The sequence below is a fragment of the Strix aluco genome, chromosome 3, assembly GCF_031877795.1.
Source record: "Strix aluco isolate bStrAlu1 chromosome 3, bStrAlu1.hap1, whole genome shotgun sequence".
Classification (NCBI taxonomy): domain Eukaryota; kingdom Metazoa; phylum Chordata; class Aves; order Strigiformes; family Strigidae; genus Strix; species Strix aluco.
This window is the reverse complement of record NC_133933.1, coordinates 75,303,373-75,447,551: the sequence shown is the minus strand read 5'-3', so window position 1 is coordinate 75,447,551 and position 144,179 is coordinate 75,303,373. Positions and strand designations below refer to the sequence as shown.

General features: G+C 37.3%; 1 protein-coding gene across 5 annotated transcripts; it reads right to left on the bottom strand.

Moving 5' to 3' along the window:
• Positions 1-22,506: 22,506 nt before the first annotated feature.
• TBC1D32 (TBC1 domain family member 32) lies at positions 22,507-111,676 on the bottom strand. 5 transcript variants are annotated; one of them, XM_074819232.1, is made up of 34 exons: positions 111,020-111,117; positions 108,532-108,686; positions 104,826-104,987; positions 101,851-102,028; positions 101,142-101,213; positions 99,861-99,986; positions 98,879-98,957; positions 98,632-98,732; positions 98,464-98,525; positions 97,840-97,984; positions 97,052-97,111; positions 95,505-95,604; positions 95,093-95,230; positions 93,686-93,778; positions 93,296-93,438; positions 88,998-89,125; positions 87,662-87,863; positions 84,619-84,698; positions 82,765-82,903; positions 81,976-82,063; positions 80,418-80,536; positions 79,677-79,793; positions 75,681-75,769; positions 63,202-63,324; positions 61,894-62,002; positions 60,951-61,044; positions 50,740-50,865; positions 42,057-42,140; positions 32,271-32,340; positions 31,356-31,471; positions 30,211-30,365; positions 28,402-28,542; positions 26,373-26,561; positions 22,507-23,214 (listed from the first exon to the last, which is right to left on the bottom strand). In XM_074819232.1, the coding sequence occupies exons 2-34, from the start codon at positions 108,684-108,686 to the stop codon at positions 23,095-23,097; spliced, it is 3,903 nt and encodes a 1,300-aa protein (XP_074675333.1). In that variant the 5' UTR covers positions 111,020-111,117; the 3' UTR covers positions 22,507-23,094. The 5 variants fall into 5 exon arrangements, with proteins under 5 accessions (XP_074675333.1, XP_074675334.1, XP_074675335.1 ...); XM_074819233.1 differs by having other exon boundaries at positions 82,765-82,825; XM_074819234.1 differs by lacking the exons at positions 101,851-102,028; positions 108,532-108,686; positions 111,020-111,117 and adding an exon at positions 111,642-111,676.
• Positions 111,677-144,179: the final 32,503 nt, after the last annotated feature.

Sequence of the window (144,179 nt, the reverse complement as noted above, 5' to 3'; positions counted from 1 at the left end):
TACCAACCAAATCAGAGTAGGATAATGAGAAATAAAACCAAATCTTAAAACACTTTTCCCCCCACCCCTCCCTTCTTCCTGGGCTTAACTTTACTTCCAATTTCTCTAAATTCTGCCCCCCCAGGCAGTGCAGGGGGACAGGGAATGGGGGGTCATGGTCAGTTCATTACACATGCTCTGCCGCTCATTGTTCCACACTCTTACCCTGCTCCAGCATGGGGTCACTCCTACAGGAGACAGTTCTTCATGAACTTCTCCAACATAAGTCCTTCCCACAGGCTGCAGTTCTTCACAAACTGCTCCAGCGTGGGTCCCTCCTGTGGGGTGCAGTCCTTCAGGAGCAGACTGCTCTAGCGGGGGTTCCCCATAGGGTCACAAGTCCTGCCAGCAAACCTGTTCCAGCATGGGCTCCTCTCTCCACGGGTCCACAGGTCCTGCCAGGAGCCTGCTCCAGCGTGGGGTTCCCACAGGGTCACAGCCTCCTTCAGGCACATCCACTTGCTCCAGCGTGGGGACCTCCACGGGCTGCAGGTGGAGATCTGCTCCACCACTAACCTCCATGGGCTGCAGGGGCACAGCCTGCCTCACCATGGTCTGCACCACAGGCTGCAGGGGAATCTCTGCTCCTGTGCCTGGACCACCTCCTCCCCCTCCTTCTTCACTGACCCTGGTGGCTGCAAAGTTGTTTCTCTCACATATTCTTACTTCTCTCTCCCAGCTGACATTGATGTTGTGCAGTTTTCCCCCCTTCTTAAATACGTTATCCCAGAGGTGCTACCACCGTCGCTGATGGGCTCTGCTTTGGCCAGCAGTGGGTCCATCTTGGAGCTGGCTGGCATTGGCTCTATTGTACATAGGGGAAGCTTCTAGCAGCTTCTCACAGAAGCCACCACAGTAGCCCCCCTGCTTCCAAAACTTTGCCACACAAACCCAGTACAACCAGATATTAGTGCCAATCAAACTCAGTAACAGGGTGCACCCACCTCTGAAACACCTGTGGTTAAGATTAAACTTTGTTATTTGCTGGGTGTTTTGTGAACAGAAATTACCAATGGCACATCTGCTTTCCAGGTACTCTTTGATCAGGAAAAACAAATGTTGCCGAATGTCATTAACTGCTCATGGGCTGGGAAAGGTTTTAGCTTTAGGAATCTACATTCTTTCATGAAAATATAAATTACAGTAATACATGCTTAGTAGACATAGATGTTATAGTGAACTATTAATCTGTTTTTTAAAATGTATAAAGCAAAGCAACCTCCAGAATGTGTGAAGGAACCCTGTAAGTCCTGTTTACAGACATTCATAGTGAAAAGGAGAGGGAGACAGAAGTACACTTAAGTGTATTCTGCTGATGTAACAACAAACGTTACTAACCAAAGAATCCCAAACCTAGTTTTACTTGTCCAAACAGCATACTACATTTGCATGGACAGGCATTTCAGGAAGAGAGAAATGTTATAAGCGGAAAAGAACCAAATTCAAACACTTACTAATAAAGTTGACATAGATATTTATAATGAGTAGTTGAGGAAATATTAGGTATATAGATTCTTTTAATGAATCACTCCTATACAGAACGAATTTTCAGCTGACCTGTAACAAACGTGTGTACCAGTCATCAATAAGATATGTTGAAATTGTCAGAAACCACCTCAGAGGAAACATAATTTAGAATTGTTAAGGTTGTCAAATGACAATCCTGGGATGATAACAAAAGCTTTGAAAGTGTAGGCACAGGACCACAGAGAGGCCCTCAGACTATAAACACAGATGACTACTTATTGATCAATCTGGATGCAATCTGGAGAGAGACTGGGTTTAGAGCATAACAAAAAAATCATATTGTTTGGCTTACCTGTGCTGATTGAAGGCACCAGTGAGGCCAAGCTGTGTACCCTGAAGAGTGTTGAAAACAGGAATCTCCTGCTGGAAGAAATTGTATATTGTGAAAAATGGTAAGGCAAAACAGCAAATTTCTGTTAAATCTTTTGCCAAGCACTGTATGCAGGGTTCAGGTAGCTTAATCATTAATAGAATTGTGTATCAGCCTGTGAAAATTGACTATAACTCATTATCTAGGTGGAGGTGACTTTAGATTGTTTTTGCAAGTCTGCAAGACAAATCGCTGCGTTCACTGTTACCATACTTCAGAAATGAACATGCAGAATTGATCGGTCTGATATCCTCTACTGTACTAATATACATGCAAGTATCATCTTATCACTAAAGAAAATTCTATCTGGGTATTTGGTTAAGGTTCGGTTGATTACATTTTGATCAATTTGTTTGGTTATACGCCTTTGAGGACTGGGTATTAAATTTCAGTGCAACAGGACTTTGGGAAGGGCTTCAGTGTTCAAAATTTCAGTCTGTATACACTGTCATAGACAGTTTTTTATCTCTAGGTTTGGAAATAATGCCCTATTAACGCAGCCATTGTGGAAAACCCTGATAGTGATCTGTTCAGTTGATCATGTATTACAATTTGGTTTATCCTTTCAGGTGGGATAGAATAAATGAGATTCTCCACAGCTTAAATTGTCATAAATTGAACATGACTGTAGTTTGTCCCTTGATGATGCCACAGAAATGGTGAAAGTTGCGTCACACAATTAATCCGTATACCGGGAAAGTAACTATCTGAAAGGATGGGAATGATGTAAATATTATCTGTATTTAAAAAACAGTTACATTATTTCCTCCACTGTTACAAAATGGGGAAAATACCAGAAATAGTTGTTCATTTTCCTGGATGGAAGAAAAACAAAGAACTTGCAACAATTAAAGACAAAGTTAGTATTTGATTTCCTCCTGAAGTATGGGGAAAAGTGATTAGCAATATCAGAAAAAAACCACATTGTAGTGGGTTGACCTTGGCCAGCTGCCAGACCCTCACCCAGACACTCTGTCACTCCCCTTCCTCAACAGGACAAGGAGAGAAAATATGAGAGGAAAAGTTTGTGGGTGGAGATAAAGGCAGGGAGATCACTCACCAATTACTGTCATGGGCAAAACAGGGAAGACTTGAGGAAAATTAATTTAATTTATTGCCAGATAAAAATAGAGAAGGATGGTGAGAAGCTAAGACAAAACTAAAACATCTTCCCCCCACCCTACTTCTTCTCCAGCTCAACTTCATTCCTTTGTTCCTAACTCTACCTCCTCACACCATGAGTGATGAGTTTTCCCTCACACCTCACTGCTGGACACTGGTTTGCCCTTCCTTACACAGGCTGCCCCAGAGGCTCCTCCATCTTGGCTGGTGCCTTGCGGTGGGTTGGCTGGAGCCGGCTGGAACTGGCTGTGTCCGGCACGGGGCAGCTCCGGCCGCTCCACACAGAGGCCACCTCACAGCCCCCTGCCAGCGCCGGGGCACCTGCACCTGGTACTCACACAGAAGGGCTGTTGAAAGGACAAAAAAAGTGAAAACAAGAACCTTTAGCATATGCTGTAGAAGAGGGGAGGAAAAAGCAGGCAGAAAGAAACTGTAGTATTCATTTTTATGAATATCTAAAAGGGATGGCCAAAATATTGTCACTGCTTTGTTCTTGATGTGGTGTCCATGGCAGACTGATGGAGTGTCTGCCTTGCTGCTTTCCAATTTTTAAAATATTATCTTTGAATACAAAATGCCGAGTTCAGTTTCGGCAAAGGTTCAGAAAGACCTTTTATAAAAAAACTGAGGACTTCTATGTTTCAAAAGATCTGCTGGAAACTCAGCAGGGTTGAACCCATGTTGGAAGCAGCATATGCCATCATGGAGCCCCTTACCAACTGGGACCTCACACAGCCTGCAGCTCTGCACGCTCCTGCCTGGCTCCTGGAGATTAAAAGAATGAGTAAAAATGGTACTCAAATAATTTTTTATCTAAGTGTTAATATAATTTTGGGTGGGTCATTCATTATAAAGCTTATGTCAGAGAACTCTGGCCTGTAATGAATTAATCTCTACTGCTTTAAACTACAGGTATTCATGCCTCTACTGCAGCCCTGGTGTTATGGGCGAACTGAGCTCGAGGGAAACTGAAGCAATACAAATGCGGATCAGTGTCATGTGCACAAGCAGTATGGAAAAAGAGGTAAAGTTGAAAAAGTAATCATAGTAAAAAGAGGAAGAGTGTTATCACTGGCCTTAGGTTGTGGGAAAAAAAAAAAAAAGTTCTTAGAGTTTCTTTGAAATGTTATACATGTAGTAGTAATAGCTGGTATAAATTTCTTTTACTGAACTCTTTTGTGCACAGGTAGGCAGGCTGAGATTACACCCAAGAGTTAGGTATTATATGGTACAGGTTTTGGAATTATGGAAGAGCCAGGGTTCGAGTCAGTTTGGAGACCTCCCTATCTGAAATTTCAGAGGCTGAAGTGTCTCCAGGGTTAGATCAGAGATTAGCAGTGATATTTTATAACATCAAAGGCAGATTAACCAAAAGATTCATAGGTAGTTGGGTCCTAATTCTTTTGGTATTGTGGGAAAGGGCCTGTATTACAGTATCATCACAATCATAAAGTATAAATACCTTTTTCCTGACTGAGGTGCAGAACAGAAATGTAAAGTTGTAGAAGAATGAGAAAAAAATCACTATCTGTCCCCATTTTATTTATTCTTGGTGGTTTGAGGGCTTGTCTGTTTGTTTGTTTTCTTTCACTCCTTCACTCTCCAATTAATTTCTGGTGTTTACTGGGAAATTTAAGAAACCAAGATAAGTTGTAATTAATTCCTCTGTAATTCCTCTTTTGCAAACATCTCATCTATATCAGCTTCTAAGACTGGTGTTTCACTTTCAGTCTAACATACAGCAAGGGAAATGTTCCCTATCAAATTGGACATGGGCTTAATCCCTACCTTTTTTGTGGGGGAAGGGCGTTAAATTTTTTTCCAGTCTGAAATCCTTCTCTTTGACGAATGACCTATGCTGCTTTAAGAGCTTTTGTACCTTTCATCCCTAGACCAGGTTGAGTGCTGCATTGCTACATTTCAGAACAGATTTTCTCTAACAGTGTTCCCTGTTCACAAAGAAATAAATGACTCTTGCAGAGTCACAGAAAAGCAGAGTGGGGAGATGGGGTTAGTCACAATTTGAAAATAGTCAGAAAGAAAGCAGTCTTCTGAATGAACGCTTTCCTACTGTATGTGGCTAATTAAAATCCATTACTGCTTTCTCCTTTGCAAAAGGCAGTTGAGATAGATTATTCGTGACTTGTGGATAAAGCCTGAAGACGATCATATTGAAAAGCTAGATACTGGACAGTAACGTATCAGTGATGTATATCTGAGACTGATTGAATGATCAAAATATTTGAAGGAAACTGAAAAAATTCTTAGGACATGCACACATAATTGGCAGTAGAACATCCAAACACCAGTTTTAAAGCCTTAGATCCTTCTAAAGATGTTTTTCACATCTTTAGAAGGATCTAAGTACATATGGCAATTTAAATGCCTGTATGAAGAATTGGATGCCAAGTATTAAGTGCCCCAAACTTTGAAACAAGTACATTCCTTTAAGGTAGTTTCCAGAATTTTTATCTGTTGTGTAGTTCTGCTGGAATGCCTTTACCTAAAAAAATGTGTAGAGCTGGGACTTCCAGCTGATACTTTTTATGATTCAAAAACCTGGAACTATTTAAGCACTTCCATATAATAAGAGGGTGTTTAGAGCTTGCAGTTTCTCAGTGCGATTTGGACTGACATGGAGATGTGCAGTTATGTGCTAACTCAAAGCTGATCACTTTTGCCTGGAAGCTGTATGGACATAGCATGGGCACATGTGCATCCATGTCTCTAAACAGCTTCCCAACCTGGACTGGGCTGTGCCTTGTTAGCTTACAGCCTGGACAACTTGTCTGGTGTTACAAGATGAGTACTTTCATGTTTACTTCTGATGAGGTTGCCAGCACTTTCAGAGCAGCCAGGTTGGGAGGACCTTGATTTCAGGGAAGCCAAATACAGTTTTTAAAATAGCTGCCATGAGTTTTCCATAAACTCTTCACTGTAAGATGTTTCAAAAGAGCTGCCTGAGGCCAATACACTGGCAGTTTTAACAAAATGGTTTTGTCAAGAAATTGTCAGCTGTGTAAACACAGGACAGCATTGCACAGAAGACACCATTCTACAGTAGGGTGAGAGCTCTGTTAATTTGGTATACCCCTTGAGGCTGATTTTTGTTGCAAATGGATGATACTTTCAAATCCATTGGAACTGCAATTTTAAATTCAGATGGTCTCTGTTGTGCTCTGATTATCTTATGAAGGGCCTTGCTTTCCAACTCCATGCTGGCATACTAATTTGATAGTTATTTCTTCTAATTTCTTAGTCTCAGACCTAATGTTTACACTCCCTCTAATTGTTTTTTATTATTACATTTACTGTTTTAAATTCTGGTTTCTCTCTGTACCTTAAGTAGCTTGCTGCCGGTGCAGCATCTTTGCTACACCACTGTGCACACAGTGTTCACTGTCTGCATTTGCATAATGAGCTAATCTTTGTTGGCTGATTACTTTGTGGAAAGAATTGAACATTTAACTGATAATAATTGCAATCTATCAAACTGCAGAGTCACCTCACAAATGAACACAGTATGTCTGCTAAAACTTCTGCTGAATTTTATGAGCTCTCACTCTCCATATTGACTCCTGACTAGAAACTTTACCTAACATTCAGCCCTATCAGAAGAAAGCCTGGGATCTTATCAGGTCAGTTTATCTGGAATTAATAAAAGCAAGAGATTTCTCAGAAAAGCCCTTGTTCTTTGTTAAAGGTAATGATGTATCTTAATATAATGTCAGTTTGAGGTCAACAAAGTATGTACTTTTCCAAGCTACTGTTTTAAATTGACTGCCCTGCCTTGTTGTTCACTGAGTTTATAATTCTAAGATTTTCTTTGCAAGCAGAACACCTAAAGCTTTAGTTTATTCAGAAAGATTAGGTAACTCTAAAGTTACATATTAATTTAATCATCACATGTAGCCTAAATACCTCAATCCACCTTTTTGCAGAAAAGATTTAGCAAGTCTTAGCATGGTTTTCTGTATTCACAGATGAAATTTTTGAAATTGAAGCCTAATCTAATCTCAGTGAAATTATTAATAGGATTAAATAAAACAAAGATTTGTTGACACTGGCCTCTACTACATGGCAGAGTGGCATGTTTTTCTAAAGTGATAAGGTGCAGCTAGGTCCCTTGGCCTTTGTAAGCAACACATTCTTTTTGTGACTTTGAGTATTTCACAAACATAAACTGTGAGACTGTTACTGTAATTCAAGGAATTCTTCATACCTTTCTGTCCTGTGTCTTGAAATGCTATGAAATTGCAATAAAAACTGCTAGTACAAATACTAAGGAGGAGGCTCTTTCCTGAAGATCTTGAAGGAGCTAAGACGGAGAGGGACCATGCATTATTATCCATGCTGTACAGTTGTGGATCTGCAGTGTGGAGAACTTGTGATTTGCAAACCCTTGCCCATGAGGAAGGATGCAGAATCAGGAATTAAACACAACTCTTTGTCCTGAGTGTCTTCTGACAAAAGAATTTTGAAGATGTATATGTGGAGTTTCCCAAATTGCTCATACTTTTAAGTAACTAACACTCAGTTAGAGACCATATTTAGGGCATTCACTTCGGGACAAGTTTCCAGACAGATTTCTGTTAGGAGCTGTGACAACTTTTAAACAGTAGTAGGCTAAGCAAAACCTTGTGCAAGGAGCCTGTGGCTGCAGTCAGGGAAGCTGGAGAAAGGCTAAACCTGGCAGATCCACAATATACATTGTGAGACCCCAGAACCATCATGAGGTGACTGTATTGTCATCAACCTGTGATTTACAAGTAATGGTTCAAGTACCCCTTTATAGTTACTGGTTTGATTGCACCCTTCTCCTTGAAGATCACAAACACTTTAAAATGAATTCTTCATCTTATACAATTGCAGTCATTGTATAATTTGCTACTGATTTTTTTAAAAAAGTGTAAGTGGTGGGTATACAAGTACATTAAGGATAGACACTGGCAACTGTGGTAGGTAGTGGAGGAAAATGACCTGGGGGTTCTAATTGACAAGCAGCTGAACATGAGCCAGCAGTGTGCCCAGGTGGCCAAGAAAGCCTACGGCACACCTTGAGTATTGTGTCCAGTTTTGGGCACCTCAATACGAGAGAGATATCGAGGTGCTAGAGCGAGTGCAGAGGAGGGCAAGGAAGCTGGTGAAGGGCCTGGAGAACAAATCCTATGAGGAGCGATTGAAGGAGCTTGGACTGTTTAGTTTGAGGAAGAGAAGGCTGAGGGGAGACCTCATCACTCTCTACAACTACCTGAAAGGACTTTGTAGAGAGGTTGGTGCTGGTCTCCTCTCACAGGTAATTAGCGATAGAACAAGAGGGAATGGCTTTAAACTGCAACAGAGGAGGTTCAGACTGGACATTAGGAAAAAATTTTTCACAGAAAGAGTGGTCAGACAGTGGAATAGGCTGCCCAGGGAGGTGGTGGAGTCACCATCCCTGGGTGTGTTTAAGGGTCATTTAGATGAGATGTTGGGGGATATGGTGTAGGGGAGAACTTTGTAGAGTAGGGCTGATGGTTGGACTCGATGATCCCAAGGGTCTTTTCCAACCTGATTGATTCTGTGATTCTGTGAAACGGTCAGTTCAATCAGCAAGCTGAAGTAAAAGTTATGTGCCAAAGAACATATACTGTGGTTCTCAGCTAGGATTTTCCCAAAGGAAAACATTTGCTGTGTTGTAGGTGCCAAGCTTGTTTTCTTGGTTAGAATAGGAGAGAATATTTGCCTTTTTCTAGTTTATTGCCCATTCATATCTTCTTAAAGAACCTTGGAAGACCAGGTTCTGACATTTACCTCCTCTGCTGTTTAAAGTCACGTCAAACTGGCTGCTTACAATCCAGATCATGCTATACCATAAAATATGTTAATGTATTTCTTTAAATCTTTCAAACTTCTTCTTCAATAGCTGAAATTTATAGTAGGAATACGTTCATGTGGGGGGAAAACAAACTATTCTTGCATTGCAGTTCTGACAGTTTCATCTTCCCTGCTGTAACAAATGACAGTTTAACTGTGCACGGCACAAGTAGAAGAGAGATTTTTTCGTGTGTGCACTATTACTCATGTTACAGGTTCATCTTGGAACACTAATGGGGCTCCTGCTCACCATCTGAGCATCTAGAAAACAACCCCCACAAAATAAGAAGATGTCCTTCTACTGTTTTATTGATATAAACCAGTTAGTGGAAAGATGTGGCAAGAATCAGAGTAGTCCAAGCGGTGGGAGTATTTAACATAGAGGCAGGTATTACAGAAGGTAGCAGGTTGTTAGGGTGTTTTAGTTGTGTGTAAGAGCATGTCCTGGGAGTTTTTTATTACTTTCTTTCTCCAATGAGTAATATTTTAAATAATTTCTTGATATTTTGGGCAGCAGTGTTGATGGACAGGGAGGCTACTTTTATGGGAGACATTTAAGAGGGTTTCCATATCTGAAAAGAATCACTGTACTTTTGGAAAATATTTGATGAAATCTGATGTCAAAATTCTGTTGCAGCAAACAATTGCATTATTATTCACAATAGAGAATGAGCTAGCAGCTTTCAGGTGGAAGATGATACTGTTTTCCTCAGCATAGCATGTTAGTATTACATGATGTTGTCAATAGCTCTTTGAAACTCTAGCCTCACAGATGAAAAGCAGCTGGCACTAAGGATAGACATAGTGGTAGTCTGCAATGGCGTTGCAGAATAAATCCAGACAGCGGTTGTTAAATGCTACACTGAGATTCCCCCGCTCCTGCAGTTCAGGATGTTTTGGAAGCTTCAAGTCTACTGCATGTTGAAGGTGAAGGCAATTATTCAAGATATAAAATTAGTTTCTCTAAGGGAGAAAGCTGTTTGGCTCCAAGTGATCTGGCTGAAAATTCATTAAATTTAATTTTCATGGGAGTCTGAAAGGGTTGGGGTATCTAGAGACCATGGTTTCCCCTTACCTCCAAGATCTGTACAAAATTAATTTCCTACGAGTATTTGAATGACTCCAAAGTGATTTAGACAGATGGTCTAACTGGCTTCATGGGTCTATAATTTCCCTCAGAAGGAATTCCTTGCCAAAACTGTATTTGTTCCAAACCTTGGTTTCCTATTTTCTAGTAGAAGGCTTTTCTTTGTTGATTTAGAGCTGGAGAAAAATAACATTATAACTAAACACCATCCTGAATAAAAATGGGAAGTAATTTCTTTTGGACCTGAAAGCTTTACCTATAAGGTCCATGACACAAATTGTGACAGTATATGGTATTGCTCACAACAGTGGGTTTTAAAAACCAAGAAAAGTTTGATCTGACAAAAAATACTTGTAATTTGCCTTCTAAGTGAAAATTGTGCTGCAGGAGGTAGTCTTGATAACTCCAGAAAATGTACCTTATCTAAACCATCATGAATTTGGAGGAGAGTGAAATTCAAATGCAAATATGATGAAATGGGCACAGTGATTTTTTTTTCATCACTTTTACTGCTTTGCTGGAAATTTCATCTTCTACTCTAGACAACAGCTGACAAATGGATTTTGTTATTAGGCCTCTTCCCCTTTCAATTAATGTTCATGTTATCAACATGGTGAGACCTTCATCCTCCTGGTCTTATTAGGAATACTGCTTTCTTTCAGCAGTGATGTTACCTGCAGCCATGGTGCAAAGGAATGTTGCAGTGTAAATAGATTGTTCTGTTGGCTTATGAATGTCTGTATTAATTTAAAGCAGTATTTTAAATGTTGAGTCCATTTTAAAAGCGCTAATTTTCACATCATGGTTGAATCTGATACCATGATAGGCTTTGAGCTAGAGCACAGGAAATACCAAGAGCAGATGAAATCTTTCAGGAGACTAAACACCGATTTCTTTCAAATGGTTAATTTCCCTTGGAGTTTTTATTTTTGATGTGTTTATTTCTTTAAAAATCTACCACAAAAAAGCCTGTTTTCTCCATTCATAATTCTAAGCAAATTTCATGTATTCTCCTTGTCTCGTGCTATTTCTGAGCAGGAAACTGACCTGATGAGATATTATTCAAGTGTCAGTTCCTAATTTAACCCCATCTAAACTAATTTTTCAAACCATGTTGATAACTCCTTATGCACCACTGCATTTGTATGTTAATGTTAAGCTTTAAGATTTTTTTTTTTTTTTTTTTTTTTATGATGAAGAAGAATCAAGCAGCATTATGCTCTGGGGCTGTGGGGCTTTTTTAATTTACTGGTGGTTTGGTATCAGAGGAACAGGGAAAGTGTTTTTTCTCTGAAACTCTGCTGAGTATACAAAATTTTCTGAACCCATTCTTGTTAGAAGTAATAAAACTGGTACCTCATTCATGATCTGAAATTAGATTTGTTCTGCTTTAGCTTAGATTTTGAACAAAAGCGAAATCTGAAAGAGCATGGTCGTGTATCTGGAAACAGCATTTTAAATTATTGGAAACAGTTGAATAATCTAGCTTTGAAGTAAGAGTTATAGCTCTGTCTACTTACGTGTAAACAAAATGCCAGAAGAGTTGTCATGAATATACTCCACTGATTTGCAGAAATGATACAAACATTATAGCTCTCCAAATTACTTCCTTACAGGAAATAAATGATAGTTACTTCTTCTGACACAAATGTAATATGTTCCAAACAAGTTTTGATTTTCTCTCTGCTCAAACTAGTTAAAATTGTATCTTCAGTTCTAGTTCAATGTGGTATATGGGTATATATTATCATTTGAAAGGGGAAATGTGTGCTGTCATTACCATCTTTTCTTAAATTCTTTATATAATTTTTTTGCTGTTCTACCTCAGATTTGTCTATCTCTAATTGCTTGTGTTGGTTTTGTTTGGTTTTTTTTTTGTTATGATTTGCCTAAAATGCATCCGAGAGAACTGGAAGAGATATATCCCGTTGATACTAACTGAACTTATTATTTTTTTAAATATATTTTAGGGACAGAAAGGTCAGATATAACAGTTAACTCACTGTATAACTTGGGCTGTGGAAGTTGGAATAAAGTATATATTTTAGAATGGCATGTGTTCTAGAATAGCATGTATCACAAAACATCACATCATGACTGAAAATATTGACCTGATGATTTACTATCTTAAGAATAACTTTATTCTACTGGATATTCATCTTCATTGCAAAATTACAACAGAATCACAGAATCATCTAGGTTGGAAAAGACCTTGAAGATCATCCACTCCAACCATTAACCTAGCACTGACAGTTCCCAACTACACCATATCCCTCAGCGCTAGGTCAACCTGACTCTTAAACACCTCCAGGGATGGGGACTCCACCACCTCCCTGGGGAGTCCATTCCAACGCCCAACAACCTGTTCTGTAAAGAAATGCTTCCTAATATCCAGTCTAAACCTTCCCTGGCGCAACTTGAGGCCATTCCCTCTTGTCCTATCGCTTGTTACTTGGTTAGAGACTCATCCCCAGCTCTCTGCAACCTCCTTTCAAGTAGCTGTAGAGGGTGATGAGTTCTCCCCTCAGCCTCCTCTTCTCCAGACTAAACAACCCCAGTTCCCTCAGCCGCTCCTCATAAGACCTGTGCTCCAGACCCTTCACCAGCTTTGTTGCCCTTCTCTAGACACACTCGAGTAATTCAATGTCCTTTTTGTAGTGAGGGGCCCAAAACTGAACACAGGAATCGAGGTGCGGCCTCACCAGTGCCGAGTACAGGGTTAAGATCACTTCCCTGTCCCTGCTGGCCATGCTATTTCTGATGCAAGTCAGGATACCATTGGCCTTCTTGGCCACCTGGGCACACTGCTGGCTCATGTTCAGCTGGCTGTCAATCAACACCCCCAGGTCCCTCTCTGACTGGCAGCTCTCCAGCCACTCCTCCCCAAGCCTGTAGCGCTGCTGGGGGTTGTTGTGGCTCAAGTGCAGCACCCGGCATTTGGCCTTATTGAAACTCATGCAGTTGGCCTTAGCCCATCGCTCCAGCCTGTCCAGATCTCTCTGCAGAGCCTCCCTACCCTCGAGCAGATCAACACTCCCACCCAACTTGGTGTCATCTACAAACTTACTGAGGGTGCACTCGATCCCCTCGTCTAGATCATCAATAAAGATGTTAAACAGGAGTGGCCCCAAAACTGAGCCGTGGGGGACACCACTCGTGACCGACCACCAACTGGATTTAACTCTGCTCACCACAACTCTTTGGGCCCAGCCATCCAGCCAGTTTTTTACCCAGCAAAGCATGCGATCATTTAAGCCTCGAGCAGCCAGATTTGCCAGGAGAATGCTGTGGGAAACGGTGTCAAAGGCCTTTCTAAAGTCAAGGTAAACAACATCCACAGCCTTTCCCTCATCCAATAAGCAGGTCGCCCTGTCGTAGGAGATCAGGTTTGTCAAGCAGGACCTGCCTTTCATAAACCCATGCTGACTGGGCCTGATCCCCTTGTTGTTCCGCATGTGTTGTATGATGGTACTCAGGATGAGCTGCTCCATCAGCTTCCCGAGCACCGAAGTCAAGCTGACAGGCCTGTAATTTCCCGGATCATCCTTCCAACCCTTCTTATATATGGGCATCACATTGGCCAATTTCCAATCTGTCGGGACCTCCCCGGTCAGCCAGGACTGCTGGTAAATGATGGAAAGCGGCTTGGCGAGCACCCCAGCCAGCTCCTTCAGCGCTCTTGGGTGTATCCCATCCGGTCCCATAGACTTGTGTGTGTTATGTGATGCAGTAGGTCACTGACTATCTCCTCCTGGATTGCGGGGGGGTTGTTCTCCCAGTCTCTGTCTTCTGGCTGAGGAGGCTGGATTCCCTCAGTATAACTAGTCTTGTTATTAAAGACTGAGGCAAAGAAGGCATTAAGCACCTCAGCCTTTTCCTCATCACTTGTTACCATGTTTCTTCCTGCATCTAGAAGGGGATGGAGGCTCTCCCTGGTCTTTCTTTTGCTGTTGACATAGAAACATTTCTTGTTGTCCTTGATTGCTGAAGCCAGATTAATTTCTAGCTGGGCTTTAGACCTCTTGATTTCCGCCCTGCATAGCCTCACACATCTTTGTAATCGCTGTGAGTCGATAGCCCCTTCTTCCAAAGGCCGTAAACTCTCCTTTTCTCCCTGAGTTGCAGCCAAAGCTCCCTGGCCAGCCAGGGTGGTCTTCTCTGTTGCCGGCTTCTCTTACAGCACCTGGGCACCACCTGCTCCTGTGTCATTAAGACTTTCTTCTTAAAGAGTGCCCAGCCTTCCTGGACCGCTATAACCTTCAGGACCATCTCCCAAGGGATTCTGTCAAGCAGGTGCCTAAATAAGACAAAGTCAGCCCTTTCGAAGTCCAGAATGTCAGTTCTGCTGCCCCATCTCCTGGCCTCTCTAAGAATAGAGAACTCTATTATTTCATGATCACTGTGCCCTAGTCAGCCTCCAACTGCCACATCATCCACCAGTCCTTCTCTGTTCACAGAGGAGATCCAGCAGGGCACCTTCTCTGGCTGGTTCTCTCACCAGTTGCATCAGGAAGTTGTCTCCCACACATTCCAGGAATCTCCGGGACTGGACCTGGTCTGCTGTGTTGTATTTCCAGCAGATGTCTGGGAAGTTAAAGTCTCCCACAAGAACAAGGGCAAGCGATCGTGAGATTTCTCCTAAGCGCCAATAGAATATTTCATTCACCTCTCTGTCCTGATGTATGGAAACAACCTTTGTTTCCATAGCTCCTCATTTCTGGATCTCACACATTCTTGTTGGCAATATGCTTTTCTTGTTTGGGGGGGTGGGGGGCTTGAGGAAAGACATTCAATTCGATTAAAAAGATGGTATCAGAAATCTCTTCTCCATATAGGCAGTCACAGACAGTGAGCAAATCATCTTCTAACAGTCTAACCGAACAGTATTCTCTTGAACGGTCTACCTATGCCTCATAGGTCCTTAACCGTATGATAGCTATTTAGTATGACACTTACTGTAGCTCTTTTCTCAGCCTTCTAATTTTTACACATGCTTCCTGGAAGTGTTGGGAATGGAATAGGACATTATTTCTTTAATAGTCCCTGATGTTATAAATAGAGGAAAATAGTCTCTTCATTTTAGAAATTAGGATTTCTTTCTTAGTCACAACACATAAATTTCTCTATTGGAACACTATGGCATTCTTTTGGATAGCAAACTTACTTGTCTTTGTCACTGTCCTTTCATAACAAAGTCCTTCATGTTGTAAACATGATGTTTGGCCCCTGTTGAGATATATGACCTGGCAGTTAGCTGTATTAAAATATACATTCTAATTAGCCTGCTTCACCAACTGACCCAGATCAATCTCCATCACTTACTTATCTCAGTCTTTACTTATCTCTCCATCAGTTTCGTGGTCATCTGGAACCATTCTGAGAGAGGGTGTTATAATTTCTCCCACATCACTGGTTTTGTTGCAGTTTCTGCTGGTGTTACATGTCCTTGCCCTGGTGTGTGGGTACGTCTGATGAATCTACCTGTTTCCTTAGGAAATGCAGCCTAAAATAATTGCTTTCAGCGGTTGGTTTTCAGTAACGATGGCCAATAATGTACCTTCTTTCTCAAATGTTGACAGAGTCCCAGTTTCCTTCCCCGGGAAGCTGCTGCTGTAACTCACTAGTGAGTGAGGGACCTGCTGTAATCTGAGCATTGCTCTTAGTAGGGACAGAGAACACATGTATCCTGAAATTACCAGTGCTAACACCATTCTTCTTGCCAAATTTCTTGCCATTCTTGAAACATCATCCCTGTATCAAAAATGAAAATGGTTGAAGGAAGTACATGTTCACTACTACTACCCGGACAAACAATAAAGGATGATTCTCATGCCGGAGGTGATGAAATGCAGAGATTGGCAATAAGCATTGTGTCACTACTGTGTGTTATGTGACACCACAGCTTTGCCTGTAGTCTGGCATTTTCTAACTTCCTTCTGATGTCAACTCAGCAGTGCTTCTGCTTTTATTCTGTATTGTGATCTCTTGTTATTAATGATAACATGTTCTACTGAAATTTGGCCTATTTACCAGGATCTTTAATGCTACTCAAACTTAGCTCCTTTTGAAATGTATTAAATATTGCTATGGATTACCTAGAAGTTACTTTAAGGCAACACAAAATGGTTTAGAGAAGCTGAGACTGTTTATCTGTTTGAGTTTGACATCTTAAAACAGTGGAAAACAAGGTTTAGAGTGTAACTATTTAACTTTGATCTATTTTTTTCCAACCAGATCTAATGGATTTTTTTTTTAACCTTCTGATTACTTCCACTGCCAGTATTGCTCTTGTTGCATGGACACTGTATATGGTAATGGGGAAACTGCTTCCGCCTGCAGAACTGTCATTTTTACAAAAGCAAGTAAGAATTACTTGTATTTTTTTTAGATAGGTACTATATAAAGTAAGTTTTCAGAAGTAAAATAACTTGGCAAAAGGAAATATGGCAGACATGAACAGGTGAAAAATATTTTTGTAGATTACTCACTTTATCCCAGAAGACTGAGTTATGCTGCAGAGGCTGCTGGAAGAAGGTGGCCTGGAAACTGCTTGTCTTTTAGGGATAGCACAACTATTTTATTCAGCGTGGCATCCCAGCTGATGGTTAGGGGGATGTGACAGACAGGCAGAAGCTGCAGTGCTCAACTCCCTCCAGTAGGAGACTGGGTCAGGACTGCTGACAGCTTATTTGGAGGGTCATGTCTTCCTACAACTGACTTCTCAATTTTTCTAAGTTGGGGTTTTATTTAGCGTTGTTTTGTTTTGTCTTTTCCCGTGTTTATTTTAAATCATGTTTAGTTACATATTTTAGGTACAAGTAAGGAAACACCTCTTATCTTTTAGTGGTTGGACTTTTCACTGGGGATTGGGAACAGTGAGGCAGCTGAAAAGAAGAGAGAAAAAGCCTGAGGTAAATACAATCAAGATGGAAAGCAGGGGAAAAGAAGCTGGAAGAGGCAACTAGAAAAATATAAATAGATTTAGAGACAGAAAATGTTTACATCTCAGTAGACTTTAGCTCCCTGAAAGAAAATGGGGAGCTGAGTAAAGGAAGAAATGTATATATAAGCCAGCACAGCTGGATGAGGGAGTCCTCAAACCAGAGGTAATATAGTATGTGAGCAAGTATTCAGATATCTGTTACTAAAATGGTCATTTGTTTTTAGACTGTCTTTGATCCAAAGATGCCATTGGTTTGCCTGACTACCATCACTTCAAGGTCTATTTCAGCCTACTTGTAACATGTGTCTATGTCCTGTTTCTGTCATAGGGCACAATGGACTTTTGTATTTTTATCAGGTATTAAGATTTAGCATCTACATAGAATTTTCATGTACTAAATGTTTTACAAATATTCTCTACTGAATCCTCTCAGTACCTACATGGACTGTATGAAATTGTAGCTGTTTTGCAGATGGGGAAACTGTAGTTGACTGAATTGCTGGGGGCAATGCAAAAAGTGCATTTGTCAGTAGCAGCACTTGGTACTCAGGCTGTTGGCTTTGTATTTGTATTTGACTCATCTTCCTGATTGTTGTGTACTGTAAATCTTTGCACTGTGTACTGAAAATTGCTGTGTACTGAAAATCTTTTCAATTTTGATGCAATATTGAAGAAAGATGGTCTTGTCTCTAAGTTGGAGATACATGGGTTTGACAGAGGGACCTCTCAGTGGATAACTCTGGCTGGCTGGTCACACTCAAAGACTTGTGGTCAACGGCTCAATGTCCAAGTTGAGAGCAGTGATGAGTGGCATTCCATGGGGTCAGTATTGGGGCCAGTGCTGTTTAACATCTTTGTTGGAGACATGGACAGTGGATTGAGTGCACCCTCAGCAAGTTTTCCGATGACACCAAGCTGTGTGGTGCGGTCAACACGCTGGAGGGAAGGGAGATGCCATCCAGAGGGACCTGGACAGGCTGGAGAGGTGGGCCTGTGAAAACCTCATGAAGTTCAGCAAGGCCAAGGTCCTGCACATGGGTTGAGGCAATCCCAAGCACAAATACAGGCTGGGCGATGAGTGGATTGAGAGCACCCCTGGGCAGAAGGACTTGGAGGTGTTGGTTGACAAATAAGCTCAAGAAGACTTGACAATGTGCACTTGGGAGCCCAGAAAGCCAACTGTATCCTGGACTGCATCAAAAGAATCATCACCAGCAGGTCGAGGGAGGGAATTCTCCCCTTCTACTCTGCTCTCATGAGACCCCACCTGGAGTTCTGTGTTCAGCTCTGGGGCCCCCAACATAAGAAGGACATGGACCTGCTCAAGTGGGTCCCGAGGAGGCCACGAAGATGATCAGGGGGCTGGAGCACCTCCCTTATGAGGACAGGCTGAGAGAGTTGGGGCTGTTCAGCCTGGAGAAGAGAAGGATGCAGGGAGACCTTATAGCAGCCTTCCAGTACTTAAAGGGGGCCCACAGGAAAGATCAGGGAGTGTAGGTATAGGACAAGGGGTAATGGCTTTAAACTGACAGATTTAGGTTAGATATAAGGAAAAAATTCTTTATTGTGAGGGTGGTGAGACACTGGAACAGGTTGCCCACAGAAGTTGTTGCTGCCCCCTCCCTGTAAGTGTTCAAGGCCAGGTTGGACGGGGCTTTGAGCAGCCTGGTCTAGTGGAAGGTGTCCCTGCCCATGGCAGGGGGGTTGGAACTAGATGATTTTTAATGTCACTTCTGACCCAAACCATTCTATGATTTTATGATATGAAGGGTCATCTCTGTGGTGCCTCTCTCTTCTTTTGTGGGAGATGAGGAATACAAAGTGGCAGCTATTTAGATAGCAAGAGTCCCTGGGTTACTAGCACAAGAGCTAATTTTCCTGACAAATATCTGCTGCTGATAAAGGAACTGATGATTCCATAATTGGTAGCTTAATCAACCATGGTGTCTTTAAAAATGTATAGAATTTCTAGAAAGACATATATATTAGTGTTCTATTCACCATCTGGATGTTTGTCATTTTCTTATTTTGAAATAGCTGCCAAAAAAGTTATTTAAAAAAAAAAAAAAAAGAGACTGCTATTAAGGTTAAAAGAACAGATCTTATGGGAGCCTTAGCATTCTTTGACCCTGGTGTCAGCAAATACTTGATTCCACCAGTTGTCATAATTCTTTCCTTGTACTTGCCAGCCAGACTCTTTTGTTAATGTAGGTGAGCCACACAGTTCACAAAAGTCAAAAAATATTTAAAACTTTTTTTTTCCTAGACAGGACAAAAAGCTAAATCCATGAACTTATGAAATGCACAGTCAGGAAAATAGAAATTAGTGGCAAAACCTTTGTCAGTGTTCACTCTTAGGTTGCATATGACAGAAATTTCACTGCAGGTTCTAATGTATTTTATAATTTGAATTGGTGTGTGTGCTCACACATTCATTTTATATAGTGAAGTTGTTTCTCAAGAACTTTGAAGTAATGTTTAGTTTGTCTCACAGGAATGTGGCAATGATATTGGGTAAGTCTAAATTCAACATTTGTGGTTTCTGTTTCACTTCTAAAACATTTATTGTATCACCTATTCTAATCAAAATATTTTGAGATTCCAGACATTCTGTAAAGAAAATGTTATTCCAGGTATTGATAAAACATAGTATTTTTCCCTACCTCTTTAACCAAAGAACTACTTAATGCTTAACTTTCACTATGTAACATCATCTGGTAATGTTGCCTACATAAGTAGGATGCATTTAGGGAATTTATACTGCTTGGTTACTAAACTAGGTACAGCAGGGACTTGACAGATTTTGCTGGCTACCTACACTTCACAGTATAAAGATGACTTCTTATGAGAATACAGATCATAAATAACTTTTTGCTAGAGAAGCTGAATCTTGTTTCATTTGATAAAGCAATGTCATTGGAAACATCAAGGTCCTAAGGGTGTGATATTACAAGGTACAGGCCAACTGACGAACTTTCTATGCAAAACAACTACCAAGACCAAAAATCTCTTTAAAGGTAACTGCAGGAACGGGGCATTTCATTCTAAATTGAAGTAATGCCACTATTACTTTGGCTGAAGCAAAACTGAAATCCTAAGAAAGGATAGATCTAATAAAAAGATATGTTCAGTATTTGTCCTTTTGAAACTCTGGGTGGTTGAAGGAGGAAGCACGAATTTCAAGAAACTTCAGAATTACTGATACAAATGTACTCAGGGAAAGTGAGTATCTCAGGGTGACAACAGGTTTATTGTCCAAGACTTAGCCAAAAATAATCTTGTTTTCAAAAAGCTGTTTAGGAACTTGATACTGATGACACTAGGTAATCTCATACTCACAAAGTAAGTAATAACCTAGTATTTGCTGTTTTCTATGGAGTAGAACTTTTACTTCATCCAACTGCAAAGCCTATTTAGATGCCGTCACTGAACATGCCATTAGTGAGCAACACTAGTTTCCAACACAGGATCTTAAGACCTTAAATAAAAGTTAAGGCAGTTTCATTGAAAGACTTTGTAAATCCAGGTGCTGGATAAGTCTTAATCAAGGCTGGACTAGATGAGAGCGTGGCTGTGTTAAGCCTGAGTTTTTGAAAAATTTTTTTTTTTTTCAAAGAACACAGTTTGAAAATAAAAATTCCTCCCCTGTGTAGGGGAGAGAAGGGGGAAGAGGGTGTCTAGAGATAAAGCCTTCTAAGCAAAATCTCCACTAAAGCCATTATTTCTTTTCGTCCATTAAGTCAACTTTCACCTAAGATTTGCCTACTGACTGCAATTCTTCTGCTTCCTACCTCTAAGACAGGAAGAGAAAATGACAGTCACTACCTAAGCAGCTGCTAGTGAGCCAACTCACAATACATGAGTAGGATTCCTTGGTGAGTTTCTTCACAGCACCTAAAAGGAGCTATGCACCAATTTTAGGACTGATCCAGCAGTCCTTTGGGCCTTTTAATGTAAAACTTTATCATGCACCATAAAATTCTTTATAGATAATCTAGAAAAAAATATCTGTGACATAATTACAAAAAGACAAAGTCAGCCTTCAGTCCAAAGTCAGACATCAGCAGTCAAAACTACTTGTATGGATGAATGAATGTTATAAAACATCAGTACTGTTGCTCTGAGGGGAAGGCTGTGAGCCAGCATGCAACAAATGCCAATTCTGCACCTAGTATAGCACAAGAGAAAAAGCAGGCAAATGTGTCTCACTTCATGGATGGATGCTACTGCTCTGAAACGCTCCCAAATGTTTTGCTCTGAGCCAGTCTCAAAGCCTTGTTGTAGGCTGAACTAATCCCACTGAACTTTTTCAACCTTCCCAATACTCAGTGAACTCGAGCAACTCACAAGACAGAGCTTCAAGCCATAAAGTTCTACTGGTGAGGTCGTATATAAGAAACAGATCAAAGTCCACATCACTATGCCTCTTGTAGCAGAGAACAATAAAAACAGGGTAGAATAGAGGTTGTAAGAAATGGGAAGTAGTGCGCCTACTGAGTGATTTAAGTACAGATGAAAAGCCTGGAACAGAAGAGGCCCACAAAATACAGAAGTGAGAAAAAAAAAATCTTGCAAACTGAAAAGAACAAGCAATCTAAAAATACTATGGTGCACGCATGAGGGAGACAGGAGAGGAAGCTTGGCTGGTGATGGGTAGGATGTATCAAACAGACCACACTTTTTCTCCTCTTCCATTTCAAGACATTAGTATAACAAATTTGAGAATAAATTTTAATAACTGTTCTAATTTTAGATTTTCTTTCCATGTGACTACGAGTTTCTGCAGTTAGTAAGCTACCATCTTAAATGTCTACTTTTCATCTAACCTCGTTACATTTTTACTTGATATTTTCTTTTTTGGAAATTTTGATGCAGAGCTCACTGACTGTATGAAAATATTAAATGGCCACAGGATAATACCTTGTCATTTTCCATCTACATCCTTTGATTACTTGCAGATACTGAGAGAAGCCCGCCTGCTTGCCAATAACTATAATTTTACTGGCCATAATTTCAATGAAATACAAAGGCATTTATTAATTCTTGACAAGCCAACTGTAGTATTAATTTAAGGAATATGTTGCAATCTAATTGAGTGTTATTTATTGACTCAACATCATGCCCAGTGCTTTGAAACTTGGATTCAAAAAACAACTAGTAATTGGTGCACAAATATTTAACAATGACATAATATGGAAAGAAAGCTGCTAGAATGTTTCCTCAGTTGCCCACTGACCCGTTACCTAAACCCTGTCTTTATAGCAAATGGGATGTAGCGCTTCTCAAGAAAACCATGTTTCTGTTGAAATTGGGAATTTCAGTCAACTTACACAATGTTGAAATTCTACCTACACTGTGCTAGTGTTAGAAAATATCTAGCAGCCTTAATTTTTGCTTTTCATTGGTGATGAAAGGCAAGCACAGATGAAGCTTCTTATTAGTTTTCCTGTCTGAATGTAACCAGAATCTTTAAAAATGATCATTTTTCAGAGATATGAAAAGCAGGCCGCTCAAGGACTTCTCATTCAGTTATGCAGACAGAGAGTGCATGTTACAAATAGATGTTTTATGACATAAAATGATTTATTTTTAAAAAAAAAAACCAGGAACATCAGTCTTTTTTCATTGTATGTATTTGAACACCCCATTTTCTCAAATTTATCCACAAAGTCAGAACAGCTGTGTACAGGTAATTTGTTTTTCAGTTGTTGACTTTTTGTGCATATGAATACACACTAGCAGTTGTCTGTAAGAAAAAGCACTTTGTCAGACCCTAGCAAAATATGAAGGTTTTAGGACTGTGCTACAACGAGATGACAATAATGCAATGAGTTGGGAACAGGTTCAAGGTTTATAAGGAAGACTTACGTTCTAAGGAAGACACTTCAGCATCCTACAGGTAGGTTCTAAAGATGCCTTCTGCTAACTGAAATGAGGCTGCACATAGAGCCTGTCTGGGAAAATATGGTATTTTAGGTCACTAAACTCTCCTTTTGCAAAAACTATATTCTGAAAACTCTCCTTATTTATTTTACAGTATGTACATTTACACAGCCTGACTTATTTTAGGTGAGATTGACTGATATATGAATCAGCATCCTTTTAAAGGATGTAACCAAAACTGGAACATCAAGTGGTTGTTTGCTTTGTCTATGTATTCCGCACTCCTATGCTCCTCATGTCTTTCAGCAGCATAGGTCTGTAGATTGCCTCCAAGCTTTCCATGTATTCTAAATAATCACTCACTCGAAATCCATGGAGTGCTTCTTCCTGCACAAATACACACAGAAAACATTTATTAGCTAGGAACAAAAGATGCACAACTTACATTTAATGAATTCCAAGCTTCTAAAGATAGCTCATTTTGTTCTGCTTGTCACAGCCTGGGTGTTTAAAATACACACATTTTATTACATTTCATTTAGAAATAAAAATTTGGTAATATCTGCTTCCAGACAGCTCTTTCTAATTACAGTCTTGGTAACAAACAGTTTTTTCAGGTGGATGTTGTTCATCTCATTTTCAGAGAACATGCCATATGAAAATTTTTAAGGAAAACAAAGTAAGCTTTAAGAAGGCAAAGCCAGGTACTAAAATATTCTCTTAGAAGTTTTCTATACCAGCACATGGCATCCTAAAAGTTTGCTAGTATGGCTTTTATATCCAACTAGATTCTCAATAAAACCAGGAGAATGACAGTACATCCTAATTTTTTAAATTGATGATAAAGAAAGGTCTTTAGAAAGTGCTTAAATAAAAACAGAATAAACACTTCTGCATCATCACAAACAATTAATTCTTACTAGTTCCAAAAAAAAGAGTGAAAGAAGGTGCCCTCAGGAAATAGAAACAAACAGCCCATGTTCCTTCTCGTTGCTACTATATTAGAGGGAGAGGGAGGACGTGCTGCAGAAAGCAGGATCCTGAAGAACAGTCTAGCTAAAAGGGGTGAATTTGTTGCTGCTTTGAACTGGAACAACGTGTGCCCACCATCTACTAAGCAGTATTACCACTGTTGGCAGCATGTGCTGCAAAAAATTCTCTGGAGCCAGACTGTCTTATCTGCTGGTGTATTGACTGTGCATCTCTGCTAAGTAGAATTCTCCTGAGAGCATCTACTCAGGCTTGGAAGGCTGCACTTTGGCTTCTAAACAGGAATTTGAGATGGTCTTTATATTTCTCCTCCCCTACTCACAAGCGAATGCAAAGGCATGATTTTACCTTCCAAGTGGCTCTTCATGCACTGTGAGAAGATTGACTTCAGTGGAAAAGCACGTACTAAAGCACTGGTCAGCACCTTAGTTGTCAATAATATGGCCTATACTCACAGAAAATAAAGTGTAGAGTCGCTAAATTATTCTTAGAAGAGACTGACATACTGGCCTATATGTGCTATATTACAAGTCACAAATCCTGTAGCTCCAGTTTATCTATTTTATCCAAATGAAACAAATGAAACCAAGATAGTCAAGATGGCTTTACTGAGGTGGCAGGTGACAGTATTCTTGGTTCACATGTGGAAATTACAAAATTCATTCTTCCATGAAAGGTTTAATAAAAGACCAAGCAATAAATTTAAAATTCAGTTAAAGCTGCAACTTCAAGACATCTCGAAGGGATCATAATGTTAGTAACCCATCTCAGCTAACAGTAAGAACCAGAAAGAGGGAAAAAATGTTCATGGACAATTCATTACTTCTACTTTCTTCTTGGCACAGGGGAAAGGCAAATTATAGAGTAATAGAAGATGATCTCTTTGACAGGTTATCATCTGTTTATCACTAGAAGGACACATTGAAGGGATAAATGTTTTGCTTATTTTAAGTGCTAGGCATAATGTCATCTGAATTGACAGACAAGTTGTTTCCAACTCCTTTTTTTCATGTGCAAATGAAAGTATATTTATATTTTAGAAATAAAATATTTGGTTTTAATTTTAATAGCTAGCCAGAACTACTTATTAGATAATACCAACAAAGGTGTACTACTGTCAAATCATCATCTTTATATTACAGATATAAAGCAGGTTAGAAGCTTAAAACTAGAAAGTACTATCAGTTCTTGGAAGGAAAACAGGCAGCAAGACTTGTTCATATAGCAAATGACCATTGCTAGTATAAGTTCAGGATATGATATTACATAAAAAAAATACAAAATGAATATTCAAAGGTTGTTGGGTTTTTTTCTTAACTTGGATTATGTTCTCAGAATAGTTTATACTTCCACTTTTAAGAGAATTGCTCTACTACAGTAATCCAAATTGCTGAGAAATAGGCTAAAACTTGAAACTGAACTTGGTTATTTCAATAAAAGGGCAGCTGAATAACACCTTTGCAAGTTCTAAACCCAAGTCACCTCACATGAAGCCCATAATATAGCTGAAATTGAATTAATACAATGACAGAATTTTTTTTCTTTAGATGAATTAAGAGCTATCAAAGGCAAGACTGGAGTTTAAGTATGCTGTTCACTCCTCTTTCTACAGTAGTCGCTCAATGTACTCCAGTAGTGCATTAATATACAGTATTTCTCATTAATTTAACAGTGCCATGTCAAATCTTTCACCTGTTTGTACTGTTGGTGATAACATATAAATTCTCTTCTATAATTTACATGAACTATCCCCATAATGCCATCAAGATAAAGCAGTTTTTAAGCCACATGGAACAAAACCAGGTCAAACAAAACAACTCACTCTTCAGACTGTGTACCAAACATTTTCAAGGAAAAAGACTAAACTGACATATTCATATTCACAAATATGTAAAGTGGATGCAAACTAGTCAGAAAACTATTGCTGTTAGGACAGAGACGCAGCTATATAGCTCTCAAAAGAATTTTGACTGCAGAGGAAAAAAAAAACACCAGAGAAAAAAGCAAAAAAGTCTCTGGGAAGAAGAGTCAAATATTTGTATCTATTCATGACTGCATCTATAGCTAGGCAGTACCCTGCAAAAAGAATCCAATAGCCAAAGGTAATTTATAATATGGCAAAGAATATGAAATTGTGAAGCTAGTTGTATAGTAATTGGCATCTGTTCAAAATAACAGCTAACTAAGCTTTGTGCCACATCTCTTCGAGCTTCAGTAGGAGACCACTGTCAAAACCCACCTTTCGGGAGAGCATCTGGTTTAATGAGATTGGGGCCACATAGAGAGAACGGAATCAAATGCCCTCATGACTTAATGTGACTATTTGCTTACAAAGGGAACTGATCAGGACAAAATGCAGGAAAGGTATTCTCTCAAAAATACTCTATCACAATTTCCTGCCAGGAAGTAAATAAAACTAAAGTATTATTTCACTCACTTAAAATAATCAATAACTGAAATTCAGTAAGAGCTTCAGATTAAGTAACATATATGTTTTCAATAATGAGAGCTTTGCTTCCCTCCAGCAATTGAAAAAGTAAAAAAGAAACCCTTACTTTAAGAAAAACCTGGAGATCTTGGGCTTCAGTGTGCTTCAGAATGTCTTGCTGTAGGTGTCTGAACACAGAAATACACATATATATTTGATAATCGGGACCAAGGAAAATACATATAGCAATGTAGTGACAGATCTCACTCCAGTCCATGTAATTCCAGAAACACTGAGTTATCCATTGCAGAGAAATCTAGATGAGAATAAAATTATAATTAAATTGCTGTAGACTTCATCTTAATTGATCAGCTTTATCTCTTTTCTATACTACAGATCCTTTTTCCTATAACATTATCCTACTTATGAAAATTAAAGTACAAAAGAAGCCAAGAATCACCATTTTTTTAAACCACAGCCTCTGAATAGACTTCCAGTGAGTTCTTCTAAACATAACACCCCGCATCTGTGCGTCTCACTTATCTTACTATATTCTGGCAACTCCTGGGGTTGATATATAAAACTCAAAGTCCAATGAAAGTGAAGGTGATTTTTTCAAGATTTTTTAAAAATGTGGCCTAGAGGGTAATGAGGGTGATGAAGGTGTTTAATGTGGATTTTCCTTTAAATTAAAATAGTTTTTTGCCTTATAAACGAATGTTAGGCCCTTCCCTAAGACACGTTTTCATTTAATGAAGTGGGTATGAAACACACTTAGCGACTCCTTTTTCCAGTTCTAAATCACAATGTATTAAGATGTGTATAGCACACTTCATTTAGTTCTAGACCACAAATCTTCTGCTAATCAGTCCTTAAAGTGTTTAAAAATATGCAGCAATAGAAGTACCAAGACTCTAATTAGATGACAGCAGTCATACTCTGGCATTAAATCTGTTTTCAGGTATTTATTGATGCACACAAGCACTTAAATACATCAGCGTTGTTTTCATAGTTCAAGGTTTGTTTGTTTTTAATCCTGCAGTAGAACTGCAAAATCACACAGAAGACACAGTGGCACCCACCAGTGGCATTTCAATAACATAGTAAATAAAAAAAAATATCCCCAAACAAAAACACTTGTCAGCAGTTTAGAACAATAACTAGAGTATTATTAATTGAGTGGAAACAATTAAAAAAGCATACAGTATAACTTACACAAGAATAGCTGAGGAAGGAATGACTGTCACCATGTTTTCACACCCCAAAACAGGAACCTTACTATAAGCACCTCATTCCTATGTTGAGATAAAGTCCCTCATCTGCCAATCTCCTCTCCTCAAAGGCCAAATCCCAAGCTGACTATTTTAAGCAGTATCTGGACCACACTGGCATCTGCCGCCATTAAGAAGTCTCTTAAGCTGCAAATCTTGTGGGGAAGAAGGAATTTTGAAGGCATACGATGAAAAATATTTTTCTTGCCATGGAACAGCAATAAGTTTTCTTACTGTGGTGAGAGGTCCTTTGCATTGGCAATCTAACTCATTATTGCACGAAGCTGTTTACGCTTCATCACAACTGTAGTCTTTACAAGTAATACTCCATACATAGCATTCCATATTACCAAAGAATTGTAGGAAGTAGGTAAAAGGAAAGTTAACATTATGGATAAATATTCTTCTTTAGTAACATCTCTTTAATACAGAAGATTATTACATCTGGGTAACACACTAGTTATGGTAGCTCATATAAAATCAATTTTGCTCTGGTATCACCTGAACTACTTGCTATTATACACCTATCCCAAACTAATCATTTCCTTCCTACAGAAAAATTGGAAAATTATTCCAGGGAATAATAGATTCTATTTATTTTTAATGATAAATGAGGGGTTTGCATATATTATTTTTATCAAGTTTTCTGCATGAACATGTAATGGAAGGTCATCAGCTGCAGTACACTGTCATTATTCTATCAAAGTCAGCTGCTTTCTATTCTCAGATGCTCTAAGTCACTGTGAATCCAATACTATATCTCTTACCCCTAGTTTTGTAACCACAAGTGCTGTATAGAAAAAACACAGTAGGTCCATAAGGACCTTTATTGTGTGGATTTAAGTCAATAAGTTGATGACACTTTGATATGCTTTCTTAAGTTACCTGAGATGGAGTGAAACCAGACATGTGGAAGGCTGAAAAGACAAGCGGCAACTCAGCTTTCAGCAACATTTCAATGTGGTGAGCACTGCAAAAATAGACTGGATGGATGCCAGATTCCACTGTGGTAATAGGCAGGTGCATCTGATTAACAACAACATCATCACCAACAACAAAAGTGAGGAAAAGGATTAGAGTCTACAAAAATGTGTTAGTTTAAAGTATTTTGCTGAGAACAATATATAAAAATATACAGATTTATTTGTAAGATAAGCCATCCCAGTTGTTTTAGAGACAGGAAACCTGGTACTACTATCAGGAAAAACACAGTTAAACTAAAGAAAATTTAAAGTTAGAAACTGTTATTAAATATATCCTGACCATTCCTTTTCATTAGCAATATAGTTTTTTATTGCATGTAAGCTTTAATTGTCAAAGCAGGGATGAAGAAACCGTTGTTATAATTTAAAAATAACAGACAGAGAAAAAAAAAGACTAATTTCTGTTGGATTTTTTTTCCCAATTACTGGTGGATAGAGTGGAACTTCTGTGGTATTTGAAGTAGTTTCCTGTGTGCACGTTTCTTTGCATGGATGGTATGACTGAAATTCTATTTTGTGCAGCAAATGAGGTTTTATCAGTATGGAAAACTCTGGATATCAGTGCCTGGTTTCTAGGTAATGAATCCTTGGCTTCATGCTAGAAGATCAAGGTACATCCTTTGAAATTTTCCTCCTTCCTGAGGTAGGCAGCATCACAATCCGATGGCTGAAAAATTCCTCATTCATGCTTTGACATTTTAGTTTAGTTTACGTTGCAGTAGTTATGCAAATAGGTTAATTAATGAATTTTCTCTTTGTGTTTTCAAGATATATTATGAAAAATAAATCATTTATGTATTGCGAATAAACATTAACACTGCAGCAACCTTCCTGCAATGCTGGCTAGTTCTTGTATGGAAGACGACACTGAAATTCTCAGCACTGATAGTGTTCAGCACAATTACATTCACACAACAGAGCAAAATTTCACTGTGCTAGAACAACCTCAGGGCTGAGCTCAGTGCTGTGAGTGGACCAATACGGTCACTTCTGGTGACAAGACAGACCAATTCATATCAATACAGAAGCTTGCATGCAGAAGAGGTACAGAATCTAATCCATGCTTCTTACACCCCGGAGTTCTCTAGTAAAGACTACCATTGCTTTATAGCATATGTGAAAACATTCAGACAACATGACAATGTAGAAAGTAAACTGGAAGGGTTTTATTTTAAGTAGTTGGAATCACCCCTAAGGAAATGATGTTTCCTATACTACAAACTTGATCCAAAATAATAATAATTTAAAATTGTCAAGCATTCGCTATTTGGGCAGTAATAATTTTTTTTAATTGACTGAATACATTCTAGTGTATTTAGCAAATTCTGAAACGGACAGTTTTACTAAAAGAATCAAAGGATGGACTTGCACACTGCAATAATAAAAACAAAGGTCATTCAACAGTATCGCAGCCTTGACACAGAGTTTAATGCAACTAACAAAGTTTATTTTACTGCCAGCTTTAAAATTCAGTAACACTGCCTTTATTATCAGTCCACCTGTTACTTCACTACTTTTAAACAACCATCTGAGCAGATGTCAAATCTATATTTTTCTGAGAGAATTTTTCAGGGTCACGTATTCGGTTAGAGGGCCCTAATGAAAACTTAATGCATTAAAAAAACCCATGCAAAACTAAGGAAATTGATAAAGTCTCCTTTAGAAACTTTCAAAGTTGCCTTTCAGAAAGAAACAGCTTATAAATTCTTACAGATATATGCAGTCTTGGTAGCCAGAGAAATGCTGAAACAAGAAGACATGAAAATTGCTGAAGAAACGTCAGTGTCTTCTCCCTGTCCCCTGACATTATGAGGAAGACAGAAGATGCAAACCAGTCGTAGCCAGCATAGCGCTCCCGCAAGCAGCCTGCGTGAGAAGGTTAAGGAACTTGGGCAGGGATCTCCTCCTCATGGCCCTGAAGGAACCACAGCCCTCCTCCTCCCCAGGCCCATGCACACAGAGGCAAGAGCTGATTTGTTAGAGATGGGACAAGGGGAATACAGCTGCAAAGAAGGCAGCTTCTTGGGGCACGACTGCCTCTCAAACTGAATTAAGAGAGAAGATTTAAGCTATTTTCCCTATACACTACCTTATTTCAAGTCCATAAGTAGTCAAGCCAAATCAACAAAAGTAAACAAAAAACAAGTAAAAGCAAAAACCCCCGCTCCAAAACAAGCGTGCTTGTAGTATAAGACAGGAGAATGGTGGAGGAGGAAAACAGGAGTTGTGAAGATTATGGGAAAAAAAATAAGTAAAAGAAAAGCTTTAAAAAAAGTGATTAAGCATGTTTTGACTAATGTACCTGAAGTGTATTTTAATAGTGATATGTAAGTCTACCTGAAGAATATAGCAAAGTTTGTTGCAAAGCAATATCTGTTTTATTTTTAAAAAAAGTTCCACAGTAAATCTAAAAGAATCAGAAATCAAAACATTCCTGCTGATCAGATTACAGCCACCATATATCATTACATGGGCAATACCATTAAAACTGTCAGTATTCTGGGAGTACCACAAATACTCATTAATGCTCAAAGATGCATTGCTGCAAACTCTTTACACATACAGAAAGATGTGATCCTACTTCAAAACAGTTTATGACCAAAATGAATGCGACACAACTTTAACAAAATACAGGAACAAAAGGGCGAAGATTTTCTTGAGTGCATTGGGTGTGCATTTTAACTTAACAAAATTTCAAAGTATAAGTGCTGGGTTTATTTGTTGTTTGTTTGTTTGTTTTGTTTTTTTTCCTTTCAGTACACAGTACACATATACACCACCATTAAAAGCCCAAACACAGTTCAAATTCCACTGGCATTTTTAGGTAATATAACATATTCCATCAAGAAAGGATACAAAGTGAAGATACCACAGTTCTTTGCTGTTGTTTCAGAAATTTCTCACAATTCATTAACACGAAGCACAGCTCATTTTCAGCTTGTTCTTTTAGCAAGTTTAGATATTTTCCATATCTAGCAAAAAAAGTTAAAAACCAAAACTGTTTAAAGGTTAATTATTTTTTTTTTTAATTCCTGTAAAGCAAGAACTCATATTTAAAATGCCTGTGGATGTTAAGCTGTCATAGCAGTGTTCATCACATACGCTATGTTGTAGATATACGCATAAATGGTTTAATAAAACCTATTATGCTTTATATAGGAGGGATACACACCAAAAATCAGTGTTACAATTCCTCACCTAAATTCATTTTAGTTCGGTTTTAGACACTGTGGTGAGGAGGAGCAAGTACTCTTGCTCATCACACAACTCATTTTCTTCACATACATTATTTAGAATTCCATCTAAGTATATTGTATGTGTAATTATTAGCATCAAAATTCAAATATTAATGCTAAAGATAACAATCTGTGGAAGTACAGACACATTAGCTTTTCCTTCATCACGGCTCTGCAAATTACCAGCCAAATAAAATGTTTAAATGGAATATAACTAAGCTTAGCTAAACAGAACCAATTAGAAAAAAAAGACACATAACTCAGGATAATGTAATTCTATGGTAAATCTTACTAACAAGTTACAATTAGCCTTTACAACAATAAAGGATAATAACCTATATAATCTGTAAAGATAGTTTAATTATGTACTAATACCTTTTTCATTTTCAAAGTTAGAATTCATCTTCTTAAAGGTGATCTTTAGATTTAAACGGTATAAAGTATTGAGTCGATAGATTAAGTATCATTAAAGTAATTCCATGTAAACCAAAGAAATCCTAGAAATACACTACGGAAATATTTTAATACCATGTACCTGACTGTCATTTCAACACCAAGCTGCTGCACAGATGAAAGACTTTCATTCTTCACATCTGCATCCATGGCTAAAACAAAACGGTATAATAAAGATATGATGAAATTATGATAAAGATGATTTTAACTGAATATTAATGTAAAGCTTCTTTTATGTATGAATACCAATCTGGAGAACTGTTTCTTATTTGAAATGAGTTTAGTAGTGTTTGCAAAGGATGCATCAAGAACCTGCATTCTTCATATATTTTTGTTTTTAATTAAAATCAGTATGGTTATCATTAGCTTTATAGCACGATGTAAACAAACAACATCTTTTTCAGTCCCATTTCTTAGTAGAGCTTCATCCTTTCTGGACAAGAAATCAGACAAAGAAGCATTTTCTGGTCTACTTTCTTCCATTTCGGTGGCCTTAAAGTCTCCTAGCTGTAAAACCAACTTTATTAACAAAAATTCTATTTTGATACGAATCACAGAAAACTTTATAACTGATGGATTTTAAAAAACCTGTATTTCTATGTATTCTTCTTTCACACAATAATATATACCCCAATTTCTGCATTTGTTTAAACTAAAAATCCAAGTCAGAGAAATTAATAAATCATGAATTAAAGCAACTTCTGTTGTAGTATTTTCTCAAAATTTTAAATTCTATATGTAATTTAAAATGGGGCATTGTTTCTCTCGTGTACATATATCATCTAAGATAACTACATCTCAGAAAAAAATTACAGTCCAATAACATTATGAGTTACAAAGCTGATGGCTTAAACCTTCAATATACTTCTTTCAAAGTGCTACTTAAAAAATAATAAACAAAACCAATAAATAAATAAAAAACCCTAACAACTGACATAATTTGTTAAAAATGTGGGTAACAGATGGCAGCAGAAGTTAAAATATATTCATGTAAGTGATAAATGTAAAAATCTGGTTAAGCAGATCACACAGTAACTTGATATGTATTTTTCCTATATCCTTTTCAGACAGAGAAATCAAATTGAAGGATTCCCTGGCTACCCATTCAGATAAAGACTCTATGTTCCTGGTAAGCAAACAGGAACTAAGGCATTAAAGATCAAATATTTACAGGTTAAGTGAAGAAATACCTCTGGTTAGGAAGAAAAATTAAATAAAAAAAAATTAAGAAGCACTCTGCTCAGATGAGATGATGTAGGTTGAAATTTTCATGAAGAAAACAATACAGAAAAATTACACTCAACAATGAAGCAATAGAATTCAGCAGGGAAAATACGGTAAGAAAAAAAACCCTGTTCTGTATTACAATTTTAATAGAGGACAATGATCTAAGTGTTAGGGTCATGAGAAATTAACCTTGTACTTTGGACAAATGCATTTATACATAAGAAAAATCATCTGGTCTTTGAGTAAAACAAATTTATCCAATAATCTGATGGGATTGAAATAGCAAACCCACACCAGAGATATTTTTTTACTCAAAGAACAGAAGTTCAAATACCTTGAATAGCATACCAGCAACACAGTATTTGGAAGAATACATGTAAGATCACTGGGCATTTCAGTTAAAAACTCAGAGATAAGTGAAACAGCTCCTGTTTGAAGTTACCTGTTTACTCAGGCTGCAATTACCATACTAAATCAATTCATTTTCAGGTTCCTGTGCACAACTATGAAGGCAAGAAGCACACTTATATCCCAGAAACCAGAGGGAATTTGAATGAGTGGGCTATGACTAATGGCTAATTCAGTCCTGACACGACCATATTTAATAGCAGGAGAGAGGCCAGCAGTATAACAACCTCTAAGACAGAAGGAAGCCCTGCCTCCATTTTGAGGTGGATCCTCCTGTGGGTGGCAATGCAGGTGCTAGTATCCCCGTCCAGCAAGGGTGTAATGAGTAACAGCTGTATCACAACCCACAATTGGAAACCTGTTTCCATTCTGTAACAGTTTACAGCAAGTACTGAATGCTTACTTCCCATTAACACTAAAAGAACACAGCTGATTTCACTGACTCTCATTGCCTTTTCTTCTTGATGGAATAATTTCTTTTCTTAGTTGCTGAAAAGGGTTTTCTCCTTATCAGTTTTCCTTTTGATATTTTCCCCTGTACTGTGAAAGATAAAATTAACATAAAGTTTGGATTGAATAATAATTCTATATTACACAGTACCTCATCAAGGCAAAAACTCTTGGTTTTGTACACCAGTGTATTTGAAACAATCATAGCTTCATCCACTAGGCAGTCAAGATGCTGCCAATACACAACTCACAATGTGAACACACAAACTGTGGTTCTTTGTCCTGGGTAAAAAGTTTTTATTTTCCATTTTGTTTACCAATTAATAGACTGGGAAGACTAGGCTTTAGAAAACTATAAAGTCATTTAGAATACACAAAGGACCACTTCCCACTGATTAAAAACTGGACCTTAAATGTTCCATTAAGCTTAGAAAATTGTTATTAACAATAAGTGGAATATTGAAACACTGCATTTTGCACTCCATGAATAAAAAGTTGACTAGTAAGCTTGCAGGAATATGTTGTGACTGTACTATTGTAATGATGCTCATACCTCTGATTTAATACATTGAATTTAATTTTCTACAAAACTCATTTGACAGATATTTAGCAATGCACCTGATATAACTGTCTTGAAAAACAATGAGTTTCATAACAAAAGGCATCAACAGATCAATTTTCTAAATAAGAATGACATTTATCCTCAAACAAAGGACAGAACACCTCTCTGAACTGTGAATTAGATGACAACGTGATACAGCACTGTGGCTATTATTAAATGTAATGAACAACATGCTTTGGCAGCTTCCTTTTTATTTATCTAATAAACCAAAAAATTCTATGTTGGTACAGGTATTTTACACTTCTTTCTTTAAAAATGTAAAACACTGTAACATAGATATTAAGCCAAAATTAAACTAGTGACTTGAAGGATACCAGAATTCTCTATGAGCTGAATTACAATTTTTAAAATAAATTGTTTTAACAGACAGTTTACTTTATCTCTCATTCTAAAATGCATTAAAAAACCCCACAGCGGTAACTGTGGACCATTTTTAAGTGTAAATGATACATATCTTTTTTAGCCACGCAATTGCTCTTTTATATTAACAACTTACCATACACACTTCAGATAAGCTAATCATAAGAAATATTAGTATTCCTGCTCTCGAATCTTTTTTTTTAAATCCACTATTTAACACAATCATTCAAAAGAGAAAATGTTTCCTTTGAAACACCAAGGAGTGTAAATTATTAATTCTCAGTGATAACTTCAAACAAAAACAAAAGAACACTACATGTGAAAAATCTTTTTCTACAATAAAGAAATACTTCTTTTTATGACTTGGTAATCTTCCTCTTGGCTTCCAACTCTTCTACCTCTAAACCAAATTCAGTGTTCCACAGAAAACCAAAACCAAAGAATTAGGACCTCTGATGCTTGAGTGCAGGGAGCAGGACAAAAAAAGGCAGAGAGGGCTCATTGAGCAACTTGTCCCATGTGGTTCTGTCAGGAATCCCAGATTTAGGCTAGATAAGGTATGCTTTACTGCCACTGACTATCTAGTCTTATCTTTAAAGAGAAGCAATCCTGTGCATCCAGTATAGTTCCAGATGCAAATCAGATGATCCTGGGGAGAGGTGGGGATTAACTTCTGCTTAAAAGCCCTTTCATTATTTACTCATTGTGGAGCAAAACCTAGTGATGGAAATGAATTTGAAGGTTTTCATCTTGTGGCAAAAGGAAAAGATGGGCAGATAGTCTTCTGTGGTTTTTACCTTCCAGGTCTTCCTGCAAAACTCTGAGCAATCGTAAATGTCAAAAAGGATTAGGGGGAATGGGAAGAACAGGCTGAAGGGAAAACAGGGAGCAATTCTTTAAGCAATCTTAGTATTTCCTTGCTTCAAGGTCATGACTGATCATTCATACTAACTCTGATCATACCCGTTTTCAAGCATCTCAATAGGCAGTACTTCTCAAAATATTTTGTAGCATTCAGGAGCACAAAAACGGACGTGTCACAAGCTGTGATTTGCAAAGGCAATTAAACTCTATCTATAGCTACAAACACTTCAAAGTTAGCTGGTATGCACAGTCCAGTAGTACTCTTCCTGATCAGACTAGGCTTCAACTAATTTACAACTCGTATGAAAGATTGCTTTCTTATTCATTTGCCCTTTCACCATGAAGAAGCTTCTATGTGTTTAAGTCAGAAAATAAGCCACATCGCATTCATACTGAAATGACAGGATGCCAAGCTCAAACAGCTTTATGGCATATTTCATACAACCTGTATGGTCTTTAGGCAATAATTAATTTATTTCCCTGTTTAACTGCTGTTACCCCAAAGAAACTACTAGCTCCCCTTCTGTGTGAAGTGAAGAAAATGACTGAAGTTGTTGCTCCCATTACTGAATTAGATTTTGCACTTCCTGGTGCCCAGGACAAATGTTTATATGGTTATATAAATAATCTTTGCAAAATGTTAATGAATGTTAAATTTTAACTTCAGTGATAGTAAGAAAGATTAGTTTTCTTTGTGCTGCATCTCTGACAGATGGAATATACTTTTGATTCAAAGGAACCATGTAAGTTAAATACTGCAAACAGTTGAGAAACCCATGATGGATGGAGCCACCTGCATAATCCCTGCAGCTGCTTCAAAAATCTTAAAAGTACATAATTATGTTCACTATCAGATCTCTAGTCCTTAGATTTGTCCATATAAACTGAAATTGTGGAACTCACTAATTTTTTTTTTTTAACTAAAAAAGCAGGTTTTTTTACTTACTCTTCAACAGGTACCTAAACATTGACACTGTCAGTGGGCAGATGCCCAAGCAGTCAGTATAGAACTGTATGTTTTGTCAGTACTTATCCTCTCTCCTTCTGATGTCCTTACAAAAGTTTTCTATTTTAAAACATTATTTGGAATTTGGGCAAGGCAGAAGTCATACATTTCTCACTATATTCTCTTCTGTCATTTTGCTACTGTCTTGATGGTGTCATCTCCTCTACCAGGCTTCTGACAGTCTGAATTTCATATTCATTGTTAGAATTGTGTATGAAATAATCCCATTTCAAAGAAAAGTATTATTATTGTTGGATTTGAACTGTGAATGGAGACAATGTAAACAAGATCCAAGAATAATTGCTGGAGAATGCTGTAGGCTTCTCATCAAAGCTAGGTAACCTCACGTGCAATTCCACTTTGACTGTTGAAAGTATCTGTTATGTCATCAGTACGGCTGTCATAAAAACACAGGATCAAAATATTTATACCTAGAACGTCTTCTTTATGTATTGGTCATCACAAATACTCAACAAAAATACTCTTCACAAATTTTTGGCAGCAATATCATTAAGAATGAACCACATTTTCAGTCCAGTTACATATAAACTGGCAAAGGGCAAAATGCTTTTTGCTAACAGCATCTTTAAAGTGGGCACCCATCTTTAAAGAAGTGCATTCATCAAATGATGCAGGAAGAAGGGAAGAATACCCTTCACTCTCTTTCAGCTCAATTTGGGGCTGTAGTCCCGTATTTCTCATTTGCTGCTCCTTCTGATCAGCTCTATACTGATAGCTTCCCATTGGTGTTTTTAAAATTTCTCAGTTCATTACCCAATCCACCTGACCCTAAGAAGATTAAAAGCCCATTAAATGATAGAAAGTTCCTATGAGATTTTGTTCAGCTGGAGAACTGAGCCTCATCTAGAGAAGGAATACACCATGACATTTGAGTTTTATGGCCAAGACCTGAAATCCCTGAGGTTCTGTCCCTTTTGGCAGTACATGGCAGAGCTGTTTCATAGACAAAGTCTGGTGGAAATAGAGAACTCAACTGCAAGGTTATCTGCACATCCAGAGCTACCAAAAAACCAGTTGATCCTGAAAGGTTGTAGCATTCCCAATTTTGGGCAGATTGCAACTCACGGCAGAGACCAATTAAGAAGTTCAGACACCAATATATTAGATGACTCTGCTAGTGGAATTCTTTGAGAAATGGATTTGTTGGAACCTTGAGAAAACTAATAAATTTCCACAAAGGATTTATGTTGCAATGAACTGGAATTTCCTAACAGGAATAGCAAGTAGCTATTTTAGGAACTTCATAACACTAATGTGTAATGCTTATTTTACTACTGTAAGAAATTTCAGTTTCTTGCCATCCTATTGCCTATTACAGCTAGACATCAATGATATGGTTTTCAGTGTTTTTTCTTAAGAAGAAAGAAATAAAAGCAAACTAGAAAGGATTAATTCTGGGAAAGGGGATAGACAGAGTTCATTAACATTTAATGTACATACTGTATGTTATTTTACTCATCTGAATCCACATCAGAGCAGTACCATTGCTGCTAGCAGAAAGTAAACTTCAAGTAAGATTTGTGTTACTGTTTATAATTAAACACTGCAACTGCATATTGATTTATCAGGTATTTTCCTTCCTTCTCTCTTATCTTGAAAACGATAACAACCCAAACTAATTTGATTTTTCCACATTTGCAAATTTTATAATAGACTGAAATCCTGAGGGATTCCACAGCAGATGGATGACTGTTATGCTAATTACAGCTACCTACAGGTTTAGAAAGCTGTCATTTTTTAAGATAATCAATTCCTCATTTCAACAAACATGATAAACACTGAATATCTATGCACTGTACTGAATCCACTTTTAGAAAAACTGTGACTTTATTAAAATTAAACAACTATTAGAAACTGTTTTTCAGTTCCTCAGACCCAAATTTATTCAAGAGAATGGTGGACACACACAATTATGAAGTGCATGTTTAGCTTGCTTAGATATGCAGCTAAAAAGATGCATCTGGAATATCGTTTACCTTCTAACAACTCATTAGCTTTACCCAATTCAGAAAAATGTCTCTTCTCTAACAGCAGTCTTAGGAGTTAGCTTAGATAGCACTTACACATACATATATGGAAAAGACACTGTGAAATAACATGGCATTCAATAATTAATTGTTCTTGGAGAAATTTCAACCCTTCATACACATTAGCAGAAAACCCTGGGACATGTATACAAATGTGATTATTATTTAATCAGCAAGAAACCTATTTTAAGCAAATAAGGTCTGATGAAGATTTGAGCGTGTTTTGTTTGTCCCTTCCGTACAAACATAGGAGGTGTAATACAGACTTGGGTTCTCAAAGCACATTCCCCATCTTCACAGGAATGCCACACTGTATGTCTTATGATGTAAAAAAGAACCTGAAATGAGTGTAAATTTAGCTATAAAACTGATTCTTACAATCAAGCCCTTTTACTGTTCCAGAGTGAAATCATAGATTCAATTTTAGAGCCAGACTTTTGTTTCACTTTCACTTAATCAGCATAAATTTATTTGTTTAAACGAGTTTCCCTGGACATCACACATTGCTACACCTGTCTGAAAAAAGTGCTATGAAATTTTAGTAACTATTCTCCTATAAAACTTAAAAGAAACCCTTGATGAAATATATGCTGTTTGCCTGAGCAACAGTCTTTCAGGGACTGGAGAACTCTTCACAAAAAGCATCTGTGCTAATAGTGTCACTGGCAGTGAAAGAAAGCATTAAGCCCTCTGACTACATTTCACATCAGTTTCTTACCACCAGACTACTGACTATCCTTCAGAAGGCTTCTCACTCTCCCATTTCCACGCTTGTCTTCATTAAAGCACATGGAATATCAAAAGTATTTGCAAATAGAACAGTTCATCAGCCAACCCTTTATATTTTGGAACTTTTATTTGAGAACTGAAAATGCAAACTTATTCAGAATTAATGTTCAATAGTGCCTGTATTAGACTGAACAAAAAAAATATTCAGAAAATACAGAAAGGAGTGTCATACAGACTGGGTTGGTTTCTCATGGAAAGGAAACCTGTCAAGCTCAAGAAAATAAGGAATTAAGACTTTTACTATCTTTGTTTTGTTTCTGTACCCTTTCTTTGGAATTTTCTGTTCTAAAAAATTAATTTAATGTATGCAACTGTCACAGGATTTTCAAACTTGGTATTTCTTCAAAGTTGGCATTAAATTTTAGATAAATAATGTAGTGTTGTTGCCACCTCCACCTAATCAACGGTTAATGATGAAATCACACATCAATGAAGAAGATGATCCAGGTTCAACCTTCCTGAATGTGTTTTAAATCCTAGCTTTGAACAAAAGGTTGAGAAGAGTGGATTGAAACTAAGTTACTCAATATCTAAGGGAACAGAGCATGGGCTACTGCTTCCCTTCATTACAGTTCTTCCACACTGCATGGAAGCACTTAACTGCTATGATTAAGAAACAACAGGATGCTGTCTTTGCTGGGCAAGACATCCACTTGGAGATTGCACAGTTAGATGTCTGTTCCTTATCTAGTTAGTTTTTGTCTTATTCAAACCAAGTGGGTCTTCCTGCTTTCCTAACAGGAAACACAAAGATAACCTTGAAAATTTAGGTCTGCGGGCTATACTGTTCTCCAGAGAAATGCGAGATAGGCATTCCACAAGATGGAAAAGGAAACTACACCTGGGCCTTCCGTATTATTGGAGAACACGTGATGCTTTGAACTGCAACCTAAAAAGAGAGAGAGAAGAGCAAGAGGGGCAGTCTAGGTTTCAAACAAATAATTTCTGTCATGAAGACATTATGGGGGCTTTTAAAGGAACCATCAAAATCATCATTTGAATTGGCAAGTATCAAAAATATGTAAATAGCAAGTCTTATGAGTCCATGAAAAGATTTTTGTTGCTCATCATGCCTTCGGAGAAGTTGAAAAGTAAATGACTAATGCAGGGCAAAAAAAAGCCCTTTAAGGATCTTTTAAGGAAAAATAAAATAGTGACAGAAAGAACTGTCACTTCAGCAACTCTCTTCATTAAGCAAAGAGACAGATTCTCAAATAAACTTAAGAGTAGTCTATTTGCAAGCTTTCAGAAGGTAAAGGCCACGACATAAAAGAAAGAGATCCTCTAAATTGCTAAAGGGTTTTATGCTTTGAAACTTCAAAGGCAAGTCTGAAGTCTCCAAGGATACTGTATTTGCATCCTATGGATGTGAGAATAAAGTATCAGTATAGATAACAAACTCTCCCCAAAGCAGGCTTGGTTCTCCAGTTAGTGGCAGAATAAGTACTCTGAATGACTGAACTGCAACCTAAGTGAAAAGTCTTGGACAGATAGTAAAGAATGAAAGTGCATTTTCCAGCAGATATTAACAATGCTTCTAAAAATTTTGCAAGTGCTTCAAAATGTTAAAATGTATTACTTTACACTCAGAATAAATTAACTTTATTATTCATCCTTTAATGTTGGCTGTAAGCACATCTATACAAAACTAACACTCAGATTGCCAACAATAGCAGGTTTTAAATACATATCCTTTAATACAATATGAATTGTATACCTTTGGGTTGATTATATATTATGGGGCTTCAAAAGGTGAGCCAGATTGCTTACACCATCTTAAATGTTTATACCACCAGCTTTGCAAATCACTCTACAATAGGTGTCAACAAATACTTTGAATCATACCCTTACCTGTTCTGTCCACCTTTCCATCACACGTACAGAAATGTGAAAGCCCATTCACTAATAATTATCTGTACTGTTTACTCAAGCACATCATCTTTTGCTCCAAAGTGAGGTATTTCCCACCAGTTATGAATTTCTGAGTTGTTAAAAACCATATTAAACAACCCTCAAAATGCTACAGATACATTTAAAATGGAAGTAATTTAAATATGAAGAGGCTGCATGGCAATAAATTATTAGGAGACTGACCTTTATAGTTTCCTGTGCTGAAATAACAATCTGATTGGCTTTCAGAAAGATGTGACACGAACTTTTCAATTAATTCTGCCAAAACTGCAAAAAGTAAAAATCCATTAAAACATTAGAGGCAATGACAAAATGTGGAACTACATTACTTAACAAAATTACAATATATGAGAAACTAAAGCTATTTGAATTCCTGCATGTTTATTCATGTTTTCATGGAGGAACAATTCATTTTGCATTCCTAACACCATTCCTAACTTAAATTAAATTTTAATAGCTTTACTGAGAATATATTCAGTGTAAACGGAAAGAGAATCACTTATTATCTTTATATCCTCCAAGGATTACTTCATAATTTGTTACACGGTTTCAATATGAAATGAAAATTAACTATAATTAAACCACGGTATCTTACCATATTTGTCTGTGTATGTAGACAGGAAATAAAAAAAAATAAAAACAAACTTACAACAGCCACACAACAAAAAACCGACACCACCCCAAAACTGTGTTAACAGAAGTAAATGAAGTTTTAAGGGCTGTTTAAAAAAAAAAAAAAAAAAAAAAAGATATAAAACTACATATAAACTACCTATGCCATCACAAGAAAAAAATTATTCACTTAAAATTAAGCAAAAGGAACATTTACTTTGGTAAATTCTGTCTTTTATGATGACCATAATGTTCTTATTCAGTTCTTGCTTTGAATCTGCAGATACTGCATTGATAAGTCAGATGCTGACATCTGGTCACTATGTAGGAAATTGTATCTCCCACCTCAACACGACATTAGCCAGGAAGTACACAAGAACTCTCAATGACAAATCATTAGCAAAAACTGTTGCCGATTCTTCAGTTCTCCAAGTTTGACACTACTGCAACTGAGCACACTACCACCTTACAGATTTAAACAAAGTACACAAGGAAGTCTTTATACATACTGCACAGAGGAAGCCCATACTGAGATGAGCCATATTAAGAATTTAAGGTAGCAACAATGAACATTTTTTATAAGTAAATACTATCCCAAAACAGCTGCTGTTGTCATGACAAACAGAATTTAAAGAATAGTGATATAACATTATTTTCAAACTAATGCGAAGCAAGGAAGTGTATTTAGAGAGTAACAAGTGCTGCTGCCCATGGGATTTCCTGTTTTAAGACTGCATGTTACCATTTCCTTGGCAGCAGCTCAATTTAATAGCACTGAAGCTTCATTCCCTAGTCATCCATTCCTGCACGTAACAGCATGCACCCACATTGTAGCAGATAGCTGTATGAACATTATACCAGCAGAAGTAAGGCGCAACAATCTGGTGGAGGTGGCAATGGAGAAAGCTAGAAAACTCTTGAACTAGCCTTGCTGGCAGGAAAACTAACACAGGAGACTGCAGTGCAAGCTCTTTCGTGCATGAGGAGGAAGATGACAGAACCTCCACCCAATTTGATGCTCTTTATGCCAGAAAAATAATGAAGAAAAAGATAAAGACTGTTAACTCTTCTTCCAACCATTTTAAGCTGATATACTGACATTAAATCATTTTTTTTCTTGATTAGTTGTCTAAAAGAGTTACAGAAATTAATTTACACTGAATGAGTCCAGAAAAATTTTTAAAAGGTTGAGTTTTGGTAATAGTATGTTGATGGGTAGGGCAAAGGGGAAAAGGTTTCACTACAACAGCTAAACACAGATTTACAGTTAAGAGCAGCCAACTCCAACAGTAATAAAATTAATTTTGCATTGCAAAGGACTACTAAATCAAAACAAAAAAAATTACATGTGTAATTTATATTCCTACACATTTTTATGGAGAGAAGAAACTGCTACTTAAACATAATATAGCTATTTTTAATCATGGTTAATAAACCACATGGGGCTAGCAAAAAGTAATTTATTTTATAGAAGAGTAACGGTTTATTCATTTTGTGAGAATAAATAGAATAAACGATCATCTCACTAATCTTCACTAATATGCTTAGTGGAATTTGGTCCACAAACAATATAACAAATATTTGTGTAAAATGAGAAAAGGTGTCTATATCTGGAGCTGTAGATAGCAAAAGCAGAAATTAAAATTAAAATTTGTAACTAGCTTGATATTTACTGTATGCCTATTAGTATTGTGACTACTGAAATATGCCACACTATAATAACAAACAGGAACTATGTTAAAAAGACTAAAATAGCATGTAATTCACAAAACTTAAAACCAAGTCAGAAAACTGTACACTTCTTCCCTTTGTGCTGGAAGGCATCCACACGCTTGACCTAGCAGTCAAATATTTCAGTTCAGTGCTTGAGTTAATGGGAGAAGTGACAGCTCAACTGCTAAGCAATTTTTTTAAACTCAAGCACTAAATTGATTTCCACCATTTGAAAGTATTTATCTAAGTGCCTATCAGGATCTTTGAAATGTTTTTAATCAAGTTTGAGAGAGGAACACACACATAAGAATTTATCAAAACAAATGTCGTTAACACATAAATAGAGGGTTTTCACAGGACATTCCCTCTTCCAAAAGAGTGTATGAAATGACAAGTAGTTATTTTATTTTTTCTCTTTTAATACTAAATCATTTAGCTGCCATTTGGACACTCCCTGAAAATCTTTATAAAGGTGGAAACTGACTCAGTGATTTTCATTTAATGGAAAAAGTAGACAAAAGAAATTCAGGAAAGTTCATTGTATAGTACAGTCAGCCTTGTTGCAAAAGCCCACGTTCTCATGCAGAGGTTATGTGCAGACACAGAGATTAGCGTTGTAGCCCACCAACTCAGTGAAAATGTTGATTTTCTTAAATTATGGTAGCTTGGCTGTATTAATATTGAAGTTTTTAAGAGACTGGTAATTACCTCATGCAAATTTAATCCACACATCCAAAATAAGAGAATTTCAATTTAGGACTGTGTAATCACATACAAAATAAATGAAAGAGTTTTAAAATTCCCTAAATGATTGCAGTATGCTCATAAAACACCCAAATTCCTGCAGGATTTTTTTTTCCTTGAACAAAATGTACAAAAGGAAGGTAATCAAAATGGCTTCTAAACTGCACAAGAACACTGATTAAAAAAACTCATGTGATTAAAACTGTTTTAATAGGTAACCACCATGAGAGATTATCTAATTCCCACTCTGAAAGGTTTAAGCCAAAAAGGTCAAAAACTGCAAAAAGCATCAGATTTTTTTAGATCCTCTAATGTAACTAGTATTACTGGATCATATCCTATACCAACTCACAGATGCTTCAGAGGAGTTTAGAAGAAAAAAGAAACTTTAAGAGTTAACAGTAGCCCTACTTGACTTGTGTTAGAGGTTAAAAATTGAAGAATGAAAACCTTGAACAGTTGACTTTGTATGGGTAGTGTCAGAAATTTTTAACTCCATCAACCATACTTCTGTTTAATAAATATATGAAAAACACAGTTGGCAATTCCATTCTTAATGGCAACAATAAGGAGGACTATTTTTAATTCCTAAGATAATGGGAGAGCCTTTCAATTACTGTACATTGAAATAGCAAAGGAACAACCTGCGCTTTCTTTGAAAAGAAGAAAACAGTAATAAAAATTCCAGCAGTGCTTCCATTAAAGATGAAGGTCACATATCTTATACCAATAGTATAATCTTTATTAACGGAAAAAACAGCCTTTCAAGTCCTAATCAAATGTCATAATCTTCACACACATGCATGCACATTCACATGCACTCACACTGCTTACAGGATATTCCTTTGTAACTTGCTCCAAATTTGTTTGGGGGACAGAAGAAATAAATTTTGATCTGCAGTTGTTCTTCCTGTGTAACACAAAAGACCCACTGTCCCACTCTAATTCCGAAACAAGCAAAACCTCTTTTGTGAATGCAATGTTTTTAAATTGGTCATCCTAAAAAATGAGGGCAGACCACAGGCAGAATCTAGATCTGAGTGATCTTCGAGGCAGAAGATTTGGTCCATATTAAAAAGGTCATATTGAGCTTAGAGAATCTATGTTCTTCTTACAAAGAAGAAGAGGCTTCTCTGAGGATTAATTCAGAATGGAAATCTAATAGTTATCCTGATTTGTCTTTTTGAAATCACAGCCTAGGGAACTCTCACATACTGAACAAAAGAGCCTATGGAATACTACTATACAAGACTAAAGTTAGTCAAATCTTCTTTAGCTGGACCTAATGAAGACTGAAATTTAAATAATTTTCTCCTTAAAAAAAAGGAACATACTAGTAACCACAGAATCATATACTGGTTTGGGTTGGAAAGGACCTTTAAAGGTCATCTAGTCCAATCCTACAGCAATGAGCAGGGACATCTTCATCTAGATCAGGTTGCTCAGAGCCCCGTCCAACCTGATCTTGAATTGTTTCCAGGGATGAGGCAGCTACCTCTCTGGGCAACCTGTTCCAGTGTTTCACCACCCTTGTAAAAAATGTCTTCCTTATATCTAGACTAAGTCTATGCTCTTTTAGTTTAAAACCATTACCCCTTGTCCTACCACTATAGGTCCTACCAAAAAGTCTGTCCTCATCCTTCCTGTAGGCCCCCTTTAAGTACTGAAATGCTCCTATAAGGTCTCCCCAGAGCCTTATCTTGTCCAGGCTGAACAACTCGAACTCTCTCAGCCTTTCTTCATAGGAGAGGTGTTCCAGCCCTCTGATCATTTTTCTGGCCCCACTCTGGAACCACTCCAGCAGGTCTATGTCTTTCCTGTGCTGAGGTGTCCAGTGCTGGATGCAGTAGTCCAGGTGGGGCATCACCCGAGTGGAGTAGAGGAGGAGAATCACCTCCCTTGACCTGCTGGCCACACTTCTCTTGATGCAGCCCAGGATACGGTTGGCTTTCTGGGCTGCGAGAGTACATTGCTGGGTCATGTCCAGCTTATCATCCACCAGTAGTACTTTCAAGTACTTCTTCTCAGGGCTGCTCTCAATCCCTTCATTCCCCAGCCTGTATTGATACCAGGGGTTGTCCTGATTCTGGTGTAGGACCCTGTGCTTGGCCTTGTTGAACCTCATGAGGTTCACATGGTCCACTTCTTGAGCTTGTCCAGGTCCCTCTGGATGGCATTCCTTCCCTCAGGTGTGTCAACTGCACCACTCAGCTTGGTGTCATCTGCAAACCCGCCGACGGTGCATTCCATCCCACTGTCTATGTCACTGATGAAGATATTAAACAGTAGTGGTCCCAATACCTACCCCTAAGGGACACCACTTGTCACTGATCTCCATCTGGACATTGAGCCATTGACCACTACCCTCTGGATGCAACCATCCATTCAACTCCTCGTCCATCAAACAGTCCACCCATCAAATCCATCTCTCTTCAATTTAGAAAGAAGGATGTTGTGGGTGACTGTGTCAAAGGCCTTACAGAAGTCCAGATAGATGACATCCATAGCTCTTCCCTTGTCCACTGATGTAGTCATTCCATCATAGAAGGCCACTAGGTTAGCCAGGCAGGACTTGCCCTTGGTGAAGCCATGCTGTCTGTCTCAAGTCACCTCCCTGTCCTCCATGTGCCTTAGTATAGCTTCTAGGAGGATCTGTTCCATGACCTTCCCAAGCACAGAGGTGAAGCTGACAGGTTGGTAGTTCCCAGGGTCCTCCTTTCTACCCCTTTTAAAAATGGGTGCAATGTTTCCCTTTTTCCAGTCACCAAGGACTTCACTTGACTGCCATGACTTTTCAAATCTCATGGAGAGTGGCTTGGCAACTACATCAGCCAATTCCCTCAGGACTCTGGGATGCATCTTGTCAGGTCCCATAAACATGTGTGTTCGGGTTCCTCAGGTGGTCACAAACCTGATCTTCTCTTACAGCGGGAGCAACTTTGCTCCTTCAGTCCCTGTCTTGAGGTCCATCCACTCAAGAGATGTGGTAAGAGAGATTGCCAGTGAAGACCGAGGCAAAAAAGTAAAAATGTAGTATTGCATTGTCTTTGAATCCAGAAGATCCTTTTCATCAAAAATTAAAGTCCCTATTATCTTTACGTCTATATACAGGCAGAATGATGACAACTGAGACACCCTCCTTGCTGAAGATTCTGGTAGCTGTAAAGTATACCTTCATATTAGCTACATTTACATTAGCCTGATTAGGCTACTTTGATAAACTGCCAAAGTTTAGCATTTTGTTATCCTGAATGAAAAAACACACAACCACACACAACAGTCATACCCTACTGAAAATATCCATCTTTTTGGTTCTTCATCCTATGGGGAAAGTTCTGCAGTTTCTTTCAATTTTTTTGCAGCAATTACTAAAGCCTGCAGCACACAAACATCACAAGCAATGACATTGCCTCAAAGGATCACAGTATTTTTTGTCAGCATGTTTTGACAGAGCTACCTCAGATGATGCAGAGCTCACAAAGCATTAATGGATTCTAGAACACTGTGCTGATCATAACCACTCTACTTTCATCACCCATTTCACTGTTGAATGTGCCCAGACAGGAAAGAGGTCAGACTTACATTCCTCTGAAATCTGGGAGAGCTTCACATGCTGCAAAAGATACGTAGTAGCACAGCTATGTCTCATTAAATAGTTTCACTGAACATGATGTCTCAAACCACACAGCTAGCAGTATTTTGGGGCTTCTGAAATATCTCCAAACAGATATGCAACATTTTAACAGCTTTGCATCCACCTTAAATTACCAGAACCAACATCGAGTTTATAATATTACTGTCCTTTCCTAAGGTGTTTCTATTTATTTATTTGGTGTTTGAATGTGTTATTCTGTTTGTATTTTCACACTTTCCTTTTTTGTGTGGTTTGTGAAAGCACTTGCAGAAGTCCCTGTGAGACTTAACAATTCCACAGATATCTTGCTGACTCCCAGTTCCATCTCAGCTGGAAACAGTTATCCAGAAGCAAGCATAATTTTTTGCTTTGGGTTAACAAATCTTAATGACTAATTCGTCACTGTAGCTTCTGCTACCTCCAACAAAGTTACAGAAAACAACCTACACAGGTTTTGAGGCTGTGTATGAATAACTACAAAGCACAAAAAGAAAGATTTTTCTTTTTCTTTGTAAGACACTACTTTAAATGTATGTTCTGCTTTTTGTAAAAATGTTTTTTCAACTAATAATTCCTTTCAGATGCAGGAAGACAAACTAACAATTTTCAACAAAAATTTCATATAATCCAAGAAGAGATCAGTCTAGAAAATATGCTGCATTCAAATAAAATTGATTTTACAAAGACTAAATTATTTGTGCTTCACAATATATTACACCAAAAAAACACCTTACTGAACTACTAGACCAGTCACGCAAGAAAAGTAAACATACAACTTTGCTAGAAAAATCTAGCTTTTTTTTTTCAATTTATTTCTTCTTTTTCTTTTATTTACTTCAGCTTATTTTTCTTCCACTAGCAGAAGCTCATATAAAATTCGTTCAGTTGCTTCCGAATGGTTATGAATCTCTACTTGTTCACCTGTTTCACAAAACTGTCTGAATACATGCATTTGTGGACATGTACAATATAAGGTATAAGAGCACATACGCATTATATACAAATACATATGTATTCTGTCTACACACACATTCTTCCAAATGGGAAATGAAAGCTCTGACTAATTTAAAAATCACCTAAGACTATAGACTCAAGCTTGTTTCAAACAAGCAGTAAGAACAGAAAGTTCAGAATTTTGAAACATTTAATAACTATTGACATTCAATAACTATTATCACATTATACAAATGACAAATTTCTTATTAAATATTTTAATATTAAATCAGTTCCTGTATAAATTACTTCCTTAAGGCTTCTGAAACCACTCTGTAACTTTTATAATGCTATATAATTTATCATAAAATTCAGGTCTCATGTAAAACACAAATGCTGGGTTAGTTTGATCCCATATAGAAGAAACTTCATCTGTCTTCACTGTCAGTTGTATGAATTGCTTACCTAAAGAATTTAAAGGGAAACCTTTGGCATCTGTAAACAAAAAGTTAGACTATGTACTGACCATCTGACCATAATGAGAATTCTTACAGAAATGGAAGCCAGCATTGTCTGAAAACACCTAGCTTCTTTATTGCTACACAAGTTTATGTGATATTACAAGTGAATTATTATGTCCAGTTTCTGATGATTTATGTCATATGGGTGATAACTGGTTTTGCTTTGACTCGTTTGTTGTTTTAACTGATCTATACCAATGTTCTTCCATGACCACACTCTTCACTAGAAAATACATATGAAAATGAAGAAAAACCTGAATGAGTGGGTTCTTTGATGTTTAGTATGGCTTATTTCTGAAAATTTTTACTGAAATTGGCCATTAATATGATCTCCCAACCCATCTTAAAGTCATTCACTGGTCTCTGGGAAACGTCTGTTTTCTCTCAGTCTCTCTTCCATTTCCTCAGTATCTCAATCATAGACCCTTTCAGAAATCTGAAACAAAGACTTATATTTGAGCCCTCGTTCTGTATCTTTCATTGAAAACAGCCAACACAGAGGGATGATGGCCATAAACAGAGAAAAATAGGACATTAGGCATAAACCCTGTTTTCTCAGGAAAATCCCATTGAAATAGTTTTCATAATCAACACAAAATTATTGATTATTTGTATAGATAATGTAATCCTCAATGAAACTTTAAAGAACAGTTGCTTACTAGTGGCCTTCCGTTCGCTTGCTTTGTTAAACTCGGGAAGTCATACTCACTTGCTCCACTGATGATATCCGGTCTGGCTTTCATGACTTTGCAGAACTGTTTTCTACAAATTTCTGTCCACCCAGTTTGCTTCTCTGGACTTTTTAAGAGTGATAAAAGCTTCTCAAGATCTTTATCTAGAAGAAATGAAGAATTAGTGTTATTCTGTGATGATAATCTTGTTTTCTTTCTTTTAAATTTACTACATAAATAATAAGCTATTAGTTACAGAGTACCATAGAAACAAGTAGATGCATTCAGAAACTAGAAACATTGCAACAAAGAACAGGAAAGTCAGACACATCTGAGAGCCCTGTCATTGCCTGGTATTTTTGGCAGACCTCATACCTCAGGAAGAAAAGACTAAAAAATATCCCTTATCCCAAGACAATTAAACTGGACAAGCAGTCCTAAAGCTGATGACATTCTGCTTTATACAGAACAGAAATATTCATTCTACTTATTGCTGGGTTTTGAACATTTAAGACATTACTGAGGCACATTTTATAACTCCCCCCAAAGTTATTACTCTTCTCTCCTGACATGATAAGAACTGGAAAGACATTTTAAAGAACATAGTTTGGTATTTCCATGTAATTTCACCACTCTGAGAATCTAAAATAGAAGATAGGCAAAGATCCTCCACCGTATCATTGTTTTAATAATAAAACCGTGAGGTGGCAGCGCTATTTTGTAGAACATGAAATGAAGTATGATAAGACAGCAAGGTAACAATGTTCCATAGAAAATTTCTGCTTCTTTCTGCAAGCAGGTTTCCTTCAGATGCTTCTACTATGGACAGGTATTATGGAGTATATGTGTATACCTTCAGTTGCTAGACATACCTATTGAGTACATTTTGTGAAAATACATTGGGCTACCCATGATATGAGAATTCTTGTAATAGCTTTGCCGATAAATCTCCAGCATTTCCCAACTTTAGCACAAGGACTTAAAATAGGGACAAAAGGTTACACTAAAAGTACACTTTTGCTGTCACTGAAATGTCACCTTGCAAGTCTTGCATTAATATTTAGAGAAACTTAGAATTTTAAATTGAGTTTTCTGAAAAATCAAGGTGCACCCAACATGCTCCAGGCCAGGACCACAGGCTCTTTATTGGTGCTGTCAGAGGCTGGAACAATATTATTCAGGGATTTTCTAATTTGAATGCTTGACTTTTTACTGAGGACTATTAAAACACAGTCTTTTCGTACAACTGTTATATATGAGGCACAAATGTATCAGGTAACATTTTTCACTATATGTTCAGCTTGCTTACAAAACAAATTTGCAGTACAGTTTACAAAAAGAACTTTATGAAAGATTCCTTTTTTAAAATACAAAAAAAGAGCTTCAAAGATTGCTCCTTACTGTTACTCTTACCTTGTTATTAAAGACACATTCTCTCTTTAAAATAGGAAGACATGCCTTCAAAATTAAAATTGCCACTGATGCAATGACAAAAGGACAGTAAGTATGTTCTCTTCTCTCTTGGCTAAAAGTGATTTTTTTTCCCCTCTATTTTCTACTAAGTTCGAGGAAATTAGACATACTTTATCAATTTTCTACAATAAAATACCACAGGATGAGGCAGTAAATTTCACAACTAGCTGAGTCTCTCAGAGGTTTGAAAACAGAAGAACCATAGTGACAAACACAGACCCAGCATGTGTAATCATACATGAAAAACATTAAGTTGTCTTTCAACAATATAATATCTGTACTTAAAGCCTTAAGAATTTTTTCTTTAAATCAAACATCTTCTGCAACCAAAATGTCTATCTTGGAATTCACACTGAAAAATTATGAATTATGAAAAATTATTAGCAAGCTATCATCATGCATAATGACACTGAAAAATATATGCAAGATAACAATCAAAATAATTCATACATATGCTTTGGCAAATCGAAGAGGAAATAATTTCTTCCCATATATAACATTTATTAAAAAATGCTAATATATTAGCAGGGTTAGTCAGTATAAGGGCTGACTATTCAAATTCTATTTTTCTAAAGGCAGAACAAATTTCAAGTTCAAATGCCAAGTCATTTCATAAAGTAATTTTATGTAAGATAAAACTGATCAAACTCTAACAGAAAATACTGACCCCTACAAAATGGAAACAATCAGTTTGCCTCTCCTCACGCAACTTGTTTCTCAGACTACTTGATAGTGCTATGAAATATTTTCTGGTCAACTTGAGGGGAAGAATAAAGGTGGTATCTGTAATAAGGTAAATGCACATGCACTCACTCCAGCTGTGAGCAATCCCTTCACGGTGGGACCATGCAGTTCCCATCATCACAAAAGGACCGTAGTGTAGGCTATGATCCTTTTGTAATGATGGGAACTGCATGGTCTCACACTACTACTAACTATTCACTAAGGTGATGAAGGTTCTTCATACCTTGCAAGCTCTCCTTTATTCTCTTTCTAAATTTTGGACAATACAGAAATGAATTCTGTTATGAAAGGTGACTTCTGATTAAAAATTAAACAATTCTTTGAGCCAGTCTATGGTTATTTAGAATATTTACTGTTACTGTTACTTCTTTATAGTTTTTCAGTTTTCAGTTTTCTAATAAAACCTAATTGTTTCCACAAACAAAATACTATTTTCAAATTATCTTATTCTTTTAAGATTAGAATATTTTCAACAGAATTACAATATTGCATATAATTTATTTTAAGCTGATCTAAAGACCTTAATGATTTATAATGAGTAAAGTGTCTCCTTGCCATTGGAACTTATTGTACAATTCATAGTATTTCAAAAGAAGCTTATTAGAGTAACTCAATTATTATCATTATTCCAAATTAATTAACCTGAAATTCCTTTGTTATCCTTAAATAATTAAATCCTCAGCATCATTCCAAATAACATGCACTGATGCTTAGAACAACTTACATAAGTATGAAAATTTAATGTGAAGAAGGATTTATTCTTATAGTTTTATCAGTAGGATTTCTAGTTCTTTCTTTGCCCTTTTCTGCTATTTCTATAACAGGTGAAGATTGAAGAAAATCTTAGAACTGCAAAGCAACACCCCTCTACAAGTTAAATAGTTACTTCACTTCCTAAAGGACTGCAGTAATTCAGTCTGGCAGGCGAGGATCAGACTACAGGTTGAGGTTTAATCAGTCAACTTACCAGAGACCAGGGTGAAACTTTGATTCCTCTTAAGGAAATAAAACTACTAAAAAAAAAAAAATCCCCCAATAATTTCAAGAAAGCAGGATTTCAAGATCATTGCCCATCTATCTCTGCTTGCCTCCTTCTGGCTTCTTGATCTGACCCCTATTTTTCTTTGCACAGTTTGTCTCTCTAATATTCTTCCTCTCCTGCAGGTTTTACAAAATTCAATCTTTATTTTGTGATTGCTGAAATGTGCACATGCTGGTAGCTAGCAACACCAATGCATCCAAGATCATACTGTTTAAACAAGTAATCTTTTACTAAGTTAATTGATGCTCCGACAATAGGATAAGGAAATAAAGATTACAGTATTAAACTATTTTCTGAAATTTTGCTAAAGACCATGGACCACTGTATTTGCCTTAAGGTTCCTCTGGGAAGGTAGTATTTATAAAAAAGAAACTTAAGCAACTTCCAATATGTACCAAATATAACTAAAGCATATGGTGTTCTGTCATCAGAATAGTGACAGGCAAGGAACCTAATGAAGACAAGAACTCATTTTTATATAACCAGTGGATTTCTTCCCCCCTGTCAAAGAGAATACAAGAGTTAGGATTCTCAGAGAGCACACAGGAATGTTCAAATTCAAATGACAGAGAAACAAACTTAAGATCCATGCAACCAAGATATATAACATAACCATGTATTTAATACATCCATTACATACTGTAACTGGTACCATATTGTGGCAACTTACAGAATCTTATTTTCTTCCAGCTAAACCACTTGCTACACTTAACAGCTTGTCATTAAACATGGACTACCCTTTCCTCCAGCAGCATGTCACGGTACAAACAAAAATAAAACCATGAACCTTGGAGATTTTTTTGAATGAAAATTGCTTTCAAAAAACTCACAATATCAAACAAATGCCAGCTCACTTTCACAAGTCAGTAGGCAACCGTAACTTGCCCAACAGTATTACCATGTAGCTGGAACTTCAACTACCACACAGTCCTGGGCTACACATCTTGCTTGTTACTGAGGCTGGGCTTTCACACTGTTGCTAAAGGTGTTCTAAACACAAGCCAATGCCAGAAGAGAGAAGTCCTGTTCTTCTTCCTTCTCTTTTCTGGCACATCACTAAATTAGTTCACTAATTATCCAATGTTAATGACTTGATTTTTTTTTTCCCCCCCTGGAAGAAATACCAGAACTGCTGATGGAGGTAAAGGACAGAAGGTAAGGGAACAGAGGAAGAAAAAACAACAAACAGGAATAGAAAAGAAAAAGTGAGGAAGGAAATGAGTTAGACCTTCCTCTTCTAATGATAGTGAGCTTTTAAATATCCTCAACCCTAACAGTGTGATTGAAGAGAAGCTTGTGTCAATTTAATTAATCTGCTGCAGTCCTGCCTTCTTCCTCATATGTGGTTATACTCTGCCACCCCACCCCTTCATTTGTGCTAGCACTGGTTGCTCTGTGTAGCCTTGTCCAAAAAAACCCAACAACCCATGTTTACTAGTTTATGAAGCTGTGGAACTGCACTATAAATAACCTAGTTGCCTGCATGTATGAAATCTGAACCACCACACCATAACTTTCTGTAAGTTTAAACTGATCTCATTCCATAAAAGATGCTGTTTTATAATTCTTCAGCTAGCTTTTGTGTCTAAAGTGGGAAAGACCTAGGAAAATTCATAAATATTTTAGAAAACATTAGAAATGCCACAAGCCCTTTCTCATCTGATTTGTTTTGTGACAAAAGTGTTTTTCTGTGACTAAAAATCTATGATCTGTAAATCCATGTGTATCTTGTCCAAAATCTAAATTTAGAGATAAGGAATAACCTGACTATATTATATTTGACTACTACATGAAAACAAATCCATATAGGGATATATATTTTAGGAAAGTTCACGTACATTTCTGATTGACCTATCAAATTACTTCTCTTTCATCTTTCATTAACTGAGAGGACTTTTTAAAGAGTGAAAAAGAACAGGCTAAAACTTTAATACCAAGCCAAATATAAAAAGGAGGACAAGTCAAAGAAGTGCAGGTGATAAAGACTTTTATGTTAAATCATAAGGGATAATAAAAAAGCTAATATAGCTGGTTCTTTGACAGAAAGTTTAAAAAACAATTTAAAAAAAGAGAGATGGCTAGTTTCCAGTAGATATCAAAAAAAAACATGGCTGAGAAGAAATCTGATTAAACAAACAAAACAGAAACATGGCGGCATGTTCCCATTCAAGTTAAGGGTATAAGACAAAAACTCAGAGAACAGTGGCTGAGATAAAACATCAAAAGAAGATTTTTGGCAGCAATTCTGGACTGTATAAGTCAGGAAGAGAGTAAGATTAATGAGTGATGGGGTGCCTACATATATGGAGGATCATTGCAGGACAATTATGGACACTATTCTTTAGTCACACTCACTTCCAACTGTCATAATTGCAGAGCTAGGAGAAGAAAAGGAAAACGGATCTTCTGTGCGAAGAGTGAATATTACAGTTTAATACAGTTCAACTTTTAAGAACCTACAGTGTAGTTAATATTACAAATTTAAAAAAAAATAATTCTTTTTAATAGCTGTATCCTGAATAACAAAGGATTTGTCGTGGTTTAACCACAGCCAGCAACTAAGCACCATGCAGCTGCTCACTCATTCCTTCCTGCACCCTGTGGGATGGGGAAGAGGAGAACGGGAAAAAAGTAAAACTCATGGGTAAAGATAAGAACAGTTTAATAACTAAGATAAAATAAAATATAACAAAAATGTAATAATTATGAAAATGAATCTAACAAAAAGAGAGAGAAATAAAACCCAAGAAAGACAAGTGATGAACAGTGCAACTGCTCACCACCTGCTGACCGATGACCCAGCAGCGATTCTCCCCTCCCATCCAACTCCCCCCACTTTATATACTGAGCGTGACGTTCTATGGTATGGGATATCCTTTTGGCTAGTTCAGGTCAGCTGTCCTGGCCATGCTCCCTCCCAGCTTCCTGTACACCTGCTTGCTGGCAGAGCACGGGAAACTGAAAAGCCCTTAACTTAGGATATGCAACAACTAAAACATCGGTGTGTTATCTGCATTATTCTCACACTAAATCCAAAACACACCACTGTACCAGCTACTAGGAAGAAAATTAACTCTATCCCAGTCAAAACCAGGACAGGACTATATCACTCTGAAAACCACTTGCTAGTTTTTCCTCAAATTATCTTACTGAAATAATAATTGAACAATTAAGACAGGGTATCTTGCTGCAGTGTAAACAGGTGGAAATGGCACAATTAATTTCTACATGTAAATAATTATCCACATAAACCATTTGAAGTTTCACTATAAATTACCTTTGACAGAAGTGAACCATTAATATACTGCTATCCAATAGTTTTCCAACTCTAAATACTAGCTGAAATAATGCATATTAATACACAACCATATTTTTCCATATATCCTTTCCTACAGATACATATACCATACAGTCAAATGCTTAACATCTGTAAAACCAGGGCAGATACTTGTAAAGAGTGATCCACTGCAGATTTTCCTCAAATACAAATATACTTTTTGGGTGAGTCTACATGTTCAAAGTGTCATCATGAAATGAAGGAATTACTTCACTCTCCAGTGTAGTTACTAATTTTACTAGTGTGAATTATGATAGCTTCATTTTCAATCCAGTGAGGCAAAATACCCAGTTGCAAGTGTCTGTGAGCACTACATGAGCACAGAATAATAGCAAGAGTGTAAAAAAAAAGTTCTCTAGGATTCAGCCTTCAAGCCTCGGTGCTGGGCAACACATGTTCCAGACACTCTGCAGAGTTAGCACTGCTCTGGCTTTTCTTACAGCTGATTTAGTCCTCCTCCCTTTCCCCCCCACAGCTGAACAACCAAAAAGGTGCCAGTGCTGCATGTTTGCCACTGTCCTTCAAAAGAATTTAGAGAGAAGAAAAAAAAACAACCTACCACTATTTCTTGGGTTTTCTTCATAGAAAACTCGGATTGAATAAATCTTTTCCAGTGACCACCCCTCACATGCTACTTTAAGTTTCATCTATGGTTTCCATTACGCTGGATACAGTCACAGGCTACATGAAGTCTAGGACTGTGGAAATGAAGCTTCCTGTTCCCTGACCTCAGTAGTACATAATCTTTTCAGCGAGCAACAGCCTCAGTAGTTCCAAAATATTCAGTGAGTAATTTCAGCTTGCACTCAGAAAGGCAATTTCCATTAGCTGAGAGACACCCCTGGGAAACAAAGGTTCTGTTATTGCATCTGTCCTTCAGTTCCACCTGAAGGGAAGGTCAGAAGAGAAACATGTTCAGAGACAGCAATATCATATCTGAGGGCACATCTGTAACCTCTTTTTTTTCCCCTTCCCCCCAGCCATCTCCAATATCTGTTCTCTAGATATATTAAAAAACAAACACACACACACACACACACACACACACACACACACTCAGGTTATGTTTTTACAGGTGACATCACAATTACGTGATGGACACAGGACCAATTTTTAAAGGAGAAAAAAAAAGTAAGCATCCCTTCAGGTGTCCATGTCACCTGGGCAATAAGAGAGGAGGTAAGTAAGAGGTCAGGACAGACAGAATAAAACCTACAATTACAGCCTTTTCAGCCAAAGAAACTGTACATTCTTTAACAGAACAAAGAATCTAGTACTCTTAATTTCTCACACAATAGAAACACCCCAAAAAGAGGACAGAAATGATACTGCACAGGTTACATAATGAAACACCGCAGCATGAAATTTGAACACAGACAGCTCCAGGGAATCACAGAAACATTTTGCTGGCCTTCGATCGTTGCTGAGGTACAACAAAGCAGTCATGCATTCCCCCTCACGCGATGTACAAGTGTTTGCACAGCTGCAGAACTCTTGCCATTAAGTCTTTGTGAACCCTGTTCATCTTCTTTCAGTGAAGCAGAATTAAAATTAACAAGAATTTTGTCTAAACTGTTTTAAAATCTCTGAACAAGTTGTATAAGTAACATACAACATGAATTCTGAATATTCACATCAAAGAAATTGTTCTTAATACCTCTAATGATCATTTCATGACTTTCAGATGTATCCTACTAGAGATTTTTTTTATTAACCTGTAATAAATCTTTATTGCCAAGTAAGCCAACTACACCCTTTTCTGCACAGGGACATAGAAAACAATCAATCTGCCCTCCTTTAACATACTAAGAGACTTGCATGACCTCTGTCTTTTCAGCATCAGCCAGTTCCAATTATTTCAATCTATACTCACGTATCACACTTCAAAGTCACAATCTATAGCTGTGGTCTAGAATCCCTCAAATGTATCTACTTTCCTTAGACTGCAGTGACTGTGCTAGAGGTACTCCAGCCCAGGACTCACCACCTTCAACTCACAAAGATCATCTTCTGTCTTGCATAAATGTAACTCACAGATCTTTCTGATAATCATATTTTTAACCTTGACTGTGAAAGAGCACTCCTATCACTGCCATACTGTAGTACTGAAGAATACAGTTCAGATATTCCCCATCTTCTACTCATGCTCTTGATTTCTTTTTTTCCAAGCACTGGAAATAGCCATTAATGAATTTTATTCTTTTCACTTTTGATCTATTTATTCTGATACTTTCTTTCAAAATAACTTACACATCCTGAAAGCTTCTGTCTGGCAAATCAGATATTCAGTTTGGTAGAAGAATCAATTTTTTTTTTTTTTAATGAGAACTGAAATAGAATACTTTCAATGTTTTGTTTTCCTTTTTTTTTTTTTTTAAACAGTAAACCAAATATTTTGTTGATTATGAAACTAAATGTTCTGTTCATTTTTCAGTTATATAGTCTTTTACTTCAGTTACTTTTAATATCAAAAATGACATTTAAAATTAAAATATTTCAACACTTCATCAAACACATTTGCAAACCTTTGAAACTTCATTTCAGCAAACTTACTGTTAGTCAAAAAGTTTTACCCAAGCTTTCCTAGCTGGCTGTCATCCACAAAAGTAGTGACAACTACAGTCTCTATTCTATTACCCCACTGGTTAATGACAAGCAGCAGAATTGCACTGAACAAGAGAACAGAGAGGTTCTGTGGGATACAATAAAACATGCTTTTCTGATCCAAGAGCAATACTACCAGACATATTTAAAACAACCGGGCATCCACTTTATGGTGATTTGATTGTTGTCTTATGAAAATTGCATTGGGAAGCCTGGAATAGTATTACTAAGTTAAGATACAGAAAACTCCCTTCTTTTATAACTATATGGCCTTTCCTCTTGTCAGAGAAGGGAATCACTTTTGCTAAAATTTTTTTCTAGATATTTATAAGCAGACTATTTTGTATTCTACAGTTAATGTAGAATTTCTATCACTTTTGAAAATCTGTATCTGCTAAGGTAATTCACAAATAATTCCTAGTAAGTACATTTCAAGGATACAGTAAACATGAACAAATACAAAGAATTATTTACTATAAACCATTCATCAGATTCTTTTGCATTGTCTATGCAAATTAAAACCTTAAAACAGTTTCTCTGTATGAATTAAACTGCTTTACCTAGATAGTTCTTCAAAGGATTCTTCAGTCTGCCCACATTCCAAATTGATGTTCAATGTGGAAACCAACTATCCTAAACGCTGTCTATTTCACACACCACCAAGCTTTGTAAACACAGGGATCTGAATCATGAAAATAGTGTACAAAAAATTTGTAGCTTAACCATACTGTCTTGCTTCAGTTACTAGAGAGATGATATAAATGTATCTCATGAGTCACCCACCTGAGATGAGCCAAAAGGTTAATCTTGAAGTTTGCATAAGAATTAGATTACTAAACAGAGCTTTGCAGATTGACAGTTGCACAAAGCCAGACAAGCAAAACCAAACCAACTTATTTAGCTACAAACGCAGCCAACAATAAAAAAAACCTTAAATACTTATGAGATTATAATCCAGGGGGGGTGTAGCAGGGAGGGAGGAAAAAAAATTTTTAATTTGACAGAAATGCCTGTTTGACATCTATACTGCTTGCATGCTTTGTATGTACCTTGTCTGAATTCAGCTTTCCTCGGAATTTCTGCAAGATAGCACTTTGGCAAAGGGAATGATGAAAACATTGGCCAAGGATATGGATCACTGCCCTAGAAACAGGACCAGAAAGAAATTAATTTAGAAGAAGAATTAGTAGAATTTGCTTGATTAACACACAGGTAAAGTTTCCAGAATTATTGCCTATGCACAAAAAATTATGCTTGATACTACAATTTGCAATGAGATATTCAATAAGTTAAAAAAAAAAAAGTTAAAGAATACAAAATCCAAAAAGCATTTGAGCCAGAATTTTTTCTGATATATACCACTGACAGTTTTGATTTTACAGTTCTTTTTTTAAACCAAAAAGGAAATTGCAGCTTTCACAAAAATAAAAAAACCCACAAAAGTGTATTTCCAATTTTATACATTGATCTATCTGTCTTTGCTGTGCTGACAGTAATTTGCATTTCATCTTTATGAGACTCAGAGCCAGTGAGAAACAGAACATTTAAAGGAGCTGCTTAACAAACACTGCATTGTTAGAACATCAATGAAAGCTCCAGGTATTAGGTACTGCAGGTGAAAACCCAAGCATGGAAAAAATATCAAACAAATGGAAGATATAAGAAATAGAAAGCTAATAAAGAAAACACAGAAATGTAAAAGTAAAAAAAAAACACAAACTGCATTCACTTTTATACCACGAAAAGTAACATTAAAATGGAGCAATATAAACACTTCATCTGTCCTAGACACATACCAGTCCCCAGATAGTGGGAACAATGAATTTTTCCAGTGTATCACTTCTTAAAAATTTTAGCCCTTTATAAACCTAAAGGTAGACTGGTATTTCTTAACATTAAATAATTTTTCACATGCTGAATTATCTGCAAGAATGTTCAATTAATAAAGGCAGGGGTTAATGAAAGAGAAACTGTTAAACTTTAGATTCTAACCTTATCTAGTACTCTCAAAGGCAAAATCCTTTCCTGCGGTCCTCCAATCAGAGTTATCCTTACAAGAACATGGTTTCTCTCCACTGAAAGACCATCAATTATAAAATCTCTGGGAAAAAAACAAAATCCAAAAAACTCCAAAAATCAGAACCACTGTGATTTACCATCTAATTCACAAAACTTCAACGAGCAAGAACACCTTGAGACACATACCAGAGTTAAAAAACAACGTGGAAAACACATAGGCATAAAGAAATAAACAGAAATATGAAGTATTTTGAGATGTCTGCAAGCATTATCCTAACTTCACCCTTCCCTACCTGCTGCTGATTGGAAACATCTGAGCAATTACTGGACACAAAGGAGCAGAAAACTTTGCAAGCTTTGTTATGCCCACATGCTCAGTAATTAGGGCAGAGATAGTTAATGGACCATCAAAAGTTGCTCCTTATTTGGCTTACCAGCAAATTTCTGCTGTCACAAATAAGCAGAGCTATTCATAACAACACAGAGCCAACTTGCTGTCTGAAGTCACTGTGTAGCCCAAGGTACAAAATTTTTTAAAAGGAATAAATATCAGGTTTTATACACCAAGTTTCTTAAAACTTTTTCCTTAGTAAGGAAATAGTAGGTTTCATCCTCAAATAGTAAACAGTCATCTATATCTGCTGAGATTTCACTCATACTGTTTGATTTAAACTCTGTACTGGTCCCATATAGCAAACAATAAGAGGAAAAAGTTCTTAAAATTCAGCAGTCAGAGAGAAAGGACAAAATGTTTGTGACTGACTGCCCACTTCTGGCCCAAAAATTCACTATTCATTTTGAAAGGATGCACTGTGCAATTTTATTTACAAGTCGGGAATGGAAAGTCCCAGAACCTGGAAAGTCAACTAAGTTATAAATAAATAAATTAATAAATAACCCCCAAAGTACTGAAGATGCCTTTAATTCATAAACATTAAAACAATACCCTGATTTTATATTATATACAGAACATAAAAGAATAATATAAAATAAAAACTAAAAGGCATATTTACATCCACAAATTTTGCACTCTGTTTTTTACAAAAATATTTGCTCTTTTATTTCTTACACTTCTGAGGTGGACATGGGAGAAAGAATAAGACTGTTGTATCTTTTAATAATTTAAGATTGACGGCAACTGTGCATGTAAGTAAACATGCACATTAGAAGCCAACTTCAGTGAGAGCATTTGTACGTTCAAAGTCACTAAGGTATTCATGTATTTGTTCTCAGGAGAGAAGTTTGATAGTTAAAATAACATTTACATCAGTCACTTCTTACCCGTGTCCTTCTGAAGTTTCTGTGACATTTTCCTCCTGAGCGGTTAGTAAAACCTGTGACACTTTATACTGAGTCTCCAAGAGCAAAAGGGTATTAAGCTCACAGCATAGCACATTTAACAACCTGCAGAAGGACACATTGCAGTGATAGCACATCAGTCAGGAATCCAGTAATGAAGACTAAGACAAAGGTGAATATGTTTATGAGATCTCAAAATGGAAAAAAAATAAAACAAAACCCCAGAAAAAAAACCACCTTGAAGGGTCTGAAAAATACCCAGACAGAAGTGGGTCAGGAACACTCTTTCATATGCTTTTTATCCACTCAAGTGGCACAGCCTTGAGCAAACAGGGAATGGTTCCCAACAGATTTTTTTTGTGTGCACTGAACAACCAGAGAAAATACTCACTGGTCAGCTCAGTCTGCTTTTGAGTTTGTATCACAGAATAACAAAAGTGACATGGATTTAATGAGACATTCCATGTGAAATATGTAGAAATTATACAATAATATGCTGGTAAGGCAACTCAGAATCAGATTGTCTAAAGGGGGGAGGAAGGGAGGGAGACAAAAAAATATATCTTTCCTTCAGAAAAGAGGCTTTTAAGTAATCAAATTTAACTCAGTTCAAAAGCAATAAAAGATTTAACATGTAACAAACATGTTAAAACCAACAAATCTGCTGTGGGTTTTTTATTTCAGAGGAACACAAAACAATGATAAATGAAATTAATAATCGTAAGAGCACATGACAACACATTACATACAATTTTCTTTTATAACTTCAGGACAAATTAACAGTGAAAATACTCCAATCTATTTCATGTAAATCTGATGTAGGGCAATCCAAATCATGTTACTTTTTGGGTTTTTTTAACTAATCTATTCACTCTAACACAGCAACAAACTAATTTCATTGAAGGCTTCCTGTTAATGGAAAATAATATGACTAAACATTCTTGTTGTTATTTTTATTTTCTGTTTTATCACAGTCATAAAATGCAACATAAATTAAGTCAGATCAGCATTATATTTTGCATTCACGTAAGACTTGATATGAACTAGAGAACATATATTGTTTGAAATCTGTAGTCTGTTAGCCAATGCTTATTTTCTTCCATGTAATTCCTAGTATGCTTCTACTGACAATAGCAAAAATTCACAAGCCACTCTCTGGATAATTTAACACCTGCAAATTCACACAATTGTGGCCAAGGATTAAATATTCAAGATGATAATATATCTTTTTCTCTTTTTTCTCTTTTTAATATAACTTGATCTGTTCCATTTTGTCCTTTTTTTATATTAACTATTTCCTGACATTAATTTGTTCTGAGTACTTTTCTAAATCAGAGATGAACAAATGTCAGTTCAACTATATTTTTCTTTATTATTATATAGAATAAAAATCCACAAAAAGAGCACTGAAACCATGATGAAGATGGGCCATTTCTTCTGTTAAGTATGATGACTTTAAATGGTGAAGAACCTGTTTCCAGCAGTTAAAAACCACTTGGGAGAAGACTGATGGCTGAAAAACCTTATAACATCTCTCTGGTACACAAAGTAGAGCAAAAAGATAAAGCCAACTATAAGCAAATAAAATTAGGTAGAAGGGATAGTAGTAGGATAAATGACAAAATATATGAGATCTAACATGAGCAGCCTCTGCTGGGGTATTCAAATGAAATTTTCATTTACACGGAAAAATCCATTTAAAAATACCATCACTGAAGTTCAGATATTTAGTTAAAGACAATATTCCACTGCCTTACCTTCCAAAGTCATAAATGTATAGAATAAAGTTTGAAGCTAAAAAAAAAAAATTACATTGTATATGTGTGTATTTGTGAGAATGCTTGAATATAGCTGTAGAGGTTTGTTTGTTTGCTTTTAATTGCATTTGGAACATAAGAATTGCATCAGACCACCCAGCCCAATATCCTATCTAGAAGGAATGCATGCTTATGAAAAGGTATAAAACCTTGACAGATATAATACAATAAAATCAAAGCATATCTTTGATATATTTAAAATTTTTGTTTTAAATGCAGAAGATAGAATTCCCAACGTAAATGTTGCTGAAAATTGGAAGATATGCTTTGATGCAGGGTCTTGTACCTAGGAAGGAATAACCCCATGCAACAGTACAGGCTGGGGAATGAGCAGTTAGATAGCAGTTTTGCAGACAAGGACCTGGGGGTCCTGGTGGACAACAGGTTGAACATGAGACACCAACGTGCCCTTGAAGGCCAATAGCATCCTGGGCTGTGTAAGGAAGAGTACTGCCAGAAGGCCATGTGAGGGAGGTGACCCTTCCCCTCTATCAGCACTGGTGTGGTCATACCTGGAGTGTTGGGTCCCGTTCTGGGCTCCCCAGTAAAAGCATGACATGGACACACTGAAGCAGGTCCAGCAAAAGGCCACAAAGATGATTAAGGGCTTGGGCCATCTGACATAGAGAAAGAGGCTGAGCAAGCTGGGACTGCTCAGCCTGGAGAAGAGAAGGCTCAGGGGAGATCTTGTCAATGTGTATAAATACCTGTCAGGAGGGTTTGAAGATGGAGCCAGACAGTGAAAGGACAAGAGGCAATGGGCATGAATTAAAACACAGGAATTTCCATTTTAACATACTGTGACGGTGGTGAAACAGTGGAACAAGTTGCCCAGAGATCTTGCAGCAACGCCAGCCTTGGACATATTCTAAACGAGGCTGGACACAGCCCTGAGTAATACTCTCTAGTTGAACACACTTTGAGCAGAGCAGTTGGACTACACAATCTTCAATCTCCCTTTCAATCTTGATTCTATAATTCTGTGAAAACTACTAATAAGATACACCATATTTACAGGAACAAACTGCAATACAGATAAAGTAAAAGGTTACCTGAAGACAGTCTTTCTTTAAAGTTACTGTTCTATAAAATTCAGAAAAATCAAAATAAATATCATAGTTGTGAAAATATGGTAATATTATAAGTAATTATATTATTATAATTATATTATAATTATATTATTATTATAGATTATTATTATTGCTTATTATAAGTAATTTTGGTTCTGAATTCTGCATTTCCTGTCCTATGTCATCCCTGTCTTTCTTGGAGGTTGCTCCCTGGATTCTATCCCTTCAACTATAATATCATAACTAATACTTCACTGTAGAAATCTCTAGTCTGAAAGAAGGAATGCTAACTAGTACTTGTGTACCTATGTAAACTGATTATGTCATTGTTTTTGTTAGATGGAATCATAATGACTAACTATGGCAGAACAAAAGGTCCTTCATGGGATATAAAACAGCTAGTAAATAATTCTAGCTTCTAAAACTGTTAATTTTATATTGCCTCTCTAAATTTTTTCACCTGAAAATAATATAATTAAACATCTATGAATTTCTCTAAGTTGCTAAAAAAACTCATTATGAGGATAGCTTATTATCATATTTCTCAATATTTTTTCTGCGTTCCTTTTAAGAACACAAAATACGATTTTCCCTGTACTCCCATTTTCTCAGTTATCCCCCCCCCCGCCACCTTCAAATCACACCTCTCTCAAACACCACCTTTATTATGGTAAACCCAATTCTAGTTTTCTGCAGTTCCAACTACACTCCCATAGACTATTCTTCCTTACTTTCATAACATATGTTCTTTCCAAATCCAATCTGATGCTCTGTCCTCACTTCAGGGATGCCTGTAAATGCTCAGCTGGCAGTGAAAAATGCAAGATACTGTTCTTGTATACAGTGTTGTAATAGTCTGTGGTGGGTTGACCACCCAGCACCTAAGCACCCACCCAGTTGCTCGCTCACTCACTCCACAGCACCCACAAGCAGACCAATGCCTAGCCAGTCTCTGAGCAATGGCTACCTGCAAGACCAACCTGCCACCCGCCGAGTTTTTGTTGTGGAGTGCGATGTTATATGGTATGGAACATCCCTCTGGTCAATTCAGGTCAGCTGTCCCAGCTGCGTTCATTCCCAACCTCTTGCACACCCCTAGCCTACTTGCTGGGGAGGGGGGTGGGAAAAGCCAGCTCTGTTGCTGAGCAGTGCTTGCACAGTGTCAGCCAACACAGGGCTGTGTAAGCAACACTGTTTTAGTCACAAACACAAAACACAGCACCATGTGGGCTGCTATGAAGAAAATTAACTCCATCCCAGCCAGTACATAGTCCCAGCAAAAGATAAAATTTCATGCTATAAGCAGAAGTCCATCCATCATAGGGAAAAAAGAAACCAGCAAATCCAAAGTAAATTATATTGCAATCTCAGTAATATGTGTTCAGGCAGTGTGTAATGGCTAACCAAGTCTGAAATGCTTGCATCTATGCTGTCTGTAAGGTGGTCCAGTGATGTGACCCCAAAATGGAGGTCTAAAACTGGTCTTTAGTAAAAGGTTTCCTCTTGCCTTGCAGTTACTGCCTTCTATAGATACAGGCATGGCTGATTCAGGTCAGTGCAAAATATAGAGCATATTTGTAGAGAGCTCAGCTATGGGACAAGGTAAGGTCTTTCTTTCTCTCCCAGGAATCAATATTAAAAACATAAGTTGAAAAAAACAAGGACTGGAACCTCTTTGCAGTAGCAGGACCTCCTTCTTCCTAAATGAATATGTATACCAACAGAGAAACCGAAAGCAAAATTTTCATTAAATAAATTCCAGTGTCATCATCATGGGGGACAGGCTCAAAACATTTAACATCAGAGCCTACGTTACCCATTTGATTTATTCTTTATTATGCTTTCAGTAATGGCCTGAGCTCCAATGAGAACACTGATCCAAACCGCGAGTGGCAATTACTATCAAGTGTGCCAGACCAGTACACAAAGGCAAATGGCTAGCAAAAAAAAAAAAAAAAAAAAAGCCAAAAGCTACCTAAGTCAGCGTTAGAACATAAAGGGCACTTGGAAGCTTCAGCCACACAAAGCTTTGCACGCTGCCTTTGCAGACTGAACAAAGGGGATTAGTAATGAGCAGAGAGAACATGCCTCTGCATGTGGTCTTGCTAAAGAATCAAGGCTTTTAATTGTCCCACTGAAGGGGGGACATAGTGGTTTTGAAAAATACAAGATCTTCTGGATACAGAGTATTTACCAATACCTTGAGTATACCTCTCATGCCTGGGGCACTGGAAGCTACTACCTCAGGGCAGTCATGTTTCTCCCAGTAAGAAAACTCAGGAACTGATGTATTCCTTATGATGTTTTCCACATGAAAAGATTTTCAAAAGAGCACCTACAGCAGTTTAGCTACCCAATGTATTTACAACTCACTTGTAATGTGATTGCTAATGGTAAAAGAGTTTCCCTAGCTAAACAAAAATGCTTTTCATGAGTATCACTGGCCAGCCTAGAGGACTCAGAGTGAAACAGATTTTAAATTGCAGGAAGTGAAGCATTTTAATTTCCCTCAGTGAAGAAAAACAACCATCAACAAATAAGTGACATAATCCTATCACAGAATCTGCTGTTTGTACTTTAGTAATTATAAATTGTTTTAATTAATAAACCTAACAAACTTCTATTAACATATAAACTAACAAAAAACTGAATTAACTGTATAACTACATGATGTGGAAGCATGCCAACATAATCCTGTTGCAAATCACCATCACTACTGATGTAGACTCTGTCCTCTTTCACCTTTGGATTATTAAACAGGGGTCTAAGATTTACAGGACAAGTGCACTCCAGTGATCACTACTGCAGAAGTCTTGTCCCTCACACACATCCAGCATGCACACTTGTAAGTAAGAGGTTCATTTCCAAAGAACTATCACTTACTAAATAGAAAACACACTTGAAATAATAGAAATGGGTCATTAATTAACTCAATCAATTCTCCTTATTTAATTGAAAAAGGTTTGGTAGAAAATAACTGGAGGACTACATAATCCTTCATGCTTCCAACACAAGATAATTTAGATCTGGCAGGTTTGAAGGAAGAAAGAAGTCCTGTTAGGCTCAATTCCTCCCCTCCCACCATACTCCACATTCCCTTCAAGAGGAGGAACTCTATGAACATGGCTTTCTTCCATTCACAAAGACATAAGGGTGCTGAATGCCACAGGATGTGGCATGAGAAGGGTTTCTTCAGTACATCCAGCCAATAGCACCATAAATCTTGTTGCAAGAGTAAATGTACCAGCCAGTCATTCAAATGTTAGTAAGCAAAAAGATTTATCAGTGACATCAGACAACGGTGTTCATGGGCTATGACAGTATATTTAAAATAAAGATATATGTAAAGCTAGAAGTACAGTCTTGTTTCTGGCTCTGCAATGAAGATGGAAAACAAAAACATGAACTAGAAAAAAACTGCCATGTTTTCCAAAGGGGAAACTGAATTTGTTTAAAAACAGTTTTAAATAAAAAGTCTTGCTTCAATTTATAATAAATGAGATTTTAAAGAATTATATACAAACATTTTCAAAAAGCTTCTACTACTCATAATGCTTTTTAACAAAAAGAGAAAGGGGATAAATCTGAACAGCACATTGACTTGAGGAAAAAGAATGATCGGGATTCATATCTTCTACCTTTAGAAAACAAGATAATTAATGTTCCTTCCATTGTGTTGCAATCATTAAAATCACACATTCTCTTAATTAACAATACACATAATGTAAGTACAATTAAGGGAACAAAGTATTTCATATGTTGAAGCTACCTCATTATTAAAATTCAATTATATATAAGAGGGTGTGTTCACAATGCAGATGAAAACACAATGGAAAAGAATGCAGCAGTGTTTAATATCTGTATTTCCTAAACCCACAAGGTTATCTCTTGCCTATCACATTCTTGTTTATCTCCCAGCTCCTGTAGGATTTTATTCATTCACCTGTATTTCACTGGTGTGCACTAGATGAAATTTTGACTAATGCATACTGCTTTGAGGCAAATTTCAAGACACTGATTGATTTTGATGTCAGTATAGTGTAAGCCATTTAAATTCTCTTTCCTAAATCTTTCTCTTACTAGTTTTGTACGCCAACAGAATACAATGCATTTTTATAATCTTTTGCACCCATTCAGCAAGCAAGTAAATGAGTATTATAAGAAAAAACATTCACCATGGTATTTTACACGACAAAAAGAAGTGTGACAATAATGTCAAAATATTTATTACACAAATCTGAAAATAACAAGCTAATACTCTTTTTCTATCTGTAGCAGGCTCTGTAGCTCTACAATCCTGGGGTTGATATTGATGAACATGTGACAGACTAATATTTACAATTTTCTATAATCCCACAGAAACATAAATGCATTTAGACAATTCACAGAGAGCATTGTAATAAATACTCCTTTTTCAGCCTTACCTTATACAGGCCTAAAATAAATCTGTTTTCATTGCAGTTCAAATTACGATTCTACAAAATAGATTACCTTCAGATATCTCTAATGCTAAGAAGCACGTTGTGTCTTTAAAATTAAACTGTTCCAATTTGCGTATCTGAAGGAAAAGGATTTACTTGCAGAGTTTTTCCAGGTATTTTCCTGCAGAAAGCCAAACTCTTGAACAAAGTGCTGTCCTTGTTGCTTGATGCTCACTAGCATGAGGTGTTTCAGCGAACAACTGTGTGGCTAACAAAGATTCTTCTGATTCACAATATACTTACAAAAGATCTTTCAACCTCACAATATTTATGAGTTTTACTAACTTATAGCTAAAAGAAGGCACCGGGGGAAAAAGAAAAAAAAAAAAATTCAAGTGGCATACAAAATAATCAAAGAAAGGGTTGGGTTTTCTTCTTCTTTGAAGTATTCAGATGCCTATTACTGCCATATTATGATATATCCAAAAAAGGAAAAAAAAATTTCCAGGAACAGTATATGTTATAAAAGTACTCTGTTAAATGAGGGGAATTTTTGCAAAGCTGCCTATAGACCAACTCTAATCCCCTCCCACTGCCCACAGTCTACGCCTATTCTCAGTAATACTGTTTCTCCTGTTTTATATGCAAGCCAACACTGATGGAGTATCCTTGAATTTATTTTGGAGTATTGATACTTTTTAGGGATGGGGGGTTGGTTATTGAAGATAAAAAATTGGTACTTTGCTACACTAATCCAGCTAACAACACAGTATCACTAACATTCACAGAAAACTCAAGTTTCTGAATAGAGAGAACAGCAATATGTAAATGCCTGAATAATGCTTTAGGCAGAGGCTTTGAAAATATATAGTATGCATATACTTTCTTGGCAGGCTGTAAAAACTCACAACTCATGGATGTATTCACTGTACTGAAATAGTAGATAAGTTGCCTTGATACCATATAATTCATCAGTCTGGAAGAAAAAGTATGTTACCACTGTTTACTTAATTCCTTTGTTAAATTACAGAGATTCAAAGAGCTTGGCCTTGAAAGGAAGGTGGTTAAGATCTCTAGTGTCACACCTTTATGAAAATTGTTCTCTCACATCCAATAACTTATAAGATCAATGGGTACACTTCTTAATTTAATGACTGGCTTTATTTCTCTGACAGAAAATTCTCTGTGTTTAGTAGGTTTAAAATTTATGACTTTGATTGTTGCTGTGAATTTTCTTCCTCTAGGATTTGTTGCCTGACAGCAATTTAAGTTCAGAATCTTCTAAAACAGAAAGAGTATTGAATTTTTTCATTAGTTCCTGTGCATCCAGATTTTTCAGCCTGTACAAAAGAGACAGACTTCAGATGTCTTTTATCAACCAATATTGACTGATTGAGAGACTTCCTGATTCTAAATAACTACAAATCTGCTTTGAAGTTGAGAGTGAACTGATAATTTGAAAAACTTTCTATACACGGATTAGGAACTGTCTAATTCTGTTTTTCTATTCTTACCTCCAACTTCTTGCCTAAAGTTTCCCTTCAATAATTAATCTTTTTCTTTTTTTTTAAATGAGTTTAAAAGGACCTTCAAATGAATAAATCTCATCCTAGAAGGACGCAATACCTGCACTTAAAGGAACACCAGATCAGTGTCTGAAACTACTGAAGAATCCTAGGCCAAGATACTTCCAAGTTAAGAATCGCAAGAAAAACAGATTTGCATCAGGCCATTGCTTGCTATGAAACTGAGTATTTTACCTTGATCACACAGGACCTAGTCTGTATGAATGCACTCTAGGGAGCATTCTTTATAGATTGTTGGCTATGCAAAACCGTATCTAGCTTCCCTACATTTTCCCTTTGATTTCTGCTGCATGCACACCACTTTTCAGAGCGGGCAAGCTTGAAAGGGGAAGTTGACAGTAGAGCCTCTGCAGTATTGTCCTTCAGAATAATAATTCAGAATTCATACTTATTCAAAATGAAAACAATCATCCACTAGAAAATGTAATATTAACATTAAAAACATAGATAGATACATCTGTGCATTTTTGGATTAAACAGACTGTTTATATGTAGTTACACAGTTAGTAAACAAAATAATTTTAAGTCACTGATGAACAATATACATATAAAGAAAAATGTAGTTCTAAATTGCAGAAGTTGCTTAACATTCAAGCAAGCAAATCTTGAACAATAAGAGGGGGTTAGAGGATCTCAGAGTATAACATATAAGTTAAACAGATCTGAAGTTCAGCACTCAACTCTGGGTGAGCCACATGTACAAATAACAAAGTATATAGCAGTGTACATCTGTGAACAATTAAAAGAACGTGGGTTTGGTTGTACTACTGGTATTAGGTCTAGCAGAAAGAAATGTTTCTAGACAAATGTTTCACCAAAATCATTCAGTCACAGAACTGTTTGGTTTTTCAATGTTGCAGTTATCATAAACAATTAATTTTATTTCTACATAGCAGCAAAGAGAAATTTAGATATTTTGCTCTTTCTAATTAACTTTCTAAATTTTCAGAGGTATTAAGCATCTGATATTTGATCTAACTGCTGCTGAATTTGGTATTCTTGATGGAATTTGGTCAAGGAGCAAACCAACTACACAAGGCAAGGTTCACTTTACGGAACACAGATGTCTGCGGTCAGCAGTGCCCACAGAAAAGCTCACAGAATTTCGTTTCAAAAGGTATTTAAAACAAACTGTATACCTCTCATATTCAGATAATGTAGCCTAGGGTTTCTTGCAAGTCTTAATACTGTCAAATATACAGTAAGCATGACAAATTCCAGAATCATCCAGAATTCTGGTATCGTTTTAATAGGGAACTCTGAATAACTATGTAAGAATAAAAATTCTCTTTGTGCAGGCAGTTGAATTAGTCATAATAGAAAGCTTATATGTGACAATTCTGTATTATTTGCAAAAAAACATTTGCACAGAAAGCCTCACATGCTCATAAAAAGCCATTTAATCAATAAGAAAACACACTCTTATATTATCTGTGGTATACACAGGCCCATATTAAAATCCCTAGAATTGTATCTTCCTTTCTTTTACAGGAAAGGCAAAGAAAGGCAAGGGGGAAAGGGCACAGGGCTTTTGAACAATTAAAAAAAAAAAAAAAAAAAAGAGTGAATCTGTTAAAAATGAAGGTAAACATGAGGTCCTAGGTATCACTGAGATTCCAAAAGTCCCTACAGAACATGAAGCCTCTACTGAAAATTGTATTTAAATGTTTTAAAAATCTTTTCTTTTACTGATTACTACTTGATTATTACCATATCTACCACTTTTATGTGGTAGGTTTCCACACTGAAAATTACTTTGTCAGTATCCAGCAGAAAATGTTATTACCACAGTGAACTCTAAAGCTTATCTTATCTGTGTAACAATATAGCTTCTTTTACATGACTACATGACATTGTTACATTGCTCATATGTGTACTTATGCTGCTTCACAGGGTATAGGCCTTGATAAGAGTATTGTAAGCATTCAACACAACTTCAGCACATGATCCATGTATTTGTGTACCAGTCTCTTACAGCATGGGAGTCAACTGCTTATGCAATCAGACTGAATAATTCATTTTTGTCTCGACCTTACTAGGGTTCCTAATATCATTGTAGGAGAAATCTGTTATCTTATAAAGGTAGACCACAATCTAAAAGCGAACTATTATTTTAAACTGTAAAACTTTCCCTTATCCCTAATTAAATCAAAGGGAGTTCTGCCAAGCTTTTTATGGTGTCAGTATAATCCTAAATAAAGACTAATATCTTAATTTTTCAAATTTCATCTTAGGACTTCTCATTCCTATCCAACTAGTGATTTCCTCCAAAGCAGCATTTATAACTTCTAATTTATATGACAAAATCATGTATCTCCCAACTCCAAATTTTGCCACTGTTCATCTCCTCCATGCTCATCCTTAATAGAAAATTACACTGTATCTTATGGTTATTCATACATATTATGAAACAATTTTATTGTGATATCAAAATACAAATACAGCTGCAGGAAGCTAACGTTGCAGTACTTTATCAATTCAGCTATATCTTGCCCAAGCAAGGTGTCCTGGTTCAGCTAGGATAAGGTTAAGTTTCCCCAGCAGTGGGGGGAAGCTCTAGCTGGGTTATTCAATACCATGCTGACGTCACCTCCTGGCGCCCAAGCGCGGGAGCACGGGAGAGTCGGTGAACGCGTGTGTTATGCCATCTCTCTGTTCTCACTGCTGTATCGGTAGATATCTTGCTCTGTTCATTGTTATTACTGTTATTGTTATTGTTGTTATTTGTTTTGTTGCTGTTGCACTGTTGTATTAAACCTTTCCTTATCTCAGTCTCGGGGCTTTGTATTTCACTCCCTTTGTGGGGGAGGGGCAGCGGCTGCGTGGTCTCAGACCCTGGCAGGGGCTAAACCACCACACACACAAGGTTATCAAAGTTTTCCATACTATGAAGTACAATCCAGCAGATCTTTTATTTGAACTGCACAAAATATGTTAATAACAAAAACGCGAATTCAAGGATTTATATACTCAACTTAGGAAAACAGAAAAAAATGCAGAAACTAATTTCTATGTTAAAATATTATAAAACGCAATACTACAAAACATGAGCATGACAGTGTGAGCATATTTTAAGTGTTCCTTCAGGTTCTAGGAATGTTTGGGATCAAAAGGTACTCTCCTTCTCAAAATAAGTTTTGGTTAAACTGGTGATAGTTACACCAATACTTTAAAAAATAATTTTAAGTACAGATAAACCAAACTCTGATATAAACATTGTAAAAAAACTACTTTGTTTATTTTAGTATTTTGGTATGATTTTTGTTTTATGCATTACAATGGATGTACCACATGTTCTTTTCAATCAACTAGGCAAAATAACAACATGCAATTTCTATTACTGTTTATCGTATTACAATATATCCATTTACAAGTAATGAGATTAATCACTATTCTCATTTTGTAGGCCATTTTTCATTTAATCTTGTTATGTTAGAAAAAAAGAAGGAATTTTACCTTCATGCATAATAAAAACCAAACAATGTTATCTCAGCAGAAGCAACACATCCAAGCATGTTATACCCTATTTAGTTAATGTGACCAGAGAATAAAAAACGAGCATCTTACCTCAGACCAAAGATATGTGACTGTTCATAACTGAATAAGGAATGAATTTTAGCTTCTGAATTCAAAATTATAAGCCTGTCAATGATATCCTGCCAAAGGAAGACAAATGAAAAAAAGCCTTATGTATGATTTTACATTTTATGCATGTAATAGTTTCATAGGGATGTTTACTATAAAATGAAACCTATTATTAAAACACACATTGAAATTATTTCTGTCAGAAGAGGTGCTTTCCACCATAAAACTCAATGGCAAAAAGAAACCATACAGAAGGTTAAGGAAAAATAAAATCTCAGTTAAAAAAAAAAAAAAAAAAATCACTAAACATACATCTTAGTATATCAGGTATCCCAATTCTTATTTAGTATTAAAACACAACAAAAATGTTGAACGGGTTTTTGTATGTTTGAAATGTGTATGTACCTATTTTAATGAAAAGAACAGCAAATCCTTTAGTATAATACCTTTTCTAACACTGGTCAGTACTACATTCTTCAGAACACAGCCATTTATTCTGTGTAGCAAGGCTTGGCTTGGATGTTAAGGCTTACATCTTTCACCCCACAGCATCTCATGTAATAGACAATAACCTGTGGCTGCTTCCCATTTCTTCCACAAATCCAACCTAATTATCTTCCCCTCAGGTTCACTGCATATCCAAACTGCTTCTGAAGAAATTATTTCATTAGAAGACTAAGAAATGCATTAAAACATTCACTGATGTTATTGTCTCAGAGACAGATTGCTGTGCAGTGGTCAGAAGAAACAAACTACAGAGTCCTTATGGGCTTTATTTAATCTGAATTAAAACCAAACTTTTATTTTCTCCATATTTAAGAAGTATAGTTTCAGAAACAGAAGAGGCAGTTATTATTCAACTGTTTAGATCAATGAGTCATTTCAATATAATATGTGAGAAAAGTTAGGATCTATACTTTCACAAAATCAACCAAAGCTCTGGTTTTCAACAGAGGTAAGAGTAAACACTACAAGTAAAACTGCCAGTAGCAGAAAAAAAAATCTAGAACTTGTCAAAGTAAACTGTTTTCATAAAATGCATTCTTAATTAAAATACTGCGAAACCATATTTTCCCTATTACATTTTTTTGAGCTGCAGGGGAGACAGATGTGAAGAATGCACTTTTTCCACATAGTATGTTCATAATAGTGCTGGTTTGGGCTGAGGTAATTTTCATCATAGTAGCTAGTATGGGGCTATGGTTTAGATTTGTACTGGAAACCATGTTTATAAATCAGGGATGTTTTCCTTATTGTTGAGCAGCGCTTACACAGAGTCAAGGCCTTTTCTGCTCCTCACACCAACCCACCAGTGAGGAGGATGGGGGTGCACAAAGCTGGGACAGCTGACCCCAACTGACCAAAGGGATATTCCGTATCATATGACATCATGCTCAGCATATAAAGCTGAGGAAAGAAGAAGGAAGGGGAGGACATTTGGAGTGATGGTGTTTGTCTTCCCAAGCAACTGTTATGTGTGAAGGAGCCCTGCCTTCCTGGAGATGGCTGAGCTCCTGCCTGCTGATGGGAAGTGGTGAATGAATTCCTTGATTTGCTTTGCTTGTGCGTGCAGTTTTTGCTTTATCTATTAAACTGTCTTTATCTCATCCCATGAGTTTTCTCACTTTTACACTTCCGATTCTCTTCACCGTCTCACTGGGGGGAGTAAGCAAGCAGATGTGTGGGGCTGAGCTGCTGACTGAGATTAAACCACGACAACTGTAAAATTCACAATAAAACAATTCAACTCTGACCTCAAGGCTGTTCATAAATGCAAGCAATTGATTTTTTGGGGAGTTTAAGCCTGTTTAGATATTTGCACATACAAAGAGTTAAATGCCATGGCATATTTCTCTGGCAACAACCTCCTCCTCTCATCTATATATCAAAGCTTGGAGACTGCAGAAGAGTAGAAAGAGCAGGCACAGAGAGAGGACCATTGAGAAAGCAGATCAAGCTCTGATTTGGGATATTAGGAAGGAAGATAATGAACTAGGTCACACACAAGGTCCAATCAGAAAAATATTAATAATAGTAACTTAATTATTACAGGTAGGATGTCATCTACTTTGAATGCTTTTTTTGAATACAAAAAAATTCACCTGCTTTAACATGCTTTTCCAAAGCTACAGATCTGGAGGGTACATTCCCTTGCATATGTGTACTGTAGAACCTCTCAAAGGAAGAGCAGAGACAGGCAGAAGGGCCCTGATCCATCTGCTCCATGTTCTAAAATATTTTTGTATGGCAGAGTAACAACAACAACAAAAAAAAAAGATCTGGCACGTATTGAGAAAAGTTTTCCTGAGGGCACAAAATAAAGATCTGTTCAGTCAACAATACAACTAGTTAGCCAAAAATACAAAGGAGGAAAAAAATGTTTAAATCCTGTGTATTTGAGAAATAAAGGGCATACAAAGATGATTAAGTTCTGTGCTTTATCAAATATAGTTCAGCAAAAATATTACAAGTCAGATTCTGTGGCAATGTAATATGATTCAGAAATACAGAAAAACAAAGCAATTAGGTCTTCTAATTAAATCTTCTAGTGTCATCGAAATTGCTTTTACTTTGCTTTCTAACCATAGTTACATCTGGTCAAATCTTCTACCTTTAGTGTTCTGCAATCACTGCCCAAAAACCTGGTTATAACAAATCTATATATGTCTGCTTAACCCCAGAAGTTTTCTGAGTACTCAGACAAAGCCATTATTTGTTAAATGAACATTAGAACTGACTATTTCCCTTCTGTTAACTACAATATCTTGGATGACTAGTTTAGGCTTAAAAAACCCACTGTTCCACAGTAGTTAAGTGAGACAAACCCCATCTAAAACATCTGTAACTGTCCAGGGAACTGTGAACAATTGTATTGGTATTGCTAGTTCTGGAAACCTAGAGAATTCCACCAAAGTCTTGAAGTGCCTCAAAAGCCAAAACAACACGGGCTTTCAAAAGTCACAAAAATCATTGCTTAGGACCTACCCCAATCTGAAAGCTCTCAAATATCTATCACCTTAAACATACATCTATTTCCCCCCACTCCCAGTGCCTCAGAAAACTTGATGACTGAACAGAACTATTCATTGGTGGACACACCAACATTGAGTGGATGGGAAAAGTGGAATTTATCATCCCATTTCCTCCTGAAATCATCAAAACAGTATCACAAAAAAGAACTAAAAAATTCCTTCCAAACATAACATACACTATTATGATACACTCTGTCTAAACAACATAAACTATCACCAATCCAGAGCTTGTGCTAAGCAAACAGTTTAACACAACAGCAATTCAAAGTACTAGCTCATTAGACAAAAATCTGATTTTAACTGCCACTCAAAGCCACAGTTTAAATTTGCCGGTGCTTTGTAGATGAGAAAAAAGCCCTAATGGATTGCAGTTGGATGAACTCATACAAAATAATACTAAATACCGAAATGGCGATACTATTTTTCTTAAGACTGAAATATGTCTTAATCCGTAACTTTCCAATTAGTGATTTTTAAAGTTTGCGAATCATCTGTATTATTAAGAAAGCCTGAGGTTTTTTTGGTTTGTTTTTGTTGTTTTTTTTTTTTTTTTTAATTTTTGTTGAAATCAACAGATAGTGTGATAGAGCAATATTATATAAAATAAAAGTATATATATCTTCCAGCATTTTCCAGTATTTAACTGCATGCTCATATAGAGGTGTTTATGTATGTCACTTTTTTTCATGGAAAAACACAATTCTAACACAAGCCAGGAAAATTTAAATTAGGCATCAAATTTTACATTATCTTTAGGATTTCAAAATGAAAATTTAGGTTAACATGAAGTGATATGTGCATATACTGCCCTCATGCTGTACGTAATACAAAATGCAGAAAATTTCAAAATCTTTCAGTCAAAAGAAAAAACTTATTCTACTATTATTTTAACCTTTTCTCAGGAAAAATGTATTTAATTTTCTTTCAAAATAAAAACTATACTTACAATAATATCTGTAGGTACTTCACGGAGTGAATACATTGGTTTATTTGGTATATCTTGTTTACTCAGGAGCTCAAAAACCGCAGGGTAAGTGAGCAAGTTTATCAGAGACAGAAAAGACTAGACAAAGAAAAAAAGGGGGGACAAAAGGGAATGTTAATCTGTTAAGTATAACCAAGTAAACATTAATAATTATTTCCCATTTACTTTAAGTTAGTTATTATCCTTTTTTGTAGGCTGAACTTGACATAAATAATGTTGCTCAGAATAAGACTGCAAACCCTGGCAGGTGTCTATATAACCTAAAAGGGCAGTATTGTCTGTGAAATATGTATTATCTACCAAATTGTACAAGCAATTTTGAAAATTATAATATTTTCATTATCATATAATTTTAAAATCCAGAGACACAGCATATTCTAAAACACGTCAGTCTCTCCAATCCTGCTATAGTAATCAGAGACATGAACTGATGGCCAGTATTTTAAGACTTTCACTTTTGTCATGATTGTTACTTACTATTTTATACTGACTTTAATGGATTCTTGGCATTGTGACCTGCCATGCAACACAAGAATCTTTTCGATCACTCATCATTTGACTAGTGCATTATACTAATTTAGCCTCACATGCAAAGAAGCAGGTATAGTTACAGTGAAAATTCACAGAAAGGTGTGTATCATCCTCTCTGAACTACAGCACTATTTTTTCCATGTCAATACAGAAGACTAAGTAATTTCTCACCTTCTGACAGCTCTGGTCAATAGGGTCAACTGGAGTAGTTTTGGGTTGGGTTATTCTCAAATCATCTTTTCCACACTCCAAAAGAGTCCATAATTCAGTTACAAGTGTCTTTATAAAACCTAAACCAAATTTTTGTTCTAATCATGAGAATGGCAAGAATACCAGAAAAACAACTTTCGTATTATAAAACATTTTATACCACAATTCTAACTCAGATTCTCAAAATCATCTACATTGTGAACTAAAATTTCACAAGATAGACTGCCTGAGGGTTACTCTCCCTGCTATTCTCAATCCTTTAGTCAAACTACCTTTCTATAGCAGCCTGCTTGTATTCAATCTAAAATCTACAGCAACAGTTTGCAAAGACTATTATACTAGAGTAGGATGATATTTATATATCTTCCATGTAAATGAGCTGCTGATGTTCTTTAACAAGTTAACTGCTACAGATCAAGGCTTAGCTAGTATTGGCTCTGTGGTTTTAAAAATACAGATTTACTATAAATCATTAATAAATTAAAACATACTACAATGAAGAGTTAAGGACTGAAGAAGTCTTTTTAAGAGAAGCACTACTAGCTGAATTTAAAATGTTAAATATTAAAATAGAAGAGGAAGGATTGCCATCTAACTCTGAAATCTCTAAATGTAAGTTATAGGCTTTATAGTATAAACTTTACGTACATTATACAACATCCTCTCAGGGCTGAAAAATCAATGCCAATTATTTTTGGTCTACCATTTGTCTTTGACACCAAGGGCCATAAGAAGCAACTTGGCTGAGAACCTTAAACAGGACAGATGGGTTACTCCTCAAGTAGATCTGCTCCCTGCTTTCTGAAAGGTCCCAGAGGCATAAACAATAAGCAACTAACAATCAGTTTCCCTGACTGGCAGAATTTGCCTGCCTTTCTGACAGTCTTTCAGTCAAGTCATTTTAATTACACACCAGCCAATTCTAGATACTCAGAGAAAATATTCGCAACTTTTGTACCTTATGGACTTTCTTAGCAACTTAAGACAGTAGCTTTACTTTATCAGTAAGATTCTAGTATTAACATAACAACTACCTAGACTGCTGGGTTGCATGGCAACGGTTGAGTTATCTGAGAATGAATCTGAAGGGACTTTGTGGTATGGGTTGACATATGAGAAGAATTGTCAATTCAAACAATCTCAATTCCATCTCACTACTGTACAGGAATGCCAATGACATTCAGGTCTTTGCAGTTTCTTGCTCTTTGAGCAGTCAGTAACTACGGAAAAGTACATACAAATTACAGAAATCAACAGTTATTAATTCTGATCTGTAGATCAATAAGAAGCACTTGCAAATTGTTAGCAAACAAAACCTTGCATCGAGATAAGTGAATGACTTAAAAGTTGAAAGGAATAAATTTCCATCAAGACGTCAATAGACGTTTAAGCAGTTTTTGCTAATACTGTTGAAATTATTCTACTCAGTTGACCTTTTTTAGCATCTTTCTCACTGACTTTTTCTAATATGCAAGACTATAGCATGTAACTGTTCATAATAACATCATTCTTTATTTACCTGAACTCTGTAGAGCTACTGCACCCGTTGGTGTTGTTGCCATTTGCGTAACAATCACTCTATTACCAAACTCCTCATATTCGTTTGTCTGTTAGTAACAAATGGAAAAGCACAGTTTTAGTTATTCAGGGGGCATAAAACTCTCAAATGATCTCTTAAATATTGATCTTTCCTACACTTGTTTACAGAATTTAATCCACTGTACAGTTAGACTTGAAGAGCTCATAGATGTTATCCTCTACAGACTTACCAGGGTCAGATTCCAAACCGAAGACCTTTATCAAGTATCTTATCAAAATTTGAATGCAAAATACTATGGCTGAGACATGCAACATCAGCACAGAATAAAAATGTTAGCATTATAATGTTTTTTGTACAAATTCAGTAGGATGTCTGTAACATTATGGTTTTTCTCCTAAAATGCACATTAACCATCTTCTGGTTACATTTCAAGTATTGTCTAGCATAACTAGATTTCAAAACCACCTACAATGTGGTCTAGGAAAAAAATTCACTTAGAAGAAAAAAAGAAAAATATTTTTCCTAGCATTTCAAACTTTACAGTAAAAGTCAGAAAAATTAAATATATGCCTGACATTCTGAAGATAAGCAACACCCAATCAGTGTGGCACCAATATCAAAGATGACAAGCTACATTTTTAAATTGATTTTTGCAAAAATTAAGTGACAAAATAATTCCTGGATTTATTTTTTTATTATTTTCTTTCTTCTTAATTTTTTTACAATCATTAAAAGAAAGGAAAACTCTACAGACTCTGTAATGCTTACCTGGAGTTTTTTTGATAAGCTTCTGAACATAAAGTTCACACAGTCATTCATGGCACCTGTACTATGAAGCAGAAATAGTCCTTTGGGTGTGGCAGAAAAATTAAGCAAAGCATCTAACAAAGTCTCTTCCCATAACAAACTGCAAGAGTAGCAAAATAACAATAAAAAAAGATATGTAAAGAAGCACAGGAAAAAAGAAAAACTACAATTTCTACCTTTGAAAACACTTCATTCACTGGACTCTATGTTTACTCTATATGTTTACATTAGTTTAAAAAAAAAGCTTTTGGGAAAGTTGTAATATGTATTAGACTGTATTTTGTACAAACATTCAAACTCATCCTGACAAAACGACGGTTAGGCAGGAACACAGAACAGAAAGATGATGTAATGGGGAACCCAAAAGACCTATACCACCCTTAAATGTACTTACGACTTACTATCTGACTCTAGACAAGCCTTAAGGTATTGAGTCAGTTACAAATCAGCACAGCAGGCACAGAATTTCTCACCGATGTAAAAACACTATGAGGAACTAACAAAAACTCACATTTGAGGAGATAGAGGCTCCTGCTAGAAATTAGTACAGAATTATGAAAATAAGGAGCTATATATACACAATAGCTTCACATACTAACAGCAGTAAATGGAAGATATTTTCTACAGACATGGCATGAAGAACAGCAATTGCAAGAATAAAGTATGATAATACCCTCTGCCCTACAAAATATTCTACACCCTAAGAAGAAAAGTGAAGCAATTACATCACCTTGACTAGGTACCATCCCTGTAGGTACCACTAGACTCTCGTGATTCTGCTTCTCTAAAAGCATTTGCTTACCAGATTACTCTAGTTCTCATTTCCCATTTTTGACTCCTACCAACAAGCAGCATGCAGCTTTTCTCGTAGCAGTCAACTATCACCCCAAACTTCAGACACTTCTCCCACAGAATCCCTGCCATGTCATGTTCAGAAGCAAAAATTTCACCCAGAAATATATCAGCATATCTTGTTCCATAGTTTCACCCAGAAATATATCAGCATATCTTGTTCCATAGTTAAATGAAAAATCTAGATGCTCGGAGGAAATTGTAGCTTATGTCAATGGCAGCGATTAGTAACAGCCTCATCAGTCAGAGCTCTCCATCCCTAGATTTCTCTTTCCCACTAGATTGGAATTGTTATAACCAGTTCATGTGTCAACACTACAGACTAGAGTAACAACTGGTGAGGTATCTTTGCAAATTATATGTAAAATCTGTGGTAAAGTATAAACAAGAATCTACTTAATTAACTAGGTTTTGCGCTAACACCAACATCACCCTGAATTTTCAGGCTCAGAGATATTGTATATGTCTCATCTTAATGCATACAAACTTATATAAAGGGACATTAAGTTTTACTATAAATGGGGGGATGCCTTTCACTCAATATGTATCAGGCTGGCAGCATTCTGGCTGAAAATCTTGCTACATAATATTTTGATGGTGTAGATACCATTCAGCAGAACAGCATTTTAACACCACATCAAAGCCGTAAAATAAACTCTGACAGCTATTTTGTTTTATGCTTTCTAATTCACATTTTCCTCAAACCAATTTCTGTAGTCAGAGAGAATCAACTATAAGTCAATTTTACATAGATTAGACACAACTGTGTAAGCCAAGAAAGACCTGAAAGGTCAAGAACAATTTTGTAACTGTACTGAGACCTATGCTAGGATGATTTCACTCCCTCTACCTACCACTATGCTTTTGGCAAAAAGATACAGGGTTACAAGACACCCCAACTGTGGATAAAGTAGCAATGTGTGTTCATACTTGTGCATGTGCATAAATTAAGCATCAACTCACATGTTTTTTGACTCTAGACTTATTGATGAAGTCTTCGCACCAGTTACAGGAGTGGGTACTCTTTCTGAAAGCAAACTCATCTGTGAAATAAAAAGTAAGTAAATACCTCCTTGCTGTTTATTTACACCATTTTTAAACTTTAGATCTTGCTCAATGTCTTGTTATATATTAAAAAAAAAAAAGTGATCAAGTTGTAGTCTAGCCTTTCACACAGAGTACATTATTTCACTATATATTTTATTCCACAAAAACTTATTTTTTATTTCTTCCTTGGGTATAAACCTTTTTAAAGTTAGTCCATATTATAATTTTTTATTAGAATTCTTAAAATAAAAAACTCTTTCTTTTTACTTTTTAACTGGAGACTCGCAAAGCAAAAATTGGCATTAAAAAAAAAGATTTATAAATATAAAAATGAGACAGCAATTCTTTACTCCACTTCTGTCACAGTAAAAGAAATAACAGCCTCTGGAGTCAACAACTCAACACCATATTTATTAAACAATACGGCAAATTTTTATTTCATTCATTTATAAATTATCTAAATTTATCTATATTGGCATGTACATAATTAGAGCTACAGACACAGATATTTTTATATTTGATGGCGTTTCTAATTTAAATGATATTTGAAAATAATTGATGTGAAAAACTGTATATTTAATATGAATGATTTAAGTTGTTTCACGTTTCTAGGGATAAAAAGCAAATTGCACCATTCAAATGAAAGTGAGCAGTCATTAATTTACTCTGTTGTAAATGTGATCTAACAAATACACAAAAGATTCCTCTATTAAACTAGTCAGCTGTCCTGGATCTGTTAAGTTCCCCTTTTATTATCATCTGTACAAATTCTGTCCCACAATTCCAGCAGAACCTGCCGAAAAAAGTTGTTTCTCCAGTAGTCTTAGAACTCCAGGACATGTGTAAAAGAGGAGGAAACAAATTACCAGTCTCTCCATTAAAAAATTGTCACTACTGCTGGGACAGAGTCCACCAAAGCCCACCATTTTTGCTACACTATAAATGATAGAGTATTTTATAAACTTCAAATGTTTTAAAATTGAATAATGACAGAAAATAATTTAAAACATAATCAAGATGGCAGACTTGAAAATGTGACTTTCCTGTACTAACTTCTTGGTTCCTGAAGTCCTGAATACATAGATTCCACTTCAATCTCAATTTGACCTCCAAAGTGATGTGAAGAAATGGCAACTTGTCAGTTAAGTCTTTCATGATTTTTGATTTTTCATGACCTTGTATGTGTCAAAACAATGTGTTTAAATTATGTTCTACACCATAATGAAGGATTTTAATGTGCAAAGAAGTCTTTTGTGCATGTGTAAATGCTGTGGTGCTTTAGAGTAAATAACTGGAAATACCCATCAAAGGCATATAACAGCCTACATGTGATAAACATTAAACAGTTTAGTTCAAGACTGACTAGTTACACAATAGGAAAGCATAAAAAGACAGATAGATTGTTGAGTTATATAAATTGCAGCATGATTCAAGTGAACTAAACTCCTTAATTCAATAAAATCCTAAAGTTCTCAATGCAAGGAAGAATGTAAGTTTCAAAACCAACATTCTCTGATGAGAAATGGAGTTTACTGTCATATAATTATAACTGTAAGTAATAATACATTTTATTTTCAATCAAAATGTATGCTTTCATGATAATATTCATATACAAAAGCAATGAGAAATACCCACAAGCTGGTGATTTAAGTCTCTCTTCTGTTCATACTCTATCCTGATATCTTCTGTCTCAGTTTACACTGTGACTGTATTTTTAAGTTTTCTAATCATAATAAAAGCATACAGCATCTTACAGGAAGAATAGCTGTTTCATTCTCTTTCCTGTGCATTCAATCTCTCTCCTGCTTCCTCAACTTAAAAAAAAAAAAATTTAGTCTTTTAGCCAATGTTTTCTTCCAGCTCGGTCTGATCCTTCTCTAAGAAAATATTTTACAATCACTAGACAAAAAAAAGGAGATGGCTCAATTTTTCAGTATAAAGTGAAACAACACAGCTAAATTTTGGTTTTCCACTAAGAGTTCTAATACCTATAGTTTAAATATGCTTTCAGTTTAGCTGGAAGCCAAGTTGAAGCTTTCTATGCTAGCCTTACCTAAACGTTGCTGTGGTGGTTTGACCGCCAGACCCAGTACAGCTGCCAATGTTATTTTAATGATTCAAACGTTTGTTTGAATTTTACTTCACTGTGAACTTTTTGAAATTTGTTCTTGCAGTATCTGCTGTCATTTTTGCATCTCAACTAGATTTTTATAATAGCTAAAAATTTTCACACAGCATATGGCTATGAGAACAATGGAAATAGAAATGCTTTATTCACTAAACTGAGATCCATATACCTTGTTCATTAAATTTATAACAGAAAGCAGAATACACAGAACTGTTGGACCCAAGCTCTTTCATGCAGAAAAAGCATTAGACTAGCAATCAAACCAAAGTTGAAATACAGAGTCTACACTTCATAAGATATCCAAGTACACAGGTGAGACAAGAAGTCCTGTCTGGCACTTCTCATTATTGTCTCTAGCTATTTAAGTAAATCACCATCTAACTATTTAAGTAAAATATTTGGAATGTCTTCTTTTTCTTTGTTTCTCCCACCAAAATAAACTAGTTTAATCTAAAAATTACTAAGACCACATCTCAGGAGTTTTTCCTTTCAAAATATCCCAAACCAGGAGTGAAGACAAGATCTGTGTTGGACACTGGCTATCATGACATTAAGTGACCCCTAGCATCAAGGACAATGAATGATAAGTCTATCGATGCATCTTGAGAATTCCTGGTTTAATCTTAAAGCATAGAAGTCTCAAACCAAGTTTCTGCTAGGTTCACCTACAGAAAGAAAATTTGTGAAGTAGAACTTCATTTTTAGAACAATTCGAAGCATTATCTCACTACTTAAATATAAGTAACCTGAAGTAAAGAACAACTATTACATAAGTGGAACCTCTTACAGTAAGATTTTTTTCCAACCTTCTCAATCCAAAGCAAGATTTACCTTTTTCCAGGCCTCTCCAATAGATTCATGTAAGTCATAAGGAATTAGCATCTGCAGGCCTTCACAAGTTCTGTACATCTGACGACATACAAAAATGAAAGCTCCTTTAACAACTGGCAAAAGCTCGGATCCAGATACAAGTGAAATGTCGTCATGAAGAAGTTTCTTTGTAAACTGAACAATTACATGAACAGCTGTAGGACTAGAAATAAAATAACACTTTTAAAATGTTGTTTGTAGTCATCAATAAGCCTTGAAACAAATCCTCTGACTAAACATTTAAATTTTTCTACAGAAAAAGAAACTATGGAATGAAACTGTGATCCATTATGGAAGAGCCAACTGTATTGTAACACCAGTCAGAAGAAAAGAAACGTACAACACGTGATTTTACTTTGGCTACAGGTCTACACAAAGCAAAAACGCATCCATTGTTCTTCCATCCAGTCCACAAGGCTATGAACTACACAGACTTTGTGTTTTTTAGGAGTCCAGTTGGGAAGAGTAACAAGATAATTGTTTTAGCTTCTGCTTAATCAGAGTTAAGGATATTACTATAAGGCAAAATTTGCCCTTGTTCTTCCTTTTTCCTATCTGAGATCTCCTTCTGAAGTCTTCTAGGTTTGCAATGCAAAGGACAACTCTTTCTCCAAAATACTATTTTTTACTTCCAACCCCCCTTAAAAACATATGCAACTTCTGAGATTCCTCCACTTTGAAGATATACATTCCAAACGTTTTCATGACCTACAGCTTAGATATTTTTAAAGGCTAGTCTCAATTTTACTGCCCTCTTTCAAGTTTTAGCATCAGCTAACAATATACTACCCATAGGATCACAGAGATCTTAAGTGAGGTACAGTGTTACAAATAACAGCTTTTGATACAAGATCTGTCTCTACAAGATGTATTGAAAAGTGAATGTTACATTAAATCTATTCTTTCAATAAAATAGGTTGATTTTTAATATATATTCTGAAAACAAACAAACAAAAAACAGAGAAGAGGTGCCTTTGCCCTGAACAGTAGCACTATGAACATAATGGAACTACATTCACAGAAAGGAAAGCTCTCACATGAATACAAAAACTAAGTAAACTGTAGAAATCTCCCTGAATAAAAATATTTCTTTAAATTGACATTTCACCTGATTATACATGTCACCCTAATACCTTCTCTAAAACACTTACTACTTTACTTGATAACCAGATATTTTACTCCAAACATAAACAAAACATATCACGTTACAGATAAATGAAAAAAGAAAATGAGCCTCATAAGACTAATGTAATTCATTAAAGTACTCACTAATGCTTATTCATTAATGCACTCTTACCTATCTTCTTTGGCAGTTTTTTCATTTTCTCCATAAAGAAGAAGAGAAAGACCATCTTCTACAGCAGCAATCCTTGCCAAAATATCAGCTACATCAATTAAAGTGGTTTCAAGACAATTTATATACACCTATTTGGAAGAAAAGAAAAGAAAAAAAAGGTAGTTTTAAATTCAGTGCTATTATGAAAGCTATTTATTCAAGTCTGGCTTATGTATGAAGAACCTGAAGGTCATCTTTCCGATGATTGTTTAACAGCCTAAACAAAATAAGCAAACAGCCTATGTTCAAACTCCATTACAGAAATCTTCATCACAAATGGCAATAATTGTCACTTCTAATGATTATCGCAGAGGTTCAATGACTACACAGATATAGAGAACAGACATTTCTAAACTCCTTCTTCTCTTTTCCCATCATGAATGTGGAAAGGCTCTTGATATGCCATCTAGGGCTATAAGAACAATACCTGAATCGAGGTGAGAAACATGCTAACTCTCCCATTTCATGAGGAAAGTCTTCCCCACTGGAGCAAAGCAAAAGCCCTCTACCAATTTCTTATTCACTTCAGAGCACTGTATAGCCACAACTAGTCTATAATCAAGCAGACTTGAACATTTAACACTGATTCAGACTGGGATTCAGACTGTTTGGTATGGTACTATGACTAACAAATGCACTACCCGAATTAATGTTAAATTAGACATTGCTTATTAATAAGTGAAGTCCATATTCCAATGGCAGACAATCAGAAACGGGTGATCCATGAAAAACCTGTCAAGGACTAGCAAGGGCAGGATGCTCTGCAAAGGATGAGAAGTCAGAAGATGAGGATGATAATAAGGCAGGCAGAGACAATGGCTCACCATCAGATGGGCAGGCAGTCCCACCATACCCAAGCAAGGTAAACAGACAAGGTCCAGTTATAGTAACCAGGCTCAACCAACAGTCCAGATCCCCTCCACAGTGACAAGGGAGGTCCAAGGTTAAACCAGGAAGCCAAGTCAGTGAGTCAGGGTCAGTTCCAGACACAGTAACCAGGGTCAAACACAGCCCAAAAAATCACCATACAACTCTATTTATAGTGACAAGGCAGGTCTGAGGTGAAGCAAACCAAGAAATCATGTCTGTGGGTCAAGGTTCAGTTCAATGGGACAGTAGGCTTCCATGCTGCTACAACATAGTACAAGCAAGGAATGAGGAGAAGAACCTCATCTTAAAAAACATTCCTGAGTGGAAGGTGGAGTGAGTCCACACTGAGGCTTTATTAGCAGAGCCATGGCTGGGAGGATCTCCGCTGAGGCTTCCTAGCAGAGCTTTCTCGAACAGCTCTCTTCAAGGCTGGACACCCACACCATTACCTATGCCAGCCCTAAGCCCAGGTTGCCAAGCCCAGGGGAGGGGAAGTAGGGGGCAGACGTGCCAAGGACCTGACAGTAGACAGCAGCTGTAATTCCGCAGGACTTACGCAGTGTCCTAAAGTTCCTCAGCAAAACTCTGCTCCTGCCCATATGCCTCAATAACACAGTCATGAGATAACCAGAGCGTACCTTCTCACCCAGGGACTGAGAAACACTCCAAATTCCTAGGATTTATGCATAAACATAGTTACAAAGAACCATGATTTTCAAAGTGAGAAGTCCCATTTGGTAGCTTCCCCCTATCCACACCCAGGATAAGAGGTGAACTATAGGCAACGATGAGGGAGGGGAGATTACTGTTCCCAGCAACACTTGTTAAGTATCTAGTATGTCAGAATCAGGAATAAAGCACCACTTTCCTGAAGTTGGAGTACACCATTTAAACCTTTTCCACTCTTTTGTTGTTCACCAGGGACAGATGGACTCACAAGAGAAATTATTTTTAAAATGCTATGCAATCCAGTTCCTGCTTCTTCTCTTACAGGTAGCTCTACATTTTATATAGTGCACAGACGAAAAATAAGTAGTCTTTCTATTTCAAAGTTTAAAGAAATTTACTATTAATGGTCAAAGTAACCCAAGAGAAAAAATACAATTTTGACTTTGCTTTTTTAGTTAAAATTTTCAGTGATAGAAGGTTAAAAATCTCCCACACCTTTTATTTTTAGGTTACTGGGTATCATTGTTTAGTATTCTAAGAAAGAACATACTGTGCTGTCACTGTTTCTTCAAGTGTTATTATTTCGCTTTCCCTGTACACCACCAAAAAAAACCCGAACCCATGGTACTTTGTTTATTTAAAATGTGAATGCAATGTTCTGCACCCCTATGCTTCAGCAGCAACTCAGAGGCTACAGAGCCCAAAAGGTCAATACTGCTGCCCAAAAACTGATCCTTCTGACAACTGCTCATAGCAACCGAGTTTCTCCTCCCCTCTCTACTACAGATACACAATACTACTCTGCTTAAAAGTTAAGTAAGGCTTGCACTTAGATAAGTGAATTCAGAGCTCAAATATAAAATAACAGCACTGTGTTTGGTCATTAGGCCCACCATACAATCAAGGAGCCCCATATGTAACTGCAGTGCTATCCAACCCCCAACCCCAGCTGAAGAAAGATGCGTGTGTGGCCATAGCCTTCCTTTTGAGACAGGCATTGTCCAGTATTAGAGTCAAGTATTAGGATTCCTGGGTGTCTAAGAAGTGCCAATGGTTTGGCTGGGAAGCAAAACCAGTTCAAATTCTTGTAAAAGAGGAAGACGGTCACTCTGACTTGGTCAACCTTTTCTAGCTATTGGTTTGCCAGACTCCATACAAAACAATCTGCACCTTTGTTAGAACAAATATGACATATTCCAGATTCACAACACATAACCAACCTACTACAGCTACATGCATTAAATATATCCTGAACGTGACCTGTTTTTTTAAAGAGACCAGTTACTAAGTCACAGGAGGGCTTACAATTTGGTAAGAGTTCAGCTACCTACGAGAGACAGCTGAGCATGTCAGAAACAAAAAAAAAAAAAAGGAAGAACTGTTAAACTTTGCAATAATTTCTTTTTTAACTACTAATGTATAATAAAGAAGAGAGACAGTTGTATATGCTTTAGAATACCATGTGACCACAGAGATTGACTGAGGGATTACGCAGGCTTCCATCACAGCAAATCAATTAAGTATTGCCTTAGTACTGTTTTTAAATTCAACTATCAGTGTTCAAAGCATATGCAGGCTCAGTCATTTTTGAAAAAATTTGTACTAAATTTTTTCAGTAAAAACAAGACAACTTAAGGTGCAAAAGCATCCATAGCTAGCCTTCTAATACAATATATAAGTAATGCTACTGTACTAAGTACACACAGAAGAGCTAAATTATTAACATAAAATTTTTGCAGGACTATAGTTTTAAGCTTTACAGAAATACATACTTTAAAATATTTACTTGGAAACCGATTGTTTACACTTTTGAAATAGCATTGGAATATTTTTGCATAGGTAAAAATACTTTCAGGAATTAATATGAAGAGTCTTTTCTGAAAAGTAAACAAACTGCACTGAAAAAATAATCAGAAGGATACTAACAAAATTCAACTTTAAGAACCCAGATGAGGTATTAAAGTTAGGAACCCAGACTGTCTTTGCAAGCATGAGTCTCAGGAATTAAATTCAAAACTACTTAGCCATTAATTTTCTCAAAGTCTCTTTACGTAAGACAGCTCAGGCTCCTCCACGGGCATTTCAGACCCTCAGCCTCTCTGTCTTGAGACTTACAGCCACCTAGATCAATTAAATCATCTCAGTCAAAACAAAAACAACAGGACAGGCTGAAACTGTAACTAGACTTTCAAGTACCTAGAGGTAGATGTTTCCCAACATTTTTACAGTTCTTACAGAAATGTTTAAAAAAAAACCCCAACAAAACCTTTTCTTTTTGTCAATTCAAAAAATAGTAATTTTCAATGAAGAATTACATATTTTACCTATATTAATTATTGAGAACACTTAACCTCAAGTTGCCAGCTGAATTTGAAAATGAATAAAAGTATGTTGGCTTTTAAATAGCAGGTAGAGCAAATCAGCATCCCAAAAATATCCAAAAGACACACAAAAACATTGGAAGAAAAAATTAAGCAATATGATTTTCTCAAGGGAATGGTCTCACCACAGCACAATTCTTGCTACTATTAACAAGATTTCAGGAAAACCAAGTTTTTCAGACCAATCATGACAACAACCTATGCTATTTAAGGCATACTATAATAGCTAATGTAGAAAATACTACAGTAGTTACCATGTGACTAAATAAATCTTCTACACAGAAAATACAGAAAAAATATTCTCTAGATTTAAAAATTATTTGGAAGATTACTACAAACCTCTGTGCCGTTCAGTAAACTTTGAACGGGATGAAGTAGGGCATCTATCACTGCATCCGTATATAACCATTCAGCAGCACATCCTGTTTGATCACAAAAAACTTGCAGAATCTCCATAACAAGACTTGCTGGAGAATAATTGTCTGGTGAACACAAGAATTATGTGTTTAGATTTTAACTTACACAAACATATCTATATGGCCTATGTACATGCTTCTGAATTATGATTTTGTTAAGCACTGATTTAACACAGAGGGAAGAAAGAAAGGTAAGGGAGGAAAGGAAAATTCTGTACAAGTAACATACCCCAATTAAAAATTTCAAAAGAAGTTACCACCTGCCTCATTAATATATGTTAATATATATAATTATAAAAACAAACATTTTTACCTGTATGCACTGCCAAAGCTGTCTTTGGGTAACTTGGAGAGTAATAAATAAGCTGAATAAATAATACCAACAGATCGGTTATGGATACACTATCTATTGAAAAAAAAAAAAAAAAAGGAAAGTACTCTGCAAATTAAAGTGCAACTTTAATTTTACAAACAAAATGGATTTTGTAAATCTATGCAAGCAATGCTTTGCTTTATTGAGAAAATCAACATATGTACAACTGATAAAGCAAAGGACACACACATGCCTAGGACTCTACCAAGGTATTTCATGATCAACTTACAAGGCCTGATCTTGCACCCAATTTAGCTAATTGCAATTTTACCATGTCTTCCATTGAAACAAATAGCAGCCAACGTTTCGGAACGCTGAATGAACGCTGAATATACATGGCTGTAGGAAAAAGCATTATCTTGCTATTAGACTAAATGAAACAACTGGAAAAGAGACAAGCTGTCAGACAACTCCTCCTCAGGTCTGAAACAAAAACAAATGTAGCTAAAATGCAAGTTGGGAACTATTGCTCCAAGGTTAATGTAATTATGTTAATAAATTGTACAATGCGTGAGGAAAGGGTTGCTATCTATGAAGCTGAGAAGGACACTATTAAGAAGACAGATGGTGAGACTGTTACTTTTGTAGGGGAGAGAAAAAAGCAACTATCACCAATGGATCACTGCTTGAATAGCATTATATAGATAATCCATAAATGACAAAAGCACTTGATTAGATGTTTCTTCCTCACAACTGCTCTACGTTGGATCTATTAAGTCCTGATCCTCAAAACAGAGGGATAAAACACCTTCAAAAGACAAGTTTAAGAATTAGTATCCAGTAATGTTTTGAATTCTACACTGAATTAACAGATATATTAATGTAATGGAACACTACAATTGTCCTCATACACTTGCATTTGCCAACCCTGCACAACATATCACCATATGCAGATTTTTCTGGATGTCCAAGAGCTTTACCATCTCGTATCTTCTGTCCTTATTAATACCTCTGTTCCATAGGTACCGACCTTTTCCTCTACCATTGTTTTACCTTAATCATATTAATACGTTAAGCTCAGAGTAGTTGTTTTCAATTTGCAATTAGCTTGAAATACTGATTTTGTTTCACACTGAAAAACAGGTTTGGTCTCTGGACATGTCTCTCTTCCAAACAGTTATATCAATCCATTTGATATTACTCATACCTAGAAAGACTGATTCACTTACACAGTGATCCAACTCTCCTTCAACATAAAATATAGTAAACATAAGGATAAAAGCTATCTATTCAACCACATCCATCAAAGATCAAAAAAACTGTGCTGGTGCTCAACACTACCTATACCATCTCCTAAGAAAGGTTTCCAGGCACAACAGGTTCCATTTTCCTCATCCCTTCCCTTACCTTTTTTATTTTTCAGCTGTACTGGAAAGAGATTTCGGCCTTGCTTATAGATCAACAATCTTCCTAAAAGGCACAGTGAATGAACAAAATAGACGTATTGCAATTCTGATCCAGTGTAAGAAAAGTTCTGCTTATCACCTTTAACAATAAAACCAAAAAATTAGAATTTGACATTTTTAGTTTACTCTACAGTACCTAGCTACTACCTGTAATGTATGTGGATCGTTTGTATATAAAGACAGACAGCTTAAGTAACGAACGAGTACTACTAGTGTTCTCTCAAAAGATAGACATACAATATTTTGGGAAGAAAAAGAATAGATAGAATGCCTTCCTCTTGAGGTAGCATATTCAAAGACCTAGAGAATGTGGATGTATGTCCATATAATGAAAAACATGCAAAGATACTCACTACAATGCTGCTGGGAGAAGTCACTGACTCTGGAACTTTTATTAACTGCTGCCTTGCAAAATTCAAAATAATCAAGACATTGCTGGACAGCTGCATTAATCTGAGGAAAAAAGCACAAAATAATAAAATACCTGGTATTTTAAAATAAAGTCATTGTCTCTTGGATACAAGTACTGTCCTTTAACACAAGAACCTAAATATCCGCTTCACTGCAATTACCTCATGTTTCAGTGGTTTGGATAGATTAACCAACAGGAGTCAAAAATTGTACAGGGCTATTAAAACGTATTGCCAGTATTATTACATTATCACACTATCAGCTCTGTAAGCACTAAGACAATCTATGAAAAAGACTACAGAGAACATGCAAGTATTTTGAGAAGTTAATGGCAATCTGTGATTGACATATCGTTGTTACGAGGGAAGACTTTCATTTTCCACATGTCAAAAACTTTGTCTTGAATGCACTTACTAAAATGTAAGTTTGGTCCTTAGGTGCTGTCAGTGCTATTGCTGTTGTTTGCAAAAGTGTTGTATCATTATCATAGCATTATCATCTAATCAATGTATATAAAAGTTTAAAAATTATCAGCATGGACTTAGAAAAGAATCACAAATATATGAACAAAGAAATACATTCAGATTTATTACCGTTTGGAGCTGATAAGATTTATTCACAAGTGTAAGTAAAATATACAGACATATGTCATTAAAAAAATACTTAATCGGATGTTTACTCTATGCTTATAAATTAGATTAGATGACCCTGCTCATGGGTTTCCTATTATAAACTTTTTGTGGCATGGAACATGCTTTAGTCTATGCTGTTCTATGCACACAGACAAACAAGAGAAACACCTTTTATACTTGTCTGTATCCTTGTTTCCCATCCTAAGGTTTTATCAGTCACTTGCATTTTACATTATATTTCATTTGTATAACAAGATTTTACAAAACATAGTCAAAGTCCTGTCTATATGAATGGATCTCACATCTATACTGGTCTTACTGAAAACAATGAAACTTCCATCCCAGTCAGGAGATCTGACCGTACAGAATATGTGACAGGATTAACACCTACATTACTAAAGATGTTTTCGCAGTTTGCTTTATCTTGCTGACACTGAATCCTTAATACTTCATATCACAACTTAAAGAACACAATGGTTGTTTTTTAGTCTCTTTCCATCAAAAATCCGAATTCAACAGAGCTTTTATGACATTTTTCCATGCACCATTTGCTATTTTTTATACATTGTCAGCAACAATTCTAAATATGAATGCAACAGAAGGAATTAATAAATAATAATCCTAATCAAACTCCTGCTATAAAACGTCCAGATTTCCCCTTACTCAGAGCTGTCACATACCCTTCTTTGAATTTAACAATGATTCACTTAAGCAAAGAGAAATTTAAAAAAAAAAAAGCAAAAAGGCTCATCTAGCTAAACAACATGGAACAAAAGTGAAAAAAGAAAAAAGTGCTCAAACCACAGTGTGCAAAGCAAGAACAAGTTCCAAGTACATTTGCCTTGGGAAATACTTACCAAAGATTTATATTTCTTTTCCAAAAGCCTAAGTACCACTGTTCTGCTGTAATATGCATGCTAAAATGACAAAGAAGACCTAGTGTCAACTTCAAACATGTAAGTTTTATTCTAAAATTAAAAAGTAGTAATTATCTCCAATTCTATTAGGGATCCCGTGCACAGTACATATTCAATATATTGAACTCCAGCTTGTGTAAACCAGTATTATACTCAACTAGGCCTTTTGTCTGCAGTGCATTTAAGATGATCAAAAAAACCCTATGTCATTAGAAAAATATGTAGCAGAACATGCAATAAACAGAAAAACAATAACTACACTGGAATGTTAGACTACATGTTTTGACATTGCTATGTAAATCCTAAATTATAAAATATACATGGTAGGTTGCAGAAAAGCTCTGATGTCCACTGGAATTTAGGAAGTTGTGTGCAGCATATGATATATATAACTGTACTTTCATGCTCATCACTTCTTCCAGAAAAATATTTGCATCTGTTGATAGCTCAGTCAATTATCACAAAGAGACTGAAGTCCCAAACAGCAGTAGGTTCTCAGAAATTTTATGAAAACTAGTAACTGAATAGAAATGGAGGGAGAGAGTAGTGTTGAAGAGCAAAGGACACAAATGCCTAAAAACTCCCAGACTTCCTTAATTACGGTGCTCATTACAGGTTGTTATAAGGTCACAATAGGTCTGTGATAATAAGTCATAAATCAAACTTTTCAAAATACATGTCAGACATGAACAAGTGACGGATTTGTTGTGTGGGGTTTTTTTGCTTACCGTCCACTTTTTAAACCATACTGCTTTGATATCTAGCAAAGCCAAGAAGTAGACCGGACTCAAAAAATCTGGAGAGGCAGGATGATTAGGCTCATGTTTTACTGACAGAAGTGACAAGGTACTCTCCACTACTTCTTCCATGTACCTTATGACACAAATAGAAAAAAAATTTCCACCAGTAATACTCAGGAACAAATTTCTGGTAAAACTTCACTGTTCAGATAAATCATAAGTATCAACAACACTATCTTTATTTGATCTTGTAAGGATATTGGTTCTTTGTATTACCATGAACAAAACTAATAACAACATAGATGTGTATTCTCCTACACGATTACATATTTTATTACACTTGTTACTTTGTTAAACATACAAATTATTTTTGTTAAGAAAGCACTTAAAACACTTCAGAAGCTAAGTAAGCAGCTTAATATGACCCATGACTACTCCTATGCAACTTCCCTATTCCACCTTTCCCACCCTCTATTTATATTTCCCCCTCTTATCACTGACCAGTCATCTGTGCATCCTGTAATCAACCTTTTGCTAAAATCGTATGTATCTAATTATATGTCAAAAATCATTAAATTAAGGAACAGTGACAGGTTTTTGAAGGTGAAATACTTTTCTGGATGACGAATCCAGGAAGACGGAGCTTCTTTTTGGTACTCATTTAAAAGGCGGACCTGAAAACATAATTATTAAAATTACAAAATAAATAATGCATGATGTTTCAACAATGACCAAAAAAAAAAAAAAAAAAAAAAAAAGGTATGGAAAGTTCATTTATACCTTTTTAAGTAAATGACTTATGTCTGTGTTAGATACATCCAGACCAGCTGAAATACGAAGAGAATATTCTCCAGAAAGAAAGTACAACTCCAAGTGTCTTGCTAAAAAAGAAAATAAATTAAAAAAAACCCTCACCTCCATGACAATAGTGGCAAAACAGATTGTATTACACAGCTTCATTATGAAAGTTTACTGATTTTCAGGAAGAACATGACTCATTGTTTTAAACGTAATTAAATGCACATACCTAAACTTGTATAGACTTCTCTTGTCATATTAAATGGAGAAGAAGAAAAGGTTTTTGCATAGAACCTAAGAATTTTCTCCTAAGGGAGAAAAAGCCAGCAATGTATTAAATAGTCATGCAACTGTGGATTACTATTGCACAATAATCAACATAGTGGCATTATTTTTTATATTAAACATTGCTCAGATATCTCTACAGATGTGAAGCATATTTTATAAAAATATACAGTTTACGACCACAGAAACATACAGTCCGAAGGAAATTTTACTCGAATACTTTAACTGACAATACCAATGCAAAGCCTCACTGAGATACAAAGAAGCAGATCAGGGAATATTACTCTGCTTTTCCAGTAACATTAATGTTTTTATGTTATTAAACGTACCAATGACTTGTGATTAGCACTGCATCAAAAGAAACGGTAGACCTTCTAAGCCAAAAGAAAAATACATTCAGCAGCTGGAGCAACTTTCATATTTATTTGATAATGACTTTAAAACTCAAAGAAAGGGTTAATCGGCATAATAAATAACTAAAAGCAGTTTAAACAGCTGCCTTTTTTTTTTCCTTCATCAGTGCCCCTGTAATATTGCTATGTATCATTTTCTCATCGTCATGGAGCATATACCTGACTTAAATAGGAAATATTAACATGACATGTTTTACAAAAAATTGACAAAACTCTTCTGTATGTCTGTTTGCTAAAAGACATTTAAGCTTCTTCATTCCCATTGAAAGATATGTAAGTGAGTATTCCAGCCCCTAAAATTCGTATTGAAAGCCTGTTGAGTCCTTTAAATCCAGACCTACTGGAATCATGTAGCTCTTTTACTTCAAAAAGTTTATCTGATACATACACAAATAATAAAATGTCTTGGGTCCCTAATGGACTACTCATAATACATATGTAACTTCTTATTCCTCTTCAGTACTCTTTACTAAGGCTACACATCTGGTAACTAAATACAGAACATTAGCTTACACTGAAGGCTGCATCAGGATCTGACAGAGACGTTGTTAGATGCTTACGCAGATTTGGCCAACTCTCAGAGTTCAGTATATCAGAGGGAGGGGCAAAGCACAGTGTCTGCAATGCTTCTTGGCGAACCTGAAGTGGTCAAAAAGATAAACACCAAATAATTTGGAGAAACGAAGAAACTCATCCTCATCTGTAGAAAAGATAAGGAATTCCAGAATACTTATCTACTCCTATATTTTTTATGATGATTTAGACAAAACACTACATCACTGAGAAAAAAAAAAACCCAAACATATATTTGAAGAAGCAACAAAACCATTTTATATAGGTTTTCAGTAGTGGATGCAAGGATTATGTTTTACTTTCTGGTTGTAATCAAATAATTTTTTATCAGGGAATATAAGAAACTATCCACAAATACTACAAATGTGCCTAGCAGCTCTGTAAAAAATACAGGAAAGTACAAACAGTTACTAGACACTATGTTTTACTGCTGAATTTTCATCAGCATTATAATCTACCTAATTTCAAATAACTTTTTTTTGTTCTATTTGTACACAACTGTAATCTCTAGTAATTTATTTCATATTACTGAAACAAACTGTAGGAAATTTTAACAATATTTAATAGCATCAGACATTTACCTGGTTTTCTCAGAAAACTCAATCACAATGTTTATACCAGTTCCCATCTACCAGGCCTTTTTCAACTGCCAGACAATCTCAAACAAATCTTACTGAGACAACTCTCTCAAAATGATGTTTCTTCAGGCTTCAAAAATATCAGCAGCTGGTGCTGATTGGTGGTTAGAGACCCAAATTATTACTGCCACTGACAGGAAGGCAGGCCTAACTTGGACTTTTATATATTCCATCTGGCAGCAGCTTGTTGGCAAATCAGCAGGCATCTCTCTCTTCTGATAGGGGTAACACAAAGGACAACACAGAAGTTACCAAGAAGGGCAAGGGGCACGTATATAGGAACATAAGCTTCAATAACTATTTCTCACAGAACAACTTTTTCCAAACTAAAAATGCCCACCTATTGCACATAAACTCCTAACAAAACAAAGATACTTGTTGCAACACTAGCTTTTGAACCAGATGGTTATGAACAATGAAATACTGCACTGCAGAGCATTTGCTGCACTGAAGCCAAGATATATGTGCCAACAAAGACAAGATTCCACTTAGGTACATATGAACTCTTACGTACGTACAGTCTGGTTTACAATATGTCAAACATTCTTTTGTATTAACATTTTATTTCTTCTTTTAAACTTACTTCCTTAGGCTGAATAGGGTCAAGCCTTTCTACAAGCAGCTGCAACTGTTCTTGACTCATGAACGTGTAACTCTGTAATACACATCGTAAAATGATCATTAGTATGTTTTATTAAACCGAACAGCAGAAGATTAAAAGCAGTCTTTCTGGTATCTAATTTACTTTTAATAATTAGGACTTCAACATTTATACTAATTTAACAATAAAGTCAACATTCTAAATGTTTTCTGCTGTTTGCCCAAAGTTAAATTTACAGCAAAATTACTGTTACATATTTTGCTTTTCTTTACTTAAAAGTTTCCTGTATCTTCATAAAATTCCTTATAGTAATTCATTCAGTAAGTAATACAGCATAGCGCAGTAGTCTGCAAATGAACTGCACATTACTTGGCTCCTTAAGCAAAATCACAAGTTTGATGATGTATTGCCTTTACCATATTTTATCTTTTTCTACACAGTACTTAGATAGGTACTTTAAACATATGGGCATCATATTAATGTCGTCTAGCATATGCTGCTTAAAGGTTAGATAGCTAGTATAAGCTTAGTACTTCAGACCGAAAGAAAGGCAATTAATTCATTTTAGGATATATCAAAGATAGAAAGGATGAATCTTTTTCTAGGCCTGTTCTCAATCTTCACTGACAGAAACTTAACAATTTTGCAGTACCATGCTTATTTTGTAACATAGAGAGAAAACACATTGTACTTGGTTGAACGAGGAGTCACTGTCAGAACAGTTCTCAGTGTAACAGCCACTCTGATGTTCTTTCTTTGTTTTACTATCCAGCTCCTTATTACGCATCTGATCTTCTTCAAACTTGTTAATCAAAGATTCTACCACAACCATCATGACATTCTTCAAGGCATGCATCATTTCTCTGTATCTTCAAAGTAAAGATGATTTTAATATTAAAGAGCATAAAAATCACTAATTAAAAAAATAATTCACTAAATCATGAATAACTGAATGTGGCATAATGTTATTTAAACCCAAACTCACCGACTTTACAGAAATTAATAAAAAACAAATGCAAACCCAAAATGAACAACAAAACATATATGTACCTTAAATGTTTCAGATAACTATATTTTAAAATTATAATAAAATTCCTTTTTGCCCTTCTAAAACGATTCAATGAAATACCATTAACATGATCCTGTTCTGAGGTTCTTAAGAAACACCAAAAGGGAGAATCCGTCCCTGAGAAAACAGACCAGTTCTCATCCTTGTTACTGTTTATGTTTCTTCAGGTTCAACATCCAACTTTGCTTCTGCTATAAGCCTTGAGCAGAACCAATAGAAGAGAACACATCATCTTGATTCAAGATCTTGAGTACAGGTCATACAGCCAAACCAATTTTCTTTCAACAAAACCAGGGTTTTTCTAAGTTATATAATAATATCCACAAGGAAGCAATTCAAAATAAAAGCTCCTTCAGAAAAACATCCTATTCTAAAATGTTGGTATTTTATTTCCAATTATTTTTTACTTTAAGGCTACTATTACTTATTTTACAGTCACCAGAGATATAAATTACCATATTGTGCTTTAATATCCTCCTACCTCTCAAATTAAAAATATAAGATACAGACATATTTAGTTCATTCCAGCATCTTCTACCAACTTTAACGAGCACAAGAACCCCAAGGTCCTGATCCTTGAAACAAAAAGACACAAATAGCATAATCTGAAAAACAATCATCCTAACATCTATTTTCTAGGTGAAAATAAAAGCCAAGTACAGTTGATTAAGAACTGCTTGCTAACATAAGTGACTGTACTTTGAAAATACAGAATGTAGTACTAAGGAGTTAAATTCCTTAATATATTTTTCTTCATAAATACCTTTAGGCATACTACCTACCCCCAGAAAATGAACAATGAACAAAGAACAAAACTGGAACCTTGAATGATCCTGAAATGATATCTGGACCATCAAAGTGAGACCAAACAATGCTCAGAGTTCAGAATACTTGTAGACAGGTGACAAGAAAAGGGCCCTATAAAGGCGTGGTTCATTAAAACATATTTCTGTGTACTTCTGTAGAAGAAACTTGAAAACAAACACAAAATCTAGAACAGAAACATACGCTATTTTTTAATTTCTTTCTTACTGAGGATACATAGTAAACAGGCATCCCAGCAAAAGCCTAGTACCACTAAAAAGACAGATGAAGTTAAGATTATGCACTAAAAATGAGTGAAAAAAATAGTTTAGCTGAAGTAGCACATAAAATTGTTTTAGTGGCTAAAATATGAGACAAAAATTGTCTTTTTTGTTTTCTTCCTCTATAACACATAAAAATGACCACTGATGCTAAAATAATGGGGGGTTGGTTGTTACTAATTCTTCAATATTCACCATTTCAGGTGCTCACTTTCATTTCATTGTTTTCACATTGTAATGGTTCAACCTCAGTAAAGCCCTCATCATGGCTCTCTATGACAATTAAAAATAGAGAGGCAAGGATCTGATTCACCATGATGACAAAAGTAAACTGTCTCTTTTAATTAAAGCAGCAATACTTTTAGAGCTGCTTTAAGCATTATGATGTAGTTAGAATTTGTGCAGGAATTCTGAAACAAACGTGATGCATAGACTAAATATTTGAAGTTTTACATATTTTCCAGAAGTAACAGCTGTATATTCTAAAATCCATTTTATAAGTACTCCTGATCACTGCTTTAAAGAATCACAGCAATCATCTGCCTACGCAAACTCAAAATCCAAGGCATGAAAATTCAGTAAGGTAGCTACCAGCCTCTGTTTTCCAAGGAAAAGTTAGTTTAATGTCCATAGAAGGTGAATAAAGTTAGTAGGGAAGAGATGACAAATAAAAGAATTTAACTGGTACTCACAGAGGTTTTTCTACTTAAAGCTTCTTTACTAAATAAGGTGTTCAAAAGCCAATTATCCTGGACCATAGACCCTGTAATACGCTGACATGTGGTTTTGCACACCTACTGATTTCTGGCCATCTGACAGTCTGAGTCAAAAAAAATCTTGGATAATTATACAGTTGGTCCACATATCAATTTTACATTACATGGACAGCACTACACAAGTATCTGCATGTACACTAAAATACAAAGCAAGATAGCTCAAACCTCAGTTTTTAAACTGGTCAAGCAGATCTTACTGAACATATTACTCTTATAGGACACCTGACTAGATCCCAAGGAAGCGATCTTAAAAAATACACATATGTATTCTAATTTACTTTTTTTAGAAAACAACATTCTCATGCAGATTCTCCACCAATATCTAAGGAAATTAACAAACTTCAGTACCTAATAAAACCAATTTTTCCTTTAGGCCAACTTCCATATCACAACCGAATTTAATTTGCTGCTAGTGAAATAGTATGAAATAGTGATTCTTGTCTGAAATCTTACCCCTGCTCAAATCCAGTGCTAGATACCTCAAAAACTTCATAGATTTGCTACCAATCTTTTTATGCAATAGCTCATAATCTTAATTCCAGAGTGAGACAAACCATGACAAATTGCAACGTAGGGTAGGAATATCTGAATTGCTTAGCACTGATTTTTGAAAGCAAAGAATCACTTTTGTAACCCATTGGTTCAGCATTTATTTTTTCAGAACAAGTTCTGGAAAGGAGAAAGGACGACAAAGACCAAGAAGAAACAAAAACGTGAATTACATGTATATACTCACTCTTTTGATTCACGGGTCTTCTTGGTAACATGTTGGACAAGTGTGTCATAGCCAGATACCTCGCCCTGATTTTGAGCAGAAGTACACTTTTCTGTTTCTTCTTCAATCACAGATCCCACAGTATTATTTATATATTGTCTAAGGTATTTCACAAACTCATAGCTGCAACAAATACACAAAACTAAAATGTAACAGATGTCCTTGAGCTCATCATCAAACATTTTCTACATATTAACATCAGCTATCTTCTCACCCAGCAGACCTGCTACTTTAAAGTAAGGGTTTACGACTTGCACAGAAATAAACTTCAACAGTCTAAAAAACACAATTACATTTGATTTTCTTTAATATGGTCATTATCAGCATACTCCAGGAAGAAACAATACCAAAGAGTTTCTGATTTCCTTTTGTGCTGTTTCTAAATGTAAAAATCTACTCAGACAAAAGGTTAAGGTCTTGTAGACAAAAATCACAGTATCAAGAAATCTCTAATTTAAAATTCCAAAAGAAACATTCCTTGGAGCATCCTGAACATATAGCATTGTCTTACAGTATATCCACCTGGTATTAGTATTTATGCAGTACATGTACAAAATGAGAAGAAACATAGAAAACACAATTTATAAATTCCAGCATTTGAGCATGTCTAAGGCTTATGCAAGTCTGTGTGTCATGACAGTATGCAGATCTCAAATTGACAAACTAGCTGTCTGTGATTACACGTATATGTTAAATGCAAGGAAACTGGCACTTTGCGCTCTTATTATTAGATACTCACAGAAACTTGTTTAAACAAAAGAATAATCAGAGGGGGATTTCAAACAAAAGACTCTCACTGGGTCCTCAGGCTCTATTAGCTATAGAAAATGCTAAAAAAGTAGTGCTCAGAATATATAATATTTTTTTTGGTCTTCTGATTTGTATAAAGGACAAAGCAAACAAACACACAAAAAAAGTAATCATACATAAACAGTAGATGCATCATTCTAATTTCATTGTATCAGACGCAGGTGTGCAACTACTTTGTATTAATTTGGATAAATAGAGTGAGAAAAATTCAAATAAAACAGTTCATTGTTTTGGACAGAGTACAGTACTGTTTTGTAGGTACAGAGTCCAAAGCTATAAAATGCAAATGCAAATAAAAGGAACTGTTACAAACAGGCAGCAGCTTTTGCCTTTCTTGGATATTAAATAAATAAAGCAGACTACATTCAAGATACAAGACACAATTTTCTGTGCTTACTTTTTTAATGTATAACGATACCTACTTCCTCACTGGATTGCCTACCTCCAGTTTCATCAGGTATAACAGCCTTTTTTGGCTTTTTTCCCAGTTATTTCCATTCCTACATCACTTTTGTTCTCAATGAAAGTAACAGAAATACAAGAAGTGTATTTCAAGAAAGATGCAAACATGTTTATTTGCATTTTCATTTGTCTTCAAGTCTGGCTTTTTACTTCTACAATAATGAAATTGCACACAACTCTCCACTGAATGAAAGCTTTCATAAAACTTTCTCCCATTTGTTTTATGACAGTAACATTTCTAGGGTATACATTTTTGCAGCAACTGCTTCACTCTGAAGTACACATCAATCACATAATTATTCATGCCACTAAGTTTATGTCTGCTTGATGTCCTAGCCTTGATCTTCTGCATCATTCTTCTACCTTAAAAATGTTTTGTAACAACTAAGTGTTTCAATAATGACCGAACTACTTCTTCACATGCAGAATCAAGTCAGACTGATCTGGCTGGGCTTACGAAGGAAGCACCAAGGAGGCAAAAAAAAAAAAAAAAAGTTAAAAAACTTGAGGACTTTAAGGAAACAATACAACAGAAAACATGCTACTTACATAGTTAGAAGTCCTGATTTCTACTACTGCACATAAATTCTAAACTCGATTCAATTTTCCTTTTTATTAGCTTTCTGAGGATCCTGTGTTTCTGTCTTTTTTACATCAAAGTGGGAACAAAGGAAAAAGTAAGGCCTCAAAATCTGATAAAATTACTGAGGCAAAATAACCATGAGGCAGATCAAAATACTGAGCTGAACCAGCATATTGGACAGTCCAAAAGCACACGCTACTAATAAAGGAGCTTGCAATCTGGATGGATGGGGTAAGGGTCAAGGAGAAAGTTTCCTAATGGTCTCACTAATAAACCACCATATGAGCTCTCTGACCTTCCATGATAGCCAACCTATACTGCCACAGGTCATGAACAAGACTAGAATACCTCAAAAATATTCCAGCGCCACAGAGTAACGCTCGCATTCTGCATTTAAAGCATCACTTGATATTCTGTTAAATGTAAGTTAAAACTTTTCTCATGAAAAGAAAGAATCTATAGGTCACCAATTATTTAACATACCAGAAAGAGCAATGAAAGCTATCGTTTCACCGTTCTAAAGAGAAAAGCTATGTATGCATTGCTTCCACTAGCTATAGACATTACTCCCTCATCCTGGGTATTCTCCTAGTAAGTCCTCAGAAGAAATACTGACAGAAGTAATTTCGTATGCTTTTGGTTGTTTGGGGTTTTTTTTTCTGTATACATCTTCCTTTAGATAAAAATGCTTTATTTTCAAAATTACATGTAATTTTCAACTTTGATATGTTTATAACCTACTTTTTTACTCTCATGCTCATCACCCAACCTGGTGCTCAAACTTTGCAAGACTGCCAACAGTGTTATCTGATACAATCTGTAATACAAATTAAAATTGAGCTAAAATACATTTGACAGCATTTAGCATCCTCAGAAGATACAAAAGCATTAAAGTTTATAAATTATAGTGAAATTTTAGATAAACTCTAGTTCTATTTCACTTGTTTACTTTTTACCTACCTTCTACCCCTGACAAAGCAATGCTAAAAACTAGGCAAACCAGATAATGTAGACAATTCCAACTCTGAGAAAAAAGGCAGGGAACCTGCTTTCTCAGAAATCAGGTCATAGAACTCTGGTCCTTATTGTCTTCAAGGGCATTTCAGCTTGATATTCCATTGGCTCACCATAAATGCATACTAAAAACTCTGATGTAGTAAAAAAATAAACAAGTCAGAATACCATGGAAAGGAGAGAAGAGTGTGGGCTCCAGAGATCTAGATCACATGTAAGTGAGGTCACACTGTCAAGTCTGATTTAACAGAAGTGTGATGGAGATACATTTCAGCTTTATTCAAAACATAAATTAAAAGGACAACTACCTGATAAGATATACAACAGTTCAGTAACATAAGCCAGACAGAACAATCAAATATAGAAGCCAAATAGCCTTCTGAAAATGTACCTTTTGAGAAACAAAACTATATTGTCTAGCAGGTGTCAAAAATACTGCCTGACAGTCTTCAGTGAGGATTTCTTCTAGCTTCTGTTTGCATGTTGCATTTAGTGCATTACATGTACACATGCATCAGAGCTAAGTTGTTTTGTAAATTCCTCTCTCACAAACAGCTCATCAATTGCTATTACAGTAAAAAATACATTACCAAGAGTGAAAAAAAAAACAGAAAAATAGCAACGTTAATTTTATTCTCTAAATTATTATCTTTTGCGAGTTGACTAGTGAAGGAATATATATATATAAGTACATACACATTTACACAGCTATACAAATTGTAAACATTTCCCAGTAATAATATAGTTTAACACTTTTCACGTCCTTCAAAATATTAAAAAAAGCAAACATATTTTTACTTGTGAAAATTCTCATCTGTTTCCTCCAAATGCAAGAGAATCTCTTCTGCACATTCTACTGATGGGGCTCCAGTGATTTTTTCCTTCACACTGTGCAGCAACTGTCTAAGCATAGACTGTAACAGAGCTTCATCCTCATTCGTAAAGTGAGACATCTGTAAAAAGCAAATATAACAATAACAAGCTCTCATAATTCTGTGGTTTTCCTCCCCTCAAGATGCTAAGAAAATGCGTAAGTCCCTTAAATTGCCACGAGATTTTCTGTCAAAAGACACAGTCACGGACAGAAAATACTTACTAGAGCTTATCTACAGAAAAACTGAAAACAAAATAATCAAATCAGTTTTAATAAAGCTGTTACCTTAGTACAATATTCTTAAATGAGATATTGCACTAAGCATGAATATTCCTGTTTGTAGATGCTAGAGAACCTGCCCATCAAATAGGCACAAGACTACATCGTAATTTAAAAAAGCGGGTTTTTACAGATGTAATGACTGTATCTTGATAACAAACCTCTACGAGTCTCGCAGCTGCTTCTCATCCACTATTACTACCCAGTTCTGCTTTTCAGATCTCTCTACTCAGAGCTGTTGCCATGCCCATGATCAAAGGTGCTGGCAGCTTTTGCAAGGGCCAGGTGGAATTATCAGAACTGTTGAATTTCCCTGCTGTAATCAACTGCAGTGATCAGAGTCCTGTCAATTTAATCCTACAGCTACTAGGAAAAACTAGGAGGAGCAGTAGCAGTGAGAAACTGGAAACATCCATCAAGTCCAGAAGACAGTGTCTTAGCAGTTCAATTTTCAAGGGTTGCAAAAAAACCCAAAAGCTCCATTCTATCTTTATTAATTAACCTAAATTAATGGCTTAAAGTTCTTTATATGCCAAAAAATACTTCCAAGCCCCAGTGGCAGTTCTATCTTATATAGTTCTGGTCTATTTGAGGAAAAATGATTTAGAGACCTTTGACTTTTTTTAATTAAAAAAAAAGTCAAAGACTCTCTAAGCACCTGTGAATAAAAAATATGCACACTTGGAAAAGACCATATAATAAATCACTTCTTCAGACTTAAACACTATTAACTAACAAAAAATCAGAGCCATATAGCACCAACTGGAAGTTACCCTTTATGAAAGGTAATGGTTCCTTGAGTTAGCAGTTCTTTATGGTAAGTAGCACAGTTGCTGAACACCCTACTTTGATCAAATGTAATTCAACATTAACTCAATCATCTTACCAAAAATAGCATTAAAATATTTAAAACAAAAAAAAAAAACAAAAAAAAACCCACAAAACAAACCCCACAAATCCCCTGTAATAATCCTAACTCCCTGATTTGCAGCCCTCTTTCTTATAAATTAGAACCTCAAGATATTTCATCAAAGCCAATGTATTTTTAGACCTATATAAACCACCATTGTAAGTCTCATATTTTGACCTTAACATTGGATGATATCCTAATCCCCTGCAAAAAACTTCACTTAGTATTTTGGTATAACTACACATTTTTAAAAGTGCACGTATCTGGATACCGGTTGGCAATCAGTGCAAAGCCCCACTCAAATTACTCATAAAGGCAAATCATAAGAATATTGCAGTTTCACCTCAAGGTTGCTTTGAAAAGTCTTATTTGACTTATGCAATTACTAACAGAGGTATTTATCTTAAAATTAATTTGTAAACGTTTGTGGTTTGTTGTGTTTGGTTTTCTGTTGGTTTTGTTTTTTCTCCTGGCTGGCATATCCCCCATTCAGTTTCCAGGCAAAATTTAAACGATCATTTTGTCCCTGAGAAACCTTACACCAAGCTTGGTGTGCACAGCCTTTTCAAATCCAAATTAATCTTCCCGGCACTGCCCCACAACGGCAAATCCTGCCCCAAACCCCACGGGATGATTCCAAAGAGGCCTGTTGTAGCCTTCGCTTGAGCAAGGTTTTGAACGACAACGAAAAAAAAAAAAAAAAAAAAAAAAGTGGTAATTTTGGCAAGAAACCAACGACGGCAGTTAACAGAAATACGAGTAGGGCAAAAATTCCTATCCCCCTCTCGATTTTTACCGTCAGTCATTTCAACTGCGTATCAGTTTTGGGCAGTAACCAGACTTCTAATGACAACACACGTACGAAAGCAGCTTGTCTTTTCAAAAGCGTCGGGAGAAGCAGTTGAACCTCACTAGGACCCCCTCTCACACTCCCTCTAACCGCACGGGGCGGTGGGGGGGCTTTGCCAGGGCACCTGGACGCGCTCGCCCTAGGCACCCGTCCCGCGCCGCGGCTGCCGCAGCCGCCCGCCCCGGTGCGCCCCAGTCCCAGGAGCTCTCCGAGGCGCTCCCCCACCAGGCGCGGCCCGGCCCAGCTCCGGGGCCCCGCACTCCCAGTTCCGCCCGGGCCCCGCCGGTTGTGGCGGCGGGCGAGCGAGCGGCGTCGCCGTGCGCGGCCCTCGCCGGGTCTCTGCCCGCGAGCCCCCCGGGCCGGCGGGAATCACCTTGAGGCGGCGGCTGCCCTTCCCGGCGCGGCGGCCGCGCGTCTCGCGGGCGGCGGCCCGTAGCAACCGGCGGCGCCCGCTGCCGGGTCTCGCGGGGCCCTTAGCAACATCGCGAGAGGCCGGCGGGAGGCGGGAGGGCCGGGCCCCCTCAGCCCGCCACCCCGCTCCCCCTGCCCGGGAAGGGCGGGGAAGCCGCTGTCGCTGTCCCAGCCGGCCCCGAGGCGGGGGTATCGGCCCCCCGTCAGCCCCCTCGTCGCCGCAGGCTTCCCCGGCCGCGGGGGCGGGAAGGGCGGCAGGGCGGCAGCCCCAGAGCTCTCCTGGCAAGGGTTTCAAGCACGAAACGGCCTCCTTTGCCGCACGGGCCTTCTTTATGGCCCGTGTTGGTGGTCTCTGTGTTGTCGGCCAGATTACGTAAAAGGAATAGCACTGGCCTAGGAAAAATCTGGTCTGCGCTTTCTCAGCGCTGTGATGAAGTACCCTGCGCCCAGGCGACGGCAAGGGAAAACCCATGGCTGGGGTAACCGGAACACCTTTATCAGTAAGGGTCCCCCCAGCAAAACTCACTAAAGAGTCAGCTGGAGACAACGTGGTCTCTCCCTGTCTTCAGGCTGGTAGGGCTCACCTCTGTCCAGCCCATGGTGGCTCCCAGCCTTCTGTGTGCTGTAGGTTTTCCACTGAAATCAAAGGAATTGACTCGTGTTATTCCCAGTTTACATCAGCAGGGGAGCAGATTGTCTCAAGACAGAAAAATATGAATGGCAAGGTATTTTCCAGTGCTTCTTAACTTTTCATCCCTTCCTGGGATGGAGGAAATATTACAAAAGCAGCAAGTAGTATTTTTTTCTATTCAACAAATAAATACATAACACAAAACAGCAAAAGCATTTTGATGTGAAATCATTTTCCATTAGCTTAGCTATAACAAGCCAGAAATGAGTTATAATAAACGCTCATAATGATGTTTGATAGTGCTTGCACGTAAGGTAACCCATTGTACATTTTTATCTTTCACTCCTACTTTTTTCTAGTGATTTTGATAATGTCAGTAACGCTAATCTTCCATGACAACATGTTCCTGTAAGTGCATCTGTAGCCCCTTCAGTTAAGAGAGCTCTACCTAAATGTGGGCATCCACTTTCTCACAGTAAAACTACTAGCATGTTGGGGCCAAGCATGTAAAATGTAGCTTTTCTATTGAAAAGTGATGATCTAGGAATTGAAACATAAACATAAACCTGTCTTACTGCTAGTTCCTCAGAAACAAGATTTTGATCCATTGTAATGGAGTCTCTGTGGTACCTTTAATACTGTTCTCTTCAGTGCTTTGAAGTGATCCAGTGCACTCAGGTACCCACAAAACAGAAACTGGAACAATTGTCTGCTGCCAGCTGCTTGCAAAGGATCCTGAGTAAACTCCTGTTACTTCGGCTGTGCACTCTCCACATCTTCTAAGTGCACTGTTTGGAATGGGCAGCAGCTTATTCTTCATCCATGCCAGACTCTTCTTTCACAGGCAACAGAGCTGTTTGCTTCTTTTCTGTCTCCATACCAACTGAGAAGTGCTGTGGTACAACAACTTCTAATTCCTCTAGCATTTCACAAGTGCTGATTCAAGTGACAGCACCTCAATTTCATAGCTGGTATGGAATAAGGAAACTCAGTACACATAACGTTCAGCATTCCTAGTCCTCACTGAAAGAGCCTCCATTTTAGCATACCTTTCCTATCTTATAAAACATCTTATAAGATAAATTGCAGTTGTAGTGGCATCACAGAAGGATGTTCTCATAGTACCTGTGGCGTTTCTGAAATCCTTCCATTCCTTTCTACTCTCTTCCACCTTCTGTATTTCATCCAGCTTCTTTTGCCACATATTTTGCAGCTATTGGAACCTGGAGCCCTTTCTCCTGAACCAAGCTGGCAGATCTCAGGTGCCATTTGATGTGATCATTAGGGTTCATCCAAGCAGATAGATACCTTCTGAGGGTGATACTCCATAGTGAGCAACACTGTTCTGAAGTGCGTTGTTTACATGGATGGATGTTAGTCATGAGAGAGGTTGCAGTCACTGTGAAATTGCTCGTGCGGATTTCACACTGGTGAAATTTCACTGTCTCTTGGACCAAGGCATCCTTCTCATTGGCAAAAATATTCCAGATGTTCTCTCGTGATTGTACAAACGGGAAAACCCCTGGCTTCTAACCCTAGCTCAGGAAAACATGAGATACAAACAAGTCTCCTTAGAATTTCAATGTTCGTAGAAAGTCACAGTGCTGACTTCTGTAATTTTAGAAACAGAAGAAACAGCAAATGTACCAGTTCTTAGAGTGTGTAGCATATAAGGTAAGCAAAATTTCAAACTGAAATATTATAGGGTTGTGAGTCATTTAAGTGTTACAGAGAAGTTTAATTTCTCTCTCCATACCTTGAACATGTCCCAAAATTTGAATTACCAGTTTATTCCAAATTTCTGTAAATTTAAAGTGTTCCTGCAGTGTCTCCAACATAGCAGTTCAGAATGGAGGAAACTGTGGACAACAAAGGAATCTTCTTTACTGGTAATCTGGTAGTAGTGGGAACAGCTGGTCTTAGTGCTAATGATATTACACCAGGGACATAAGTTTTCCTTTCCTCTCTTTCTGCTCTGTTCTGTTCTGCTCTGCCCTCTTCTCTTTTCCTTCATTGTATCTTTCCACAAGACCATCCTTTTGTGGATGGCACACAAAGTTCTGAAGAGATTCTGATTTTATGTAGTCGATGCACAGCCATTAGTGTCTCCAAGAATGTTTTACTAAGACTTTCAGCAACTCAGTAGGTAGGACCTTTGTTTTAGCAAACTAAAGGGATTGGGTTTTAGCATCGGATAGAGTAACTTACCATAACCAGTACGTGCTGAAATTCCACTTTATGCTTTTCCTTGGCTGATACAGTTTTCAAAGGTGTATATACCAAAGAAGAACTAAAGGGGAGGGTAAACTACACTTGGCAAAAGACAGAACAAAACTAACTTTCTATACACCATTCCAGAGCTAAATCAAGACCAGAAGGAGCCAGGATATCCCCACTTCAGAGTTTCCCAAACTAGGACTAAGATATATGTCAGGGAAGGAGAAGTAAGTGTCAAATCTAGCTCTGGGGATAACACAAGAAGTCTATCCCACCTTTCTGAATATTCTAACATCCCTTAAGCAGTTCTTGAGCCCCCAAATAAAAGATGAAGATACTTCATCAACCCTTTTATGACTACTGTGGCATTTGTTGCTCTCTCACATCACTATTCATGGGAGTTTCTCAAATTTGGAGGAACAATGAGCATGTTTTGAAACTTCATTAGATCATAATCTAATCATAAATATCAAAAAGGAAACTGCTTAAAATATTACTTCTGATGGGAAAGTCTTTTTAAAGAATCTCCAAAGGAAATTTTCTATTTTGGAGACCATCTGTCCTTTCCTCCTTGTGCACTCTGGGGAAATACTAACTCATTACTAGATGTTTCCGTTCAAACAAACAATCAGGGATTGGTGGGTAAATGGGCATGAGGGTCGCAGGCTGGATCACTTCATGCTATCAGCTGCACTTGTCAGACTTGTGTTAAAACACGTCCATACAGAATTTACATTAGTTTCATGACCAAAAAAAAGTGAAGTATCATGACTTTAGTCTAAAGTTACATCAGATGAGTTTGTACCTTACTGCTGAGGGATAAGCCAATATGAGATACATGTAAGCTCTTCCAGGAATCAAAAATAAATTTGGGTCAATTTACTTATTTGGTAATTAAACTTCAGTTATGCTGATATTTCATGAAGACTGAAGATCTTACATTGCTATTCCTGATTTCTTTTGTCTGAGAAAAAAAAGTGAGAAACTGGCAGCAAATCAATAGACTCTCACATAACATTGTAAAGCACCAACTCAGAACCATCCCGCCCAATAACAATCAGGAGCATTATTGATTAAAAATTTAACTTAGTGAATCTATATACACTGATTTTTCCATCTGTATTTTATGACACAGCTTTCAATAGATACCCTGCATGTGGTTGTAAAAGTAACTACTGGAACGGAGGTTCAGTGCAGGCGATAAAATCTGCACTGCAATGCTAAGTAACTGCCTCAGTAAATCAAGGACAAAATAAGCTTCTATGACAATATAAATATCCAAATGCCAATAAAATGATTATCTGATCCACAAATCTTTCTTGGTAAAACTTCAGGGAGCTAAGGACATATGTGTCACTGCCTCTGATTGGCCTTAGGCAAATCTCTTAACATTGGACTCAGGTCCTTATTGGAAATTGAGGATAATACAATTATCTTTATATGCCATTATGAAAATTAATGTCACAGAAGTACAATATAATAGCCAAGTGGCATCATAAATCTCTGATTTATTTGCCATTTCTTTTCTAATTAATATTTTGGTCTTTTTTTCTCATGTGTTTCCTGAAGGTGGCAGCAATATTCAAGAGTTGTGGGGACATCTGACTTTTGAACCTATTAACCTGTAATACAGCATTTCTTTCAATGTAAATGTCTATTTAAGGCTATTTATAATATGCAAAAATCAAACTTTGATGGCATAGGTATTATAGTTGTGGACATACGATGTACAATATCACCACAGAATATGAAGAAAATATATTGACCTGGGGTGCTGGCATTGCTTATTCTTTTGTCTGGTAAAAATTCAGAGGCTAAAGGAATATTTCTAAAGTGTTAAATATTTTTAATTAACATTGTACTGTTGCTTGCAGTTAAAGTTATCCATTTCATTGGCTTCAGTGAAGTCTGGATCATGTACGTTTTCTGAAGTGAACTGCTAGCTTATTTGTGGGCACTTCAAAACACTACAAATATTATCTGTGATCACTGAAGGAAGATTATAGCCTGTCTATAGGGTTCCTTTCAGTTCCATTCCTCCATTTGATCTTAATCGTTTATAATCACTGGTAGAGTCACTCAGGCCAACTGTATCTCACACCAGCATCGCAAGGTTTTAATTCAAAAACAATCTTTAACACTTCTTCTTTTGCCTTAGACTCAATACACTTTGCATTATTGTGAAATGGTTTTGCTACTGAGGCAAGGCACTTACATCATCATTAGAAATAGGAAACAATTTAGAGAACTCTCTTCTCCTTTCATTTTGCTTCCAGTTGCCTGATCAGGGACTTGCAGATCCCAGCTGCAGTCTGAATGGAGAATCATGGAAGCCAGCAAAGACATCTCTGCAGCAGGGCTCTCCTCCCCTTTGTCTTCGTCCCCAGGACTGCATAACGTTACGTAACTCTCATGCCTGCAAGTCTTCTGTCAGCTCCAGGTCTGCTCTCACAAAGCATCCAGGACAGGGACCCAAGTTCTAGTACTGCTGTCCCAAAAAGGCTACTTTTGAGGAAGGGAATTGCATAGCTGCAGATGGCCATGCTGGCAAAGGAGGTGCCAAACGGAGGCAGAGGCTTCCTGTGAGTCTTCAGTGGTTCAAACAGACTTCCCAAATCCTCTCATACCTTCAGAGATGAATGTCTGATCCTGAGAGAAAAGGAGGAAACTGCATTTGTTTTAAATGTAATCTCCCCACCTAAATGTGCATGGAACATAAAAGCTACAATTTTTAATTATGCTAACAGACTTGATTACACTGTGCTTTCTAAGGAGTCTGCTCAGCAAACCTGGTGGCCTCTTTTGTAGTTGTACATGGATATTACTGTGCCTTAGAATTGTATTTCTTCTCATCCTCCCCAATTACTGTCTGTGGTACCTTGAAAATCAGTATTTTGATATCCTGAAGTTGAATATTTTTATAATTGCTTGATTTTATGTTCATCTTTTGTACAGTATTGCTGAAGTAACTTATTTCAGATTTCCTACCAAGATTAGCATTAATTCCTTTACCCATCACACTGACATTTCAGAATTCATTCATCAGCTCTTCTGAGATGCTGATGTAGTCTGTTGCAGATACAGACTGCTATTCCTTTTTTGGATTTCTATCTGTCTTAGATTTCCCAAAATGTGTCATTGCTATCACTTCCTCTATTATACCATCTATACTATAGAGCCTGCATAAGTGGTTTTCCATTGAGCCAACACACCTTCTCTTCCTCTGTTTCCCATCTGTCTTCTGAAAGTTGTATCCATCCAGATAAACTACAGCTCTCCTTACCCAATGGTTTATCCTGCTATAGTTCTGAATCCCACTATCAAGCACAATACAATTTCCCTCCTGCACCGTCACACCAAGTGCTTTCTGTAATCTTAATACTTGCAGGGAGTCAAATACTTGAGACATTTGCTACGTCAGCTGTTGTTTTATATTATTTTGTTAATATAAGTTATAGTCTTGTTTTTAAGAGTTTCTTCTAGAAGTACAGATTAATCTAGCCAGATATGACGCACAGAAAACTTTGTTCTCTTCATTTTTGGAATGCTGTAAAATGCTTGAAAAGTAAGCAAATCTTGCTCATTGCTGCTCATCTGAAGCTATACTCTTTTGTAAGACTTGCCCAGGAGGACAGAATTTGGCCCGTACTTTGCCATGCTTTATTCCTCTGTGTACTTTCAGCAACATGAGCTGTGTGCTTTGTTTTTCAAATATTTTGTGTCCTAGCAAACTGTGACCTCCTCAAACATCAAAATGATGTTTTAAAAGAAATATTAAAAGCATTGCTTGGTAACAACACTGTTTATTTAAACTCCAGAAAGCACTTTTTTTACTTTTTCTTTTATTTCACTTAGATAATGTCTGGGATCCTAACATAATTTTACATCTGAGAAATGTTGTTGGAGCTTCTCTGAACAAATACCATGTCTGAAGTAAAGAAAGACGGATGAAGAAAAACACCAGTCCTGAATGTCTTCACACATACACAAAAAATGATCTTTTAATGAAAACTGATTTTAAGATTGTTGTGTAACAGAATCTGTTGTGAAATGGAATCTCACTGGCAACACACAGTCATCCGTTAAAATAATGAATCTCATTTCTTTGGAGAAATAAAAAAATAGGTGTTATAGTTTTGTATTATTGAAGTCAATATGACACCCTCATCTCTGGTATAATTCCAGTGAATTTTAGTGTTAAGGAAGAATTTGATTCAGTAATACATTTCTCTGACATGAATAATAATCTCTAAGTAACAAACAGAATACTTAACATTTGTTTTTGTGCTCTCATGACGTGAGTAAAATTCCAATAGAGACACGATTTTATCAGTCAAACTCATTTCAGCAAGGAATAAGACAAATACTTCTATATCTTCTATATCTATATCTATATCCACCTCTGCAGTACCCATTACAAATTTTGTAATGCATATTTTATCCGAAACTAAATTATTGTCCCCAAAAGGTATTGGCACATAAATAAAATATTAGCCATATATTACTTTATTTTAGTATTTTGAGAAAAAAAGTAATTTTCATGAAAGCCATATGGCTTGCAGCAAAGTGAAGAAATCTATCCACAGAGCAGGCATAACAGAAAATATTAGGGCTCTCTGCCAGGCTTTAGGATGCAAAAGTGCGAAGCTACGTTCAGTTGGACAGGTCTTGCCTTCTGCCGATCAGGACTTCGAAGAAAATTGAACAGCCTGCAAAAAATAATCACCCCTCTTCAGTTCAGAAAACTCATCTCTTCAGTTCTTTTTTAAGGAAACCACCTCCTCCATCCAGGCAAATTGTACTTATGCATGCCTGTTTGGGGCAACTACTGGAAAAAACATACACAGAGTCCTTGTTCTCCTAAGTCAGAAGTTTATTTAAATCCACAAGGTGGAACTCGGGTCCCTTGATTCAGGAGGTACCTTTTTTCCAGATTTGTGAATGGTCCTGTTTACTGCACCAGACCTACAGTGTACAAGTCAGTGCTACTGAGGGGGGAAGGAGCTGTGATTCTGGGGTGGGAGAAGTCAGCTAATGATGGGGGCTGGAACTTCATAACCTGGCTTTACTGTCAAAGAAAATGCAACCTTATCCTTTTTTGATAAGGCTGAGTGTAATCTTCAGTCCTTTCACATAATGAGTATCTCATCTGTAAAATGGGTTTTGTGAACTTGTAATGACTTGATTGAAGACTGATTATTCTGCTTGGAATCCTTGGAGCACTCCCATAGCAATGCAAAGTATGCTAATAATGTGATAATTGCTATTTTAAAGTGTGTTTCCCTTTTGGTGCACTCTTTCTGCTTAACTTGGGTTCCTGGGCTTGCACTGGAGAATAATGTGATAGCTGAAGGAAAGAATCCTTGTGGATATGGGCTTTAAGCTGGTGTATGTTGATTAACTTGATTTATGCTGATGGATCTATCTTAAATTATATTAGTGGAGGATTCAACCCCAGTTTTAAGGAGGATATTCTAACAGTTGAGTAGTTCTTGGCAAAGTTCTCAAAAAACTTTAAAAATACATCCCTGCTTAGTTTTCAGCATAATTTTGCTAGCTACTCTGATGCTTTATGGTGTTTATAGCACTAAATAATTGTAATGCCACTCTTTATTTTACTGCTTATGCACCATATGGTATTGATGTGTATTATATTGCATATAACTCAATACAATAAACATAGCATTACAAAACAGACTTGCTGCATTTTTTTATTACAGGTAGGTTACCTGCTGTGATGAAAATAATATAAAAATATAGGGAAATTATTATTCCCTTTCTTCCTACTTTTTATTCAAGAAATAATCCATGGTAAATTAGGTGCAATTTTCATGAAATTTTATACAAACATAGATCTTGGTATAAAACAGTAAATAAGCTCTGCTAGAATTTTATGGGTTTTACACCTGATTTTTAAAATTAGCTTATGTTTATAATGCTTTCCTTAGAGGTTACTTGAAGATCAGTCCTGAGGGTTATTGCACATTCTCAGTTGTTTCTGAAGGCAACAGATGCCAAGAATGTCACTTTGCAGAACTGTACAATTTATTCTTTTTCTTATTTAGCCATATGTAGAATTTTTTGCATTTTAACCAGGACACTCCAATTCCTATCCATCATAGATTGAAATACTTAGCAAAGCTTACTGAGATGAGCTGTCTTCTGCAGATGACTGCAATTACTTACAGAAATGTACTGCATGGCTCTCATTTTGTGGACGCGATTCCAGAATGGGACCTTATATCCAAAAGGGACCATTGAAATAGCATTTTTTAGGCAGTGCATGGGAAGGTTCAGTGGCCCAAGGCCCTCAGCTCATTCTTTCTCATATTTTTGCCTTCCCCCAACATACTGAACAAGGAAGATACAGCTAGAAAATATAAAATGAGGGACTGTCCCTCAAATCCTGCTCTGGAGCTTAGGTGCCTTATTCAGGGCTGCAGGTACGAGCCTATCTCTACTTTTGGTATCCAGAGTCCATATTCTCTCCTGAGGGTAAGTGTCCATCAAGACTGCTTGAAAAAGCTAGGCAAAGATCCTGGTGTCTTTTCAGAGTGTGCCCTATCCCTGTCTGAGGAGAGATTATCAGTGGTGTATCTGCATCCTCCAGCCTGAGGAACCCCAAACCTTCCTCTTTCAGCAAAGTCCCTATCAGTCTGTAATGTGAGCACTGCAGGGAGGGGAAGGAAGATTCCCAAAGCAGTGCTGAATTCCTGTAGTTGAAGAATGCATACAGAGATGGAGCTTGACCGTATCATTAAGTGTTGATGCAGGAGTGTTGGTACTTTTCCTTTTATTACTCTTGAGTCCGGTGACTGTTTAATATAAAATGCATCATCAGTCCTGAAAGTAAAGACAGTCTCATCGTTTCACTCCTACCTAAATGTCCTCATGGGTTTGCAGAGCCAAGCTCCCTCTTGTTGACTTTACCTCCCTCTTTGGCAGATCCTGATCTCCTTTGCAAATCCTCAGCAGGAAAAGAAGAAAGTCTAGCTGAGCCTAGGCTACTCCTCACCAACTATAAAACTCTCCTAGGAGTGGATTTGTGTTGAATTCCCAGTTTCTAGGTCCGAGCTAGATAGTGTCAGTTAGCACTGTGAGACGAGCGGTGAAAGAGGTGTGCAAGCATTTGGGATCTCCAGAGCCAAACAGGGGGCTGCATCCTAATTTTCAGTTTGGGGTATAAAGTTTACCAAGTCCTGTTGGTACCAGAGTTCCTTCTGAATCTGGTCCTAAGTGTTTTCCAGTTTTCACATGTGCCTCTTCCTGATAACTAGGATAAAATAAGGATAGGATATAGAAGATGTGTCATATCTTTATATAAGCATAACGCTCTTTTTCAAATTGTCATTTATTTTGTATAAATGAAAGGCTTTTTATCAGACAGATGTTACAGCAAATTACAACCTGCATGGGGTACAGAAGGGAGTGAAAAGCAATCTGGATCAAATGTACAAGGAACTACTTATATATGCTGTATTTTAGAAGTTTTATTTGAAAGAAAGGCAGCCTGTAGGAAAACTTCAGCCAGACATTTACATCATTAGTCTATCAAAAATTATTTGTGTGTTATTTAATAAGTTAGCAGAACTTGTCATCTCCCAACACTACGTATTGCTTGTATTAGAGCACCAGAGCCTTGGTTCATAATACATTATGCAGATAAATTTGTCCTAGTTAATTTTTCTAATGTAAATAACACTGGCTTTGTCTTAATACTCTTAACTAACAGCAACAAAAGACCAGTGGAGCTACTTCACCTGAATCCTCCTTCTCTTCAGTCTTATGCTAGTATAACTCAACTATCAGAAAGAAATCACATCTATCTACTCTAGCATTAGTGACCTAGTCATGCTTGGTACCATAAAAGCACGTGGTGCAGGTCCTATGGAAGAAGACCCAGACCTAGGCTCCTTACAATCATTACGATTCAGCCTGCTGCAATTGTGACCCCCCTGGAATTTTAAACAGAGACACTGCAGCAGCTCATTGGGACCAAGTGAAGCTGTTCAAGTGCTGATTATTCCAGGAGAGCCTGAGCAAATTAGTTAATAATTAGGTGTGAAATTAATGTACACCTTCTGTTTTCCCTAGTACTTTTCCCATGTTGCTAATTTGCTTCTGCACTACCAAGGGATAAAGTAGATTTAAAGAACATATGTGGGAATGAGCTAAAAATCTCCCCAGGTAAACCTTATTACATTTGCTAGCTTTTTTAGTATTGTATAGAGCTTTGTCTTAACTCTTTAAAATGTCTTACTCCTTAAATCATAAATACTTTTAGTACCTGTTTAAGCAAGACTTAATTTGCTGATGAGAAAGAGGAAATAGTGCTTTGTCTTTGTGTTGTATTATACTATGTAGATCTATAGCATATTATTTCATTATGTCTTATCCTGTATGTTTACATTTCAAATTTATTGTTTGAGGGTGTTTATATAGGTTGTACTAACTGAAAATGGAGTGAGTTGATGTTAGGGCTGCAGTATTGTGTCTAATGTAGCAATGTGTTGTTGGAGGGATTTTATAAGTTTCTGTACATTAAGCAGAAGGTTTTACTCAGAGGGCATGTTTTGTGAATTATTACAATGTGAAATGCATAAATGAAGCTGAGTGGACCTGATGGCCTCCATATGAGCACTTAATTATAAACTGCACCAAAATGCAGCATGAATATTACAGACATTTCAGTGAAATGGTAACTTTCACTGTCACCTGCAATATAGGGTGTGGGAAGATCTCTTGGAAATCTGAGGTGACATGAGATAAAGTTTGAATCTCTGTTCCTCTTAGAAGGTGAGATTAAGGCAAGGACTTCTTGCTCTAACTGGCCATCTCTGGGCCCTTTACTATGTGTAAGGTTATAGCTATGTCCAATCTTTGTCTTAGTGCTCATTCTGTTAACTCAGACTGTGACTTTTGTTTTCTGTAGTCTTACTGCCTTTTTTGACTGCCTCAGGCTACTGGACAGCCATGAAGATATCTGTAGCACAAGGGAAATCACGTAAGTGTGGAAACTTCCATAAGAATAGGTAGAAGCAAGTTTCTTAAAGAAACATCCATTACTGTAGGAGCCACACATGGTACATAAGAAGATAAAAGGTTCTTTCCCTTTTCATAGAAGAGAATAGAAAATTATTTTTTTGTAAGCAGAAGGATGTCCACAGTCCCCTTCCCAGTCTTACCTCTTCTTGAATGTACTTGACCTGGTAGGGAAGCTTAGCAGGTCTTTACAAGATTGCTTTCTTGCTTGTTTTGAGTTTGGTGTTATTCAGGTATCTCATTTCTGTTCCAGTCAAGAGTACCATTTTTGTCAACTAGGTATGTCAAAAGGTGAAATGACTTTTGACAAAGACTGCTAGAGTGTGAAGTAGCTCATTTATAATGGAGATAATTTTTCAAACTGTTCATATTGCATATGCTAAAAAAATAATCTGAATGAAATCAAGGTAACCCATTTTGTTCAGATTAGCCTTCCTGACAGCATGTTAACACAGGGATTTTTGTGGCCCCCAAGCCTGTTTATTTTAGTGATATACCAAAAGGAAGCACTTTCCTTTCTTTGGATGCTATTTACCATCAAAAGATCTAGGAATAATCTGAAAGGTAAATAGTTAGGCTACTTGTAAACCATGGTAGGAATATATACTACCATTTAGGTATACAAAGGGTAGTATTTGCAATTAAATCCAAAGAACAGTTTACATAAAGACTTTTAAAAGGCTGATTCATCAAAAATCAGTTACAAAAATGCATTAGGATTAAATAGAATCTAAATGTTATGGCTGGACTTAAATGGCTTGATTATACTTTTAAATGTCTGGCCCTGTGTTTCCACAGTCCTAATAAACTGAATTTCTATTTCTTCCAAAAAATTGTTTCTGCTGTTTGTCCCATTTGAATAAATATTTGTGCTTGGACTGGCTGGCAGGGGGAGGGAGGCAAAACCCTTCCACTGAAGTCACTGCTGGTGAAAACCCTGAGCAGCACCTGCCACATGGAACATGGCACACGCCTGGGTGAGGGACTGTCCCCTCAGCAGTACTTACAGAGTTGGTCTGTGACTGCTGAGGCTTGCCACCTCCCAGGAAGACAAATTTCAAGGCTCTCTCTGTGCAGTCTTAGGTTAAAATATTGTTATGGATGTCACCGGTTTTCTTGTGTGGATGTTCTGTTTCTTCCCATCTCTTCTCATAATGCCTTTGTAAGGCCACCCATTCTGCTTCATTCATGCAGGTGGAATCTTCTGAGTAAAATAGGACCATTTATTTCATGCCCATGTTTAATCATCTTTTCTGATTATGGATCCTTCACTTTAACCAGAAAGTTTTTTCCGAGCAAAAACCTTCTCCTCTTTGTTAACGTATCAATAAATACAGGTACTATGGCTGTGTAGAATAGCTCTTCATAATTATAATTATTTATAATTAGTTTTTATATTATATTAGTATTTATAATAGTTACAATAATTGTAACTATTTTCTGGTTTCATCAAATTAACAAAATTTGCCTTCATTAATAACTCAGGTGACTTTTTGCTTTTCACTTTCTGTTTGATTTATTTGCTTAGTTTAGGAATGGAAACTATTCCTCTGTTTAGCTTTGTCTCTCATCTAATGTAATAGGGAGGTAGATAAATACATCTGGGAAAAAGAAATTTAACTTAAACCTCTGTATCCCACTGAAGAGAAAGAATAAATTTTACTGAACTAACTGGAATGCTTGTAATCTGCGGTTGCTCTGTGCCTTCAATAGTACAATATGTTTGAGGGCCTATGGCATGTCATATGTGATTTTTCAGTGGCAGAATCAGCTGCAGGCTTGTGTCTCCACCTTTGTGAGGCACAAGCCCCATGACAGGGAACGACGTTAAAATCCCTGAAACTGAATAGGAGGACAGAATGTGTGACATGCTCCAAATTTTCATTTCCACCACTTGAAGTCAGTGGCATGTGTTGGGGGCAAACAGAGTGGCTAGTCTGAGGTGGGACCCTTCTGGGTGGTTGGTTGTGCACTGCTGAGTGTGTGTCACCCAAGATAGTGACAAAAGGAGGAAGGGGACTGTCCTTTTGGCTGCCCACCGGGTGCAAACCACTTGCCTCCACGTCACTTCTCATTCTCCATGTTCTGATTCAGTATTACATCTGATTACATCAGACTGAGGAATACATCTCTTTGACACCTAGCAGTTACTTCTTTCAGTACTTGGATAAGAAAAAGAACCAAATGTCATTATCTACTGAAAAAGATCAAATGTGAGAATGTGTATTTCTTCCCCCTTGTTTATTATGTCAGATACATTTCCCAGTCTTTCCAGTCTCTATGTAGTTAAGAGATGCTTTGGGTTCCTAACAGCCTTGAAGTTCACAGTATTATAGTATATGCTACTATAGTAGCAGAATACAAGACACTGCATTTTTTTATGTTTGTGATTTGCTTTTTTCTTTTTTTTTCTTATAATTGGCCTACTTCCTTCCTCTTTTTCTCCTCTGCTTTTTTGCTTTCAATTTTCCTTGAATTTGTAATGGAAATAGGAAAGTGGGAGAGATTCATAGGTACTTGGAGGATCTTAAATCCCTGCAACTCTTATCAAAGCTCTGTGGAAGGGCTGCCAGCTGCATTTTTAATTCCCCTCTGCTGTGCCAGGCTCTTCTTCCTCCCTCTTCCTTGAACCAGCTTCCTACAATCCCTCTTCCCTTTCCCTTCCCTATCAGTTTGGAGTAGATTCCCAGCATGTATCATTACCTTAGACATGCCTCAGGGAAGAAAGTCCCGAAGTTGCTATTCTTTACAAGGTCTGCCTGGCCTCCTTCCTATTTTTTTTTTTTTCCCTTGTTAGGTATAGAAAGGTCAGGATCTTGTCCTCTGAGCTTTCCCGAAATTTGGGTGCTAGCCATAAGTTCATTTCACTATGAGAGAATGTCAAAGTCTATTTAAGTCAATGGAAAGACTCCCCATGATTTTGGAGAGGTTTGGATAATGGCCGTGAGACCACAGGACAGGCTGTGTTGGTCAGACTTTCAGTGATGATAATATTAAGAATTTTCACTCCCTTTTCACCAAAAAAAAAACCTTTTTTTTTTTTTTTTCCCATAAAGGCAGTGGCCAACTGATTCATACAATCCATCTGCACTTTTACAATGATGCCTCATGTACCAAATATTCCCAGGCTATGCAGCTTCCTTTATTTTTCATCAAGAAAACCAGAAAACACTCATTCTCACTATTTTACTGATATCTAGCCAATTTTTTCCAGCATTACTTTATCCATATCATATTGAGTTTAACATTTTTAAAAAAATATCCATGACTGGTTACATTACCCCTCAGTCAACCCTTTGCTAAATTTGATATATTTAGCACTTTTAGTTGTAGCTTATAATTAGTCTCAGCCTTCCAACCATTTCTGCTACTCTTCACTGAACCTCTTCTTCATTTAGTAATGAGTTTCTGCTTATTGAAATTAATTTTAAAACTCTCAACCTATTAGCAAAGTTGTCTCATTCAGACTTCAACATTTGACTCATAAATTGGTGCAACAAGGTGGACATCTTACATTAATGGTTTTAATTAACTATTGAAGAAATTACTTTGCAAAGCTTGGAGCTCCTAACTGCATACCCAGGTATTCATGAGTTCTTGACTTAACTTTCACAAGAAGATCTTTCCTCTGTAAAAGATTTTTACGAGTTAATTCTGACCTCAAGATGCAATTTTGCAATTTTTCCAGCCTTTAAGACTAAATCAGAATATCCTCTGGGGTCTTTTATTTCTTCCTAATAACTAGAATCTCATATGGTTTTAAATCCCTCTGTGTCATGTGCTGGATCTGTGCTTTAAAGTTATGTCAAATGAAGACAGTACAAAATCTATGCAAGTTGATCCCCAAATTATGTTTTGTTTGTTGATATTTATAATCCTTTCTTCTCCTTATGATTTCTCAACTGTGGAATTTTTATTCTTCTGTATCTCTGCCAATTTATATCACAGAATCACAGAATCATCTAGGTTGGAAAAGACCTTGAAGATCATCCAGTCCAACAATTAACCTAACACTGACAGTTCCCAACTACACCATATCCCTAAGCGCTACGTTGACTCTACTCTTAAACACCTCCAGGGATGGGGACTCCACCACCTCCCTGGGCAGCCCGTTCCAATGCCTAACAACCTGTTCTGTAAAGAAATGCTTCCTAATATCTAGTCTAAACCTTCCCTGGCACAACTTGAGGCCATTCCCTCTTGTCCTATCGCTTGTTACTTGGTTAGAGACTCATCCCCAGCTCTCTGCAACCTCCTTTCAGGTAGTTGTAGAGGGCGATGAGGTCTCCCCTCAGCCTCCTCTTCTCCAGACTAAACAACCCCAGTTCCCTCAGCCGCTCCTCATAAGACCTGTGCTCCAGACCCTTCACCAGCTTTGTTGCCCTTCTCTGGACACACTCGAGTAATTCAATGTCCTTTTTGTAGTGAGGGGCTCAAAACTGAACACAGTCATCGAGGTGCGGCCTCACCAGTGCCGAGTACAGGGGTAAGATCACTTCCCTGTCCCTGCTGGCCACACTATTTCTGATGCAAGCCAGGATACCATTGGCCTTCTTGGCCACCTGGGCACACTGCTGGCTCATGTTCAGCCAGCTGTCAATCAACACTACAATATGTTCAAAGTAATTTAGTTTAGAAAAAAAATCAGCCTGATCCTTCATCAAGGAGAAAAGGTGTGACTGCAACAATGATCATTTTGCTATTTTAGCAGCCAGAAGTCACGCAGTCAAAGAATGGTGATGTGTGACAGATAAGCCATTTGTTCAGTGCTGACTTTGAATTGGAGACAGGACAGAAGACACAATCATTCATGTCAAAACCAAATCCTCAAATAATTTATTAAATCTGATTTAGAGTCCAAGAGAATTGTGAAGAGGGTGAGACAAAGGAGATAATCAAACATTTTGGAGAGATATCTGATGTTACCTCATTCAAGCAAACCAATGGTGAATTGTACCATCTGCTTCTCAGTTTCAGGCTTGGATGGGATTCCTGCAGGTCTTGCATTTAACACCCCACCCCAACACCCCCACCCCCCCCACCCCCCCAAAAAAAAATCCTCTCTGTCTTTAAGACATGCTCAGACCTATATCATTGGAAGTTGAGAAATGACACTGAACAACCTTTGCCATTGTTGCCTTACACTAAGTGAGAAAGCAACACTGGCACCTAATAGAAAGGAGAACACTTGGCCCACTCTTTCCATCTAGGTTTGTCTGGGGATGAGTTTGGTTTCCTCTCTTATTCTTATGAGGAGAAGCTGCTAACGTGATGCTCTCTGCAGGATGCTGTGAGTTAATAACAAGATGGTGTGGACATTTTATTAATCAAAAATGCATGTACAAGTGTTGGCAAAAACCTCAGTGTAGCTTGGATTATTGAATAATAGAACAGCCTAAGCTGGAAGAGACCTCGAAAGTTCATCCGGTCCAGATGTTCATGTGGGAAAGGCCTAGGTGAAATTATCTAGCACCCTGTCCAGTTGCATCTTGAAAACCTTCAGTGATGAAGACTCCACCACATCCCTGGGGAGACTGTTTCAGTAACTGATTGTTCTCACTGTGAAAATATTCATTCTTACATGAAGATGAAACCTCTCCTAGTGCAAATTGTAACTGTTGCCCCTTGTCCTCTATATGTGGCTCCTTGTGAAGAGTGTGCCTCTGTCCTCTTTGTAGCTGCCCTTTAAGTACTGGAAAACTGTGATGAAGCCTCCCCTGAGCCTTCTCTTCTCTGGGGAGAAAAGACGTAACTCCTTCAGTCTTTCATTATAGGACAGGTTCTCCAGCCCTTGGATCATCTTCATGGCATGCCTTTGGACCCTCTCCAGTCTGTGTGTGTCTTTTTTGAATTGTGGAGACCAAAACTGGACACAGTACTTAAGCTGTGGCCTGGCAATTGCTGAGTAGAGTAGGATGATCACATCTATAGCTCTCCTAGTAATGCACTTGCAGATGCAGCTCAGGATCTGATTTGCTTTTGTTATTGCAGCAATGCGCTGCTGACTCATGTCCAGATTGTTGTCCACCAGGACCCCCAGGTCCCTTTCAGCAAGGCTGCTCCCCAGCCACACAGATCCTAGCCTATACTGGGGTCTTTGGTCATGTCCTAGGTGCAGGACCTTGCACTTGTCTTTGTTAAACTTCATACAGTTCTTGCTTGTCCACTCTTCCAGCCTGTCCAGGTCTGTCTGTAAGGATGGCTCGCCGTTCTGACGTGTCCACCTCACCACCCAGTTTAGTGTCATCAGCAAACTTGGTGAGGGTGTTTGAACAGCGTGAGGCCCGGTATTGATCCCTGGGGGACCACACTTGTGACAAGCTGCTAGCCTGAGTAAAAAGCATTGATCGCCTTGATCATCAGGTTATCAGGGTAAGAACAGATTCCCTAAAATCTTTTTCTGTCACCCTACCTTATTACCAGTTTAAAAATTTTTAGCAATTGACATCTCTGATTTTTCATTGATATATCTTTTTTGCTGTGTTCCCAGGCTTTCTGTGATAGTTTCATAAGAATGGCGGGTAGAACATGAAGTGCTAGATCTTGCCTTATGAGGGTGGAGGAAAGTTCCTTCTTTCTTTCCCTCATCAGCAATTTGCCCTCCTTAATTTAGGACAACCTCATTTATGAAATTTGTTTGAGAGTAAGGAGCCTACTTAGTCTGTCATTATTTTAGTGAGGAGTTTTACTTGTTTAACCTGCTCATCAAGATTCCTGCTAGATATCTTTTCAGTAGTAGCCTTGGTTTGGGTATAGCTCTGAGAGACAACAGTTGGAGAAAAGGTCCCTATTAAATATAAGGCTTTAAAACTGGGAAGCTGAATTACCATCTTCCTTGGAGTCCAAGTGTTCTGACACTATGTGTGTAGTGTCCTGCAACAGTTTTTATAAGGGAGAAAAGGAGACAACACTGAAACATGCAAGAAAGATGATAAAAAATTGTTTCAAGGCTATGAAAGCCAGGAGATATTCAAAAGCTAAACAACCTGAATGATCAGACCAGGTGGTTTCCCCATAGGCAGAAGGTGAAGGGATATGCAGGAATTTTTTGTCTGTGTCTTGTTTAAAACCATCTTCTTGAAAAATGATCAGATTACATGGGGGGAAAAAATGGAGTGATGGAGATGTGAACTGAATGGAAAATGAAAATTTATTGTCTGGAGTTAAAAATAAATACTTTTTGCAGAGATGTTTGTTCTCAGTGCTCCAGAGGTTGGTGTTCACAGAAGTCACTATTGATTTTAAATAAAATGCTATAAACCAGCACCTTTTGCAGTTTTGTCTCTTTTGTTTCAAAAGTTGTTGAGTAAATGCACCTTTGGATACCACACCATTGGATTTGATTCAGTGATTATTCCAGGCATTGAATTTAACCTCTTGGCTCATAAACTATCTTTTATCAAATTCCTGTTGTAATTTAAGCCAAATAAAGGCTGTACTTTAATGAATGCAATGGTGAATATTGGTGAAGCACATCGTCATTTGTGTTGGCTAACAGCACAGCTGCAGATAGCCTTCAGAAATGTATTTAAGAGTTACTCTCCTTTTACTATATTGAAACTCAAATAAATCTTCCTAACTACAAAGTATTAGGATGCTGCCTACCTTTATTGCTAGAAGGAGACCCAGGGAAGTAGGGATGATATATCTTGGCTTTTTAACACTTTCCATTATTAACATTTTCACAACTTTTTCTATGAGACTTTTTTTTTTTCATATTATTTGCACAAGGATTTTGAGGAGGAGTACTTACAGTTAATGAAATATTTTTCCTCTGTCCTCTTAAATTCTGGAGAGCTTCTGCTGAGACCTAAATGCCTGATATTGCCATTTTCCTTTTCACACATGCACCACAAGAAGAAACTATGATATTCACAAACCATGAAGCTTTGTGGCTGGGCTGATTCAGAAGCCAAATCAGAAAACAGTTTTTCTTTCTAATGTAATCCATCTGTGATGCCAAAATACACTGTTAAAACAGTGGAATGAGATCTATCTCCAAATCTCCTGCGGAACCCCCCAAAATCCATGTATGTCCCTGCAGTATGATATAGAGAGGGAGGGGAGAAGAAAATCTGAGTTCCTGGTAACTATTCCCCAGGCCTGTATATGGGCAGATCAGATAATTACAATCCCCATTTCATCGTATGAAATTATATGGGTATGGAGAAGGGAAGGAATAGAAGTAAGTTATGGCAAAATCATTTTGGGCAGTGATGCATAACGTAGAAATGTCTCAAAACTTAGCAGCTAAGTATGTCTGTTACATATAATTCCTTTTCCCTATTGCTAGGAGCCTCAGTCATTCATCAGGGCTGTGTTGCCCCAGGTGCTGTTTAAACACAGACTAGAAAGACAGTCCCTACCACACTTCACAATCACAGCATAAAAATAACAGGAGTAAGTAAGAAGCCATGTGTAAAAAGTATTTTCTGAGTTGAAATTTAGAAATATCAAGTGAACTTTTCCTGCAAAACCAGCTTTCAGACACCTCAGTAGTCATTCATGTATATTAGGATTGGGCATATACCCCAAACACAGGTTTAACACGCAAAGCAATTCTAAAGGTAGTATTTCCTAACTCCTTTGTGTTTAACATTTCAAACCATAACTCGGGTTTCTTTAACACAGACAGTTAAAAGTATGCAAATAAATGTTTATGGAGAATTCCAATAATAAATGAAAATAAAGGCATTGCTTTGATAATGAATTCAAATGAATTATGGTCACTGCTTGTTTTCTGGAAAAAAGCTTCCCTCAGCTATATTCCCAGATTTCAGCAGCTTCAGTGGGGTTTTATTATAGCCCAAGCCTTAAATTCCACTATCAAGCAATGGACAAAAGATCTCAGGAAAGAACTGGAATTTAATGAATGGGATTCCTGAAGACACCAACTTTAAAATGTTGAGTGATTAACCAAATGTTGTATCCACTCTGAAGACTTCAAATCCATCTAGTAGCATAGAAGGAAATGCAATACAATTTATTTTACATGGAAGTTGGACCAATTTCTATCACTAGAGTAGTCTCCAAAACACTGATCCCTGGGAAAACTGTGGAGCAGGTCCTCTTGAAAGGCATTTCTGGGCACGTGGAGGAGAAGGAAGTGATTGGCAACAGCCAGCATGGATTTTCCAGGGAATAATCATGCCTGACCAACCTGATTGAATTCTATGTTGAAATGACTAGTTTTGTGGACCAGAGAGAGTGGTAGATGTCAATCACCTTGACTTTAGCAAGGCTTCCGACAGTGCCTCCTACAATATTCTTGTAACTAAGTTGGGACATTACAGTGTGGATGGGTGGACAACTAGTTGGTTAAAAAGCAGTTGGATGGTTGGGCTCAAAGGACAGTGATTAATGGATCATGTTTACCTGGAGGCTGGTGGCAGTGGAGTACCACAGGGGTCTGCCTTGGGACCCATTCTGTTTAATGTCACCAGAGCAGCCCGGTCTGACCTCAGTGCTGAGCCTGCTGTGGCAGGGCTGGACCAGTGACCTCCCGAGGATTTTTATGGTATATCCTTTGTACAACTGTCAATGTCTGCATTCTGGGAAGGATGTGTTTAGAAATTATGCTAAGTTTTTGCTTTTGAAAGCCTGTTCTTATCATGTAAGTAACTCTTAAACTACTCACAGGAGGCACCAGGCATCACTGAGATCTATTAAGGCTGAACAAGATGCTACTTACACCTGAAAATTTAATCTACTGTGGCCTCTAAACAGTTCTTAGAAATGAGGTTTGATTTTTTAATGTAAGAAAAAAAAGAAAACAAAATCAAAGTGAAGTAGGAATAATTTACTTACTAATAAAAAAAACTGCTAAGTGGCAACTCATTAAAAATTGCATTTATTTGCCAGAATGAGCGCTGAGTCAGAAGAAGTCATTGTGAAACCAGCTGAACACAAAAAGCTAAATTCAGCACTCAGACGCATTCACACAGCTATCATTGACTGGGAACAGGATTGGCTCAGAGCATGGAAATGAATAAGCCTTTGCCAGGCAAAGAAAAACTGAGCCAAATTTCAGAAACCACATCACAGGAACATTTCCCCACTGTGCCTGTGGTTGTGGTCTGGTGTTCTGCTAAGTGAGGGAGATGAGAGAAGCATGAAATCAGCCAGACAGATGTGTCTGCAGGCACCAAGCAGCAAGAAAGTTGCAGCATAGTGGCAAGGTACCTCACTGACTGTAGCTCTTTCTTCAAAAGCTGAAACTGCACTGAAAAAAAAAAAAAAAAAAAGTTTATTAATTCTTTACAGTCATTTAAAGAATGATGGGTGGGCGTGCTTTGTAAAAGTGTTACCCTGCTTGTTGAACCATAGATGTACTCCTCCTGAACAGGCATTTTGCTTCACTGCATTGTTTTTTCCTCCCCGCATGTGTGACAATAGATAAGTTGTGTTATGGGTAGAGTCATTCTACAGAACTGGTTTTGCTATGTTACTGAAGGATGCTTTAAATGGCTTTATTAACTGCAAGAAAAAGGAAACTAATTTTACATGAAAATATCATTTACTGTGTGGTGAATTAGCAGTTATTTAACATATTTTGAGGATAGGGTTAGTGTTATTATTGTCACCATATGAACTGAACCTGGCTGTACAAAGTAGTGTTGTGGCTAGGGAAATCCAACAAAGCCTAAATTTGACTAGACCTTCGGGACAAAACAGTAAATCTAAGCCCATTATTTAGCTAGTGAATATCTGTTTAAGATTTTGGGGGGACAGTGGAGGAGAATCTTGAGAGAAATTCTTATTCTTAGAAATTGCTAAAAGATTACTAGACAAGATGGAGTTCGTTTCATTCATATTCCTACAATTTTTTCTAGGCTGCAAAATCTTTTTCAGTTATTTTCAGTGGGACCAGACAGTAATAAAAGCTTCCACTCGGTGCTCCTGAGCAGACCTGCAGATGGCACTTAGCAAGTCTAATGGGGCTGGGGAGATGGTGCTGCAGTCATAGCTGAGCTTCACTTCAGTACAGTCGACAGCTCTGAGCGCAGCGGCTTCCTTTCCTTGCTATTTTTTTTCTGTGGAGAAAAACCCAAAGAGTCAGCAATGTGAGTCTGTCTTAAGCTGCTAAACTTTATTATTTACCCAAAGGATAAAGAAGGTTATTCCCAGAAATTAAGCCATTCACAATCTAAATCCTGACTGTGTGCTCTAGATGCAAGGTTCCTGCAATGGAAAGCTGGTCCCAGGAACCCAGGACAGGATCTCTGCCTACCCAGCAGGGCTGGAGGGTTTGTCCCTTGGTAATGATGAGCTCTGCCTAACGACATGCACAGTACAGCAAACATCATACAGTCATCTATACTGATGTCAATGCCTGTGGCCGCTGATCTGGGTGCAAACAGTAGTCATTAGACTAGTGCTGATTATGCACATACTGAGTAGGAGATTACCAGCGAAAGCAACAGCAGATGCTCTATCTAGAGGTATAATGATGTGATGGTGGCAGAAATGCTCAGGAAGAAGTAGGTGTTTCCATTGCTTTAGGCTTTTCCTTCAGCAAGGCACCATACTGCCCTATAGTCCTAGTCACACACTATGCAAGTGTACTACAAACATTCTAATTTTTCCATTATGTGTATCAGAAATAATGTTTACACCATTAATGTATAACAGTATAACCTTCCCTGCCATGAAACATTCAGCTTGCGCCTGACTGGTATGAAGAAGAGAAAACCATGATCCATTGAAGAAAACAAGGAGGCAGCTGTACAGGATGCAGTGTGAACCTCTGCCAGATCAGACAGACTGAGCATGAGAGCTGCCTATAAAGCTCCCACTTTTCTCACCAAGGACAGTGTTTGGCCAGTGCTGCACACTGCAGCATGTTAAACACTGGCTGTACACTTTGCTATGTGTGCTGTGTCTGTGCAGTCGATTTAGTAAGAAGTCACAGCATCCTATCCTCTGTCTGCTGAGGATGCTTTTCTGTCCCATAGTACAACTTCCAATGTAATTATATAAAAAAATGAGAAGCAGAAAAATTTGATGAGGCTGCGTGTTCGCTTTTAGAAACCACTAGCGAATTACAGATATGTTATGTATAATAGAATGAAACATGAGAAAATACTTTTGCTAATTAAAAAAAGCTATACAGATATTGTACAGGTTGGTCTTCTCCAACACAGCTTCTTCATGGTCTTTTCTACATTTTTGCATGTTGCTTCTAGCTAAAATTTCCTCTTAATTCTGAGGTTTTGGCATTGTTCAGTTCAATTGTAACCCTTAGGGAACAGCCAGCCCTCACTGCACCCTGAGAATGTCTTTGGAGGGCAGGGAGAACAAAAAATGAATTATAGCTACACAGTGATTTCTCAATACATTTTAATGGCCAGACTGGATACAAAGAAAGCACAATCTATGGCCTGAGTGACAGGACAGTGGTGGTTGCATTGAGAACAGAGGAAAGGCAGGGAGACTGAGCTTGTGCTTGAACTGCAAGGTCATTTCTGCCACGTGGATTTTGCAGTGGTTGCTGGAGGAACCTAGGGGCTTGAAATAAAACACCAGCTGAAACTGGTTATTTAAAGTGATAGTGGTGGCTTCTTTAATGGCAACAAGCCACACTGTGGTTCTTTTCATTCTGATCATCCTATAAGTGACTTGACTAACTTCAGCAAGGCCAAGTATGGGAGAAGGTTCCACTAGCAGGAGAAAGGGGATGGTCCTTCAGAGCTCCCTCTGAGTGCTCCTTCAGAGTGACATAGTGTGAGGACATTAAAATGCTAAGACCACGGTTTTCCAAAAAGATGGTTGATTTTTGGGTGCTTAAGTATTTTTCAGGAAACTTCAGTGGAGCCTGCTTTTTAGAAAGCGCTGCATAACCATGCCCTGCAGCTCCCTGCATGTCTCCTTTGCACACATTGCCACCACCTACTGCTGAAAATCTCAGGCTACCTAGTTGCATCAGTTCTAGGTGATGAGAGAAGCCTCCCAAAACTAATTAAAACAGCCATTGCAGCATCACAAGAAAAAAACATGCTTTGTGAATAAAACACTCCAACTTCTCTTTGTACATCCTTCCTCTCCAACTAATGCATCTGTTCTGTGAGTGTGCCAGTATATCCTGTGGTGCTTGTCCATAACAGCAGGAAATTGAAAGCTGAAATTTCTATTTAAGGAAGCTGAATAAAGAGTTTGCATTCTTCCAGTTTAACTATTTTTGAAAATAAAGCCACAGTTTAAAGATACCAGAAAGCACAGTAAAACCTGAAGCCTTTTGCAGACTCAGAACAGATGCTTTTGCCTGGAGTAGGAGGGCAGAAAGAGGGAGGAAGACCAACATGAAAGACCAGGAGAAAAGGAGGAAGAGTTTTGGGGGAGCTACAAAGAAAGAGGTAAGTTGAAGACAAGGCCACAATGAAATTAAACTTGTCATTATAAATAAATAAATAATGGCATAATTTTCCTGGTAGTGCACAGCTGCGAGCCTGGTGATGGAGTAAACTCATTGCTTAGTGCCATTTGCACTTGCTGATGGAAACTGTGTCTTGCTGGATGTAAAGCATTCCTGAATACGTTAATGCTATAAACTGTTCATAGATTAGCATATGCTGTCACAGAAACACTTGAATTAGAGAAGGAAATGACCTGTCATACCAACTTTACAAGGGTCTTTAATGGCCTCTTGCAGATCAACTGCATGAAAGTAAGTGACTGACCCAGCAGTGATCTGAGAACATCGCAAAATCTTATCTGCAAGCATAGATCCTGTTTGTGCCTGCAGACAGCATACTCAATTTACAGCCAAAGCTGAAAGCCCTTTGAAAGTCGGCCCTTAAGGTCATATCCTCTGTCCTCATGTCTGTTAAGGATTTTTCCCCTACAAGATATTCCAGGAGGTTTTTCTAGTGCATGCTTGTCTTGTGTTTTCTTTTTGATGTGGCAGAAACAACAACCTTTGGGAGAGACAAGATAATCAGATTTACATTTTGTTTAGCCAGACTCACTGTTCCTATCTTGAAAATAACTCCCAATATAGTTTTATATTCCATTATCATAGTATCTGATCATCTTCCATGCTAAAGAATAGCAACAAAGAAGTTCCTAAAGGAATTCAGAAGAGTCCCTGGCATTTTCTTTGGCATTTTTCTCTTTCAGTGTAGGTCTTTGCTTGGGCTGTGTGATTTTTAACTTTTGAGATTCTAATAATTTGGTTTACTGATTTTTTCTTCAGATTCCTGCAATTCAGGTTGGAGTTGGGGGGATTAATATTTCTCGGTACAAAGCACGGTGGTTCTTAGATGGAGCAGAGTCTCTTCTGTTTAAGGTTTGGCTGTGTTTCCTAAAGAAAGTCTGATAATAATCTCTTCTGATTCTTTTTTCTTTTACCATAGCTGGATCCCTTCTGTGAGAAATGCTTTCTCCCCATGCTCTCACAGGCTTTGTCCTGTGCTTTTCAGCTTGGCGATGCTGTAAAACAGCTTTCTCCATAGTGGATATTTTACCCTTTAAATGTTTGCATACACTTAGCACCTCTCTTCAAAAGTGTCACATGGCCACTATTGAGCTTTTTCAGTTTAATATTCGGCCATGACTTTCTCAACCTTCAGGATTCTTTAATTTACCTGTTTTAACACTGTAAACTCACTGATTTGCATCCTTCTTGTATTACTATGAAGTATCTTTAAAAATGTAAATGAAGTACATTTGGAACTGTAAATCTCAAACCTGATAAAGGCAGAACCCTTAATTTAAAATATTTACATTAAAGAAAACTGCTAAATGGAAGTGGAGTATAAACCATCTAGTTTATAAAATACTGAAGTCAGTTCCTTTAGATTATTCTAGGGGTCTAAGAGTAACAAACAAGGCAAAATTGCACGGAGCATGGGGAATAAGCAAGAGGAGTTAGAGATGTGTGCACATCCACAAGGTTATGGTGTTATAGGTATCACTGAGATGTGGTGGGATGGCTCCTATGACTGCAGCGTAGGTATATATGGGTATAGGCTCTTAAGGAAAGATAGACAGGGAAGAAGAGGAGGGGGTGTTGTCCTTTATGTTAATGACCAGCTGGAATCCATGGAGCTTGGCCTGGGGATGAATGAGGAACAAACTGAGAGCTTATGGGCCAAGGTTAAAGGAAAGGTAGGGGAAGGTGATATCATAGTGGGGGTCTGCTACAGGCCACCTGATCAGGATGACCAAGTAGATGAGGCCCTCTACAGACAGATAGGAGAGGCTTCACATTCACAAGCCCTGGTCCCTATGGGAGACTTCAATCACCTGGATATCTGTTGGAAGGACGGCACAGCAGGGCACCAGCAATCCAGGAGGTTCCTGGAATGCATTGACGACAACTTCCTTCTCCAGGTGGTAGAGGAGCCGATGAGAAGGGGTGCCATGCTGGACCCTGTTCTCACCAACAAGGAGGGACTGGTGGATAATGTGAAGCTGAAGGGAAGCCTTGGCTGCAGCGACCATGAAATGTTAGAATTCATGATCCTCAGGGCATCAAGGAGAGTATGCAGTAAGCTCACCACCCTGGACTTCAAGAGAGAAGACTTTGACCTTTTCAGGGATCTGCTTAGTGAAGTACCATGGGATGATGCCCTGAAGGGGAGAGGGGCCCAAGAATGCTGGTCCATATTCAAGGACCACCTCCTCCAAGCCCAGGAACAATGCATTCCAAAAAAGAGGAAGGCAGGTAAGAATGCTAGGAGACCTGCATGGATGGACAAGAAGCTCCTGGACAAGCTTAGAGATAAAAAGAAAATTTACAGAAAGTGGAAGGATGGACAGGTAGATTGGGAAGAATATAAAGAAGTTGTCCGAGTAGCTAGGGATCAGGTTAGGAAAGCAAAAGCCCACATAGAATTAAATCTAGCCCGGGACATCAGGGGGAATAAGAAAAACTTTTTTAGGCATGTAAATGATAAAACGAAGGCTAGGGAAGGTGTGGGTCCTCTCCGGAAGGGAACAGGAGAACTGGTCATGGAGGATATGGAGAAGGCTGAAGTTCTCAATGAGTTCTTTGCCTCAGTCTTTACCAGCAAGGGCTTCAGCCACACTGCCCAAGATGTAGAAGTTGAAGGTGCGGAGGACTGGGAGAAGGATAATCTGCCACTGTCAGTGAAGATCAGGTTCGAGAACTTCTAAAGAACCTGAAGGTGTACAAGTCTATGGGGCCTGATGAGATCCATCCACGGATCCTGAAGGAACTGGCAGATGAAGTTGCTAGGCCGCTCTCCATCATATTTGAGAGGTCATGGCAGTCTGGTGAAGTGTCCACTGACTGGAAAAGGGGAAACATCGCCCCCATTTTTAAAAAGGGAAAAAAGGAAGATTCGGGCAACTACAGGCCAGTCAGTCTTACCTCCTTGCCTGGCAAGATCATGGAGCAGATCCTCCTGAAGGCTCTGCTAGGGCACATGGATAATATGGAGGTGACTGGTGGCAATCAACATGGCTTCACCAAGGGAAAATCACAGAATCACAGAATCATTCAGGTTGGAAAAGACCCTTGGGATCATCGAGTCCAACCATCAGCCCTACTCTACAAAGTTCTCCCCTACACCATATCCCCCAACATCTCATCTAAACGACCCTTAAACACATCCAGGGATGGTGACTCCACCACCTCCCTGGGCAGCCTATTCCACTGTCTGACCACTCTTTCTGTGAAAAATTTTTTCCTAATCTCCAGTCTGAACCTCCTCTGTTGCAGTTTAAAGCCATTCCCTCTTGTTCTATCACTAATTACCTGTGAGAAGAGACCAGCACCAACCTCTCTACAATGTCCTTTCAGGTAGTTGTAGAGAGTGATGAGGTCTCCCCTCAGCCTTCTCCTCCTCAAACTAAACAGTCCCAGCATCTTCAATCACTCCTCATAGGATTTATTCTCCAGGCCCTTCACCAGCTTCATTGCCCTCCTCTGCACTCACTCTAGCACCTCGATATCTCTCTCGTATTGAGGTGCCCAAAACTGGACACAATACTCCAGGTGTGGCCTCACCAGTGCAGAGTACAGGGGGACTATCACATGCCTACTTCTGCTGGTCACACTATTTCTAATACAAGCCAGGATGCCGTTGGCTTTCTTGGCCATCTGGGCACACTGCCAGCTCATGTTCAGCTGCTTGTCAATTAGAACCCCCAGATCCTTTTCTTCCAGACAGCACTTCAGCCACACCTCCCCAAGCCTGTAACAATGCATGGGGTTGTTGTGGCCCAAGTGCAGGACCTGGCACTTGGCCTTGTTGAAGCTCATCCCATTAATGTTGGCCCACCGATCCAATCTGTCCAAGTCTCTCTGTAGAGCCTCCCTATCTTCATGCAGGTCGACACTCCTGCTTAACTTGGTGTCATCTGCGCACTTACTGATGATACACTCTATGTCCTTATCAAGATCATCAATAAAGATGTTGAACAGAAATGGTCCCAACACCGAGCCCTGAGGAACACCACTTGTGACTGGCCGCCAGCTGGATTTAGCTCCATTGACCACCACTCTCTGGGACCATCCAGCCAGCCAGTGCTTGACCCAGCAGACCATACGCTCATCCAGGCCATGAGCAGCCAGATTTTCTATGAGAATTCTATGGGGAACTGTGTCGAATGCTTTTCAAAAATCCAGGTAGACAATATCCACAGCTTTTCCCTCGTCCAATAGTCAGGTCATCTTGTCATAGAAGGAGATCAGGTTTGTCAGGCAGGACCTGCCTTTCATAAACCCCTGCTGACTAGGCCTGCTCCCCTGGTTGTCCATTATATGACTTTTAATGGCACTCAAGATGACCTGCTCCATGACCTTCCCTGGTACCAAGGTCACACTGACAGGTCTGTAGTTTCCTGGATCCTCCTTTCTGCCTCTCTTGTAGATGGAGTGAAATGAAATCCTATCTGACAAATTTGGTGGCCTTTTATGATGGAGTGACAGCATTGATAGATAAGGGAAGAGCAACTGATGTCATTTACCTGGACTTGTGCAAGGCCTTTGACACTGTCCCGCATGACATCCTGGTCTCCGAGTTGGAAAGACATGGATTTGATGGATGGACCACTCGGTGGATAAGGAATTGGTTGGAAGGCCGCACTCAAAGGGTTGCGGTCAATGGTTCAATGTCCAAGTGGAGACCGGTGACAAGTGGTGTCCCTCAAGGATCAGTACTGGGACTGGTACTGTTTAATATCTTTGTTGGCAATATGGATAGTGGGATGGAGTGCACCCTCAGCAGGTTTGCTGACGACACTAAGCTGTGTGGTGTGGTTGACATGCTGGAGCAAAGGAAGATGCCATCCAGAGGGACCAGTCTCATGAAGTTTAACAAGGGCAAGTGTAAGGTCCTGCACCTGGGCCGGGGCAATCCCAAGCACAGATACAGGCTGGGCAATGAGTGGATTGAGAGCAGTCCTGGGGAGAAGGACTTGGGCATGTTGGTGGATGATAAGATCGACATGAGCCAACAGTGTGCATTTGCAGCCCAAAAAGCCAACCAGACTCTGGGCTGCATCAAGAGAAGTGTGGTCAGTAGGTCGAGGGAGGTGATTCTGCCCCTCTACTCTGCCCTCGTGAGACCCCACCTGGAATACTGTGCCCAGCTCTGGAGCCCCCAGTACAAGAACTATATAGAACTGTTAGAACGAGTCCAGAGGAGGGCTACCAAGATGATCAGAGGGCTGGAACACCTCTCCTGTGAGGACAGGCTGAGAGAGTTGGGCTTGTTCAGCCTGGAAAAGAGAAGGCTCCGGAAGACCTCATAGTGGCCTTCCAGTACCTGAAGGGCACCTACAAGAAGGCTGGAGAGGCACTTTTTACAAGGGACTGTAATGATAGGATGAGGGGTAATGGGTGGAAGCTGAGGGAGGGGAGGTTTAGACTAAATATAAGGAAGAAATTTTTTACTGTGAGGGTGGTGAGGCACTGGAAGAGGTTGCCCAAGGAGGTTGTGGGTGCTCCATCCCTGGAAATGTTCAGAGCCAGGTTGAACGCGGCTTTGAGCAACCTCATATAGTGGGAGGTGTCCCTGCCATAGCAGGGGGGTTGGAACTAGACAGTCTTTGAGTTCCCTTTCAACCCAAACCATTCTATGATTCTATGAAAATTATATTCTTTAATTGAGTATATATTATATTCTTTAATTTAGAATAAACAGAACAGATTAGTGGCACACTGGTAAATGGATAGATGGCATGTGTGCAATGTAAAATTATATGATTACTTTCCTTGTTTGTGTTTATTTTACACTGGTAAATTAGTTCATGAGAAGTCATCCTTCATTTATAATATTTAACTGATGGGAGAATCTGGCTGAAGTGAACTTTCAAAATCTCCGTAAGTATGAATCACATAACCAGTAGGCAAAAGAAAAGACAAACTGAATTATCTAGGGCGTGGTCAATGTTAAGACATGGATTCATAGATTTCATGTTAAATAGCTTTCTGCTAGACCTGTTTTGGTATATAACTGCTCAACCCTTTCCCCTGACAGACTGCAACAGAAGTGTGCAAGTGCTCAGAGGCTCTTGCAGGAATCACTAGCCTTTGCTTCAGCTCTGTCTACATCTGGGTCATTAATTTCCACATCATCAGTGCTAAGAATCAAAGTACAATTAACAATTAATAAAAGCATTCTGTTTAGTGAACTCAAAGGAATCTCATATAATTGTTTCCAGTCCTACCTGGGCTCTTAGTGATGGAGTATGGGCAAGTGTTAATCTGTTGACTATGTGCTGTGCAGAACTGGGCAATGCAAAACCATCTTGCTTGGTATTTGCAAGTTGTCTTTGGCAATGAAGACTGTAAAGTGCCCTGCAGATGTACTGAATGTTCCAAATTCCTTGGAACAACATTAAGATAACAACAGGATATAATCCATCTGTTAACAAAATCCAGTTTTTATTCTGGAGCAATTAACATTAAAATTCCTTAGTTAAGTGTGGCCTTCTTTTGCTATATTACAATAGATTATTATGACTAACGGTTTTGAAAGTTGGGGGGGGGGGGGGCAGTAAGTGGCAAATTCAGTTGTCTAAAAATGGCATTTAGTGTCATTTCAGATGTCCTCAGGCACAGTGTGTGGTATCCAGATGCTCCAGAACTGTGTAGGCATCCTGTTTGTCCTTTGTTGCATCTGCCAAAAACATGGATGTGTCTCAAATGCCCTAGGGCATCTCAAATGGCACTATATGCCTGTTTTAGTCCACTGAATCAAGCCTCTGTGTTTCTTTCAGGTGAGCTTAAATTGCAGGTGGGTTTAAGATGACCTAATTTAGGGTGAACTTAAAAGCAAGTCTTGGCAGAGAGCTGAGCATCTCCTGTATTTCTATGATATTCCCCCAGTTGTGTGGATATGTCTTGGATATCCTAAGTGCACCAAATGGCACTAGTCACCTGTAAATATAGACAGTTTCACCAACTGCAGTTCATGCAACTAAATTTCATACTTAACATCTACTTAATTCCTGTGTATGAAACAGTACCTGTTATTTAAGTCTAACATGTTAATTCAGTCTAATTGTTTTTCACTAATACACTCATTCCCCCTTAACTATGAGGCACTTCATGCAGAAATGTGGTATCAGAGCTGTGAACATGGAAGTTAACCAAATGAAAATTAAAGACAATCAACTCCTTTGATTTATGTTTTAAATAAAATACAAGAGCTTATGATTTCTTATGGGAGGATCAATTTAGCCTTAGCAGTGTGTTATTTAATGTGCTTTCTAGCAAAGAAAAAATGTGCTGTCATAGAAGTTTTTCCTCCAAGTGACATCTCTATTGGAGTCTGTTATTCTTAGCAATTTTGAATTTTCCCAGGTAAAGTGACAATTCATCATTTTGAAGTGATGTTATCACTCAAATTAGAACCCATAGTTTTTGTTTTCCAGAGAAGCAAAAAAAAAAAAAAAATAGTTAGTTTTCTATATCAAGAAAATACTCCTTCATAGATGACAGGAAAAAGAGTCATAGGTGTTTGGCATATTAGAAGCTGACTGTAGTTATATTTCAAAGAATGAATGCACAAGGTAGAAATGTGATACTTGTCAGGTTCCTAATACAAAAACATATTTCAAAGCTACACAGTTCAACTCACCTTGAAGAACTCTTTACCCAGCTCTAGGAAGAGCTCTGGTTCAATGCGCATCAAAATGAATGGAGTTTCATGGTGGAAACACAGTAGTTGAATCCTCTCAAGGACAAACCTGGGCAAGAGCTTTAGGATGTGTAGTGGAAACAATTTGATAATATTCTAGCAACAAATTAAGAACTAAT

What these genes read in the sequence shown, in the direction of transcription:
- TBC1D32 (XM_074819232.1), bottom strand. Translation starts at nt 108,686, where the DNA reads ATGTCTCACTTTACGAATGAGGATGAAGCTCTGTTACAGTCTATGCTT. An exon ending in AGAAGTCTATACAAGTTTAG is followed by an intron (nt 98,733 to 98,878) that starts GTATGTGCATTT and finishes TTTCTTTTTTAG; the next exon opens with CAAGACACTTGGAGTTGTAC. An exon ending in GGATATCATCAGTGGAGCAA is followed by an intron (nt 42,141 to 50,739) that starts GTGAGTATGACT and finishes TACTTTTTGCAG; the next exon opens with TTTTGGCAGAATTAATTGAA.